The sequence below is a fragment of the Lissotriton vulgaris genome, chromosome 4_1 (genome assembly GCF_964263255.1).
Source record: "Lissotriton vulgaris chromosome 4_1, aLisVul1.2, whole genome shotgun sequence".
Taxonomy (NCBI): domain Eukaryota; kingdom Metazoa; phylum Chordata; class Amphibia; order Caudata; family Salamandridae; genus Lissotriton; species Lissotriton vulgaris.
In genome coordinates this window covers 1,620,464,311-1,620,608,489 of record NC_141691.1, presented here as the reverse complement: position 1 = coordinate 1,620,608,489, position 144,179 = coordinate 1,620,464,311, and positions in this window count along the sequence as shown.

Here is a 144,179-nt window from a genome sequence, read left to right as displayed (position 1 = left end):
ATTCGAGGAATGTCGACAAAGATGACATTTGTTCAATTTCAGCAGTCTCTGATAGGCAGCCTTGTTGTAACGGAGCACGCAAGAGTTAGAAGAGTCGAAGCAGCAGAGGATGTGGCTAGATTGAAAGATCACCACTTTCCTGATGACATTTCTCCCATAGCCAAAAAATACTTTCCCAGTATGAAATATAGAGTCTGTGTCTAAAGAGGTATGTGGAAGGAGAGTCAAATGTACTTCTAATCCTGGGATTTTTGTTCCCACATCTTTTAAATTGAACCACATGCAACTAAGTTTTTGGGTTCAACCTTGAACGTAACAGTAAACTGACAGATCAATATTGCTTTATATTTTTTGTTCAGATTTCACAGTTGGCAATAGTTTGATGTATTTAGTTAGAGCTGTTGTATTTGTATTATAGTTTTGTATCAACTTACAATTGGTGTGTGTTTTCTCTTTTCTTAAAAAAATGTGATGGTGGTGTGCGTGGACTGGCACTTGGTTGGCGGTATGAGTGGTCTGGCATTTGGTTGGCAGTGTGGGTGGACTGGTGTTTGGCTGGCAGTGTGCATGAACTGGCACTTGGCTGGTGGTGTGTGTGAGTTGGCATTTTGCAGGCAGTGTATGAGTAGTTATTTTTTTAATGAGAGACTGGGGGAATGCTGGGTGGCAGGGAGTTTGTGCTGGAGCATTAATCCCACACTCAAATGTGAGAAAAATTTGATTTTGTAGTTAAATTTGAGATTTACAAATGATTCTGGGGAAGAAAACTTAGAGGGATCCACATAAGCAACACCTCCCTAGCCACCCCGGATGTCTAGTATTCAGAAATGACTGGATTTGGCAGGTTCCCTAGATGGTCACCGAGCCCAGGACCAAGAACGCAGGTTCCCATTTGCAAAACCAGGTTGTTTTTTGTTAGATAATTTTGATCTCTCCACAATGCGCTTTGGGCCATTTCATGTCAAGGGCACTAGGCTTACCCACACAAGTAAGGTACCATTTGTATCAGTAGATTTGGGGAATTGTGCAGTGGGTGGAAGTTTGTGGCTCCAATAATTTCCTACACAGAAATGTGAGAAAATTGTATTTTTTAGACAAATGTTGAAGTTTGCACAGGATTCTGGAAGAAAAAAATGAAGAAAGCCACACATGGCAGCCTATCCTGTATTCCTCTAGGTATCTAGTTTTCGGAATTGACTAGGTTTGTTAAGTTTCCCTAGATGTTGGCTGAGATAGAGCCCAAAATACACATTTAGGTACATTGCAAAGCACAGGTCAGTTTTCAGTGGATTAATGTGATGTGTCCTCATTGTGTTTTGGGCCATTTCCTGTTGCAGGCAAAAGGCCTACCCACACAAGTGAGATACCAGTTTTATCAGGAGACTTAGGGGAATGCTGGGTAAAAGAAAGTTTGTGGCTACCTTCAGATTCCAGAACTTTCCTTCATAGTAATGTGAGGAAAATTAGCTTTTTGAGACAAATTTTGAGGTTTGCAAGAGTTTCTGTGTAACAGCACATGGAGAGAGCCACAAATGTCACCCCATCCTAGATTCTCCTGGTTGTCTAGTTTTAAAAAATGTACAGCTTTGCTAGTTCTGCTGAGGTGCCGGTTGAGCTCCGGCCACAAAATCCACAGCTAGGCACATTGCAAAAAAAGGGCCAGTTTTCAGTGGGAAATTATGATGTGTCCATATTGCATTTTGGGCCGTTTCCTGTTGTGGGTAATAGGCCTGCCCAAACAATTGGGGCATGATTTTAACAGGAGCATTGAGGGAATGCTGGGTGGGTAGAAGTTTGTGGCTCAATGCATATTCCATAACTTTCATCACATAAATGTGAGGAACATATGATTTTGAGACATATTTTGAGGTTTGCAAAACCTGGTGAGAGCTACACAAGTCACCCTAATCTCGATTCCCCTGGATGTCTAGTTTTACAAAATTCATAGGTATGCAAGATAACCCTAGGTGCCAGCTGAGCTAGGGCCCAAAGTCCACAACTAGGCACTTTGCAAAAAAGGGTCAGTTTTCAGCAGAAAAATTTGATGCATCCACATTGCGTTTGGGCCATTTCCTGCCACGGGCACTAGGTCTACCCAAACAAGTGAGGTACCATTTTCATCAGGAGATGTAGGAGAATACAGAATAGTAGGACATGTGTTATTACCAATTGTTTTTCTCTGCATTTGTGCCTTCCAAATATTAAACAGTGTGTAAAAAAAGAATTAATTTTGAAAAATGTTGTCTAATTCCTATACTAGTATAGGTACCCACAAATTCAGAGATGTGAAATAACCACTGCTCTGAACTCCATATCTTGTTCCCATTTCAGAAATACATAGGTTTCCTTGATACCCATTTTTCACTCTTTAAATTTTACAAAATTAATTGCCGTATACCCGGTACACAATGAAAAATCATTGCAAGATGCAGCTCAGTTATTGTTCTCGGTGCCTTGAGTGCTTGGTAAAGCCCTATATAGTCCCACAACCAAAAGTGTCCAGCGGACATAATGGTATATTACTTTTGAAAAAAATCTGCCACAGTCAGAAGAAGTTACAGGTGAAATCGTAGGCACAAATGACTGTTTTTTTTAACTCAATTTCATGTTCAGTATTTCTTTTACTTTAACTATTACTTTCTATAGGAAAACCTTGAAGCATATACACACATTTCCCCTTGCTGAATTCAGAATTGTGTCTACTTTTCAGAAATGTTTAGCATTTCGGGATCCACCATTGGTTTCAAATCCATTTCTCCCATTAACTGGAAGGAGATTGAAAGCACAAAAATAGGAAAAAATTATGATTTTAGCACTGCAAACCATCCGTTGATAACATTTGCAGGGGAAAAAAGCACTTTCTGCTGCAGCTCGTTTTTTCCTATTGTTCCCAAACATCCCCAAATGTAGCTGTATTTTGGCTAATTACTTGGACCTCTCCAGGCAAATCCACAAACCTTGGATACCTTTAGAATCTTCAGGATGTTGGAAGAAAGGATGCATATTTGGAAAGGGGCGACCACTCGGTCCCCCCGAACGTATAGTTGGGTGCCCCGATCCTCCCGGGAAACCATTTTGGGCGGGGGGCGTGTCTCGGCTGGTATGCCCGAAGCGGCGTAGCCGGGGCGCGCCTTTTCCCGCCCAAGAGGGGTTGTCCTAGACACCTACACCGATGACCACGCCCAGTAGGCATACCGGAGGAGGGTACACGCCCTCCCGCAGAAGAATAAATACAGCGGGAATCCGAAGAAGCGTCCTCTTGTTCCTGTGCTCTGAAGGCTGCACCCACTCGTTGCTCGTGAGCCCTCGACGGAACAAGCAGCAATTTTGAGAACTTGTAATTCTTGTTGTTTCTCTTTCAGTTATTTGGAGTCGAAGAGTCCAGGACCTCGTTGATCGGCTAGGAGCAGATACTCGAAACCATGGCTGGCAAGAAAGCAGAAAAGGGTTCCGAGACGGATAAGGTGCTACGCCTATTGTCAAACCGGATGGCTTGCATGGACCGGAAACTCGGACAAGTCCAATCGATCGGTCGAGGTTTGGCGGAGGTCAAAAAACAACTGGCTGCACTGAGCAATCTCGGTAACCCTAAGAAGGTAATAGGCCCGGCCTTGCCGGGAGTCATCCCCGAGGGTAGAGGGAAGCGGGTCAAGAAGAGGGCGGTTTCAGGGGAGGTTCCGGTCCCAGAGATACCCCCAGTCGCCCCTGTCACACCGGCAGACAACCTGGTACCAATCCCAGATGCGAGTCAGCCGATCCCGGTAGTGATTACTCCCGCTAACGATGAGGAAATGCCTCCCGAATTGGCCATCCAGTTGGCTGCATGGCTCAATAAGAAGGCAGGGGGTGCAGTGGCACCTGGAGACACGGCCGAAGAGGAGCTACTAATCGAGCAATTGCGGCAGTCGAGAGATGCCGCAAAGGCGAATCTTCCTCTTGTTTCCCCACAGGTGGCACCGGTGGGACCTGCAGTTGGTCACGAGAAAACGGCGGGAACAACGACCAAACTGGGTAAGCTCGCTTTGCCAATGGCAGGGGAGGGTTCATTACCCTCAAGGCGGGAGAAGGTGGCACAGCACATCCCTATGGCCACAAAATAGTTAATATGGGGAGACAAATATGTCAACATGTTTTCATTATTAACTGACCATCGCGAGATGGAATATGCTAAAACCCAGAAAGATTTGTGGCACCCGAGCGTGTGGCGCGCCAAGATGGCGGAATTCAGGGTGGATGAGACAGTAACAAATTGGGTTAAGGCCTTTTCTATATTTACTGCAGTTATGGGGGAACGTAAACCAGAGGTGTTAACTGAACTGTCTTGCTATCAAAATCGTATTATGGATTTTTATGCAATGTATGAGGGAGAGGAATGGAAAGGTTATGACATGAAATTCCGAAAAGCGAAAGAATATGATGCTTCTCTGACATGGGATTGCCTCGACTCGGTGTCATGGCACAAGCAGCTCCTGCCAGGGGCGGCAGGTACATCCTCGCCGGGCGGGAGTGGGTCGGGGGTCGTCCGCCAAAAGCCCGCGGTGCCCTTTCGAGCAGGCACCGGTGGGGATTACCAGCCGAAAACCGGCGGGAATGGCGGCAAGCGGGGGGTCTGTTGGGGCTTCAATCGAGGCAACTGTAACAGACCGCAGGGAAAATGTAGGTTCAAGCATGTGTGTGCGGGTTGTGGGAATTCCTCACACCTAGAGAGTGAGGTAGAACGTTGTGACCGATTGCCTACACCCGTTGATCTCATGGCTATGACTCCTTGGTTGAACAAATACCCTGATCATGTCTCTGCTGGGGTGTTGAGGAAGAGATTCTTACCCGGCTTCCACATCCCGGCGGGGGATTTTCGGGGGGACTCCTTTTGTAAAAACCAGTTATCGGTACAACACAACCCAAGCGTGGCAGAGAGAAAAAATGCGAAAGAAGTCAGCTTAGGGCGAGTGGCAGGGCCTTTTCATCGCCCGCCGGTGGCGGAGTTCATCTGTTCCCCGTTAGGGGTTGTCCCGAAGAAAGACCCAGGGGAGTTTAGACTTATTCATAACCTGTCTGCTCCAAGGGGTTCCTCGGTGAACGAGGCCATTAACCCAGAAGTTTGTTCGGTGCGGTACGCATCGTTCGATGATGCCGTGGCCATGCTGAATCGCCTGGGCCCCGGGGCGCTGATGGCGAAATCAGATATCGAACCAGCGTTCCGGTTGCTCCCGGTACACCCGCAGGATCAGCGTTTGCTAGGTTTTGCATTCCAAGGGAGTTATTACATGGATAAATGCATGCCTATGGGTTGCTCCATTTCTTGTGCCTATTTTGAAATGTTCAGTTGTTTTTTAGAGTGGGCATTCACCGAGGCCACAGGGCATAGGCATGTTATGCACTATCTTGATGCCTTCCTGTTCTTGGGAGCAGCCGGCGATACGAGATGTGCGCAGGCGCTGCACGACTTCTGCATCCTCATGAGGGAGTTTGGAGTCCCATTGGCACCAGGTAAGACGGTTGGACCATCTACTTCACTGGAGTTTCTGGGAATTGAGCTCGATTCTGTGGAGGGATATTTCCGTTTACCGATGGTAAAGGTGGCCAAGTTTAGGGCTTCCTTGACGCTATGCCTGGGTAAGGAGAAAGTGACCCTGCACCAGTTACAACAAACAGTGGGTCAGCTTAACTTTGCATTGAGGGTGATACCAATGGCCCGCCCCTTCTCACGCTCTATTGCACAAGCTATGGTTGGTCTCAAAGAGGGACACCACCGTACGAGACTGTCTGCAGAGGTTCGCCAGGATATGCGCATTTGGTTGGCATTTCTGGTGGACTTCAACGGTCGAGTCGTGTGGAACAAGCCGCCAGCATCTTCAGATGAACTAGGTCTGTGGACTGACTTAGCGGGGAGCGTGGGATTTGGCGCCATCTTTGGTAATCGATGGTCGGCGCAAACATGGCCGATGTGGTGGCACTCCAGCGGTCTCACAGGTAACATTGGGTTCTTGGAGTTATTTCCCATTTGGGTTGCTCTGATGGCATGGCCAGACGATTTCAGGGACCGCTCAGTGGTGTTTTGGTCTGATAATATGACTGTTGTCGAATGCATTAACCAACAGGTAGCACGCTGCAAATGGATCTTGAGATTGTTGAAAGAAGTTGTGCTGCTTTGCATGAGACTGAATGTACAGTTCAGGGCGAAACATGTGCCGGGTGTACTGAATCATGCGGCTGATGCACTCTCTCGTTCACATATGCAGGCGTTCAGGGGTTATCTACCTACAGCGGACCTAGTGGCGGCACCATTCCCCGAAGCACTTTGGCTAATCGGTGCCCCGGATTACAAGACCTCGTGGCAGCAAGCTTAGCCCCCAGGACAAGGAAGGCATACGAAGGAGCGTTTCGTTCCTATTGCACATTTTTGGGTCCGACAGGGAATCAGAACTGGGGTCAGGAGGAATCCTTCCTGGGGTTCCTGGTAGAGTTGCACAGAGAAGGCCGATCAGCGGCAACGGCCAGTAGGCATAGGGCGGCCATTTCATTCATGGCGCAGGTGCATGGCATAAAAGACCCAACGGGTTCCTTTTTGGTTAAGAAGGCCCTTCGCGGCTGGCAGCGCCTCGAGGGTCGCAAGCAAGATGCGAGGCGCCCGATTGGCTTAGACAGGTTGTCTCTATTCGTAGCGAAACTAGACGAGACATGCTCCTCCCATTTCGAAGCAGTTCTGTTCCGGGCAGCTTTCGCATTAGCGTTCCATGGGGCTATGCGGGTGAGGAATAAGAAAGACGTTGAGGGAGGCTTGGGCAGGGATCACGTCCAAATTAGGGGTGATTCGATGTTGGTCTCGATAGCCAGGTCCAAGACCGACCAAGAGGCTATGGGAAATAGTGTTGTCGTGCAGCGCGCGCGAGGGTCCCCCACGTGTCCGATAAAGTGCATAGAGGAATACTTGGCACTAAGGGCGGCTACATGGAGGGGGAGTTTGCGGAGGCACAAGGATGGCACCCCACTGACGAGGTTTCAGTTCCAGAGGGTGCTAGCACTGACAATCGCTGCTGCGGACATGGACCTGTGCGATTTTGGGACCCACTCCTTTAGGATAGGGGCTGCTACTGAGGCTACAGCCAGGGGTCAGAGTGCGGATGAAGTGAAACAGTGGGGACGATGGTCCTCGAATTGCTTCAAAAGGTATGTGCGATTGCACATGTTGTGAAGATCAATTGACATGCACTCACGCTTCTTGTCTTTTGTTTGAATTACAGTTTCGCGAGCCTGTCACGCTGGGCGGAATTTGCAGTCGACCCAGCACCAGGAGACCAGCGGTCAAGGATCACCGTCTGGAGAGAGAGTGGTATGGGTCGTGGGCCACTCATATGTGAGGCGCGCCGGGGACGTATTCAAAGCAGGTGACGCGACTCACGCAGCTGGGAAATACGGTACAGAGTGGCCTTCCATGGGAAGGGCGGGCTCTGTTTTGACCAATTCGAGTCATTTTTTGAGGGTCTCTTAGGGCGGCAAAGGTCACCGCCATCTGTAGTCATAGTACACCTGGGGGGCAATGACTTGGTGACACTGGGTAGACGAGTGTTGTTTGAACAATTTTGTCTGCTGTTAGCTGGTAGGCTAAAAGAATCCCGGGGTGCACAATTGCCTGGTCCCACATGATTCCCAGGAAGGTATGGCGGGGGGGCCTTTCGGTGTCAGCACTGAACCATTCGGTGAAAAGGGTTAACAATAAAATTGGTAGATTGTTTCGCTCTTCGCAGTTGCATAGCATTCCTCATGGGTGTATTCGGGGTGATCACATGTATCTGAATGATGGGGTTCACCTGTCCAGGGAGGGGAATGATTTACTCATAGGAGACTTCATAGCATGGCTATGGGGTTTGAGGAAGCATGACCTTTAGGAGGAATAGGGGTGGGCCGGATAGTCGGTCAACTATCCGGCCTGTGGCGGTAAGGTCATGATCGGTGAGCAGTAATTTCAAGGACCCTAGAGGGGGGCGCCACCCAGAATGGATGGGAGCGCCCGGGGGAGGCGGCACCCACTAAGGATGGGTCGCCTAAGGGGAGACGGCCATAGGCCCCTCCCAGGGGAGGAGGCTATATGCCCCTCCTACTAATTTCCCGGGGGCCGGATATCCGCGACGGCGGATAGAGAGTGTGGGGATGGGGGGGGAGTCCACGCTGTCCTTCCTACAGATACCTCACACGGGAACTCAGACGACCTTTAAGATGGCGTCGAGTGGAAAGGGGGCCCCCACCACGACAAGGGAAGTTACAGTTGGCAATGAGGGTAGAGTCCTCTGCGCATGCGCCACTCACACCGTGAGGGCAAGAGTTTTGGTAGTAGGGATCTGACACCGGTTAAGACCTTGCCGTTGGCCCTTAATGCTAGGATGTACAATTTTAATTTAGAATGTATGCATTTGCAGGATGTTAGACTCGGCTAGGAAACCTTTGTATTAGAGATCTGTTAAGGTTAGCCAAAGAACATGTCTTCATCGAAATGTAATAAATGTAAAATTGTACATGATTATGAAACTTTTATTTAATGTTTTAAATTTAGTTTCATATTTTAATAAATACGGCCGGGAGGGTGACTCCCTCCCGCCTTCCAAAAGTTCAAGCCTGTGTCCGACTTCCCATCCTTGGGGATTGTGTTGGGAGGGGGTGACGGGCATCCCGGCCATATGGAAAAGGGCGACCACTCGGTCCCCCCGAACGTATGGTTGGGTGCCCCGATCCTCCCGGGAAACCATTTTGGGCGGGGGGCGTGTCTCGGCTGGTATGCCCTAAGCGGCGTAGCCGGGGCACGCCTTTTCCCGCCCAAGAGGGGTTGTCCTAGACACCTACACCGATGACCACGCCCAGTAGGCGTACCGGAGGAGGGTACACGCCCTCCCGCAGAAGAACAAATAGAGCGGGAATCCGAAGAAGCGTCCTCTTGTTCCTGTGCTCTGAAGGCTGCACCCACTCGTTGCTCGTGAGCCCTCGACGGAACAAGCAGCAATTTTGACCCACCCACCACCCCTTTATGGCAATGTTTGTTTTGTAATAAAGTTTTGCTGAGTTAGGCCCTTTTTTCCTTTGTAGAAAAGTAAAGGAATGTTTAGGTTAAGGATTGACTTCTGTCTGTAGGATACTGTTTTTCTTTTTAGGAGTAAACAGTCGATGATACAATTAGGCAATGCTGAATTTTTCCTTCCTTAGTAGGTGAACAACTGTCGTATTTATTTTTTGGTCGGGCGGTAAGGTCATGATCGGTGAGCAGTAATTTCAAGGTCCCTAGAGAGGGGCGCCACCCAGAATGGATGGGAGCGCCCGGGGGGAGGCGGCCATTGGCCCCTCCCACGGGGAGGCGGCACCCACTAAGGATGGGTCGCCTAAGGGGAGATGGCCATAGGCCCCTCCCAGGGGAGGAGGCGGCTATATGCCCCTCCTACTAATTTCCCGGGGGCCGGATATCCGCGACGGCGGATAGAGAGTGTGGGGATGGGGGGGGAGTCCACGCTGTCCTTCCTACAGATACCTCACACGGGAACTCGGACGACATTTAAGATGGCGTCGAGTGGAAAGGGGGCCCCCACCACGACAAGGGAAGTTACAGTTGGCAATGAGGGTAGAGTCCTCTGCGCATGCGCCACTCACACCGTGAGGGCAAGAGTTTTGGTAGTAGGGATCTGACACTGGTTAAGATCTTGCCGTTGGCCCTTAATGCTAGGATGTACAATTTTAATTTAGAATGTATGCATTTGCAGGATGTTAGACTCGGCTAGGAAACCTTTGTATTAGAGATCTGTTAAGGTTAGCCAAAGAACATGTCTTCATCGAAATGTAATAAATGTAAAATTGTACATGATTATGAAACTTTTATTTAATGTTTTAAATTTTGTTTCATATTTTAATAAATACGGCCAGGAGGGTGACTCCCTCCCGCCTTCCAAAAGTTCAAGCCTGTGTCCGACTTCCCATCCTTGGGGATTGTGTTGGGAGGGGGTGACGGGCATCCCGGTCATATGGTTTGGATACCTTATGTGGACAAAACATTATCATGGCTTAAGCACAAATCCCCTCAAATAGGCAAAACAAGGCTTAACATGGGGGGTGGAGAGGCCTAGCTGCGAAGGGGTAAGTTATACTTCCTCCTACTTAAACAACAGATCACACTGTATTTACATACTGTCTGTCTCTTCAAATCTTTGCTTATAATAAAAACAGGTGTTCCACAAGGATCTTTCATCTCATCTCTACTTTTTAACATATACAATAACCGCTACTAAATCATATCAAAACATAACACTTGCCTCTTAGCTGTAGATCAATGGATGATGTGCTAGCTCAGCTCGTAGTCTCTCCTGTTACTGTGCCATGGTGGAAATATAGGGCAAGAGTGAAGTAAGGCTCTACATGTGCTGTCATGTCAGCTGCTATGTGCATAGACATTGAATGCTGGCAATATTTGTGTAGGCTGACATGTTTATATGTATATGACAGGGCAGACCCCAAATCAAGCGCCTGACGAAAAACAAAAACCTTTGGATTTATTATGGAAAGCAATGAAAAAGTATCAGTCAAAGGGCTGGGAAGCTATATCGCTCCAGCAATATGTGGATGTTGGAAGGATACCACGTGGTTTACGGATCTACACAATTCCGACCTTCCAAAACCCTGACCCTGAGATGATTAATGAATGGATGAGTAACAATGAAGGGTGGCATCGCGTACCAACGGACCTACGAAATTTGATAATGCATCGATCAACTTCTACCCAGATTTCACGCAGGCGGTGCAGAAGCAGCGTATGAGCTTCACTGGTGTTAAAACGCGCCTCAGGGACATGGAACTAAAATATGCCATGCTCTTCCCGGCTCGTTAAGGATCCAGTTCGAGGAGCGTGTGCTCTTCATTGACCGCCCTGAGGTTGCAAGTGACTGGCTGGACACTTTGCTGACACATCGTGATGGACAAGATCGGTCCACGGGAGCCGAAGGCGGCCTGGAGGAACGGGCGGAGTGAGCCCTTACCGGCGGCCATCTATCTAGACTCAGCGGGGTTTGATTAGTATTTTCGTATGACCTGTTTTTTGCTAGGGAGCGGGAGGGCTCGGGATTCTTCCTCCTCTAAGGGGTCTTTTCTCTCTTTCCGTAGATTAGTTTAATGGGGCGACAGGCACACTGCAAGTTGGGGTGGCTTTCGGATCTAACGCAGGGGTGCAGGGTGGGGGTGTGTGTTTTGCGGGTTTTCCAGGGGGTGGGGGGGGCTTCTTGTCTATTTGTTTATCCTGAGGGTCTGTTTTGCTGCATATTTCGATCACTGTGTCTGGTTCCTTGGGGGGGGGGAGGCACTGCTCATGCTCTGGGAATGGGGGGTAGGGGGCTAGGGGTGCTGAGTTGGAATGTGAACGGTCTGGGTGACAGGATTAAGCGGGGATCGTTTTACAGAATTTGAAACGTCTTTCACCTGATGTTGTACTATTGCAGGAGACACATCTTATAGGAAATTCTTGCCAGGCAATGAACAGAAGGGAATACCGCTTGGTGGCGCATTCAGGATTCACTACTGGATCGAGGGGGGCGGGTGTTATGGTTCGGAGTTCCCTCCCCTTGGAGATAGACGATGCTGTGTTAGATGACAGAGGCCGGTACGCGGCCATTACAGGTCGCTGGGAGGGGAAGACGATCTCTATTCTTTCTGTATATGTCCCACCGGGTTTACAGTCCGTCACATTTGCTGATCTGGGTAGGGTGGTGTTGAATTTCCCATTAGGTATGATGGTGGTTGGTGGGGATTTTAACTCGGTTGTTTGTGGTAGCGAAGATCAACACCCGCCCCAGACTCTTTTGAGGTCGCAGTTATGGATGAGCGATTTCCTGAATGCATTGGGTTTGGTAGATTCCTGGAGGCACTTACACCCTGGGCAGGCACAATATACTTTCTACTCGGGGGCATACGGAAGTCTCTCTAGGCTCGATTATATCTTATTGCCAGCGGCGCAGATGGTCTCTGTGAGGGAAATTCGCCATCTTGCTCGGGGGATCTCGGATCACTCACCTCTCTGGCTTACGATAGAGGTACAATTGGAAGCCGGAGGCCGGGTTGCCCCAATTAACCCCTGGCACCTACATCATCCGAAAACAAGGGCTGAGGTAGTTAAGTGTGTAGACCATTACTTCGTGGAGAATGCTGGGTCGGTGTCCTCTTCGGTGTCCCTGTGGACTGGTGTCCGGGGCCAAGCCCTTTCTCTGATTGCTAGCGCGAGAAAGTGCAAGAATGAGGAGGTGGTGAGATTGGAGACTGAAATTGCATCGTTGGAAGAGGAGTTAGGATCTGAAGTCACACCGGGGGGTTTGCATGTTTTGGCCCTTAAACAAGCCGATTACAAGGCGCTGGTGACAGACGCGGCGAGGATGATGAGTCGTGAGCAACAGGGGCGTTTGTACGACGTTTGTACGACGTCGGAGATAAGGCTAAATGAAGAAATATAAATAATTAATGACAAAGTGAAAGAGTTATTGAGCGCTGAAGAATTTGACCAGGAAATGCTGAAAATTAATAAAAGATTAGAAAATCAAGAACAATAAAGTGACGAAGTTTGAAAGAGATGAGGCAGATTATAATAAAGGACAGATCCTCACGTTCAGCAAAAAATTTGACCACTTGCGCAAAGAAAATGCGGAACTGCTGTGGGGCAGGCTATAAACAAGGCATCTAACTCAAGTACTACAACTGTGGTTGATGTTGAAGATGAAAGTGCCAATGCAGAAGCCAATATGGTCGATCACAATGCTCCCTCAGATTTAGTAGGAGTAAAAGAGAGATTTTTCAAGGAAATATCCCTGATGGCCAAAGGAAGGGCTCAAAGCCTACAAGGCAACGACAACACCAGCAGCCCGGGAAGAGGTTGTGGGCGAAGAGGCAGAGGTGGAAAAGGGAAAAACTTCGCCGCAAAGAGCACAGGAGAAACCCCAGTGAAAATGCTGACAAGGGGGAAACAAGCCAAGAAATGAAGACACAAAAAACTGTGGTAAATCTTTCAATTATTCTTTTTCTAAAACAGAATTGGCAAATTTATCGATGGGATTATCATTTTCTCCTTCTGCATGTTTTAATTATACGGATACAAGAATTGTTCTTTTCCACTTTGTTAGGAAACTAAAACTCAAAAAATGGTATGCTAATAGGAGGCAGACAACCAATCCAATTGTCATTGAGATCCCCACAGGCATAACAGTCAATGGAATTGACATGTTACAGACAATTCAGGAACTGGCAAACCCTGAATCTTTCATTGATGAACCGTTCCTCAATCTTATTAATACAGATATTGACACTATCAATTGCTTTGAAAAAGGCATGATTAAGGAACTCAAAAATATTGAACAAAAAACATTCAATGGTAAACAAAACATCACGAAAGCACAAAGGGATGCGATAAAAAGCCTGGAGGATCGCATGGACATTGTTATTAAACAAGCGGACAAAGGGAGGAACGTGGTGATCCGGCCTCTGTCCATGTATTTAGATGAGACAACTATCAGATCAAACCAAATATTGGGTGGATCTGCTAAAATAACTGTGGGGGAGAAATTGGTGGAATGGCGGGACCAGGGAATTTTGGAACAGAATGAATATCTATTCCTGCGCTGTAAGGACCCCATAATTCCCATTCTCTACCTTTTACCAAAGATCCATAAGAATAACACTAGACCACCGGGGAGACCTATTGTATCTTCTCGCGGGTGTTCCCTAGAAAATGTCTCCAAATATGTTGACCAATTTTTACAACCATTTGTACAAGGATTACCTGCGTACATAAAAGACACCAGGGACTTCCTAATTAAAATCAAAGCTATTGAATGGAAGAAAAGCTATACACTTATGACTATGGATGTATGCAGCCTCTATACGAGCATTCCACAGAATGAGGGTATAGACGCTTGCAGACACTATTTGAAAGGAAGATCTCTGTCGTTCCTATTACATTCAGAAATGATCATAGAAATGATATCCTTATGCCTAAAAAACAACTACTTCCTGTTTAATAAAGTCTTGTACAGACAAACCCAGGGGATGGCGATGGGGACCTGCTTCGCCCACAGCTTTGCAGGTTTATACCTCAGCTGGTGGGAGGAGCAGGTCATCCGGGAGACCCCCCAATATCGAGATCACGACATCCTCTGGGTAAGGTACATTGATGACATCTTCTGTATCTGGGATGGTGACCAGAGCCAGGCAGCAGAAGTTGTACAGAAGCTCAATGAAAATTCTCTTAACTTACAATTTACTTGTGAGACGAGCACCAATGAAATCCAATTTCTAGACCTTAATTTGAGAATAGCAGGAAACACAATTGAGAGTAAACTGCATAGAAAATCAACAGCGGGGAATAGCCTGTTACTAGCCCAAAGCTGCCACCCCAGGAATCTGATCAACAGTATTCCGTATGGCGAACTTCTAAGGGCCAAACGGAACTGTAACAAAGAGAGGGATTTTGAAGAAGAGAAGAAGGTAATGCTTCAGAGATTTGGCTGAAGGGGCTATAGTACAACCACCATTAAAGCAGCTGTTGAGAAGGTATCTAGTGTCCAAAGTGAAGACCTTTTATATAACAAACCACCAGAAGAATTGAACAGTCAGATTAGGTTCATAAACACGTATAATACACAATCATGGGAAGTCCAGAGGAGCCTTATCAAATTTTGGGAAATTTTTAAATTAGATGAAGATCTAAAAGAAAGTATTGGCAATTTCCCTTCACCAACATTTAGGAAAAATAGATCTCTCAAGGACATCCTAATGACCAGTGCAATCAAAGACATTAAGAAAGCCAACCCAATACAAGGCTTCTACACCTGCACCAAGTGTAAGGCGTGCAGATTTAGTACCAACTGCAAATCAGTAAAACTCTGTTCAGAAAAAGCTGCCTTGAAAATTATGAGACACTTTAACTGTGAAACAGAATATGCAGTTTATGCATTAAAGTGTCCATGTAATCTGTTTTATATAGGCTGTAACATCAAAAAGGTCAAATTACGCATCCTTGAACACCTAAGAGCCATTTCCAATAACGATAAACAGTACCCATTTCAGTACAACACATAAACAAAACCAGAATCTCCTAAAATTTTGTGTGCTAGACTCGGTCCCTTTCAAAGAAAGGGGAAGGAATTGTTTGTTCATGTTACGCAAATTGGAATCCAGAATGATAATCAAGTACAATACCACGAACCCTTTTGGGTTAAATCAGGACGATGAAATGGCAATACACCTTAGATAAGGAATGAACTAACCTATACCGTACCTCTCTGCTGTTGCACTTTGTTTTTAACGTTTTATCAAGTTTCTTTTTTCACTATTTGTGTTACACACAGTGGTCTTTATTTTTAATAATTATAAATATTATGATTTTGTTACAGATGAGAATATTGCTTAAAACTCAATGCGGGTGGATTGATGGAATTGAAGCTCATCCATTATGTGGTGGGAAGATAATGAAATTAGGACCTATATTTTCACTTCTTTTCTGAAGACAAATCAATTACAAATTTGGGCATGACTGATGTGTCAGAGACATTAGAAATATCTTTATTACTTTTGAAATTTTGCAACCCCAATTGGGGACAATCAATTCGCAATGCCCGTATATATTGATATATTTAACAAAAACTGTATTTCATTTCCACTGTTATTTTGCAAACCGTTACAAAATGCCTAACAATCTGAAGTTAACTTTCTGTCACAACGTTATTCTACCGAAATGTTACTTGTAATGTTTCATCTATGTCGATGACAAATTGAAACCACTGTACTTTTAAAAATGTAAACTCACTTGCAAAATGTTACCCGTGATCTAGGAGTGAAGCAACTCCAAAACGCGTTGGGCACCCGTTGACCAAAAAAAGCGTTTTTCTGAAAAAAGAGGCCACGGCACCAGTGAGGTTTTTTCTTTCGTGTACTGGATTTCGAGTATATATATATATATATATATATATATATATATATATATATATATATATATATATATATATATATATATATATATATATATATATATATATATATATATATATATATATATATATATACAACCTGACACTTGTGGATGAACTTAATTTTTTTATGTCAGGATCCCCAATTCAAACAAGGTGAAGGAGGAACAAATTTAGGAGCGAGTGGAGGAGGAAACACAAACAGCAATATCAAGAGAGGGGCTCAAGCAAAGAAGTGGAGACGTTAATTAAGCCCAATGACAACACCATGATCACAGACACTGCATTAACAGCTGCGGAATCGCAACTTCTATCCTTAGGACTCACATACTTTGCAGAGAGCAGTTTTGCATACAATCAGACAAGAATAGACGTGTAAAAATGTATACAGAAGCTCAAGCTGATTAAATAGCATCAACTCAAAAACACCAGTACTAGGTCTGAGGGCAGTACTACATCAGTAGATTGCGGTAGTAATTTCAGGTAACGGACATCACCACTTTTAGGCTTTTACACTCTTCAGCCAATGATGAGATCGATTCCTCTAATTCAACACAACAAGATCTGTCTGAGGTGGGAATTAACATCGGTAAAGCAGCCAGTACTCCCTTTCGCCCCGCATCAACGTTTGTTCCATTGATGCCAAAGGAAGCAATCAATGTATTCAATGACAGAAATGTGGATAAGCTCAAGCGACTTAATAGTACCATCAATCGTAAAAGGTATCGGAGGAATCATGTATCAGTGCAATATTTCAATCTCATGAAAAAAACTGGGAGACTATCATGAAATTATAATTAACAAAGCAGAGATGGGCGACATTATTGTCCATAGGCCTAGACAACAATTTCTAGAGGATGCCAAGAGACATTTGGAGGATACAGCCTGTTACAGGAAAGCCTCAGTATTGGATCTTCGGAGAGTAAAGTACACTGTGTCTCAACATCTATCACAATGGAAACGAATGGAGCTATTAACCAAAAATGAATCTAACATTTTGAAGAATAAACACCCTACAACACCAGTCAAGTATTTTTTACCAAAAGTACATAAGAGTGTTTTACCCATTCCAGAGAAGCCTATCAGCTCGGCAAGAAACAGCATCATGGAATCCATGTCAACATATGTCGGCTATTTTCTGCAAGAGCATGTGACCAGGTTACCGTCTTTTATTAAAGATACCAGTGACTTTATAAGAAAGATCAAATAAATACAATGAGATTAGGACTATCATCTTATTGTAATGGACATAACATCGCCCAACAAAAGTATTCATCACACTGGTTGCTGATAAATATTACCTAGATCAAAGATCGATCTATTTACACAAACATAATTGTTTGATTTTTACAATGATTGAATTGTGCCTTAATAAGAATTATTTCCTTTTTACGCTCTATCTGTATAGACAATCCGTGTAGGGGCAGTGGTGCCTAAAAAGCGAATTAATGATTAGATGTTATATATGGTGAACAAACTCATGCAAATATACGCGACAAATAGAAAAACTGTAACTAACGGAATAAAATTAACAAACACTATGAGTGTCCTGGCATTACTTATAAGGAAATCAATTTTCATATTGTAATCTCGTAGGGAATTATATATTTACAAAGAAAAAACTGATATTTTCAGATCAAAAAATAAAATATAATATTAATTTACGCTAATACTAAACTCATTAAGTGAATGGGAAAGATATAAAAACTTTCTCTCTAATGTCTCTATAGCAATTCTATGTCTGGTAAAGAGAGTTACTTCCAGAATGTATTTCACATCCATGCTCTTTAAATGACTTTAAAATCATAGCAAGTGATTCATGGATATATGCTTACACACGTCAGTATAATGGCCAAAGACTAGGTAATCTCTATATACCAAAAGCAATTCCATGGTCTTATGAATAGAGTTATCTTTAGATTATATTTCATGTCCATAGTATTGTACTCACTTCAAAATTCATAATAAGTGAGTCACAAATGTATGGTAACATACTCAACTGTATAGGCCATAGACTAGGTATTCCCTATATCAAAAAGAGATACTTAGAAAATAGCATTTTCCCAGAGGAAATCATTGTTTAGTCCACATTTAAACGTATTCAATGAAAAAATCCAGTAAACTTCTCTTTTTTTGCTGATTTGTAATCCGCCTTTATCATCTGGTGTTTTGATTTTTTCCAATATTTGCCAACGAATGTCATCAGATTTGTGATTGAAGCCCATAAAGTGTTTCACTAAAGGTGCCATAGTTTCAGCACTTTTTATGGCCAACCGAATCTCTGTCAGTCTTGTCTGGATTGGTCTGGATGTCTCGCCTAAGTCACAAGGAAATAGGAGAAGATAGATAACATTCTGGGTCTTAAGATTCCAGAGTCCCTGTGCTTTAATGTTAAAATTATTAAATGTCATGCTTTCAGCTTCTAATATTCTGTTGCATGATTTACATGGAGAACACCTTATTGTTGGGCTTACTGCCATCAATTGTTTTTTGTACAAATGGGAGTTCTGTCGTTTTTGAAGTAAAACGTGAATGTACTATCCAATCCTTGATGTTTTTATTCCGGCGATGTGCGAAAAATGCCTTAGCAATCTTTCTTTGGTCTGGGTTACTATTTAAGAGGTGCCAATTTGAATTTATAATCTGTTTAACTTGAGAATTTAGCTTAGAGTGTTTTGTGATACATACTAATTTGCAATCTACCTTACTTTTATTCAAATTAAAAAAATATCAAAATAACAGACCCTTTTATATGACTCCCTCACCAGCCGGCGAGGGTAGCCTCTGGCTAGAAATTTCTTTTTCATGGCTACTGCCTGTGCATCAAAATCTGAGAGGTTGGTGCAATTGCGCCAAACTCTCAAAAATTGAGAGAAGGGGATACCCTGTTTTTGGCAGAGCGGGTGGTTGCTTTTAAAATGTAACAAGGTATTTCTCGCTGTGGGTTTCACAAATAAATCTACCTCCAAGGCGCCCATTTTATGTCTTATGGCAATATCTAAAAATTCAACACCATCAGTACTCATATTAGCTGTGAACTTTAGATTATCATCTGCAAGATTTAACCATGCTTAAAATTCAAGTAGTCTGTTTCCCATCAGTCCAGACACAGAAAATATCATCTATATGTCTGGACCAATGGGAAACAGACTCAAAGAATGGCAATACCTCATTATGGATATATTTATGTTCAAATTGGTGTATTTATGTTCAAATTGGGCCATATAGATGTTAGCTATAGATGGCGCCACTGAAGAATCCATAGTTACGCCTTTTATTTGGCGATGGAGTTGTTGTTCAGTTAAAATCAGATGCAATCCTGCTTGAATAAATGGTTTGGAACACGTGATGTCATATTTATCTATAAACCAATCCACTGCCTCCAAGGCTTCTTTTTGTGGGATGTTACTATATATTGACTCTATATCTAGAGTAACTAATATATCTGTTTGAGGATTACATTTTAAGTTTTCAACTTTTAAAATAATGTCACCTGTTTCTTTGATGTAAGAATTGATAAGGGGTACAAAGGGTCTCAAATTATTATCTATATGTTTAGACACTGGTTCCGTAGGGGTTCCAATGGTAGAGACTATTGGTCGAAAAGGTGGGTCCTCTATATTCTTATGTGTCTTTGAAAGTCCATAGATACAAGATGTTTTATTTTTGGACATGTTCAGATACTCATTTTCTTTAGTTGTGATATCTCCACTTTGTAGTTCATGATTTGTAAGATGTCTAATCTTTTGTATTATTTTTGCAATGGGATTGACGTTGATTTTAGAATAGAATGTCTGATCCTTGAGCATATTTTGCATTTTACGTTTGTAGTCATCAGAATTGACCACTACGATACCACCACCTTTGTCACCGCTTTTCACTGTAAGCGATTGGTTCTGAGTAAGGGCATTTAATGACATAAACACGATTGAAAAGTAACAACCTAGGCAATTTGACAATAAAAATCACATATAGATCGAAAAAGATATGGAAGTGAACTACAGCTGGCTAAAACACAAGTTTTTATTAAACAATTAACACAATTAAAAAAGGTCATTTATATGACATCAAATGACAGTTAAAAAATCACATTATATAATTGACAATTACACATTATTAATTAACAAACAATTTAAAAAAAATATAGGGGTATGTGGCATGAAAATTCGGTCTCTACGCGCGTTTCGGCGGCCAGCGCCTTCTTCCTGGAGCAGCCACACAATATCTATAAGGTGAAGATGCATATAAAACATAGAATTATATCAATTCTAAATCACAGATTAAAAATAAGTTTCTAAACATTTTCTTTAAATATAAAAAAAGAATTTTAAGTTTATAGCAGCTGTAGAAAAAGGCAACCTAGTAATTTACATTTGTCTTGTCATTTCCTTGCGGTTTCAAATTCCGCAAGGAAATGACAAGACAAATGTAAATTGGAAAGTGTGGTGTGGAAAGGCATATCGCTGATATTGACGAGTAGGTGAACGCTGCTTACGGGAAACTTGCCTCGCCCTGCATACTATTACTGGGGCTGCTCCTTACCTGCTCCTGACTGGAACCTGACTTCCTGCACTCCGACCAGTCCCTCTCCGCCGCCGCTGGCCTCCTGACATCTGGCACGGCCGCCGAGTGAGGGGGACTACAGGTCCCAGCAGTGCTTGCGGCAGGAAGCCGCCAACGCCCTGCACGCGCCCGGAGGCGCTCTGAAGCAGCAGGGGTCCCCGTCAGAGCGTGTGGAAAGGCATATCGCTGAAATTGACGAGTAGGTGAACGCTGCTTACGGGAAACTTGCCTCGCCCTGCATACTATTACTGGGGCTGCTCCTTACCTGCTCCTGACTGGAACCTGACTTCCTGCACTCCGACCAGTCCCTCTCCGCCGCCGCTGGCCTCCTGACATCTGGCACGGCCGCCGAGTGAGGGGGACTACAGGTCCCAGCAGTGCTTGCGGCAGGAAGCCGCCAACGCCCTGCACGCGCCCGGAGGCGCTCTTAAGCAGCAGGGGTCCCCGTCAGAGCGTGTGGAAAGGCATATCGCTGAAATTGACGAGTAGGTGAACGCTGCTTACGGGAAACTTGCCTCGCCCTGCATACTATTACTGGGGCTGCTCCTTACCTGCTCCTGACTGGAACCTGACTTCCTGCACTCCGACCAGTCCCTCTCCGCCGCCGCTGGCCTCCTGACATCTGGCACGGCCGCCGAGTGAGGGGGACTACAGGTCCCAGCAGTGCTTGCGGCAGGAAGCCGCCAACGCCCTGCACGCGCCCGGAGGCGCTCTTAAGCAGCAGGGGTCCCCGCATCGCGGGACGCGCGCGGGCGACGCCGGGCTAAGCCCGGGCAAAGGGCGGGCCCTCTGTGGCCCTCAGTGACCGAGGTAGGCCGGGCTGGGCCCGGTCCCTTATATTTTATTTCTTACACTGTTATAATCTATTTGCATCTGTGTCCATTTGAGTGGGAGGATACTTCGATGCAAGTACTGTGATAGCTATACAGCACCCTGGTCCTACCTGCTCCGCCTGGGTCTGACCTTATTCCAGACTTTTATACGTTTTATATTGCTATATTTCTATTCTTTTTTTTTTGTGGAAAATGTCTAAAACTCTACGATCAGGAAGGGTAGTGGGAGAAAAACCTGCCCGGAAATTAACTACTACCCGTACAAGAAACAAGTCAGTAAACAACCCACCTTTGAAAGGACAATGTCAGTTATCTGAACTCTGGGATCTACATGGTATAAAAAAACCTAAAGGTGCAACTCTACACAATCCAGATATTAAAGCCCTGGAAGTACACTTACCAACTACCTCTGAGGCCCGATCCCCCTTGGTCCAGCAGGGGGCCCCCCAAACAATGGTAGGAGGGTCTCCTTTTCGGGACCCTACAGATGGGAAGCTGATGATTATAAGTGAGCCAGTGCACATACCATCGATCCCTCAGGTACCCCTAAATGACAGGCCCGGGGATGACTTGACTGCACTATCCATTGATCTGGAACTATGGGGACGCTACGTAAGCCCTGCTAAAGTGGAATCCCTGGAGCAATTTAAAGCTCAGGGGGGTGCCACCCCATCAGGGTTAATGCTGTACAGTAGCACCCCGTCGCTAAATAGACATGAAATATCTGACTTGCTAAACTCCTCCAAGAGCCCTGACCTCAATCTCCTGGATAATATCTGCACTGCGGAAGCACGAGAAAAGCCGATCTCTGAGTCCATGATCGCGCTGGAACAACTTCTTGCTTCAATTTTGCTGCTTTTAGGGAAATTTGTTGGCAGCTCGGACTGTATCCTTGAATCAGTTACCCAAATCCTAAAGTTATTGCTGCAAAAAGTGCCGGATTCGAGTAAGGCCTCCCCCCTCGAGCCTGGACAATCTGTATCCGAGGGGAAAGTTAATGCTACTAGAAGCGAACTAGTCAGGAAAAATGAAGAGCCTGTTATGGTCCCTCTTATGGAGGTGTCTCATACTGCAGCATCAAACTGCATCAAGAATATAGTCCTGGAGATAGAGGAGGAGGATAAAGTCTTGCCTGGCCCCAAAACGGCCCAGGAGTTATTTCCCATCTTTGTCCCGGATGGTGGAAAAGATCTCCTGGCCAACAAACTCGAGGTCAATGAAGAAAAGAGAAAACATGGTAAACAAAAAAGTACCAAAGCCAGTAAGAGGAAACCAATCCGAAAATATAGAAAGAAAAAGCAACGGAGGATCATTTTCCAAAAATGGACAGAGGCAAGGGAGAATGAAACAAGGAATGGGGAATCCTTATCTACTTCCTTAAAAGTGGACATGGATGTGAACTTAACCACTTCAACCTCAGTGGAGGAGGAAAATGAACAAGGCAGCTTGCCTTCCCAGGAAGATTCTCCACAAATTGGGGGCCCTCTCCCAGGCTCACCTTTGCGGAGTGCTCTGGGAGGTCCAATTTCTTATCCATCCGGGACTTTAACCCTTTGGCCCCCCCCCTTTGTGGTAACAATTGACTCCGAAAATTCTCGCCCTCCGGCTCGGCCTGTAAGTAGGCCAAATGCCCCTGTGGATGTGCGTGTACTAGATTTTGTTCCATTATTTGATACTGACCTCTTGTTAAATAGAGCCTGGCTTCTCAAGCGTTTCAGTGAGGTCGAATGTCTCTACCACATTCAGTCTAGAGACATAGAATTGGTGACTCTGTTGGGTGGAAGTCGGGTTTTTAGTATTCGGGTGAAATTTTACTCCCCTATCATAACAAATTTGATACTAGAGCAGGCTGAAAATTTTCAACGCTTAGGTATTGATATTCTCCCTATCTCTACCCTAGGCAAGCCAAACTCTTCTGATAAACAGGGGTTGAGGGGTGGTGAGCAAAACGGGGTAACCTCTCCTCTTAGAGACCTGAAAATTTGGGTTTCCAGGGGAAAACGCTCAGTATCGCACGTGAAGCCTCTTCCACTAGTTGAGAATTCCACACTCAATGATGACAATAACCGGTGGAATTGGCTCCATAGTGCATTATCAACAAAAAATAAGGATAACCCCAAATTGTTCCACCATCTTTAACCCAGTCTTAAACATAATTTCCTGGAACGCGGCCGGTTTCCATAATAGCCCGGAGAAAATGACCTTTTTATCCACTCTGGAGGCTGATATATTGTGTATCCAGGAAACTTGGTGCATAGATAGGTTAACGCCTTTAAAAGATTTTTATGTTTTGGAAATTCCGGCTGCGCCCTCTAAGAAAGGGCATGCTAGGGGGGGCCTCGCCTGTTTACTGTCAAATAAGTTTCAATGGAGATTTTCCCATTACATTGATTCCAGTAGACTTTTCCACACAATAACATTAGAAAATATATTCCTTGATAATGTAAAATACCCTATGGTAATTTTTAATGTGTACATTCCCCCTGAGGAATGTTTTAATGATAAATTGCAGCGGGTTCTCCAGTATATGGATAAGATAAAAAATTCACCTCCTTTTCCTGTAATTTTGCTTATTGGTGATTTGAATTGTAAAGTATCAAATGCTAGTCTAAAACTTTTCAGGGATAATGCTAAGGAGGAAGCACACTGCATCCCCCAGACGCTTTTCCCTGAAAACTCAAAGACAAATAAAAGGGGGAAGATCTTGTTAAAAGAACTAGCGATCGGGGATGGTATCATCTTAAATGGAAGATTTCCATCTGACGTCCCCGCAAATTATACCCATAAATCCCCCTTTGGGTCATCAATTTTGGACTATGCTATCGCCAGCTATAGTCTGTTTCCCCAGATTCTTGACTTAAAGATCACCCCCACGACTCTGAGCGACCATAGTATATTGTTACTATCAATTTCGTTAAATTCTCTGAATACGGCATCCTGGTCGCTAAACGGCAAGGAGGCCACCTTCCACTCGACATCTGGAAGATGCTTCTGGAATAATGCTGCCATTAATGGGGTGCAGGAGCTACTGACCGATACCCTTAAGAAAATAGCAGAGTGGAACGGAAATGAAATAATTTGTTTTGAGGAATTCATGTTAAAGATTCTTCTGAATGCTAAAAAAACTGTCCCCCCTAGAAAAAAAGGAGAGGTAGTTCCTCTGACTCTCCGTAATCTAAATAGGGAACTAAACAAACTTATCCGTGCACAGTACGTACAAAGGGTACCGGAACGTGGGAAAAATATTGCTAGGTTAAGAAGAAAGAGAAACAGACTCAAGCTAAAAATTAAACGGGACAGGGAGGATGAAGTATGGATCAAACTAAGGGAATCTGCTGCATAAGGCAACATTAAAGACTTTTGGGCAATAATCGGGAAAGGATGTGGTACACGCCATTCCCCTACTCCCATAGCTATACCTGAAGATATATGGTCCTCTCATATCCGAGAATTATATGCAGGGAATGGAACCACAAGTGTGGATAACATTATGTATGCTACCCCTGATGACTCGGTCTTCTTTCCCTCTGAGAAGGAAATCGAGTTGGCTATAAAAAATATGCGTTCCTCTGGGGCCATGGGACCGGATGAGCTCCCGATGACGGTCCTAAAACAAGACCCTTTAACCTGGAGCAAAATCTTATACCCCCTGTTTAGGGCATGCCATCTTTCCAAATGCGTTCCTGCATCGTGGAGAGGAAGCATTCTGGTCCCTATCTTCAAAAAGGGGGCAAGGGACAGCCCCAGTAACTACCGCATGATTGCGCTCCTCGACTCCATCGGAAAGGTCTTTGCGAAATGCCTCCTGAGTTCTCTTTCTGATTGGGTCGAGGAGCGAAATATCTTGCCGTTGGAACAGACTGGCTTCCGAAGGGAACATGGCACTCTGGACAACCTGACTGCCCTTCAGGTTATTACTGACAAATATGTCCAGGTGAGAGGGGGTGTCGTATACGCTGCCTTTATTGATTTCTCCACAGCGTTCGATAAAGTAGATCGGGGAACGCTGTGGAGAAAATTGGCGTCTCTGGGTGTCCCTACTCCCCTGTTGGAATTGGTGCGGGCTCTGCACACTGAGACCTGGTGCAGGGTCTTAATGGGGGGTGAAAGGGGGCTTTCGGCCAAAATACCATCCCAGAATGGCCTTAAACAGGGCTGCTTATTGGCGCCCCTGTTGTTTTCCCTTTATACAACTGACCTCCCCGCTGCGGTGTCCAACAGTGAGGGGATCGCACCGTTGATAGGAGGGGTGCCAATCGCCTGTCTGATGTACGCCGACGATGTGCTATTGCTTGACTTAACTCCCGTGGGTCTGGCAAATCGGCTTCAGGCTCTTCAGGACTTTGCTGGGGAGCATCATATGAAGATCAATATTAATAAAAGTAAGGTGATGTGTATTGCTGGTAGGAAGAAATGCCGCTCGACAAATTTTGGTTGGGCTATTGGAGGGTATAGATTGGAGGTCGTAACTTGTTATACATTTTTAGGGAAAATAGTCTCGGCCAATATGAGCGAGAATCTCCATATAGAGCATTGCTCTCGCAAAGCTCTTGCCCATGGCAATGGGTTAAAGTCCCTATATCTGGCAACGGGGAAAAGACATTTTTCTAGCCTTCTGGAAGTTTTTAGAGCTAAAATCCCCGCAACCATCTTGTATGGTATAGAAATAATAGAGATAAAACTTTGGGACTTTTGCCACAAGATTGAGGGAAAACTCCTAAGATCCCTCTCGACTTTAAACAATGCCTGTCCACTGGCCGCCTGCAGGTTGGATTTTGGACTCAGGAGTGCCTGGGTTCAGGGGCTGTGCGCCTTAATAAGGTGGGTAGCCAGTTTGGCCAGAGCAAGAGAGGGAACCCTGCGAGTCTTACTCAAAAATGAACTTTTGGGCAATTTTAAGGAGTTCTCCAAACTCGTTAGTAATTTTAGAGGGGCTGTGAAAATCCTTAGACTGGACGAAAGCGCGCTTTTCTCCTACTCTCCCATGCAGTTAAAGCAGGTCCTTAAGGAGGCTTCGTGGGAGTATTGTTTTTTATCCGACAAAAAAACAGTTGGAGATAAAAGGAATGTGGAGCCACTCATCTCCTCCTTTAGGTTGAAACAGCCTCAACCGTATGCCCTGTGGAACTTACCACATGGGATACGTAGGTTCTGGTTTTTATTACGGTACGACTTAATCCCTCTTAATGTGCTGCTGTCCAAATGGCATGGTACTCCACCGTTGTGCAATTTATGTAAATTGAATAACCAGGACTGTATGCATGTACTTTTGATTTGTCCTATGTTACGTAGCTTGCGCAATCGATGGCTCAAAGCAATTTGTCTACGCCTCAGCATTGTCACTTTACAGGATTTTCTTCATGCACTTTATTGCCCACCGAATGAAATGTTTTGTGCTTATGTTTTTAATTTTTTTAAAGGATTTTTAGCTATTTATTAATGTTCTGGAAGATTGTGCCGGCCCGGCCTTGTGGGGCTGATGGTTTGCAGTGTAGCTATTACGGTTCGAATACTATGTTTTTACAACTCTTGCACTTTTGATGATTTTGTGACTTTGTCTGTACATGTTTATGTGGCCCTCTTTGAGAGCCAAAACATAATAAATAAATTTGAAAAATTTGTGTCTGAAAATGTTGTTACTTTCTGTTGTTTAGAGGTATAATCATTTCGATAATGCTTTTGTTTGTAGAAGTTTTCACCTAGATATGGATATGTTCGTTCTAAGGTGTAAAATCTTTTATCTTTATTTAGTTTATCTGTTTATCTTTTGTCAAAATATTCAGCATAAGAGACCATTTCTTTACTAGCTTCTTCTAATTTCTCAGCAGCTTCCTCTACACTATTTGATTTTCTAATGTTTTCTTCTAATTCGATTTTCATTGAGGCAGCTAATTCTTTAGCAGTTCCTATTATTACAATCATTAAATCCCTGGAGCATCTATTTGCAATCATGCTCCACTTCTCTAGGAACAATTTATAATGGACAAAAAGTCCTGGGATATTTCGGACACATAATCCTTGCTGGATTATGCCTGCTTTTAAATATTGCAACATAAATTTGACATGAGCTGCCATTCTTTTTAGTTTTTTCTTTAAATTAGATAGGTAAATAATCTTCTAAAAACAAATCTAATATTTATAATAAGTGGCACAGTTAAAATCCTCGACGCGCGTTTCGACACAGAGTGTCTTCGTCAGAAGTAGCCACCCATACCCCTAAGAATTAATTAAAACACAATTTAGAAGTCATTCTTATAATTTTTTTACAATTTTTACATCCTATTTACATTTTAATCGCAGAGGCTATGTCAGATAGAACAATATTTTAAAAATGGATAAGTATATTAATGGCAACTGATTGCATACAAATTAAACAAGTCATAGCTCTTAAAGATAGTGCATAGATAGCAATATGTAGAACAAAGCAAATAGAACAATGGATCAATATATTAATAGCATTTGATTGTGTCCAATATCAACAAAGCATACATCATAAAGATAGTGCATAGATAGCAATATATAGAACAAAGCAAATATAACAATGGATCAATATATTAATAGCAATTGATTGCGTCCAATATCAACAAGTCATAGATCATAAAGATAGTGCATAGATAGCAATATGGAGAGATAGAAGGTGTGACAGGAAAGACCAAGATCCCTTTACCTGGATCCTATTAGTCAGAAAAGTTGTTTCTTTCTTTATCGTCACCCATGCATTAAAATAAAAGGAGGACATGTTTATATTTATATTGCTTACTTGTAGTTTAAAAAAAGAAAGTATGTGGGTATTCTTGCAGCTGATGACCTCTGGACTTGATAAGGAGGGCGCACTTTTATTTATTTATTTATTTGCGGGTTTATAACGCGCTTGAATTTAACTCCCGAAGGAGTATCTCCGCGCTCCAGAAACAACAGTGATATAAAGTGGGGGCATGAGTCTTAAGCAGAGATTCATGTAGGATAAAGTCAAGGCTAGCCAATTAGGTCTGAAACAAAAAAGTTTTCAGTTTTTTCCTAAAAACAGAATGATCCACACATTGTCTCAGCAGAAGAGGAAGTTTATTACATAATGTTGGGCCCACCACAGACAGAGCTTTACCTCCCTGTCTGGCCTTTTTGATCACGGGCACCCTCAAAAGGAACTGATTACTTGACCTTAGGGTATGTGTGGGAACATATGGGACAAATTTCTCTGCCAAACTTCACTCTTTGGCGAACCGATAGCCAATGGAGTTTTGCTAGCAGATGTTTAGAGGGAGATCTGGAGGGAGCATTAAGGACCAACCTAGCCGCAGTGTTCTGTATCACCTGGAGTCGGTCTAATACTTCTTCGTTTTCAGATGCCAGAAGCCCATTGCAATAGTCGAGCCGACTGAGCACTAAAGCCTGGACCAGAGTCTTTCTAGTGGAGTAAGGGAGGAGTGGGAATACCTTACGGAGGAGTCCTATCACATGAAAACATGACCCCACTGTGTGATTTCCATGTTGTTTAAATGTCAACTCCTGTTCAAGGCGGATCCCCAGGTTCTTGATAACTTGCTTTGGTTCAGGAACTGGGCCCAGATCTAGTGGCCACCAGTCAGGGGACCATAGTATCTTGGCCTCACCGAAAAGCATCACCTCAGTCTTACCAACGTTACACTGAAGAAAGTTGGAAGACATCCACTGGGATACTGCTTTCATCCCTTTGGAGAAAGATCGCTTAACCTCCCGAGTTAGAGATTTAAATGGGAAAAGCAGCTGGGTATCGTTAGCATAGGACACTGGACAAAAACCAAAGGCTCTCATAATATTTGCCAGGGGGGCCACATAGATGTTAAAAAGGGTCGGGCTCAAACATGAGCCCTGTGGCACCCCCTTGGTGATCTTAACCTCATCCGACCGAAACTCGCCCATGGTGACACATTGAGTACGGTCGGAGAGAAAGCTCTTTAGCCAAGCCAGTGCCATGTCCTCCAGTCCACTCTCAGCCAGTCGTTCGATCAAGATTTTGTGTGATATAGTATTGAACGCTGCCGATAAGTCTAATAATACCAGGACAGCTGAAATACCTTTGTCCTGGTATATACGTAGGTCATCTGTGATCGACAGCAAGGCTGATTCTGTACTATATTTCGGCCTAAAACCGGACTGAGAGGGATCCAGGCTTCCAGATTGTTCCAGGAAGTTAGACAGATGTTTATTAACGTGCTTTTCGATGAGTTTACCCAAGAAAGGGAGCAGGGAGATCGGTCTGAGGTTAGACAAATTAGTCCATGCGACGGAGGTGTTCTTCCGAATCGACCTTACTATGGCCTTTTTCCAATCTTGTGGGACACAGCCCGTATTAAGCGAAAGGTTAACAAGGTTCTGAATGTTAGGACTAAGTACCCTGCCCACAGCTCCCATGATTCTTGCTGGAATCTGATCTGAAGGACTCCCGCTTTTAATAGTGTCAATCAACCTCTCTACTTCCAACTGGGTGACATTAGGAAATTTGAGGAGAGGGTCTGAGTTTGCACCTAATCTCAACTGCGAGTGAACTGTGTGATTACTTGTGGGTGGGATGGACGCCCTGATTTTTTCATAGATAATGTCAATCTTATCAGTGAAAAAGCCTGAGATATCGTCGCATAGTTGTTGCGACGCCATATCTGTGCTTTCACACGCCACCGGTTTTAGCAAAGTGTTTAAAATCTGGTATAAGACTTTAGGAGCTTTGCCTGCCACCTCAAGTTGCAAAGTAATGTGATTCTTACGTGCAACACGGATGGCTTTGTGATAAGTATTCAAAGCCATATGGTAACAGGATTTATCTATCTCCAAATGCAACTTTCTCCAGGCTTTCTCAAGTTTCCTGGCGGTTCGTTTAAGAACCCACAATTCTTCGGAAAACCAGACTTCCTGTTTTTTGGCAGGTCGATTTTTGAATAATTTAGATGGGGCAATGCAATCTACCGCTGTATGTATAGCGTGTTCATATTTAGATAGGGCGGAATCAATATTGTCTGTAGACTGAAAGGTCAGTGTAATGTATTTCTCCTCGAAAGCTTCGTGGGATATTTTGTGCCATTGTCTTCTTCGTACCGGGATCTGCAGAGATCCCGGTACGAATCTAAAGTATAACCTAAGTATAACATGGCATATTGAAAAGTAGATATTGCCTTATTAAATATTCTAATTATAAGTAAAGCTTTTATTCAAAAATGAAAGACAGTAGCGGTGGCCTACTTTAAGTTAGTACACCATAACAACTTAAATGAGCTCAAGTATTTTGTATGGGGCATCTCTAGACGTGGAGAAAACAGAGAAAAGAGTTTACACCAGTTGGAGTCACATTTTATTTCGGTACTCGATACAAAAATGCTAAATGGCTTCAATATGAGTGAGGACCTGCACAATTACATCTAATGTTTGTCGTTGGAAGCTTTGGTTTCAATATATATATTTTTTCATTTTTCTTATAAGAGCTGTGATTTTGTCCATAGTTTGAATTTAGTACAATTTATTGATCGTTTAATTTTGGCTGTAGCACTTGCTCTTTATGACTATCAATTCAGGCTTAGAAATATGTTTCTGGGCAGCTTCACCATTTATCAGATTGAAACAGTACAGTGACAATATTATAGCACTTTTTCACAGGACTTTTTGGGGTTGTTTGCAATATTCTAGCACTCGCACTTTATAGATGATGACCGTTTACGTGACAATACACAGCAGTTACAGCTGCTCGGATGTTCTGAAATGGTTCATGATATTTTTTACATCAATTTGATATGTGTTGTGTAAATCAGTTAATATACGAACGGAGGCCACGCCCCTTTTCAGGCCACGCCCACAAACACACTCGCGCATATAAAAGCGCCGTGTTGTGAACCACAAGCAAAGACTAGGGTCGACTCCTGAGGCGGAAGCCGGGAGAAAGACTATTTGCTTTTTAAACTTGTGTCACTGAATAATTTGCCTATTTTAAACATTGTTGTCACAGAATACTTGTGTTGCAAAATCTTACTCACCGGACTGAACGGCTGTGCACTCAGCGGAGCCAGCGCTGACGCGTCACACGCGTTCTCCCCCTCGCGCCCTCCCGCCACGAACGGAGGCCACGCCCCTTTTCAGGCCACGCCCACTTCTCAAAACTCCAGAGCAGCATAAAATATGTGTAACCCTCGGTCGCGCAGCGGGCGGGCGCGACGATTGCGCGCCGAAGGCGCCCCTAAGGCAAGCCCGTCTGCGCCCGTCCGCGACCGACCGGGACCAGGGGCCATACCCCCTACAGGCTCCAGCCCATCCAGGGCGGATACCATTCGCTACAATCGCAGCGAATTACTAGCTCTGAACAAATCCACCACAACGACCAACTGCATCCAAACCGGCCCAGGCCTATCCTACGGACCTATCTCATGCCGTTCATGTCAATGGACTAGCCTGGGTCAACTCCCAACGGATCTTCACACAATCCCTACCAGCTACCAGCGGGAACTAAAATGCCTATACTTCAACGCCAGATCCCTACCTAAGCATGCATTAGATATATGGGACATTTTAACCTCTAAGACTCCAGATTTGGTCTTTATCACCGAAACGTGGCTATCTGATGCCAGTGCTCCAGACCTAGCCAACGCCCTCCCCCCTGATTACAAAATAATCACACAAAATAGACAAAGCAAGAAAAAAGGAGGTGGAGCCGCTGTGATTTTCAGGGACCACCTAACATGTCTCACGGATACAATTAATGCATATCCCGAACATGAGCTACTATCATTTAAAATTCTCGCAGAGAATTTTGTCATACTAGCAGGCGCAGTTGTCTACAATCCACCAGGACAACAAACCAGCGTCAGCGCCAAACTTCTGAACCAACTACTCCCTTTGTGCTTAAAACACAAAAACTACATGGTGATTGGGGACTTTAATGTCCATTACGAAAATACCAATGCCCCTGGATCGATACAGCTCAAGTACGACATGGAAATCCTGCAACTCAAGCAGCTGGTCGATGGCCCTACGCACATAGCAGGGCACACCCTGGATCTCCTTTTTACTAACATCGAGTCGACCACCTTCAAGGAATTCCTTCCCCTGTCATGGTCCGATCACTTCATGCTTTCATTCTCGTTTAAACTTCCCGGCAAACCCGTAAAGACCAGACCCACCCCCCTCACCTCCAATAGAGCCTGGAGACTAATTAACGACTCCAATTTCCAAAATCACTTTCGCGAAATAGATATCTCCTTACCAGACAATTCATCTATTTGTAACAACGTCATTCGGCTAGAAACCGGAATTCGCCAAACGTTGGACAAAATAGCACCCTTGCGAGAAGTCAGGAAAAAAACATCCACCAACGAAAAATGGTACACCCCCACCCTCAAGAGCCTTAAAAGGGAATGTCAAAAAACAGAACACCAATGGAGACAAACCAAAGACTCTGAAACCAGAGCCAACTATACTACCAAAAGAAAACAATACATCCTTGCCATTCGAGAGGCAAAAAAAGCATTTTTTACGCAACAAATTCACGAAAACCACAACTCCGCAAAAGAGTTGTTCAAAATCGTGAAAGAGCTTAGCAATCCATCCAGCACTTCGCAAACCCTCACCCCCTCAACAGAAGTATGCGAACGGATTAGCACTTTCTTTTCCGAAAAAATTAATAAAATCTACTCCACCTTTACCCCCTCCCATCCTACCACCCCTTACGACAACTCTGATGTATATCCACCTACATCCGACAACGACAACGTCCTTCTAGACGTAGGCAACTCCCCACGTCTAACCAACTTCCAACCACTCTCCGAGGAGGAGGTGTTAGCAGTTCTTAAAGCAATTAAATCCGGCTCTCCTGAAGACCCCTGCCCGCACTTTGTATTCTCAGAAATTGCACCGACACTCTGCCCCCTCATTACCAAACTTTTCAATCAGTCCCTCGCCTCCGCGTCCTTTCCAGACTCCTGGAAACACGCATCTGTAACCCCCCTCCTGAAGAAAGCCGGATCCGACATCCTCAACCCAGAGAACTACAGGCCGATCTCACAGCTCCCTTACCTCTCCTAGGCATTGGAGAAAATGGTCAATTTACAACTGTCCAAATACTTGGAGGACAACTCGCTTCTGGACCCCACCGGCTTCAGATCTAACAATAGCACCGAGGCTACGCTGCTGGCAGTGTCGGACAGTGTCAGATGCATCACTGATAAAGGGGGATCTGTGGCTCTGATACTGCTAGACCTGTCGGCAGCGTTCGACACGGTCACGCACGAATGCCTATTAAACATCTTCCAGAGCAAAGGAGTACAAGCCACAGCGTTAAAATTGATTAAATCATTCCTGAGCAACCGCACCCAAGCAGTGCACATGGGCCAATTCCATTCAAAACCCCGTCCCATTGGCTGTGGAGTCCCACAAGGGGCCTCTCTAAGCCCCACTCTCTTTAATGTCTACGTTTCATCTCTGGCTGACATTGGAAGAAAGTAGGGCATCGGCATATGTTCATATGCCGACGATACACAGCTGATGGTGACTATGGACGAAAGATCAGAAAGATCGGAAACAACCAAAAAAAAACTACACAGCTGCCTCTCCGAAATGGCAGATTGGATGCGCAACCACTGCCTTAAACTCAATGCCGGAAAATCTGAAATATTACTGTTCGGAGGAGCCAAACTATCATGGAATGATACGTGGTGGCCACCGTCACTGGGAACAGCCCCCACCCCGAAACAGTGCGCAAGAAACCTTGGCATCACGATGGACGACGCACTGTCCATGAAAGACCACGTACGCATACTCTGGGGTAAAGGATTTGCAATTTTGAAACTCCTAGCATCACGATGGACGACGGACTGTCCATGAAAGACCACGTACGCATACTCTGGGGTAAAGGATTTGCAATTTTGAAACTCCTAGCCAAAATCTTCTCTTGGATCCCACTGGACTGTCGGCGTACAATTACCCATGCCCTCCTGGTCAGCCGCCTGGATTATGGCAATGCCCTATTCGAAGGGATGAACGAGCAACTGTTCTCCCGCTTACAGGTCCTTCAAAACCAGGCAGCCAAACTGGTATGCAACAAAGGCAAACGAGATTCGGCATCTGCATGCCTGAAACAACTCCACTGGCTGCCAATGCGCCAGCGAGCCACCTTCAAACTACTTTGTCACACGCACAAAGCCCTCCACAAAACAGGCCCTACAATCCTGCAAGGGAAAATTGAGTTTTATATTCCAAACAGGAACCTAAGATCCAATAACTCAGCCCTAGCAAAACCAAAGCGCATCTACAAAACAAGGACAGGTGGACGAGCCTTTTCACACCTGGCGGCCAAACGATGGAATGAATTACCTATGGATCTTAGACACACTACAAACCTCCTTCAATTCCGGCAAAAACTCAAAACCCACCTTTTCCCTAAAAACTAACTCCCCCCGCATAATCTCAGCAGTCCCCTTTTCCTTTTTAGCGCCGTGATATCCCTTGGGATGAGTGTCGCGCTCTATAAATACCAGAAATAAATAAAATAAATAGTTCTTCAATGATGTCTTAGATTTTCAGCATGTTTATGTTATCAGATTGTTTACAAGCACTAGCACTTTATGATGTTATTAATTGGATCAAGTCAGTCAACACAGGTCGGATTTTGTATCATTTGTTCACTATGATAATATTTAAGAATGTTTTACATAATTTCTAAGTTTGAACACATTAAACAGCTTTTAATAATGTATATATCAATTTTATGAGTAATGTCTAGGTCATGTAATTGGCTGAGCAGCAAAGGTGGGCTAGCATTTCAACTTTGAATTTGACTATTTTTAACTGGTTTTAAACTCTGTACTGAATCTTGGGGTAACCAGCTGGAAACTTACCAGCACTCTGTACATGGGGCTCCATTCCTGCGGGCCCTGGTCCACCGAGGTTCTTCCATTTGAGTTGATGGACCATAGTAGAGGAGGCGGGGTTTGGGCGCTTCAGCTCCAGGCAGACTCCACATAAATCGCATGGCAGTGCCGACGCGCAGCAGCTGAGCAGCAAAGGTGCGCCAACATTTTAACTTTTAATTTGACTATTTTAAACTGGTTTTAAACTCTGCACTGAATCTTGGTGGAACCAGATGGAAACTTTCCGGCACTCTGTTCGCGAGGCTCCGTTCCCTGTGGTCCCTGGTCCACAGCAGTTCTTCCATTTGAGTGGAGTGACCGTAGGAGAGGAGGCCAGGCTTCAGCTCTAGGTAGCCTCTACATAAGCTGCATGGCATGCTAAAGGCAAGCTCATCTGCGCCCGTCTGCCCACGATCGGGACTAGGGGCAAGTACTCCTGCCCCCCATCTGTAGAAAAATTGGTATACTCCCCAGCCAAACTCATAGGGCTAAGGGACTGGGGTACGGTCGAATGCCGCCATTCCATGCATCTGGATGAAAACTGTCATGCACCCATTGCACATTCAGACTCCACCCAATGGCGATTACTCAGTGACATACTGATACCAACCACACCTATAAATTGTTTGCACTGAATTGTATGTCACTACCCAAACATTCGGTTGTATTAAGTATCTTGCTTGCTGAGGAACAACCAGACAGAAACCTGGCTCCAGAAAGAGTCCCCCCCAGAGGTGATTCAAACTGTACCCCCAGGTTATAGCATACAACGCAGAGCTCATGAGAAGAAGAAAGGGGGTGGTATTCCATCATATTTAAAGAGTCTTTTAAGTGTCAGGTTGACGCCAACCCTGTATCCGATTGTGAAAGTCTGTTCTTCTCTATTTCAGTCTGGGAAATGTGCTCGTTCACAGGAGTACTTATATATCGCCCTCCGGTAAGGGTGGGGCAATTTATTATCAACTCCCTCCCAGAAGTGTCAGCATCATTAGTAAGCACATCCAGCAACATCACAATGTTGGGAGATTTTAACCTACACTTTGACGACCAAAATAAAACATAGGCCTTGGAACTTTCCCAAGACCTTTCAGCTATCCAACTGAAGCAAAAAGTGACAAACCCTATACATATAACAGGCCATGCACTCCTCTGTGTGTTTACCAACAATAATATGCTGTCAGTGGGGACTCCCATTCCCCTGCCTTGGTCAGATCACTAACTGATTCCCATTCTCGCAAAATCTGTAATGCCACGCAATCCCACAGAAATCAGTATTAGGCACGACCGTCCCTGGGCAAAACTGTCAACAGAGTCATGGTCTAGTGCATTGAAAAGCTCCAAACCCATGTTATACTCTAAGCTCACCTCATCTTCAGAAAAACTCTCCCATTGGATAGAATCCTCACTTGACAAAGTGATTCCTGTCAAAGAGTTCCCCCTCAGGTTGAGACTGAGGACAACGCTGTGGTACTAGCCCCAGCTCAAAGCGCTCAAACAGGCCTGTAAAAGTCAGGAAAAATTATAGTGAGACTGGTAAAATGGATTATACAGAGTCTATAAAAAGCTACCAGGAGGAAATTAAAAAAGCTCAGGCTCTCTATTATGAAGCAAAAATCACTTCTGTAGTCAATGCCCCCAGAGACATCTTCTGCATAGCAAAGACCCTGCTTGAGCGTCTGGCCCCCGAAACCCTGACCACTATCTCCACTGATCGATGCACTGAATTAGCAAACTACTTTCAGGGAATAATTCAATCCATCTACAAATATTTCCCTGCCTCACCATGTCACAGTGACCTTCCCATTCCAGCCCTTTCCATTGACCATGCCGATATCACCAGAACTCCAAACTCTATTTGGTACCCCTTGGAGAAATTCCCACTTCTAGACCAGGACATGCTCTTAAAATTCTTTGACCAGATAAAATCAGGCTCCCCGTGTGACCCAGCAACCCCTCACCAGCTAGACAAGGTCCAAGAGGTGGTGCTACCAATAAAACGGGAAGTCATAAATCTCTTTATCACCAACAGCAAGGTTCCACCCCCCTGGAAACATGCCATGGTGAGAACTCTACTGAAGAAACCAAGCCTAAACCCAGATGTCCTGAGTAAATACTGTCCGATATCTCTGCTACCATTGGTTTGTAAGATCCTGGAAAAACACGTCAACTCCATCCTCTCTGCTTATTTAGAATCCCATAATCTCCTACATCACTCTCAGACCGGTTTCTGACCCCTTCTGGGAATGGAACCAGCACTCATCACCGTAGTGGAGGAATCAAAAAAGATAATTGACTAGGTAGGAGCAGTAGCCATCATCCTCCTCGACCTAAGTGCTGGGTTCAACACTGTCAATTTTGATATCCTCCTTAATAGGCCTAGGAGTGTAGGAGTTGTGGGGAAGTAGTTTCATGGATTCAATCATACCTCAGTGGCAGAACATTCCAAGTATTTGCGGGAGAATCTTCCTCCAGGTGTCTACCCCTTAGGTATGGAGTCCCTCAGGGATCTTCCCTGAGTCCTACTTTATTTAACTTGTATATGAGGCCGATGGCAGATATTGTCCTGCCATTCGGGATAAAAATTGTCACCTATGCGGATGATACCCAGCTAGTGGTTTCTCTAAATCATCCCCACAACGCTCCCTCTAACCTAGAATCCTGCCTGGAGAAGGCTGCAACATGGATGCAACCCTCTTGCCTTAGGCTCAATGACAACAAATCTGAAATAATGTATCTGGGCAATCCATCCAACGTGGACCTCAAATTGCAATGGCCAACATGTCAGGAACATGCACCCACCCAAAAGCCTAGGATTAAAAGTGTGGGGGTGTGGCTCGACAAATCGTAAAAAGGAGCTTGTTTGATGACTTAATTCATTATGATGACTTATAATGAAGCAGTCCAGAACTCAGAGAAGAACCAGGTGAAGTGAAAATGGTTTCATGCAGCAGACACATAGATATAAATAGAATGTATCTGGCAACCAATGTAAGGATCTCAGAACTGGAGTTATGGGATCTTGCACCTTAAGTCTAAACATCAGTCTTGCATCATAATATTCAATGGTTTTGAGCTTGTGAATTAAATAATCTGGGATACCAAAATAGATTGAGAAAGGCATTAATAATCTGAAACTTAGGTAGAATCTGCACAAGAATAAAATATATCTCAACAAGGGTAGTTGAAATTAACAGCTCTTCTTCATTGTGTCGACTTACTACACCAACGATAGAGCTAAGTCTATTTTCCCCACTACGTTTTTCACAAGTGAACAATGCTGGTTTTAGTCAAAGCAAAAGTGACCGAAAAGAGAAGTCTCAGAAAATAGAGCAATCGTCTGGAAACAGTATCTCAATCTTATCTCATTCTGTTTGAAATAAATGGCATTCATCCAAACCTTAACTCTGGTCAGACAATCATAGAGTGCAAAGGCTGCCTCTTCAGCATCTTGGATAAGTTCAACATGACATACACATCTTCAGTGTATAATAACAGCTAAAAACTGCAGGAGTGAATAAGGTTGGCTAAAGGGATCATGTATATGTTGAAAAAAATTGTAATAAAATTGATCGCTGTGGGACACCTTGATCCATGGTTCCAACTACTGAGGTGAATGAAAAAAGTAACAGCTGTTGCAAGCTACCAGATAAAAAAAAGCTGGAGAACCAGGAGGAGAGCACCTAGTCTCTGATTCCAATCTCTCAGAGTCTATTGAGGATGTGATGATCGATTGTGTGAACTGCATCTGACAGTACTAAGAGAATCATGGGGGAAGATGGATTTAGACCTGCACAGTAGTTAAATTTTTACAGGGGGGAGACAACAAGCAATTCAGAACGCCAGTCAGTTCGAAATCCTAATTGAGAAGGGTACAATAACGAGTTTGTTATTAAAAAAATCTTGAAGCTGCAAGAATACAGTATTCACCAACATTTTGTTATAAGAACAGAAACTGGGATATGATCCATTTTTTGACCAAGATGTCAGAGCCCTAAGAGGACATTTTAGAATAGGTTTAACAAGGAGTGTTTGAAATGGCTGGGAATCTTTGCTTCTGATAAAGATGTATTATGGAATGCTACTGGCAGCAAACATTCAAGTAATAACAGATCCTTGTGCAGTGTATAAGGAAGCACGTCAGGTGAAGAGTCAGAAGCTTTACTGCTTTAAAGAATGGTCAACAAATATTCGTCATCAAGAGATGGCTACCAAGTCAACAGCACAGGCAATGGTTGCAACAGTTGCTGTCTTCTCCTTGCCTGGTATTGCATCGCCACTTTCCTGTCATTTCATGATGGCACACCTACCAATTTACTCAGGGTTCTAGAAGAGGATTCAAACCCATTTTTGCGGGACCAAATTTGGCAAACCTCTTTTTTCAGGGCCAAACTTCACAAACAAAAAATATAACCGGTGCAAATATGTTTCTACCTCTTTTTCCATACAGTGATATCAGTACAATGCTGCAAAGGTTATTCCAAGACCACAATGAATCATCTACAAAATAGCCCGCTTTTAACTAATGAAACTCAACAAACAAATCATGAAGGCTATTTCCTGCCGAACAAGAAACCTAGGGGCAGATTTATGTTAACTGGCGCATCCCCAGGGATGCGCAAGTTAAGTGCGCCACAGTGCGCAACAGCTCCGCCACCCATGGTGCGCCGCATTTATAATGCGCCGCACCATGGTTCAAAAACGTCACGCATCTGTGCCGGAAATGTGGCGCATTGCTGGAGTTGCGTCGCAAGCGCGACGCAGCTCCAGCAAGGCTCAGGGGTGCCTCATCTACACAATGCTGCATCAAGACCTACGCCTGCTTCAAGCAGGCGCAGTGTTTTGGCGCAGCATTGGCCTGAAAGTGACTGAGTGAAAGAGAAGGGATAGACCCGAAGAGTGTAATGTTGAAAAAGGCCCAGTAGAATTGATCGTCGAGGCCTCACCATTAGTATTGGTCCTTGCCAATGTCCATCATTTGGAACCAGGGCACATAGAGAATACATCATCTCTGATAAATAAATCACTGCACTGGCTTTCGCGAAATATGGCTTTTTCTCCGGGGGGTATAGATCAACTGGCCCAAGAGGTGGTAAAAGCTAGAAGGGTAGAGTGGATCGGGGGAAGCAAGAAAAAATAAAGAGGGGACTGTGTGGTACTTCACTTCTCAGACCCAAAGGTGCTGCCAAATGTCCTAGCCAATGTATATCCCCCACAGCGTAGATCGACAGAGATAGTCCCTCTAACACTTGACTTTTTTATGCAAGGAGAGGTGATAAACTTAATCCCACTGTGCTGAGAACAAAATGGAACACGGTGGTACGGAGAGGAAAGCCTTTTGATGCTAAAAGTAGTTGGAGCATGCCCTTGGAGAATAGATTCTCAGCCCTATCGGGCCTCAATGACTGTGACTGACTGCTTGAGAGGATGGATCGTGCAGCCACCATTCCATATGAAGAGGTTGTCATCGTAGAGAGGTGCGTACTTAAACCTTCTCCCCTTCTTGCTATTAAATCTGTAGAAGGGAGTAAATACTCTAGGGGGAAGATGGTGCATGACTCACCTAGGTATTTAGCCTCTGCCGCTATTGTTCCAATCGACCGTAGGGCATGTAGCCCTCCACTTAACCCACAAAATCCTCTATGTAGGCAAAATTTGTTGTCACCAGAAATGAGGGTTGGTGTAGCTGAAGAGGCCCTTCAGCTCTTATCATGGAACTTAGCGGGAATCTCAAGCAAAATTGAGTCCCCAGAATGGGGGGAGTTTATCCAGCTCCATGATGTAATTATGCTACAGGAAACCTGGGCAGTGCTTCCTGTTCATCAGCAAGGGTTCCTAAATTTCTTTATTCCTGCAAAAAAGAACCCCAAGGGGCGCCCATCAGGGGGATTAATTATATGGGTATGTCAATCTCTGCAATGTACCGTAAGAGTGAGGCCGTGAATAACTGTGATATACTATCAGTTGTGATTACCTGGGGGGATAGTTCTGAGATGGCCCTTTTTAACATTTATGCCAGGGGAGTTCCTGGGGGTAAAGGCTCAGATGTGATAACAGCACTAGAGAACAACATGGAAGCCCAGCCACAGCATACTACAATCATGGTGGGGGGTGATGTGAATACCACTTTTGAACCCCTGGGTCCGGAAGATAGCAAACTTTCCCAAGAAGAGAATGTCAAATGGGGAATACCGCAGCTAGACTTACCCCCGATAAAAAAGTGGACTGAGGCAGCTGTTCAATTGAAGAGCTTGTGTTTAGCCTGGGGGTTGAGGGCTGCAAATGGACTTACTCTTTCAGACCTACATGGTGCTGCTACTTTTGACAATCTCAGGGCAAGTAGTAGGATTGATTATATCCTTGTAGATGTCAGAGACTGGCATAGGGTTAGGGAAATGAGGGTCACCCCTAGAGTGGAGAGTGACCATAACCCGTTGTGTTTGCTCTTTCAATTAAATCATGGGGTAACAGTGCCAGGCTTGGGCATGGGATTCCAGCCCTTGGATATAATTCCTACTAATAATCAACGTCATATGAAGTGGGCTGTATTGTTAGATAGACCTGAAAAATTGCAAGACCTAAATGTGGTGGTGGCAAATGAAGTGAGAGGTTTACAGAATCGATGCAATGACATTGATTTTGCTAAACTAATTGAAAAGACACATCCCAAATTCTTCTCAAAAATACAGGGGTTCTTTTTAAAAGAAGTTAAGCAGAAAAAGGGTGCGTATCCTTTGAAAACGGCAGGATGGTATGATCAAACCTGCAGAAGGGCGAGACAGAATCTAAGCGTATTATTAAAAAGCAAAAATAGAGAAGATGTCCTGAAGGCTAGGGAAGAGTATAGAAAAGCCCAGATTAGGGCGAAATGATCGTGGGACGAAAGCCAGTGGCAGGAATTAAAAAAATGCTTGTGCAGCTAAACAACAAAAAGAATTTTGGGCAATTATAAAATGGGATAGGGGCGGAATAGCTGAATGCCCAAAAAATCATGTGGCGAAAGAATGTTGGGTCGACTTCTTTAGGCCACAATACTCCTGCCCAATGTCCCTTGAGTGCCAACCCCCACTGCCCATAGTACTATACATAGAGGAAGTATTCACCAAAAATGATGTAAGTGTGCAATGGACGGGGTGACTAGTGGGAGGGCACCGGGCATTGATGGCATACCGACCGATGTATTTCTATCGGACCGGGATAATTGGTGCCTGTATTTTGCATGGCTCGGTAATTCTATAGCACAAGGAGCAGCAATACCTGCCTCTTGGAAAGGCGCAGAGATCATTCCGGTCTTTAAAAAAGGAGATAAGGCCATACCCTCTAATTCTAGACCCATCAGCCTTATCGATTCAGCGCAAAAACTGATGGGTAGAATGATCCAAAATAAAATACAAGACTGGATAGACGAAAATGGAGTTCTCTCTCCATACCAAGCTGGATTCCGCCCCCTAACTAGCTCCATTGACCAGGTTTTCCACTTTTTAACTCTATATTGGAAAAATGTTACCCTGGCAGAAGGTCCATTGTATGCTGTCTTTGTAGACCTAAAACAGGCATTTGACTTGGTTCCCCGGCAAAAATTATGGAGCGTGCTAGGCGAACTTGGAATGTGCCCCGAATTATTGTCATTACTAGTGCGTATGCATGAGGGCAACTACGCCAAGATTAGATGGGGGTTACAGGGCGAAGTCACTGATTCCTTCCCCGTAGAGCGTGGGGTGAGGCAGGGGTACGTCCTGGCCCCCACCTTATTTTCTCTCTATATAAATGGAGTAGTCGACCATCTCAGGAAATCACCTACTGATGCCCCCATCTTAGATGGGGTGCGGGTCCCGGTACTTATGTTCGCGGACGACACTCTATTGATATTGCGAGCGCCTAGTGGACTACAAAAGACAATTAATGCCTTTGGGGACTTTTGTAAGGTTCGGGGCTTGGAATTAAATACTGCAAAAACCAAGTTTATGAATATGAACCCTGCTAAGTCGTTTAAGGGGGCAATGTACTTTAACGGGGCCGTTCTGGAAGAGGTGAATGCATTTACATATTTGGGTATTAATTTGCAGGGGAATATGCAATGGAAAGCACATATTGCTTCCGCGGTTGTAAAGTTTCATCAGCTGTCAGGGGCTATAGCTTTGAAGCATAAATCTTCATTGACAAAACCTATCCAACCTGTTATGGAGATTTACAGCATGAAAGTTCTTGGTGCATGTCTTTATGGAGCAGAATTATGGGGGTTCGCTAACATCAGCGGGTTGACGGTTGCAGAGAACAAATTTCTACGTAAGCTGATTGGAGTCCCGCAGAGTACCCCTTCCATCCCTCTCCTTTATGATCTAGGGAGGAAAAAAATCGAGGACCAGGCAAGGCTGCGCCCACTACTATTTTGGAGGCGCATAAAGACCACGCCTGAATTGGCCCACTACGCTGCCGCACTCATGGACATCGTCAACTCTGATCGGTTCCATAAAATTACATGGCTAAAAGAAATCAGGAACTTACTTAATAAGCTGCATCTTGACCACCTATGGACAATTACTGATCCTGCAGCTTTTCCCTCCAAGTATCGGTTAAAGAAAATGTACTGGGACATGATACATGGCTTAGTTTTGTCATCTAATCAGCCTTCGGTGCTAACAACCCAGTACTTGGAACACAAATTAGTCCCAACCTGTGAACACTATTGGGACTTGATTTCAAAACCATTGGACAGAAAGCTGTACTTTCAGTTTAGGGTGGGCTGTTTACCGCTTAATGCATTTACACTAAAATGGTCCCCTGATAATGGTAACACCTGTGCCTACTGTAGGGACCTTGTCGAGGATATACCTCATTTCCTGTTTGCTTGCCCCCTTTATGCGGCTCCAAGGCAAAGATGGTTAAAACCCGCATGTAGAAATCTAGGGACCAGATTACATCAAGAAGCGCTTTGAATCTTAAGAACAAATTTCTCGCCTTGTCTCGCCATTGCACTAGCCAAATATTTGAGCTGGGCATGGATTATACGCACCCGCACTTTATCTTAATGAATTGTGTTTAACACCTGCAAAATGTTTTTAGATGATATTTTACTCACTTTTGCATCTGTTCTCTAATTTTTTTTAAAAAAGGTTGTATGTTTTAAAATTGCTTTCGACAGCACTTTATGTTTAATGTGTATTTTAATTGTTGTCAATTAGATATAGTATTTATTATGTATAGAGTAGGGAGAAAATGCTTTTATGACAATGCTGTCGAATAAAGCTTTGAAACTTGACTTGACTGAGTGAAATCTCATAGATTTCACTCAACCACTTTCAGGAGGCGTTCCTGCGCAGGAACGCCCCCCCCTGTGCAGGAACGCCTCCTTATGGCGCACGGCTTTACAACGTGACGCATCTCCTAGATGCGTCAAATAAAGTGACGCAATTGCGGCGCAAGGGCATCATAAATCTGCCCCAGAGACCTTATCATGCGTAAGCAGCACTAAGAAATTCAGCTATGATAAAATACAATGATGTACTTTCTAGTTAATAAATGCATCGCTCTTCTTTTTGTAAGTAATCAGACTGCATCTTCGTCAAGTGACTGATCCTAGTTTTATAACTTAAAATGAGGCATATTTTCCAAGAACCTATGGAAAGCCCTGTTTTTGCCCAGTTCTAAACTGTATTACAGAAGCGCAGGTAGAGGCCCTTTAGTAGAGCTCCTTTGGTGAGACCAAATCGTTGGTGCACTTGGGCTATCCATGCGTTTCTGTTTGTAGCCATTTGCATCTTGCTTCAATATCATTTTGCAGGGCCATTTGTGATTCTGCATGGCTTCCTATCTTTGTCATGCAGCTTCACTACCATTAGAGATGCATTGGAGACCACTTGAATGACATATTGCAGACACTTGAAAGTTATTTGAGGGTACAGATAAAAATATGGTAGAAAATTATTTTCATATTTGGACCCATTCACTGATATGTTGATGCAAAGCCAAGGAATCAGAGGAATGATAATATTTAGGCCGTTAATCGCATTATGTTATTTATACCGCACAACGTCCGTGCTGGGCCTCAGTGTGCTGTCTATAGGCCAAGTACTCAAAATGGCTGCCAAACTCAATTAAAAGATCCCCTAACTGGCGTCTGTTCAATCCCTGTCTGAACATGAAAAGATTTACTTCTTCTTTGAATTATGTCTCCAGAAAATCCCATGGCTGTGCAAAATTTACTGCACAAATCAAATATCACATTGAAATAAAAAGTACAAGATGAGTGTAATACAGCTTGGTGCCTGCCCATATTCTGGCGATAGCAGAACTCGCAGAACCTTCAACCATGTTTTATTCTGCTAACGGAACCTCTAAAAGGCACCTTATGCTTGCTATTCATAGTTATGAGTCCGTCATTCTTTTGTGTATGTGTTATTTGTTATAAGCATATACAGACAGCATAGGAATATACAGCTCCACAATTCAGTGTAGTATGATAAATGCTACGAGGAGATGTACAGTGCACAGGATATCCTCTTTTATCGTCACCTTGTCTCATGCCGTGTGCATGCCTTCAGAACTGCCAATTAGATGAGTTAATTTGTTTCTCATTGGTAGTTAACTTGAGTTGTTCTTTCCGCTACAATGCATATTTTGATTGTTGCTTTTTCCTGCTACTTTTATATAATTATTGTTATAACGTTGTACCACATTCCCATTTGCTTCAATAAAGCTCTTTAAACTCAAGAAATGCCAATTATGCAGAAAGTGGTAATTAAACTAACACATATGCCCTTCTTAGATGGTAAACCTGATGCTTTAAGGTGTTTCATGCTTGCATACCTACAGGATTATCACATGAGTGTTTCTCAAGCTTGACAGGCAATCCTTACCTTGGACATGACTTTAAACACCAAAAGCAATTGAAAATCCCCATTTAACATATATGTGGCCCCTGAATCTTCTTGGGTGAGAGAGTAATATGAGAATGTATTTTGGCCGGCTCTATGGCTAAGAGAAGCGGGTCCAGTCCAAAAATATCCAGAATCCTCATTCCATTGGAAGTATTCCAGATAGTTCTGGCTAGTTCTGCAACTGTTACCGCCTATAACGTGGTAGAGGAAATAAGGGTGAGGTGGGATCTGCGGACCATGGCAACAGGAAACAATCACATGTGCCACAGTTTAATATAAAATGGAAAAGAAAAAAAACGTTTAAGGTGCAAAGAAGTAAACATGCTACCAGCACAAGTGATGCTGCTCGTGGCTGATGTTTCACCCCTCCTAACTTCTTTTGCCCCTGGTTAGCTCCAATATCTCACCAATCTAGTTGAGCTGCCTGCGGATACTACTGTTGTTAGAGGTGCACCTGTGCTCTTAGCAGCAGAGGTGAGTAAGATGGACTGGCAGAGCAGGCCTACTAGGGATCGTCCATATATATATTTGTTTTAATCTCGCAAGATGGCGGCTTTTTTTTGTTTTAAACTCCCATCTGCGTTTAAAATTGAAATAAATTGGCCTCTACGATGGGCCAGGCCTGGTGGTCTTTATTTAAAATATTTTGGGAGGGGGCGAGTGGGGTCCCCTTCCTGAGCCAGTCCTGGTCCGGGGGACTGAGGTTCCGTGACGGTTCCGTGACGACTTGAACCCGTGTTTTCAAGTTTGTCGGAAATACATAATATTGGTATCAGTGAACCGCAAATGATCCATTTAGTATATCCTAGTGTTTTCGCTACGCTACGAGCAAGAGCACTCCTTCCATTGACATATTTCTGATATACCCACGGCATCCATCTTAGATCATGGCCGCCATTTTGTGTTTCCTTGCCCTCACATATGCAATAGCCTCTGATCACTTCATTCACTCCACTTTGATTAAGGACACGTAGCCGTAGCCGGAGATTCACCTCTTACATGACACGTGCACCTTAAACCAGATCACGCTGTAGCTGCATGACTCGACAAAGGCTGCCTCCTCTGCCCGAGGCCAGTCCTGCCAAACTGGTCTTCGTGTCCATTGTACCTGATCATGATTAGGCGGCCGAAGCCGGTAGCCTTGCCCATTTACAACCCACAAACATCCCTTATCCCACTTTTCTATCTTCCACACCTGGCTCTGTTTCTTTCTTTCTGAATCTTTATTAGGGGGAGGTAACGAATTTTACGATGAGGCGGTCCGGGTCCTGAATGCAATATTGACAGGGAATTGTGACAAACTAGTGGGAACCCCTCTCTTCGCAATGTTTGGCCTCAGATATTATCGACGGTTCCTGTGTAACACCAAATATTTATTGTTTTAGACACAAAGGTTTTGAGAATGTATTACATGTAAAGAATTTGCCCCTAGCATAAAAAACTGTATATAAGGAGCAACCCACTTTGTACAAATCGAACAGGCTCCTAGTCTCTGCCCGTGTGTAGATTCTGTGACTTCTGTGTCCCTGCAGTAATAAACCTTTGGTCTTTGACGCCACCATCGAGAAGCCCGTGTTTCTGTTCATTTGTGCACCAAGGCAGGTGGAACTCCGGGGTCTTCGGGTGTTGTACCCTGACACCTCTGGACGGAACCAAAAAGTCCAGAACTCCAATTGGCGCCCAACGTGGGGCGACGTCATTCGGTACCGGTCCAAAAGCCTGAAGAGTTCGAGAAGCTTCGTGTGAAGATTCCTGAGGGAGGCGCCCCACTTCATCGATCCCGGCATATCGCAAAAGTGGCCCGAAGTTCTCTTCCACGAGGGTTTCCCGTTCAGGACGGCTGCAGTGGGCCGTTGCCTTGACCGTCGCCCTGTCTTGGACCCGAAGTGGTGCAGTCCTTAGTACGGCGAAACGTGACGGGTTTCTCCTTGGTGACGTCTTCAGTGACTCAGTTAAGTATTTAGTGATAGCTAGCTGGTTACTTTTGTGAGGATTGTTAAAAATCCTTGATCGGTTCTTGGTTTGGTTTGGTTTTGTTAGATTATCACTGGTTGTTCTAGTTACGATAATCTATTTGGTTTAGTTTTGGGTATCGATACATCAGTTCGTTTTGGGTAGGCCTAAGTTCTTGGTTCGAGTGCACATATTTGTTCCGTGTTTGTTTGCTTTTGTGTTCCGGACTGAAAATGGTAAGTCGGAAAATGTTGTCTTGTTTTAGTTGCAACAGTGACTCGCGATTGGAGGACTCTTGTCTGGTTCCTCCGATTGGGACTCCCCTATATGATTTATATTGTAAGTATGGCGTGGGTCCTATAACTTATAATGAGATATGGGTCCGCTATTGTAAGAAGGATGGTGTCCTTAGTTGGCCACTGCATGGTAGTTTTGAGCAAGAGATTCTCGATAACTTAGAAGCGAAATTGTTTAAGAAGAAAGCCCGGCCGGCAATGTTTGATTCTTTCCGTTATTGGCGGAAAGAATCCAAACAGCGAGAAATGAGAAGGTTGAAGAAAGAGCAGAAAGAACAAGAAGAGTTAACTCTAGAGCAAGCGACTAAACAGTTGCAGGCTAACGAGTGTGAGAAGGTCATAGATGTAGCCATTAGAGAGCATAACTTAGCGATTGACAAGTGCTATCCTGCCTTGCCATCGAAAATGGCTAAGATACTGGAGGACTCAGAAAACGATCCTCTGCTATCTTATCTGTTACGGTCACCTCCACCGTATGCACAAGGTGCTACGGCTCCACTCGTCCCGAATGTTCAATTGCCGGTTGCTGGACAACCTGGTGCTCCTGCTCCTATCCCTCAGAATCAAGTTCCTGTACTTCCTGTGATGAATGTAAATGTTCCTACAGCTCCTCCTCTTCCTACACGGCCAGCCACTATACCTACCTCTGTACCTACTGCTCCAGAAACTATTTTCCTCGATACTCCTACTGCTTCCTCATCTATTCCTACCTCCACTGCATTTTCTATGTCTGCGAGTGTACTAACTCCACTTTCTGTTCGTCGAAGAATCACTGATTCGGTTACTAATATGCTGTCTCCTATATATAAAACTTTGATTAAGACTCCTACTCCTGACTCTGTACAGAGACGGAGTCAGCTTCCGAGTACTGAGGAACGGGGAGTTTTAGACTCCACGGCTCTCAGATGGATTTCGAAGGGTAGAAGATATAGTACGAGAGATGTGCTAGACACATTTATGCAGTGGGGAGAACCAACGCAACGATACGTCTTTGATGAGATGTGCTCGTTGTTACGTGAAGAGATAGAAGAAGACGATGTCGAATCAGATTTAGAAGATTTAATTAGGGTTCAAAAGGAATTTGCTGCTGGAATGATAGTGGGTGAGAAAATAAAACAAGCGATGGAACTCATTTTAAGTTTTAGGAATGATCCATCTCTTCGTTCTCCGAGAGATTTAGAGAAAGGTAAAATGAAGCTAAGTCGCCAATATCCTATGAGGGAGGTTCCTCCAATTTGGCGCGAAGCTGTGCAAGCTGACGCACCGAATGGTGTTGTAGCTGCTCCAGCACAGTTCCAACGAGTGTGGATACACATTCCATGGAAGAGAGCAGAAGTGTTAGCAGTGAAACAGGCCTTGCCAGATCCGCGTAAGAATCCAGCCGGATATTACAAGGAATTAACACAGACAGTTGAGGCTTGTATAATGAACTTAGCCGACATTGATATGTTGTTTGGTAATGTAGTTCCACAACCAGTGTGGGCTAAAATTCGTAGAGAGGATCATCAGGCTGCTTTAGGTGGTGATTGGGCAGCTATCACTGCAGCAGATAATCAACAAATAGGTGGTGCGAAACCTGAACCTTTGATCGCTAATCTGCCAGGTAGAATAATTGATCTAATGAAGACTCTGATGCCAGCATTGCGTGTTAATTGGGACAAGTTGTCAGCATGTAGGCAAAAGAAAGACGAAAGTGTCTCGGACTTCTTCACGAGGTTCGAAGAGACTTTTGTAGATCATAGTGGTCAGGACATGAGTACAGAAGGAGGACAGAGACTGTTTGTAGATAAATTTGTGCATAATTTGTTACCTGAATTATGCAATAAATTAAAAGACTCAGAAAGTGCGTGGGCTGTATCTACGACAGCGCAAATACTTGCGACTGCGCAGTACTACGAAAATAGAGATAAAGAGGAAAAGGAAAAATCAGAAAAGAAAACGAAAGATTTAAAAACTAAAGTTCTTTTGCAGCAGGCGTATCCGCCTCGCGCGAATCAGACTAATACGCAGCAAAACTCATACCAAAGGGCAGATTATGGTACGTCAAGACCTCAATATCAATGGAATCAGTGCGCATACTGCAAGAAAGAGGGTCACTATAAAAATGAATGTCCGATCTTAGCGCAAAATAATGCAGCAGCAGCTCAGAGAGGTCGTGGTGGTTTTGTGCAGAATTCTAGAGGACGAGGACGAGGTGCTATGCCTCCACAAACGAATGATCGTCCCTCCAATCACTTTGATCAGAGAAATGGACAATCTGTTCAGCAAAATAGATCTCAGCAATATCTTGTTGAAGATTATTGTGAAGTAGATGAGGGTTTTCAACAAAATGGGTACTAGGACAGCCATGGACAGAGAGAGGGAGTAGTATCAGTTCCAGTGGATCAGAGTGGGCCTTATGTCGCAGTAGCAACATCAGGTGTAGTCGAACCGTTTCTGTTGGATACTGGTGCCGCAAAAAGTTCTATCATGCATGCGAAACTCCCTGGCGCACCTTTGTCTGGCTCAACAAATGTTTCCGTAGGTTTTTCAGGCGCCCCTGTTTACAACCCGATATCTGGTCCTTTGTCTATTTATGTTGGACCGTGCCAATTGAAAGCACCCCTGATTTTGACGACAGGTTGTAATGAAAATCTGCTTGGTTTAGATTTGTTAAAACGACTATATGCGACATTGTACTGTTCTCCGGAAGGAGTACAGCTTACATTGGGTAAAAATATCACCTCCCCGATGTACTTGTCAATGGACGCACTCCCGCCGGAGCTACGTTCACTCCCTGATTCTCTTTGGGCAACTGGTCCTAATGATGTAGGTCTCCTAGAAATTCCACCGTATGTAGTAACTTTGAAAGCAAATGTGAAATTTCCAAGAATTCCCCAGTATAAAATATCGAGTGAAGGTGAGCATGCACTTTTATTGATTGTGCAAGACTTGATTAAGAAGGGTGTAGTTGAAGAAACTAGAGGAAATGTCTGTAACAGTCCTGTATTACCGATTCTGAAGCGAACTGACCCTACAAAACCTCCAGTTTATAGGTTTGTCATAGACCTTAGAGAAGTTAATAAGATTGTAATTCCGCAGTTTCCTGTAGTACCAGACATTACTGCCTTGTTAACATTGATACCTGCTACAGCTAAATGGTTCTCAGTTATAGACCTAAAGAATGCTTTCTTTAGCATTCCGATAGCCGAAGAAAGTAGGGATATTTTCGGCTTCTGTTTAGGAGGTCGAAGTTTCAGATTTAAACGCGCTCCACAAGGTTATTGTGAAAGTCCATCCATTTACAGTCAAGCTTTAAAAAGTCAGCTAGATTCCTTTGTCCTTCCTCCAGGTTCTGCCCTAGTACAGTACGTAGACGATCTTTTAGTGGCTGCCGATGACAAGGAAACTTGCAAGGCAGCTACAATTTCCCTATTGCATCATTTGTCTAATTTGAATCATAAGGTGTCTCCTTCCAAGATGCAATACTGCTGCCAAGAAGTGACCTACCTAGGTCATCTCTTGTCAAAGGAGGGAAGGAAGTTGACCCCAGGAAGAATAAAAGCCATTACACAGATGAGTGTTCCGCGCACACAGAGAGAAGTACGTGCCTTCCTAGGTATTACCTCTTACTGTAGGCAATGGATCCCAAATTTTTCTCTTTTAGCGAAACCATTGGTAGCTTTGACTGGGAAAAATGTTCCGAGTCCGGTGCCATGGTCTGATGAATGTCAAGAGAGTTTTACTGAATTACGAAAAGCATTGTGTTCAGCTCCTGTATTGGGTACACCTGATTACAGCAAGCCATTCACGCTCTACGTTCACGAAAGAGAAGGTTGCGCGTTGAGTGTTCTGACACAGAAGTTTGGTGATAAACAACGCCCTTGTGCGTATTTTTCATCAACATTAGATCCGGTAGCCAGAGCGTTACCTAGTTGTTTGAGGGCTACAGCGGCAGCTGCGGCTTCCATTCGACAATCTGCTGGTTTGGTGATGAACAATATGCTAGTGGTCATGGTTCCTCATGCAGTGGATACACTCATGAACCGAACGAAGACACAACACCGTACTAGTGCGAGATTATCTGGTTACGAGCTGACATTATTAGCGAGTCATATTCAGATCAAAAGATGCAATATATTGAATCCAGCAACATTGTTGCCGACTGATCAAGAGTCGAGTGATTCTGAGCCACACGACTGTTATTTCAAAACGGAGGAAGAGACAAAAGGGCGTATCGATTTAAAAGATACTCCCCTGTCCGACCCAGATGGTACGCTATATGTGGACGGGTCATGTTTTAAGTTGGAGAATGGTGACGTGACTGCTGCCTACGCGGTAACGACTTTGAAGACGATTGTGGAGACTGCAAGAGTGAGTCAGAATTCTGCCCAAGCTGCAGAATTAATAGCTCTAACGAGAGCGTGTGTCTTAGCTAAGGGAAAGAGAGTGAATGTGTTTACAGATAGTCAGTACGCATTTGGCGTGGCCCATAGTTTTGGCCGGTTGTGGAGAGAAAGAGGTTTCATTACGTCCCATGGGACTAAGATCCAACATGGTCAGCTAGTTAACGACTTGTTGGAATCTCTAACCTTGCCGACTGAAGTTGCGATTGTGAAGTGCAGTGCTCATAAAGCAATCACGGATGATGTTGGTCGTGGGAATGCCTTTGCTGATGAAACTGCTAAACAGACAGCTAGAGACACGATGAGTAGAATGTATGTTGCTACGTCTGCAAGATGGATTGCTGAGTCTGGAATGTGTGAGGACACTATGGAAAGCGTGAAAGAGATTCAGAAAGAAGCGACTGAGGAAGAGAAACGTGTATGGAGAGAAAGTACGGGCAAGTTGGACTCGAATGGATGTTGGATTGATTTGACAGAACAGCAGCGTTGGATGTTGCCTGATGCATATGTGCTTGCAGTAGTGACGATGGCGCATGGAGTAGCACATATAAGTTCTAAAGGGATATGTAAGATGTTGGCTCCGGTCTGGAAGAATGAGGGAATCAGTAAGTGTGCAGAGAGAGTGGTGAAAAATTGCATGGTGTGCTTGATGCATAATCCTGGCAAGGGAACTCCAACTCCAGCTGGTCATTTCGCTCCTCCTTCCTGCCCCTTTGAAGTGATTCAGTTAGACTTCATTCACATGGAACGCTGCAACAATTTAAAGTACGTCCTGGTGGTAGTTTGTGCTTTTTCCAGGTGGATAGAAGCATATCCACTAAAAGACAACACTGCCCTATCAACTGCCAAAATTCTTCTCAAGGAATTTTTCCCTAGGTATGGAATGCCACGGATTGTATGGTCAGATAACGGAAGTGAGTTTATAGGGAAAGTTATGCAGAGTGTGTGTGCCGGTCTAGGATTGAAACAAAAATTCCATAGTGCAAACCATCCCCAATCTGCTGGTTTAGTCGAGGGTTACAATGGCACTCTGAAGCTTAAGATAGCCAAAATACAAGCATCCACAGGTTTAGCCTGGCCAGACGCACTTCCTTTGGCCTTGTTATCAACGAGAGCAACAGTGCATTCTAGAATAGGGCTTTCTCCATATGAGATTGTGTTTGGCCGCCCGGCAAATATCTGGGGTGTGCCAAGGCCTAAACAATTTTGCTCCATTGAATATCCTATGTTGATAGACTACCTTTACGACTTGACTGCTAAATTAAGTCTTATTCATCAACAGGTCTTCGATGCTTTGCCAAAACCTCCGGAGAGTCCAGGGCATCAGCTGAAACCCGGCGACCACGTGGTGGTCAGAAACTTCGCGAGGACAAAGAATCTTCAGCCTCGCTACATCGGCCCCTTCCAGGTCCTGCTGGCAACGAGGACAGCCGTACGTGTCGCTGGCCGTAAGCATTGGATTCACGCTTCTCACGTAAAGCGTGTTCCTTTGCCGCTGCCTTACGACGACTGGGTGAAGAAGGGAATTGGTGCCTCCGAATCTGAAATCACTCCGAAATTTATCCCTTTCAGCGATGCCGATTTAATTACTGACACTTTGAAACTTGACTCTCCTCCTGAAAAGACTCCTTTGAACACTGAACATTTGTCTCCAGCATCAGAAGAAACTTTGCTATCTGCGAACTTAAACTCTGCAACAGCTGCTAGTAATACACTATTTTCCGATCAGACAGTACCAGCGAAGCAGAGATACAACCTTAGAAGCCATAAAAAGGACAAATAAAGCAGGCAACTGCATATTGTGATTTTGATATATTGAACCTTTTGCCTTCAGCCAGGAAGTTTGCTATTGTTTATTGTTTTTAAAATTGCCTTGCCGTCTGGGTAGCCGTAGGGTCGTGGCTGTGTGCCTAGTTTGAATTTGCAGGGGTCTGACACAAGGTCGATCTTTCTGTTAGTTCTGGGAACTCCCAGGGCTGATAGAGGCATTTTCATCTACGTACACATCATCAGTGGTCGCGAGCGGATTGTAGAAGATGGAGCTTCCTGCGCTGCAACGAAAGAATGTGATTTACGTTAGCAGAAACAGACTTAATAGAATTCTTCACAGCAAATGTTTCTTGATGCAATGTGCCGTTACATTTTTGATTGTTTTAGCAACATTGGTGGGTGGAATCGTCTTTAGCATAAATTTGATTTTTGTGCCAGTTTCTACAGTACCTCCCCTTGATCCTGCTATTTCTACTGTTTCTTCTATACACTCTTTTCACTCGTTTCCGGAACATGAGCAAGCCAGACGCTCAGAATTCACCAACAACACTTTTGTACAGCTCTTGCACCAACACCAACTGGTAGTTAACACTACAGACTGCTGGGTGTGTGGCTTGATACCTCACACTATGGATAAAGGTATTCCCTATTTGGTTTTGCCTTACAGCTATAATGGATCATTTCAGGCCTTCCAAACCATCTTTGCTTATGCCCTTGAAACCTATCCTCCACGTCCACCGCGTTCCACTAAATATAACTCTGCTAACAAAGCTTTAGTCCAGGGAATTATTGACATGGTCAAGGACGTCAATAATACTCCATCATACCCTAGAGACGAATTGCGAGTATATTTAAGTTGGAATACTTCAGAGTATCGCCTTAGCTTAGGAGAAAGCAAGCGTAAAAGCTCAACTTCAATCTGGGTCGTACCTCACCGAGGTCAGGTCTGTTTGCAAGGTAATGGGAGAAATCCGAGAGCTCAGCTAGGGAGGAGTGAGTGCGTAGAGACTTATGTGTTTCCGGCTAACTCTTCCCCTGCCTTTCTTACTGCTAGGGGTACCTATTTCATTTGTCGAGAAAGAGCTTATACATGGTTGCCTGCCGACTTCTCAGGATCATGTTATATTGCTCGATTATTGCCTCCGACATACACTGCTTCACCTGATTACCACAGAACAAGAGTAGCGAGAGGTGTCTTCAGCAAGGAAGATACCGCTGGTCAGGAAGCCGGAGACTTCTTCAAAGGCTTCCTTCCGTTCTGGGGACCTATGGCCAATAGTAGAAACATACGTCAGCTAACACGGGTAGTTGAATCTACTATTACTGAAACTGCTGGTGCCCTTAGCAATCTGACAGCTGAGCTTCAGGCGGATAGGCTCATGACGTTGCAGAACCGTATGGTTCTAGATGTTATACTTGCAGATCGAGGTGGGGTATGCAGAATGATCCAATCGAGCTGCTGTGTCTTTATTCCTAATAATGCTCCAACAGTCTATGAGGCGATCTCTAAGTTGCACAAGATTTCAGACTCCATACATGTAGACAAGGGAAACTGGTCCTTCATGGAGTGGTTTTGGACTCTGATCTCAGCGTGGGGATGGAAGGTTCTAATGGTCATTGGTGTCATCCTAGTATTCCTATTCTCATGTTGTCTGATTATCCAGTGTGGTCCTGCTCTGTGTAGTCTTTGTGCTGCAACTTGTCTCAGAAAACCACCTGCGTTTGGAGAAAAGACACGAGAAAGGATGATGATACAGCAACATGTCACTGACCTGATGAGCATAGAACTAGATTCTGACATAGACTAAGTAATTGCCTATGTAAGGGCAAAAGGAGGGTCTGAGGTTCCGTGACGGTTCCGTGACGACTTGAACCCGTGTTTTCAAGTTTGTCGGAAATACATAATATTGGTATCAGTGAACCGCAAATGATCCATTTAGTATATCCTAGTGTTTTCGCTACGCTACGAGCAAGAGCACTCCTTCCATTGACATATTTCTGATATACCCACGGCATCCATCTTAGATCATGGCCGCCATTTTGTGTTTCCTTGCCCTCACATATGCAATAGCCTCTGATCACTTCATTCACTCCACTTTGATTAAGGACACGTAGCCGTAGCCGGAGATTCACCTCTTACATGACACGTGCACCTTAAACCAGATCACGCTGTAGCTGCATGACTCGACAAAGGCTGCCTCCTCTGCCCGAGGCCAGTCCTGCCAAACTGGTCTTCGTGTCCATTGTACCTGATCATGATTAGGCGGCCGAAGCCGGTAGCCTTGCCCATTTACAACCCACAAACATCCCTTATCCCACTTTTCTATCTTCCACACCTGGCTCTGTTTCTTTCTTTCTGAATCTTTATTAGGGGGAGGTAACGAATTTTACGATGAGGCGGTCCGGGTCCTGAATGCAATATTGACAGGGAATTGTGACAAACTAGTGGGAACCCCTCTCTTCGCAATGTTTGGCCTCAGATATTATCGACGGTTCCTGTGTAACACCAAATATTTATTGTTTTAGACACAAAGGTTTTGAGAATGTATTACATGTAAAGAATTTGCCCCTAGCATAAAAAACTGTATATAAGGAGCAACCCACTTTGTACAAATCGAACAGGCTCCTAGTCTCTGCCCGTGTGTAGATTCTGTGACTTCTGTGTCCCTGCAGTAATAAACCTTTGGTCTTTGACGCCACCATCGAGAAGCCCGTGTTTCTGTTCATTTGTGCACCAAGGCAGGTGGAACTCCGGGGTCTTCGGGTGTTGTACCCTGACACCTCTGGACGGAACCAAAAAGTCCAGAACTCCAGGACCCTATCACCTGGGGCAGAATGTTATGGCCCTGAGGACCGTATCAATTACAATAGAGTAAAACTCCCACAGCATTATAAATCATTAATGCGGAGGAAAAGGGCGAAAACCTGGTTACTAATACATTTCCTACTTTCAATTAACTTTATTGTTCCACTCGTTTGAGGATAATGCTGTGGGAGTTTTACTCTATTGTAATTGCAGAGGTTATACAATGAATTTTGGCTACTGCAATAATATCGGGTATTTCACGGAGACTGTCGACATGCAAACTACGAGTCTGTCTTCCATTACACTATGTTTGTAGTCACACCACGTGACGTTTTGGTTGCACATGATGGTAACAAAAAAAGCTGTTTGACTAAAAATAAACTATTGGTGTACAAGCCTGCTGGTCAGGCGAAACGCGTCCCAGAAGCTGACCCATTAAAATACTTCTTTGAGGCCAAAACACAATGTCGTCAATCCTTGCAGCGTGCTGCCAAGCGAGGACATTGCGATATATATCTATCTCTATATATATATATATATATATATATATATATATATATATATATATATATATATATATATATATATATATATATATATATATATATATATATATATATATTTATATATATATATTACCTACTGGTGGTCGCCAGTAGGTAGTTATAGTTAGGATTTTTTTCAATGTTAAATCTCAAAATTCTATTTGGAATAACTTTTGCACCGGTTGATGAATCTGCCTGAAAATTTCCTCAAAATGGTCTCGCGGCGCCCCGGTCCTTCCCTGAAAGTTTGGGGGGGATTTGTCAAGCGGGGGCCGAGATAAAAGGGGGGTCCCAAAACGTGTTTTCCCCATGTTAATTTCCATAGGGCGGTCGACCTCACTTTTAGCTCGTACGACTGAATGGATTTCCACCAAACTTGGCAAAATTGTAGGGACTGGTAGCCCGATGTGCCTTTGCTATGTCTCAAGATAAGTGCTCCAGTGGATTTTGAGTAATTTAGGTTCTAAAAAATATATATATCTGTAAGCGCGCCCTGGTAGGCGCACCAGGTAGCGCACCGGGCGCGACACGCGACTTGCGCGCGGAAAGCTGATTGGCTCACGGGTGTCTGTAAACATTCGAAACAGTCTGGAGTGGCCGCCATCTTGTGTCTCAGTAGGATCGAGACACAAGAGGTGGCAAAAACAAAGAGGGAAATGACCATAAGGGGGCACGGTAGACCCCCCCTGACCCCCTAGGTTTGATGTGGGGGCTATAAAAGTGTCCCGCTGGGCAAAAAAAATATTATTTTTTTCGATTTGCGCGGGGGAACGCCCGGTCCGCGCACCGGGGAGCGCACTGGGAAGAAAAGAGAATGGCAGAGTTTAAAAAATGATAGCAAATTTTTATTATTGGAAGGTAGTTCTGAAAAGAACTTTTTTTTTTACTGTTGTTGTTTTATATATTTTTTTATTTTTCTGAACATTTTTTGTTTTTTTGGGTTTTTATGAACTATTTTATATTTTTTTAGCGAGGACACAAAAAACTGGGAATTAACAGTGGCTCAACAGGAGCAAAAAAAAAAAAAAACTACTGCTTTCATTTCTTGCTGCAGTGGTGGTTGTCTACAGCATCATTAATGAGGGAAATACTTAGTTGCCCGTAGCAGATGGTCTTTCCACAATAAATGCAGACCATCTTTAATCCACCAAATTTAATTTGTATGTTTGGCATCATTTCGCGCCCTTCTGGTGCTGCAACCGAAATTTCACCTGTGGAGGTGCTGGCCTGAGGATCTCTGTTCTTCTGAAGCATGTCCCGTACCTCAGCCTGTGGCAAATTGTTAGGATGCCACCTCTCCATGTGGCGGCTCATTGTATAATTCCCAAAGGAATACTTTTTCTTTGGGTTGCCCCTGGAGAGGACTTTGTTGCAAATCAAACAGGTGACATGTGGGGCATTCACTTTTTTTTGCCCAGCAGGGATGGGGAAGTACTCCCATATAAAATGGACTTTCACATGCCTTTCCCTAGGTTCTTCCCGCAACAATCTCCTAGGCTGTTCCTCCTCATCATTTTCTTCCTCCTCTTCTTCAACTCCTGGAAGTATCTGGGGTGGTGGACCTTCCTTTCTGGGTGGTGGTGGTGGTGGTGGGGGTGCACTGGCTGCAGCTACTACTGAAGCCATTTCTCTGCTCATAAATAGCTCTTGCTCTCTCAAAGAAGAAAGTAAGAATGAGGAAAAAATGAGGGGGCTTTCATCATTTGGAGAAAAAAAAAGTTGAGAACCAATGAAAAGTGTTATTTTCAGGTCACATGTCCCGACGCGCTTACGTTACGTGCTCCAACGCGCTTACGTTACGCGCTCCGGCGCGCTTATGTTTCGCGCTCCGGGTCGCGCCGCGGAGCGCTTCCGGGTGCGTTTACGCAGCGCGCCGAAAGAACGCATCACGCGGTTACGCGATGCGTCACGCTTACGATGTTGTTTTTGTTCGCGGCAATTGCGCTGGCGGGGCGATCACAGTTACGCGCACTGGGGCGCTAAACAGAGTTGCGCTTACCGGTGCACTGCCCGGTGCGCGTAACGGGAGCGCACCGGGGCAAAAATAAAAAAATAAAAAAATGTAAACATAAAAAAAATTGTATTAAATAAATATAAAATACATTATTCATTTTAATGAATTATCTATTTTACAGCTATTGATATTTGCTATTAAAAAACCATTGAAATTCACAGAAAAAACCATAGGTTTGAGACCATATATAGTTAGGTGAATATTTTAATCATACAAAACCAATGAAATTCCCATATATAGTCAGTTGCACTAACTATATATTTTGCGCACCCGCAATCCACTGCTGATGAGGTCACATATTACATCATTCATGACATGGTCAGTGACATTACTGATGACATCACTGATGACATCTCAAATGACATCACTGATGACATCACTGATGACATCACTGATGACATTTCAAATGATATCACTGATGACATCACTGATGACATCTCATTTGACATCATTGATCACATCACTGATGACATCATTCTTGTGCTAATACGATGAACCTCTTCAGACTCTAATATAATCTTAGATACACTCAGTGTATACGGACACTCACACACTGTCACTCATCCATGGAGTTACTCAAACACCTAGTCAGTAATGCAATGAATCACTCACCTCCAGTTCCTCAACTATACAGTTATACACACCTTACTTATTCAAACATATACTAACACATATTTACTCTCTTATACAATCCCTGATACAAGTTCACAATGATCCATACAGCCACTCACACATTCACTGGCTCTCATGCACAGTTACATAGGTTCTAGGCCCTATATATAGTTTGGAATTAGCATTTGAAAAAACCTATGAAATTCACTGAAAAAACCATAGGTTTCACACCAGTTATAGTTAGGAATTAGCATTTAAAAAACGTATTAAATTCACTGAAAAAAACATAGGTTTCACACCAGTTATAGTTACCTGGAAATTTTACTGACATAAAACCATTGAAATTCCCACGTTATAGTTAGTTGGACTCACTATAACTTGCGCGTGTAATGCACTGCTGATGACATCACATATTACATCACTCATGACATGGTCAGTGACATCACTCATGACATCACTGATGACACCATCCTTGTGACAGAGTAACAGACCTCCTTTCAGTGTAATGTAACCCTTGAAACACATAGTCAAAAAAGAAACTAAAATGTTCGAAAAAAGAGATATCCATACCGGTTACAACCAATTCAGTATTATCACCATCTATATACACATCCACTCATTCATCAATAGTTCTATATAGTCACTCATACATATACTCACTCATCATATGTAGTGATACACCTATACATCCTGTTACACACCGACAGTCATCAAAAAGTTACTCACACACATACTCACACATGCAAATAAACTATTGAACATCCATTTATTGACATATACAGCTATACACACACTACCACCTTACTTCTAAGGAAACTTACACATACTTACTCTCTCAAACAATCACTTATAGAAACACATATTTATTTAAACAAAAACTCTTTCAATCTCTCACTCTCACATATACTCACTTACATACATCAATACTCACATATACTACATTAGAACAAATGTAGTTAATGATAAAGATACTAGTGTGACAGTCATTCACTCACTAACACACACATATACACACTCATCCACACATACAGTCCTGCACATATGCTGTCTTCAAAACTCATACAAACAGTGAGTCAGTCACCAACCCATGCAGCCAATTATACACAAAATGAAACACTGATACAAACATTTAAATATTTAAACAATACTCGCTAATATATGTATTCACTAAGATACACTTAATAAGCCAGTTAACCAATCAATTTTTTTTTAAACATCCATTAAGACACTTATTTAAACATGTATTCTTCCATCGACCTTTACATATACATATATAAAACATATTTATTTTTCAGAAAGACACACATTCACTGGATGGTGTCATCAGTGATGTCATGAGTGATGTCACTGACCATGTCATGAGTGATGTAATATGTGATGTCATCAGCAGTGCATTACACGCGCAAGTTATAGTGAGTCCAACTAACTATAACGTGGGAATTTCAATGGTTTTATGTCAGTAAAATTTCCAGGTAACTATAACTGGTGTGAAACCTATGGTTTTTTCAGTGAATTTAATAGGTTTTTTAAATGCTAATTCCTAACTATAACTGGTGTGAAACCTATGTTTTTTTCAGTGAATATATATATATATATATATATATATATATATATATATGTATATATGTATATATATATATATGTATATATATATATATATATATATATATATATATATATATATATATATATATATATAGTTTTAAATTAACAAACATTAATTATTTTCCTCCATAAGAAGATCTCAAGCTCAGAAATGGAGAGCTCGAACACAATGGGAGCGATCTCCACCAAAGCTGCGGAAATCTCCACAAGAGCGGTGGAGTTCTCCATCATAATGGTGGAGATATCCACCACAGTGGTGGAGATCTCCACCAAGGTGGCAGTGATTTCTGCCTACGTGAGAAAATGCTACAAGTAATAACTTTATACCTATAAATTTGTCTCCACCGCTGGTTTCAGGAGGTGGAGACATGTAGGTCTACACTTTGTAGCAAATTTACATTTAGAAATGGTGTATATACAAAAGTAAATTTACATGCGTGGATTAATCATGTGTAAATTTCCCTTTGTGAATAGGCCCCTTAGTTTGTTTACCATTGTTCCGTACCCCACTTCTTTCGTTTTGGTCCCATTTATGGTTCCCTTGGTTTCTAAATATTGCCTACTATAAGACCTTGATTTCAGATTGTGTTCTGGCTCAGTGGTGTTGCTTTGTCTGTTTCTTTAACCACCTTGTTTCCAGGATAGCCACTGACCTGGGATTTTATCATCGGTCATATCAGCTTTCTTCTGTCTTGTGGCATAGGCTCCCTGTAGCCTGCCGTTCCGCTAAACTGCTTGAGAACACCAGTCAGTGAGGACCCCTGTCTAACAGAACCAAGAGACAGTTGTGCATGACAAGAGTGTGTACTGCTGACTGCATATTTTCTCTCTCTTTATCAATTCCATTGCCCCTTCCCTCCAGTTTTCAGTTCTGCTTCCAGTATTGTACTGGCTACTGGAAGAATCACATTCTCGTAGACCAAAGGAAAACATGAAAAACATATATTTTAAAAGATCAACAAATCGGAACTCTATCAGTGATATTTTAGTATTTACTTTCAAATCCCAAGGATATTTCACTTTTGGTTTAAAGTTTTGTAAATAAGCCATTGCAGTTTCCTAGTAACATGTCAAATCTCATTTTAAGATCACAATTAATTAATGGTGCTCTCAGAAATGTTAAAAAAAGTTTTTTGAACCTTAGAGAATTTTGGAAAACGAATTGTCTGTCCTAGTTAATGTTTCTGTACCTTGCAGAAGAATACTTTGGTCAATAATTTATGTATTGCAGATGTCTAAAACAATAGTGATATTTTCCAACTAGGAATTTTAGTTGTAAAGTTCAGACAAATATGTTTTAACTGATTACAATATTGTAAAATATATCACACAATAAATTAGTTCAAGTTTTCAAATAAATTCCAGCACTTTTATTGTTAGCCATTGACAAAATTCTACAAGAACCTACAAATATTGATACAGATATTTAAACATTTTACCAAAAATCATTTTAGCATATTGAAAACATGCTCATGCATTCCAGGTTTCTGAAGTAAATAAACTACCAATACAAAAGCCAGCATTTTGATGTTATCCTGACCACTAGAGGGACGTTGGTGGCATTCTGTCTGACATCCAGGACAACAGTCCGACTGCCGGATTACTGTCAGTCAGAGCGATGATGTCGGGGGAAAGAGCGTGACGCCCGACAAGCTTCCCGAGCCTGTCGGGCGTCGGTCGAACTCTAATCCTTACAATGGAGTCGGGCCTGGACTAGCACCGACGTAGGGATTAGGATGTCCCTTTCCGACTGTCTTTTCATGGAGTTCCCACCACCATGAAAAGGGAGCCTAAAACTGACTTTGGGGGCCTCAAGCAGTGCCCAATGCCACCGTGTGCCAGGTACCATGTGGTGCCTGGCACACGGTGCATGGATGTTTGTGAAGTGCCTTTTTGTACTGCAGCTTGTGCTGCAGTCTTTTTTCTGGACCACAGCGGAACCCACAGTAGAAAAAGGCACGGCGGTCATAAAGTAATACCATACTACTATTACCATAGTATAGTTAGGCCTACAGCATTACGCAAAATAGCAATGCAACACAACCTACTACTAAACAACCTTACCAAAAAATAGAACTAACACCATAACCCACACTAACTAGACCTACCCACATCCCCCTATCCCTGGAACACTAAATAAAAATTTGAAAAAGATCTGGTCTGTCAAACAGTAGCAGGGAATCGTGACCAACACATATTCCACCTCAAAATGACACTAACAGAGTACAAAATACCTGTAGCAGTAAAACAAAAAAATGGCTATTAAATGAAAATAAAAGACAAACTACTTTCCTATAGGAATCCATAGAAATGTTGCAAAAAATTATTAAACAGTGTTAAAAAGTGTGTACAAAAAAGTATTAAAATGTTAAACAATGTATTGAACAAATACAAATGTATATCTGAAGTATAAATAAATATTGCTATAAAAATATACATTTTTATTAAATAGTATTCACTATTATATACGGAAAAACATTATAAAAATGTAATAATGCAATGTTCTATGCATTAAAAAATACATGCATGAACAATAACGAGTAAACATTTGTGTGTAAATGTTTAAAACATATTAATGTCTTAGAAGTTACTAAAAATACTGTACATCTGATCCATACCAATGATTTGTATACAAATATTGAACCCATTAACATGTGAACATGATGTATTTTCTTATCTGTGTAAAATGTAAATATAAAAATAGAAATTAAAAATGTACAATAAATAAAAATAAATACAATACATAAGTTAAAATAAGTAAAATCATTGACATGTATTGGATATTATTATTCTATAAACCACACACTACACAAAAGTACAAACTACAAACCATTGTGGGAAGGTGTTGAACAATAAAAGGGTATGTTTTTCTATTTCCATTCAAATTTAAACCATTTTTGATAAAGTGTTGAGCACCAAAGAGGTCAAATTACCTATTCCCGCTAAAATGTAAACCATTTTGGGGAAGGTACTGAAGTGGTTAGATTTACTATTCCTGCTCCAATCTAAACAATTTTAGGGAATATGTTGGTCACTAAAGGAGTAACATTTACTTTTCCTTCACGACAATGCATTATTTTTTAATTCATAAATAGCAATACATATTATTTAAAGTAGATATTTACAATGTGCATAAATATTCAAGATATAAACATAACTTAATATAAAGAAAAATAACAGAAATATGATCAACAAAAACACATGTTTATAATATATATATTATTAAACAAATATAAATGTTGATATAAGTGAAATGTTAATGAATAACATTTTTATCTTCTAATGAAACTCTACTAACAAGACAAATATTATAAAAATTACAAACTTACTTAAAAACATAGTTTTAAATAGTATATTTGTTTTCAAACATAATACATTAATAATATATAATTTAATCAGCAAGTAAGACATAGATCCATAAGATAAATACACATATTCACAAAATTAAAATAGATTTTAAATGCATATACACATTTACAATTAATGTAAATAATAAACATTATTTAATACTGTGTTCACAATTACAATTAAAATGTAACCATTTTAAAAACTCAATATCAATTTTTGCAATTAAAAATGTAAGATTGTTAAACAGAAATGTACAAATACAATACATGAAATGTAAAACATTAAATAAAAGATACATCTAATAACAAATACCCTAAACATCTCTCCACCCTATTCCACTATAAAGACAGCATGCTACTAAATAAATGTTAGCAATCATTTTTGATTAAAACAGTTTCAATTACATGAAATAAAATGGTAACATAAATGTATACTAAATTATTATTTTAATTTAAAAAAAAACAATTTTAGGTAAAAATGAAAATGTTTATAGCATACAAAATTAAATGACCCATAATTTAAAATAAACTTTAAATAAAGATTACCTTAAAACATAAAGACATTTCTTTCAATTTAGACATGCTATTTATCGTAAGCGCAATATACATAACATAGACATAAAATTAAAAAAAGAATGACTACAAAACTTTAAAAAAATGTAAAAATAAAATGTAAAACATAGATTTATAACTTAAATTAAATACATTTAAAAAATGTCAAAACAACAAAACCTTTTTTTAACATTTACACAAAAAAATTACAATTTCAAAAATAATAAATTACTAATTTAAAAAAAATCACAAAACACATACACAAACATAATTTAAAAATCTTCCCAACCTTTTTCCCGTAAACCCTACATGCTGCTACAAAACTGTTATAAAACATATATTTTTGTTTAAACATTTTTAACTAATGCATTTTAAAAAAGGAATACAAGGGGTGTAAACAAGTTGGCACACGAGTGAGATGCATTCTCCTGTCTCTCCGTCCCGCCGATCATTAGCATCGGTAAGCACCATCCTACCTGCTTTCTTTAGCGGGGCATGTGCTGATGGGCTGAGTCTCTGCCCCCATATTGGATGATCCCACATGCACTGGCGGCGCTCCACAACCATGTCGGGAATGGAGGCCTGCAAACGGCGTGGCTCTGCGGATGGCAAGGTGGCGGACACTGGAGGACCACGTTAGCTAGTGCAGTGAAGGGGCTGGTATGAAGCCCACAGCAGAGCATAGGCCTGCTGCTTGGCTTGCCATTAGTGCTAGCACTCGGCACTGGTGCTGGCCGTGGGTAGCAGGGGCCGAGACCATGGCTGAACAAGACAGGACGACCTTGCACCTCAGCACATTGGAGAATGAGGTCCCGGCTTCCATCAGGGACCAGCATGGAGTGCAATCCTGCTTGACCTGTGTTGTCAGGAGGACATCACGGTCGGTGGCCCCCTCTCTCTTCACTTCCACGGGGTCCTTGCCGGGCATAGGTGGGGTCCTGCTGGCACCAGCTGCCTGAGACCTTACCACTTGCTGGTTTGAGGAAGTGGTGGATGGTCTCCGGACTGGAGCTGGGCCGACACCTAGGAGCTCCCATTGTGATGGACCTCTTGCATGGGGCCCTGCCCTGACTGAGCTTGCTGTGTGTACCGGGGTTGACACCTGGCCTTTTGATGAGGCAGCTTGGGCAGAGAGGTCCACCCGGACCTACCAAGTGTCCCCAGGTGTGAGTGGGTGTGCTACGAGGAGCTTTTTTGGAACCCAAGAGGAGAGTGGATGTAAGACCCCCCCTTCTTTCTCAACACATCTGCAGGCCCCAAGTGGTATTTAGCCCCGGATCTGACTGGACAGGCCCTCTGGCCTTCTCACTAGGAGGGCCTGCATGGCACACCATTTTCAAGTAGTCCTCCGAGTTTTACATTAAGCATGGGCGAAATTTGCGAATTCCCGTTCCGCGAATTCGCGGATTTCCCTGCGAAATCGCAAAAAAATCTGCGAATTCACGAATTTTCCTGTGAAATCGTGGATTTTTGTGCGATTTTCCCTGGAGTACTTTCTACTGGCTAATACAGTAAGTTCTCCCTCATTGGGTAAATGTATAGTGCTTTTACTACACTGCAGCTGCGTAAAGGGCCAGAAGATGTGTCTCCAGTGACCATGTGTGCCTGTAACACAGGCACAGGCACACATGGTCACTGGAGACACATCTTCTGGCCCTTTACGCAGCTACAGTGTAGTAAAAGCACTATGGGGCAGATTTACAAGCCACTTGCGCCTCTTTTGTGCTGCAGTTGCGTCACTTTTGTGACGCAGCGGCAGCACAAAAGATGCGCCATGGTCCTGGGTATTAACAACGTGACGCATCTGAGAGATGCATCACGTTGTAAAGCCCTGCGCCATCAGGAGGCGTTCCGGCACAGGGGAGGGCGTTCCTGCGCAGGAACGCCTCCTAAAAGTGGCTGAGTGAAATCTACAAGATTTCACTCAGTCATTTTTAGGCCAATGCTGCGTCAAAACCCTGCGCCTGCTTGAAGCAGGCGAAAGGCTTGACGCAGCATTGGGGAGAAGGGCCCCCAGAGCATTGCTGGAGCTGCGTCGCGCTTCAGACGCAGCTCCAGCAATGCGCTGCTTTTACGGCACAGATGCGTGACACATCTGTGCCGTTTTTGCCACATGGTGCTCCGCATTGTAAATGCAGCGCACCATGGGTGGCGGAGCTGCGGCGCACAATAACTGGCGCATCCCTGGGGATGCGCCAGTTATTGTAAATCTGCCCCTATACATTTAGCCAACGAGGAAGCACTTACTGATTACACAGTAGAAAGTACTCCAGTTGAGTAGAGGTATTGCACAAAAAGGTGGCATCTTCGTGGACAAACACGCAGGGCAGGATTCATTCTGCCCCCTGTTAGACTTGTTTTTTGTGCCCTTCTGCCCTCTGTTAGACTCGTTTTCCCCTTGTTTTTCTGCCCTTCTGCCCTCTGTTAGACTCGTTTTTCCCTTGTTTTTCTGCCCTTCTGCCCCCTGTTAGACTCGTTTTTTGTGCCCTTCTGCCCTCTGTTAGACTCATTTTCCCCTTGTTTTGCTGCCCTTCTGCCCTCTGTTAGACTCGTTTTTTGTGCCTTTCTGCCCTCTGTTATTCCCTTGTTTTTGTGCCCTTCTGCCCTCTGTTAGACTCGTTTTTGTCCCCTTCTGCCCTCTGTTAGACTCGTTTTTGTGCCTTTCTGCCCCCTGTTAGACTCGTTTTTTGTGCCCTTCTGCCCTCTATTAGATTTGTTTTTCCATTGTTTTTCTGCCCTTCTGTCCTCTGTTAGACTGTTTTTTGTGCCCTTCTGCCCTCTGTTAGACTCGTTTTTCCCTTGTTTTTCTGCCCCTCTGCCCTTTGTTAGACTGCTATTTGTGCCTTTCTGCCCTCTGCATCACCACATCATCACTCAGCGCTACCCCAGCATCACTCAGCACCACCACATAATCACTCAGCACCACCACATTATTACTCAGCACCGCCACAGCACCACTCAGCACCACCACAGCATCACTCAGCACCACCACAGCATCACTCAGCACCACCACAGCACCACTCAGCACCACCACAGCACCACTCAGTGCCACCACAGCATCACTCAGCACGATCACAGCATCACTCAGCAACACCACAGCAACACTCAGAACCAACACAGCATCACTCAGCACCACCACAGCATCACTCAGCACCACTACAGCATCACTCAGCACCACCACAGCACCAATCAGCACCACCACAGCACCACTCAGCACCACAACAGCATCACTCAGCACCACCACAGCACTAATCAGCACCACCACAGCACCACTCAGCGCCACCACAGCATCACTCAGCACCACCACAGCATCACTCAGCACCACCACAGCATCACTCAGCACCACCACATTATCACTCAGCACGACCACAGCACCACTCAGCACCACCACAGCATCACTCAGCACCACCACAGCATCACTCAGCACCACCACAGCACCACTCAGCACCACCCCAGCATCACTCAGCACTATCCCAGTATCACTCAGCACCACCGCAGCACCACTCAGCATCACTACAGCACCACTCAGCACCACCACAGCACCACTCAGCGCCACCCCAGCATCAATCTGCGCAACCATTTAACAACAACTGTTTCAAATATGTTCTCTCAATGTTTCAAGCTTTATTACAAATGTCACAAAAAGATGTTAATATTTCACTTCTGTTCTTGGATTTCCGTCACAATAAAATACACTGAACATAATCTTCACAAAAGTTATTTACAAAAGTTTAAGCTCTTGCCATTATAAATTAAAATCACTTTTATTTGAGTATTAATTATTAAACAAAATTAAAAGCCATTGTAATTTGTAATATCAATACATCTAAGTCACATAAATACAAAACATGTTGTATTACAAATGCTGTAGGTGTCATATTTGCGAAAGGTATAACTATTGGCATTGTAAATGACAAAGCTATTAATATAGCTATTTTCAAAACCAACACATAAATAAAAAAAATTGTCATTTACAAGACCAATAGCTCAAACTTTCCTAATGCGAGACCTATTGCATTGCAAATGCTTGTTTTTTACGGCCCTGTCGTAAACCCTTCTCAGAGGCGGATATGCTTGACTAACCCATACTTTTGGATGAGGTGATCTCGGCGATGGCCCTGCTCAAGACTTTTAAATCTCTGGGCCCTGACAGCTTTACCTCCTTACTTTAGAAAACCTTCTGTTCTGATATTGTGCCTGTATTGACAAAACTATATAACTCATTCCTGGATTCCGGTTCCCTAACTGACTCTATGATAGAGGCAGCTATTTCAGTAGTTCCTAAACATGGCCAAGATCCAGCACTTTGCAGCTCAAACAGACCCATCTCCTGGCTGAACATAGAAACCAAGCTTTGCACTAGCATCCTGGCACTTTGCTTGAACCCTCTCATGCGGGGTTATTCCGACATGGCAGTGTGGAGATAATACTAAACGGCTTCTCCATCTCTTAGACAAAATCCACTGCTGAAAGAAAGAATCTCTCCTTCTCTCCATTTGACCCCCTCAACTTACCATATAATTTTGTGACCATTCGGTGATTCAGCTTTAGCGACACATTCATTAGATGGTTTGGCTGCATTTAAAGTGCTCCGCGAGCCTGTGTCTGGGTCAATGGTATGCCCACTTCGTTCTTCCCTATTCTTCGGGGAACACATCAGGGTTGCCCTCTTTCCCCTCTTCCTTTTGCTCTTTACATGGAGCTGATGGCGCAAAGGTTAAAGGAAAATCCAGCAGTCACAGGGATTCACTTTGGCTCAGACTGCTATTCAGACAAAATTTTGAGTCAGGAATATCAACTGAAACAATTATCGAGTAGGAAATATCGTGACACAGAAATATCGTGAGCAAGAATATAGTAGACATGATTATCGATTCTAAGGTAAGTAATATCGATGTTAACATTGGTGTTAATAATCTTGATTTTTGATTATTTTTGAGTAATTTTATATATATATATATATTAATTGCATATGTTTTAAAATGTTCGTTTAAATATCGTTAGTTTTTTAATATGGTTTGTAAATTAATAGTAGTTTTAAATTTAATTTTATCGCTTTTTGTTATTTTTAGTGCCGAAGCGGGTTGTGTGGTTTATAGAGGAATAGGTTGGGAAGTAAATAATTAAAAAGAATTAATCAATATTAGTTGATAAATATTAATCAATATTAGTCATTTAATCAAGATTAAATGACTAATAGGTATTTTAATCAATATTAGTTATTTAATTAAACAGTATTAGTTATTCAATTGAGAATTATTTATGTTCATTGTATAATTGTTATTTGTTCTAGATACATTTTAGGTGCAGGTTGTGGGTTTTGTAGGTGTATAGGTTGGGAAGTAAATCAATTATAATTAATTAATACATATTAATTAAATATTATCAATTATTTAATTGATAATTATTTATGTTAATTGTATAATTAATATTTGTTGTTTTTAATTTTTAGGTGTGGGTTGTGGATTTGTCAGGGTGAGCTTCCTTCCTCTGGATCTGGACGCGAAGATACAAGGAACTCACTCTCTCGATACCTTCAACTCTGACTTAGTATTGAAGAGATCAAGCAGGGGAAGGGGAATTAGGATGGGAAGAGTTGGGAAGAGTTGGGAAGGAGATCTGTAAATGAAAAGATTATTAACAACACAAAAGCAACTTCAGCAAAGGTAAATACTACTGCAAAATATCCCTTGAGCTTTGTCTCACAATTATCTTGCGCTATAAGTTCCTAGACGTAAGTTTTACTGCACTCACGAACTCTGTAAATAGTTGCACATGAGTTAACAACACTCACTAATGAACTAAATGGCACTTTCAAACAACTCCTTTATGCGCTATTTTGTCCTGTGCCACCATATAAAGATTACATATGCAAATGTGCTCTTTATGTCTCAGTATCTCTTCAATTAGAAAACATTCAAATGCTCTTTTATCCGAAAAGAAATGTATATTCCCAAAAGAAAAGATGCAAATGTATTGTGCGCAATGAAAACGAAGTTGTGAGGTTGTAATAGCAACTCAATTGTAGCTCTTACCAGCAGAGTACGACCTACTCGGCTAATTCTTACTTTAGCTGCCCACTGCCGGGAAACACCGCGGGAGCCAGCACGGACCCGTGAAGAGCAGCGGGAGCCCAGGCATGAACTGCGGGAGCCGGCACCAGCCAGAGAAGAGCAGCAGGAAGCCAAGCGCAAAATGGATCCAACAAACCAAGGATCCCGGGCCTCAGGCAGGAATGAGACTCCCACTCCGAAGCCCCAGAGGGAAACACCAATGCCTTCAAATAGATACAACAAGCGCCTGAAGGGGAAGGAACCCGGAACCAGGATCAAGAACCCAGAACTAGGATCAAGAGCTCCACACTCGGGAAATCCCAAAGATTAGTGAGCACGGAGGAAGGGGCGTGGCCGATGATGTCAGCGCTGCTATGCTCTCAGTGCAACTTCCCCCACATGATGGGATATGTAGTTCCCATGGGAAAAAACATCCTGCAAGATAATAAAGAGCCATAAGAGCTCCCAGGATATTGGAAAACAAAAGACATTGTACAGGCAATACAAATAAAGTACACAACGTAAAAGCCGTCACATTATCTACAATGGGAGCAACACACCCACCATCGAGTTGGAGAAGCTGCCTCATGCGCTTTGCCACAACAGACCTTAGCGCACGGTGGCATAGGGACATATGTAGAGAGAGGGGCGGGCCCTAGACCGCATGCCGCCCTAGAACTGGCAGGGTTTTGCAGGGGAATAGGGTGGGATGTAAATGAATTATAATTCATTTATAATACATTTATCATTATTATTATTAATTAGTTAAATGATAATTACTTATGTAATAATATTTTTTTTTCAAGTTTGAGGTGTGGGTTCTTGGTTTTGTAGAGGTAGGGTGGGAAAATAATTGTAATTTAATAATGATGAATTTTTAATTATTCATAATTATTTAATTGTCAATTATTTATGTTAATTGTATTTCCAAAAAGTACTTTAAGGTGTGGGAATGTGGGTTTTGTTATGTTTTGTTATGTTATGGTGACTTGTAGAGCGCACGGCTGCCCCAGCAAAGGGGCGTGCCATCGCTGAAAACAGAGAACTACACACCTTATAACAAACAAGACAACTTATAACAGAGGAAAGAGGAATGTTTTCACAGCTTTGTGGAAAGGCAGTTAGGACTTTATGCAGTGGATTGAAATGGGGAGCGCATTTCAAAATTTCGAGGCCAACACACGGAAGGGGCGTCCTCCAGCATGGACCCCTCTCACCCTGGGGACAGCTACAAGATTCTGTCCCATAGAGCGAAGTTGGCAGGGGCAATGTAAATAGTGTGCAAATTAGCCAGAATAAAAGGAGATGAAAAATTAAGGATGTTAAAAGTAATGCAGAGGGCCTTGAACTCTAAACGAATGGCCACAGGCAGCCAATGGAGGTGACGGATGGCATTCGAGGTAGGACACCACCTTGGCAGGCCAAGGAGAGCTCGAGCCGCTGAATTCTGGACCCTTTGTAGTCTGACAATCTCAGACTGCTTAATTCCCAAATAAAGGGAGCTGGCATATTCTAGTCTTGACAAAATCAAGGCCTGGACAATGACCTGCCTAGTTGGGGGATTGAAGAAACCCAACAACGGCTTAAGCCCCCGCAGTAGCCCAAACCAAGTCCCTGCCACCTTCTTAGTCTGTGTTTGAAGACAAAGGGTGGTATCAATGCAAACCCCAAGTTTTTTTACCACCTGTTATGGGCCAGGTGCCGGTCCCAGCGAGGCAGGCCACCAGTGCTCACTCCACAACTCTGAATTTCTCCCCACCAGCACTACCTCAGACTTGCTAGTGTTTAACTGGAGACAATTGGCAGTCATCCATTCCTAAACGGCCTCAAGATCGCTACAGAACTTACTGGCGTCCCGAGTAATGTCATTGGATAGTGTGACTACCAACTGAGTATTGTCTGGGTACTGTAATAACAAAGGAGGGGGGAGAGAGAGTTAAAGGTGGATTTGTTCTTCCTGGTAATATATGTATCAACAAAAGGAATCCACTAATTAAATGGGGCTTCCCTACAGTGGTTGGGAGCACCCAATGGTGGTATAGATCATCATTAAACCCGCCGACAAGGGAGGAGCGATAGTGGTCCAAACAACATCGGCATACGAGCAAGAATGCTCCAGGCTGTTGTCTGATACACAGAATTACAAAATCCTATCAGAGGATCCCACCGAATCACTTAGAATCACAATAGGCGGAATGGTGGAGGAAGCACTTGCCCATGACTGGTTGTCAAAAAAAGAAGCACAGTTTCTAATGCACAAATCACCCAGGACACCTTATTTTTACTGTATCCCTAAGATACATAAGAACCTAGAGAACCCGCCGGGTAGCCCCATAGTCTTGGGCATCGGGTCCATCCTGGAACCACTGTCGAAATTTGCTGATGCCTTTCTGCGACCTCTAGTGCAAGCAACAGACACCTACCTCAGAGACACAAAAGAAGTCTTGCAACTGCTAAAAGACCTTCCATTCGACCCGGATACACAACTACTACTAAGTCTCGATGTGGAGAGCCTTTATACCAGCCTCCCACATGATGAAACACTGGCGATCATTGAAGAAGTCTTACAAACCAACAATTGGAAATACCAGACGCCGAGAGGAGTAGTGTTGGAGTGTATTGCACTGGCATTGACAAAAAACTTTTTTGAATTTAAAACTACCATCTACCTCCAGAGCCATGGGACCAGTATGGGAAGCACCTTCGCCCCTAGCCTGGCCGGACTTTATGTCCACCACATGGAAAGCAACAAGATCCTCCATACTCAAAACCCTTTCAGAGAGCGCATAATCAGTTGGAAAAGATACATCGATGATGTGCTTGTCATCTGGCAGGGGGGACAAGCATCAGTCACTCAATTTATGGAATGGCTGAACACTCAGAATCAATATCTAAAATTCACTCACTTAGCGTCGAACCAATCACTGGTTTTTCTCGACCTTGATATTTATCATGAAGGCGGTATCTTAAAATATAAGACTCATTTTAGGCCTACGGCGAGGAACTGCCTACTCAGGTACGACAGCTTTCCTCCCCGACATCTAAGGGAAAACTTACCTTATGGCCAGTTGTGGCTGCATACAAATCCCAAGCATCGGACCTCAAAGTGAAGTTGCAAAAGAGACAGTACCCAGACAACATCATAAATGCCGCCATGAAAAGGGCAAGAAATAATAACAGGGATGCATTACTAGAAGACAGAATCCAGCCCAACCAAGAGCAAAAAAGACCGGTATGTGTCACTACATATAGTACACACTCCAACGAGGTATCCAAGATCGTTAACAGACACTGGCGCATCCTTACATGTGGAGCATTGGATTTGGAGAAACCTATGTGCGCCCATAAAAGAGGGAAAAATCTCAAGGACATACTCGTACAAGCTCAACCGAAACAGGACCCACCAGTACCTCTCGCCCAGCACAAAATACAAGGCCACTACCCTTGTGGCAATTGTGGAAGCTGCCACCTAACTAGAAGAAGCAAGCAGCTTACGTTCTGTAATGGCACTAAGTGGGACCAACAGAAGTTGACTAATTGTAACAGTAAGAACGTAGTGTACATGATTACCTGTCCCTGCTGCCTAGAATACATAGGCATGACCACTAGGGAAGTGAAAATACGTCTGAACGAACATTAGAGTAACATACGCTGCAAGAAAAGCACCACCAAGATGGCCTCTCATTTTCTGGAAAGACAACACTGTGTCAATGACATTGCCTGGACCATAATCGAGCAATTACCATCAGAGGCGGGCCTGTTCGAGAAGGAACAACGGTGGGTATTCCGCTTGGGCACCCACACAAAAGGCCTCAACGATGAGATACTGTGGGTACAAATAACATGAAATAATCATAACCCAAAACCGCCTTTTGAATACCCACAGAACTCTAGTGCATATGGATTACACTCCATAAAAAGCATCAGATTATGAGCTACATGTATTTTTGGTTCCTAATGCCTCCCTTAATATTCGAGAATCCCTTGTATAATTATCATTTATATGACACCATTGAGAATGTGACAATGTCCACCAATTTTGGTGATCATACAACTACAATTACCATAAAGGCCACTGCGCATGCGCAACAGCTTCAACACTGCAAACCCGGCAAGGAATGAGCGGTGGTACCTCAGGACAGCGCATGCGTGTGGACGTGTCCCATCTACATGCATTCGCCGGGAACAGAGCCACTGTACAGCGGCTTCAAACTCCGGCACAACCCCAAATTGAGCATGCGCGTGATACGGAGCTGCCACACGCAGGTGTATCACTTCTACAAACCCCGGTGAAAACCGTACATGGGCATTTCCGTTCTAGCAACTACCAACTAAGCAAACAATTGCCAAATAGAAGGGATATAAAACAGCAAGCAATACCGACAGACCTCTCGCTCTCAACGGAGCCAGGTACGGGGCAGTCAGGAAGCATTCTCTTCCAGGACTCGTGAGTATACTTACAATGGAAACTAGACTGAGCATCCTGCAACTATGTGAGTACTTGCACAATCTAAAACCTTGCATCAATTACAGGTAGCGAAACAGCAATAGGACCCCTGTGTTACCAGAGGCTCATGAGGCATTTCTATTGATTCTAAACAGTATATTTTCTCCATGTTTTCTTCCTGTTAACTCCTCACTACAGTAAACTATATCCTTGACTCTGTTACAACACCAAAAGGCGATCCCAAGGGATAACTAGCCTTACCATGAAGTGTGTTAGTTTTTAGAGTGTGTGCTTTATGTTGAGTGTTTGTGTGTCCTGTCTGTAACCTTCTTTTTCACGCCAGGCATGATTTACTATTAGCATGACATTTTTTGTCTACATAATCAGAGCCCGCACATATTGATCTATTTTTCCCACAGGTCACTGTACCTAGGGTTGCTAAGGAGTGCACCTTCACAAAATATTTTTTGTCCCCTTCCTTTGCAGGTCATCTGAATAGTGACAATCAAGCCGTCTTTGTAGGTACATTGCATAACCTGCATCATATCTCACTTTTTGTAAATATAACACTTTTTAAGAGTAGAGAAATGTGAGTAAGGTGGGGATTTGTGTACCCTGTCCTGAAGAAGGAGTTCCGACTCCGAAACATGTCGACACACACACACCCAGGAGGTGATGCACATTATCTTGCATCCTACGCCTCCGCTCTGTCATCCTCTTTTGACAGCGCCAGCCCGGGGGCCCATTAAAATTATTTTTGCGCCAACCTCACGAGCAAGGCACTTTTTAAACATCACTCGCCGATAACCTCACCACTCACCACTCACGCACATAAAACATAAACCCTCACATACACCTCAAATAGTCATCAAGAAAGTGCTCCCACGTAGTCGTAGGTCGCAGCATGCCGCATCCCGTAGAGGGGTGTGAAGACCCCAATGATGAAGCATGACACCAAGGGTCCTTTTGGTGTGTGAGGGGTACCATACCACCATTGGGTGCTCCCAACCACTGTAGGGAAGCCCCATTTCATTAGTGGATTCCTTTTGTTGATACATATTGTCTGGGTACAAAACTACCATCAGCCCTCTGTTCTTAGCCACCATCGGCAGTGGTTGGACATACAGATTGAAGAGGGTAGGGCTCAAGACCGAGCACTGCTGTACTCCCTGCTTGGAGGCATAGACTCTGGATGCAACAGGAGAGGCAGCAACCTGGAAGGTCCTCCTAGAAAGGTAGGAGGCAAAGCAGTACAAGGCAGCGCCCACTATTCCTACCTCCTCCAGACGCCTCAACAGAATCTGGTGGGAGACCATGTCGAACACGGCACTGAGACCGAGCAATATCGGTGCCGATGTACGACCCTCAGCCAAGGCCCATCTCAGATGTTCGATGACAGCAAGAAGGGCAGATTCTGTGCTGTGACCAAAACGGAAACCATTCTGAGAGGGGTCTAGTATGTTGTTTTCTTCCAGATACCCCATTAAAATGGTATTGGCGTAGACCTTAGAGCTTTCAGAGGCCCAGGGCAGGAGAGAGATGGGGTGGAAATTTTCCAGTTTGGCCGCGTCCAAGTTAGGTTTTTTAGCTGGGGGACCGCCCTAGTAATTTTCCAAGTGCTCGGTACAACAGCTGTCGAGAGAGATAGATTAATCACATGGCTCAACAGAGGAAGGAGCACAGGAAGAATTTCCATCGCATAGGCCAGTTTAAGAGGATCAGATGGGGAACCAAACTTGACTTTACAACATAACACAGACAACATCTCCTGGGAGATGGCAGGGAAGGTAGTCAGAGTGTAATAAGAGGGAGGCCGAGCCACGGGGACAGCGCCAGACACAACCTGAGGACAGGATTTTTAGATCTTCACCTTCTCCACAAAGAATGAGGCAAGAGCAGCGCATTGCTCATCAGACGATATTAGAGTAGCAGTCAGGGCAATTGATGATTTCAGCTCTTTCAGTATTGAAATGATACTTTTAGATGGATTTGCACTACTCTTGATATACGCTGCATAGTAAGTGACCGTTCCGACAGGATAGACCTATGAAACTGCTTAATAGCTACGCTATAGGAATTCTTCAGGTTAGGATCAAATCTGTCAAATCTGGTTCTCCTAATGACTGCTGTCCGCCATCTGTCCTACAGAATATCTGCCTCAATCTGCCTGACTGTATCCTTACCCTGCTGAATGGATCACTCAGCAGCGGCATCGTCCCTAGCTCTCTCAAGGAGGCCATCCTAGTGCCCCTCCTCAAAAAACCTGGCGCCGACCCCGCAGAACCATCCAATTATCGTCCCATCTCCTTCCTTCCCTACTTTTCTAAATTAAGGGAGGCCCATGTCACCCGCTGCCTGTCTAATTTTATTGAATCTTCCTGTTACCTCGAGCCCAACCAAGCGGGCTTCAGACCTGCCCACTCTACTGAGGCCGTCATTTTGGCAGTCTTGGACACGCTTAGGAGTAATGCGGACGCAAGGATTCCCCAAGCCCTTGTACTCCTGGATCTGTCTGCCGCGTTCGACACGGTGGACGACAACATCCTTCTCCACCGTGTCGGACAGGCAGGCATCCAGGGCACTGCCCTTAAGTGGGTAGAGTCCTTCCTGACCGGAAGAACACAGGCCGTCCGCCTGGGCCCCTATACCACAACAAAAACCCCAACGAACTGTGGAGTTCCTCAGGGCTCCTCCCTTTCACCACTCCTGTTTAACTTATACCTCCGGCCCCTGATCCACTCACTCCAGAAATGGGACATCACTGTCTACAATTATGCCGACGATTTACAGACCGTCCTTCCTCTTAACTCACCTCATGCTATCAATACGTTCCACACTGTCATGATTCATATCCAACACTGGATGAATTTGAATCAACTAAAACTAAACCCCGGGAAAACCAAGCTCCTCCTCCCCGGACTCAGCCACGCTCACTGGGGTTTCGCAGTTCTGGCCCCCTGAGCTAGGCCCCCCCCCAGTCCCGGTCAAATCAGTGAAGAGCCTGGGTGTGATTATCGACACCGAACGCGTCTCTCAAAGCTCAAGTGGGTGCGGTCATCTCATCCTGTATGTACCAGCTCCGGAAGATCCGCAAAGTCCGCCACTTACTTCCGCCCGCCGCTCTCATTCAGGCCGTCATCTCGCTAGTACTCTCCCGTCTGGACTTCTCCAACTCCCTTTATCACGGCCTCCCACAAACTTTGCTGCACCACCTCCAGGTTGTCCAGAACCAAGTGGCCCGCCTCATTCATAAAACTCCCAGATGGCAATCGGCAAAACCTCTACTTCACAGCCTACATTGGCTACCAATTGGCCAAAAAGCGGCTTTCAAGGTGGCCTGCCTTACATTCAAGGCCCTCCACTGCACCGGCCCCGCATTTCTCAAATCCCTCATCACTCCTCATCGACCAACGCGCAACCTCCGATCAGCCCATCTTCACCTGCTAGTCACCCCCAAAGCTAAAACCAAGAAATTCGGTGGTCGTCGTTTTTCCCACCTGGCTCCCGCATTTTGGAATCTTCTCCCTCTGTCCATCAAATCCAGCCCTTCCCTCCCGAGCTTCAGAAAATCACTCAAAACCTATCTCTTCCCACCCCTTCGTTAAGAACACCGTCACCCTCGCTTCCCCCTCACTCTCTCACTCTGTCTTACAGCGCCATGAAGCCTAGGTGTCAGTGCGCTCTATAAATTGCACTTAACATAACATAACATAACAGGATCATAGTTCCTTCTCCATGCTCTCTCCAGCCTCTTATTCTCTTTTTGCATGGAAGTGAGCTTAGCGTTGTACCAAGGACTAGACTTGGTGCTACAAATCCCAGCCGGTTTTACTGGAATAAGGGAGTTGAGAGCACTAGGAATCCAGTCGGACAATGATTTGTCGGGCAAATCTGAATATGCTGGAAGACAGGGCACAGAGGAGGAAAGAAGCTCTTGAAAAATTGCAATATTAAGTTTATGCCAAGGGCGCCAAAATATGCCCTTCTGAGGCACCTTGCTCATGGGTACAACACCAGGGAGTGTCATCTTTATCAGATAGTGATCCGACCAGCACATCGGGGAGGGAGCATGAACAATCAGAAGAGCAAGATTACTAAATACTGGATCCAGCAAATGACCAGCAGAGTGTGTAGGTACTTGCACCAGTTGGAATAACTGACAAGCCTCAAGATCAGCCAGAAAGTTACCCATGTCAGCTTCCTGAGGATTATCCAAATGCAAATTCAGATCTCCAAAGATACTGAAATTTGCTGCTCTCATGGCTAAAGATCATACAGCATCAATTTTGTTGGGTATAGGGTAGGAATTAAATAATTCTAAATATTAAAAAATTATTTACTATTATAATCATTTAATTGATAATTACTTACTTAAATTGTGTAATAATACTTTTATTTGGTGGTGTTTTGTGGCTTTTGTATGGGTAAAGGATATGTAGGATTATAATAATTAATAATTTTCATTTTTAATAATTATTTAAATGATAATTAATTATGTAAATGTGTGATTAAAATGTTATCTAGGTTATATGTGTGAGTTGTATTTCTAGGGATAAAGGGTGGGAAGTTAATTACACATAGTTAAATTATTATTAGTTAATTTTATTATTTGTTTAATTGATTCTTAATTATGGAAATTCTTTAATTAATTCTATTTAATTTATATATTAGGTGTGTGCCTTTTTTTACGGGTAAAGGTTGTAAAGGTAATTCATTGTAATAGTTTAATTAGTAGTTAATTAGCATTAATTGTTTAATAGATAATTAACTATGTAAAATGTGTAAATAATATAAATTTTAAAAATCCATTTTAGATGTGTGGTATAGCTATAGGGAAAAGATGTATGTGAGTAAAAACAAAATTAAAAATATTAACTTTTTATTGAAATGTATTATTGTATTTGTTTATTGTGTTATGCTTTTTAATTGTAAATAATTATGCATTTATTGGTTGTTATTATTTTGAAATAGATTTTGGTATTTTGATAAAAATAATATTTGTATTAGTTTATAACATGACTGGAGGGGGTATAGTAAATTTAACAACTCTGCATTCCAATACTTTCCTAACTGTTGCACTTACTGGAGTGGGATTAGTCAATTATTCCCCTCAGCAATCCAACCTTTCCCTTCTGTTGCATTTACTGGAGTGAAAATAGTAAAATGTTCTCCTCCGTAATCCAACAATTACTCTACTGTTGCACTGACTGGAGTGGGAATAGTATATTTTTCCACTACGCAATCCAACACTTTTCCTACTGTTGCACTTATTGGAGTGTAAATAGTACATGTTACCCCTCTGACATCCAATACTTTACCTACTGTTGCATTGACTGTACTGGTATTTGTAAATATTACAATCCTGAGTTTGAAACATTGTCTACTACTTCTAAGTTGTAGTGGGTATGGCATAAGTATTAATTTAAAAAAAACCACTTCATTTACTTTATATTGTTTAAACTTGTATTAATATGTTTTTGCTTATTTAAATTATAATATTTATAATTATTAATGTGTTTAATATTTTATTGTATTTTTTGTAAATTCAATTTTTTTATTTTGTTTGAGTTTTTCATTTGTAATTAAAATGGATTGCTTTTAAATATTTTGGAGCTTATTACGATGTTGGTTTGAGTTGCCTCCGACCTACACTGTCTCAGTCTTGGAACAGACTGACCTATGGTTAGAGGGTCTGACTGCCTGATTACGATGCGACCAAACACTGTTTCTCTATGAGAGCTTGTGTTACTGCAGTAATATTAATATGTATATTTGTATTAATTTCTTTAAATAATGATAATTGTTATCTTATTCAAAAAATTATTAAATATTTGTTCTTTTCATTATATTTGAATTACTATTTAATTTAATTAATGCTTATTATTTAAATTTATATATATTTAAAAATCGATATTTAAGACAACTATTAAAGTGAAAACAATATTTTTTTTCAATATTTTTGTCATTTTAATTATAGGTAGAGGGAGTCGATATTTTTAAATTCTATATTTTTGAGTCTATATTTTTGTATGTAGATGTTTTTTGAAATAATGTTTTGTCAGTGAACAGCTCAGACCAGCATCTTGTTAGCCTCTATACTGACAACGTTATATTATTCTTAACTGACCCTTTAACTTCTTTACCTGCCTTGCTTGATGAACTCTGACTCTTTAGCAGTCTCTGGCTTTAAGGTCAACTTACAAAAATCTTAAATTCTAAATCTTTCTGTATCGCCCCTAGGGAATCTATTTTGCGTCCTCAATTCCCTTTCAATTGGGAGGGGAACCTGTTCCTTATCTAGGTATTCAGTTGGCCAGGACACCCTCCAAAACTGTGATGTTAAATTACTCTACGCTTCTCTCCCAGACAAAGCAATTTTATTCTTCTTGGAGTCGTCTATAGCTATCTGGCCGCATCGTGGCTGTTAAAGTTACCATTCTTCCATGCATACTTTATATTTTCCAAACCCTCACTTTGACTCCCCCTCCCAAAGCAATCCACTTATTGCAAGTGGCAATCAATAACTTCATTTGCGAGAGTAAGAAACCCTGCCTTACTCATAAATGTCTTAATTGTCCAAAAACTGAAGGCGGTGTGAGTCTCCCTTCTTTTATTCAGTATTATCAAGCTACTCAATTACGCTTCTAAGTTGAATGGATGTGCCCTTAATCAGAGAAACATAGGACTTTTATGGACCAGGCAGTAGCTTGTTCTAATATCTGGAGAGAGGCCAGCCCACGTGCAAACACAGAGCTAGGGGTCTGTACTCCTCACTGGTGACGAGCTTGAAGTTTAGGGTGTGGGATACAGTAGCCCTAAGGCTTGGGCTGATGACGTTCCCCTCTCCCATGATGCTGAATACTAGGACTTCTGATTTCCCACCGGGGCTCGATCGGATGTCTTTTCAAATGGTTAACTGTAATGGGGTACCCCAGTGTTCCTCAGAACCTGGATATATACAATAGTTTCTACAATGTGTTCTGTTGGGTCAAACAATTCCTTAGTTTTCAAGAAAATTGATCAAAGTAATCAATTAATCATTAGAAATGAAGGGATAAGTCCAAACTCACCAAACCAACAAAAGGACATAATTAATCTGTTATATTTTATATAACAATTGATTGTTTCATGGTATATAAGGCTGTTATACAGTTAAATCACAGGACAACCACACAACTTAAAAAGGACTAATATAACATACAGTATGACAGTGTTACATACATATTTACAACAATTAACCAATACAAGAATCAAGACAACATATTGGGAATTTTTGTAGCATCCATATACTTTCACGGTGCAGGAAGGCGGGTGTAAACAGGTGGGTTCTCTTTTTTACTGTGAAGGGCTTATGCCTTTTGATCAGTCAATGACCGACTATGCTCTCCTCTCAGCAGACTACTTCTCTTACCTGCAGCTGCAACACTAGGTAACTTTTCTGGGATGTAGACCAGGTGCCTCCTGCACCTTGACCCCTTTGAAAAAAAAGCTGCTACTCAAGTTGGATGACTCTCATCTTATCTCCGAAATCTACACTCCTCTTTCCAAGGGAACAACCAGGATAAAGTTTAAGGGGCCACTCAGGTGGCAAGCAGAGTTAGGACGGAATCTCACCACTACAGAATGGGCAGACATCTTTTACAGAACTCATCACAGGCCCCTCGTAGTGGGAATTTGTGCCAGTGTGAAACCATTGCCTCAGCCCCTCGAGGACCTACCTACTGTGACTCCAGGGAGCAACGCTGATTTGCGGGGAGTAACGCTGATTTGGGAGCCTATTTGCTCAGCTGGACTGCGACGACCACTGTGCCTTGTGGCTGAGCAACCTGCCGCACTTGTGGTGTCTTCCCGCCTCCTCCCGCTGGTGTTAAAGTAGCGACTCGCGGCCCCCACTCCGCGGGAGCCGCTCGTAGTGGGAATTTGTGCCAGTGTGAAACCATTGCCTCAGCCCCTCGAGGACCTACCTACTGTGACTCTGGGGAGCAACGCTGATTTCCGGGGAGTAACGCTGATTTGGGAGCCAATTTGCTCAGCGGGACTGCGACAACCACTGTGCCTTGCGGCTGAGCAACCTGCCGCACCTGTGGTGTCTTCCCGCCTCCTCCCGCTGGTGTTCAAGAATCGACTTGCGGCCCCTGCTCCGCGGGTGCCGCTCGTAGTGGGAATTTGTGCCAATGTGAAACCATTGCCTCAGCCCCTTGAGGACCTACCTACTGTGACTCCGGGGAGCAACGCTGATTTGCGGAGAGTAACACTGATTTGGGAGCCTATTTGCTCAGCGGGACTGCGACGACCACTGTGCCTTGCGGCTGAGCAACCTGCCCCACCTGTGGTGTCTTCCCGCCTTGAAGTAATCAGGGTTCCCAAGGCCTACATGCTCCGTAGATAACCCACTTACATTCAAGAACTGTTGGCACGGAAACTGTAAAATTCAAAGAACAAGTTTATTAAGACCCCATGGGGTGGTGGTACACTCATACAGCACCCTTCGGTAATGCAAGAGGTATCACACCGAACATCGGTGTGACTCCGTCTTTTATACAGTTTACAGGTAATAAAAAGATAGGCGGCACAAAGTTACAAGGCATTATGTACATATATGGTCATGTTTTGGAACACAGCCAGCTCATTGGAGGGGGTACAACTCCGCTGGTCAGTTTGGCGGCACATTCCTGAGGGGTGACTGGTCAGTGGGGACTGCGCATGTACAAGCTTGACCAGTACTAAAAATAGCCTGTTGCTGGGCAAACTCTAGTGGTCAGTGGTACGGACAACGGACTAAAGGGCACGCTTGCCACGAGGCCGCTTATGATCTAAGATGGCCGCCGTAACATTCAAAATGGCGTTTTCATGTATTGCCAAGTTAAGCAAGAAAAACGTGTAGTTTCAGCTAATTGCTAACGCGGCCATGTCAATTACGACAGACAACCCTTTTAGCGTTTAGCTGAAGCTACCTCATAGTGAACATAATCAGGATGTTCGTCCTCAATATCTATTAGCATTATTTGCGTTACTTCTTTATGAAGCATCATTTTGTCATGAGCAAGAGCTCGTCTTGATGGTAAACAAGCTGATGAGCACATAGAACATAAAGCTGGGCCACATTGAATACATAAGCACACAAAGAACAGTACCCCTACAATGATACATAGAATCGTTAACAGTTTCCAGCCCCAAGCAGTAAGTATTGACCAGAACCATCCTGAAAGTGTCCAAGTTCCATTGTCCGGGTGTATTTCAGCTGCTATTTTATGCAGCTTTGAGATGGTGTCATAAACAGATGGTGAATTGTCAGGTATATACACACAGCAGCTACTTCCGATAATTCTGCATGCCCCCCCACGGTCAGCTAAAACTACATCTAACACCATCCTATTTTGGAGCGTAACGATCCTAGAAATCTGGAGTTCTTCAGTAATATTCCCAAGTGCAATGGCAGTATCATTTGCTACAGCCTCAACAACACGTGTCAATCGTCTTATTTTCCGACTGTTCAACGCGGCCCCCACAAAGGAAAACAGTCCCAAATTGAAGTCCACATACTGCTGCAAGGCAGTATCAGTCTGGTCGATGTCATCCAGAACAACAGTCCGCTTAACTCTATTCAGGACAAAATCGTGGTACAAGACATAGTCATTATGATACATTGGCAGGGCAATGAATACAGGGGGTAGTACAAATGATACATAACACGTGCCTAACCATCCCAACGGGAGTTGATGATAACCTTTCGTTCCACAAATAAAATACGTATTGCGAGATGCTACAAACGAGATGCCATTCGGGCTATCAAAAGTAAGTGTGGTGTTGCATTCACTTTTCCCTACCGGAATCGAACCTTTATTTCTTATACACAAATCGGCTTTAGTAGCAATAACATTAATGACATGTGAGCTGGATACATTGATATTTCGTTGATTGCTGTACACACGCGGGGCAGATATGTTATCGGGCCGGTACTCCTCCCATTCAAATCGAGTACCTTCAGCCCGTGGAAACCCATCCTTGTCATGGAAACATATTTTATTCAAACGAAAAAGCACCCCCCCTTTCGTTGGCCATCTCAGAGTAAAGAGGAGGGTGTACCAGGCATTGCAGGATCCATTATGGGAAAACGGGAGTGGAATGAGTGGGGTGCCCCCTTTCTTCTGGTGCCCCGGCAACATCCCACACACCCAGCAATTGGACGTATTAGTCATATTATGTGTGTGATGGAGAATCTGGATAAAGCTATTGTTCAGATAAGTTTGTCGATGCCGTTCTTCATGGTAGGGTAAGGTAAAGTGAAAATGTTCAGATGGAGCCGGGGTAGTCGGCAGCAAATGTTCACGTGCAGGTACCACAAGTTCAACTACCCAGGCTATTACAGCTATTACCACAATAGTCAAGACAAAAAGAATGGCACCTAATATTCGTTTGTCTCGTGATGCAGAAGACGCCATTCAGAAAAAGTTCTTACAAAGTCTCAAATAGTCCGAATTGTTCACAAAGTCTCAAATACACATATGTGTATACCTAAAAAAGAAAAATACGGTGCTGAGCTCCGAGGTAGCCGTTGTTTTCTTCTCCGGGCCAAGATGGGTGTCGCTACACTTGGCAGAACTGATCCCCCCCTTGGAATTCCCGGTTTCCGTTTCACAAACCCCAGAGCGGTAACCAACCAGTCTTGAAAAAACCCAAAAAAATCTTCTTATCGTGGCCGCAAATTGTAACGCTCTCGTCCGGCAACAGCGCGGTCCGGGAAGGCTCCCTCAACTTCGGCCGACGTCACAGCTGGGCTCTTTCCTTTCTCCAAAATCTCTTTGTAGTCGGTCAACACAGCAGGATTCACCAGATTAGGAGAGACACGACGGCAGTGTGTCGAGTGCACCCACCGCTTCCTGTTGGTCACTCGTACAGTGGTCCGGGTTGCCAGGAGGACCTGCTCGGGCCCTTCCACCTCGGCTCCAAACTGCTCGCCCTCTCAAACGACTGAATCATGACATGGTCGCCGGGGCGAAGATCATGGCCCTCTCCAGTAGAGTTGTCAGGGAGCGCTTCTCGAACCTGTTGATGAATAGAAAGCAAATCATTTGTTAATCGTGCCAAATAATCGTTCATCATTATACAAGGCACATCATGTATTAACCGCGGCTTGGGCACCCCCGAGATATTCATAGGGTGACCAAACACCACCTCATATGGTGTGAGGCCAGTTCGCGAGTGGGGTACTGATCTGAGAGAGAGTAATGCTAGCGGCAAAGCATCAGGCCACTTCAATGACGTGGATGCCACAATCTTGGCCAATTTGAGTTTTAACGTAGCATTGTACCGCTCAACCAGACCTGCCGACTGAGGGTGGAACACAGCGTGAAACTTCTGCTGAATCCCTAACCCCTTCAGTACATACTCCACAATCTTCCCAACAAAATGAGGCCCATTATCGCTCCACAAAAATTTGCAAACTCCAAAGCGAGGAAAGAATTCCTTAAGCAACACCTTAGCCATTGTTAGGGCTGTATTGTCTTTCGTGGGGAAGGCCTCAACCCATTTGCTAAAGGCACATACCACCACTAGGACGTACTTCAGGTTGTTGCAACGCTCAAGTTGGATATAATCCATTTGGAGTACCTCAAATGGTGCAGAGGGTGGAACGAACCCTCCTTTCGGGGTATGGGTCCCTTTTCCAGGATTGTGTTGTAAACATACCAGGCAGGTCTGCACTACTCTCTTGGCAGTATTAGCAATCTCGGGATGTTCCCAGACTCGTGTTAACAGTCAAGTTATTGCAAGAGCTCCCACATGCGCCAATCCATGTGTCATCTGGACCATCGCCTGCAAGTAAGCTGCAGGCAATTTCCATTTTTCCATATCCTTGCTTCTCCAACAACCATCATCATCTAGTACCCCATCTTCTGCCCATGCCGCAAGTTCTGATTCAGTAGCTGATTTCTGAATATCCATGATTTCTGCTCTAGCATCGCTCCATCGCTCAGCCTGTGATTGTGTCACATACATGGGGGAGTCAGTGCGAGACATAGCCGTTTGTCTCGCTATGCTGTCTGCGAAGGCATTCCCTTGACCCACTTTATCGGTAATCTTTTTATGGGCACTACATTTTATTATCGCTACTTTCTTTGGACAAAGCAACGCATTTAAGAGATCACGCACCAGTTCTCCATGCATGATGTGTACTCCGTGAGAAGTCAAAAACCCACGCTCTCTCCAGAGTAGCCCGAAGTCATGTGCTACTTCGAAGGCGTACCGGCTGTCTGTGTATATGTTCACACATAGGCCAGCACTCAATTCGCAGGCTCTTGTTAAGGCTATCAGCTCTGCTGCCTGAGCCGATTTCTGTGGTATTCGTGCTGTTTCTACCACCGTCTTAAGTGTCGTGATCGCATAGGCTGCGGAAGTCGTACCATCTGGCAGCCTCAAACACGATCCATCAACCCACAGTTCCCCATCCACATCTGGAAGTGGCATATCCTGTAAGTCGACACGACCCTTTGTCTGTTCCTCGGTCAGGAAAACACAGTCATGATGTTTTTCTTCCTGACCCTCCTCGACCGGATAGGGCAATAAAGTGGCAGGGTTCAGGGTAGCGCATCTTTTCAGTGTGATATGTGGCGCCAAAAGTGTAAGCTCATACCCTGTTAGCCGTGCACTCGTAAGGTATTGGGTCTTTGTTTGATTTAACAGAGCATCTACTGCGTGGGGAACTAACACCAACAGTTTGTGTGATAACACTATTCCCTCACTCTGCCGTATAGCTACTGCTGTTGCTGCCACTGCTCGGAAACACCCAGGCAACCCTCGTGCTACAGGATCAAGAATGGCAGAAAAATACGCACATGGTCTCTGCTTATCCCCGTGTGCTTGCACTAACACTGATAACGCGCACCCATCGTTCTCGTGCACGTACAATGTAAAAAATTTTGTGTAGTCTGGTGTACCTAACACGGGTGCAGAACAAAGGGCCTGTCTCAATTGTTCAAAAGCATTCTGACATTCATCTGTCCATTCAAGGGGCATTGGTGTAGCTTTGGACAGTAATGCTAGCAAAGGTTTTATAATGTGTGAAAACCCCATGATCCACTGTCTGCAAAAAGACGTTAACCCTATGAAGGCACGTACATCTCTCTGTGTGCGGGGGACTGGTGTATCTAAAATTGCTTGAATTCGATCTGATGTTAATGCACGCCCCTCCTTAGACAAAAGATGACCGAGGTAGGTCACCTTGGGTCTACAGTATTGGAGCTTTTTCTTCGAAACCTTATGATTGTTCTGTGCCAGAAAAGAAAGCAACGCAATAGTACTCTTTTCACATTGTGCATAAGAGTCTGCAGCAAGCAGAAGGTCATCCACGTACTGGATAAGGACAACGCCAGTCTGTAACTCAAAGGAATCAAGCTGTCTTTTCAAAGCCTGGCTGTAGATACTCGGGCTCTCAGTGTAACCTTGGGGAACACGACAAAATCTATACGATTTATTATTTAACGTGAAGCCAAACAAATATCTGCTATCAGGATGGACAGGGATGGAAAAGAACGCGTTTTTCAAATCAATTACACTAAAGGTCGTTGCCGTTGGTGGCACCAGTGTGAGCAAGGTCGTAATGTCGGACACCACCGGGTATTGGGGAATAACAATTTTGTTAATTTCTCTCAAATCAATAATAAATCGGTAGACTTTGTCGTCAGTGTCTCTCTTAAGAATCGGGAGAATAGGGCTGTTACAAACATTATAAGGAACCTCCTCCACCACCCTGGCAGTTATCAAATCCTGAACAATGTGTGTCAAGGCAATTTCACCTTCTCTCGAAATCTTATACTGTGGTACTCGTGGTAGAGAGGCCCCCTCCTTAACAGTAATGTGAATAGGTGGAATACGCATCTCTCCCACATCCGTATCTGAGGTCGCCCATAACGTGTGCAGCAGAGAGGCCAAAGCTGGAATGTCTAATATAGTGCAAAACCTATCTGAGTCAGGATAATTGTCATTCAGGATAACCCGCACTCCCTCAGGGGCACACCGTATCGTTGCTCGAAAATATTTAAGCAAATCAATGCCCAGGATATTATCTGGTGTATGGGGCGATAATAAAAATTTACCAAAACTGAAAAATTTGTCAAGACATAGTGCAAGGGGTTTTGACAATGGGCTAGGGGAGGGTGTGCCATCGAACCCTACACATGTAATCATTTCGCCAGACAGGGGAGCCCTCGGAACCAAGTTTTTCGACAAAGCGCTACGAGTAGCCCCTGTGTCGACTAGAAATTGATCAGTAGAACCCAGAATACCCGCTGTTACATATGGACCCTTCTGATCTACCGGCACTTCAATTGATTCCGTACCCCATCCTACGCAGTCCTATGCATGCACATAATCCTGGTGCTCCACATTCTCACCCTCCGATATTTGATATTGATTTCGTCTATCAAAAGTGTTTCGTTCGTCCTGGCCACGGCCCCTTTCCTCAACCCTTCCACGATCACCTCCACCACCTCTCGCCCCCGTATAACTGCCTCTCGACCTACCGCCTCCTCGACCACGCTGGCTACGCTGCTCACGAAGGACCGGACAATCGTCAGCCCAATGCCCAAACTCTTTACAATAGGCACATTGATCCTCCGCTATATCCGTACGACCATACGACGTATTTCCTCCACCACGTCTACCTCTATCATACCCTCTACCCTGTGTTCCCCGAACCTGCTCCAACATCACCTTCATTTTCAATTCTTTCGCCTTTTTATCAACACTTTCTTTAGCCTCCAACTCCTGCCGCTCATAATACTGAGCCATAGTTAACAAAGATGCAGGGGTCGCCGTGGCCCAGGAACTTTCACTCGATTTCAATCGCTTTGCAATCTCCGGTAGGAGATTAGCCACATACTTATCTACGAACAAATGCCGACCCGTATCGTCTGTTAAAGATTGACCACTGTAATCATGGAACGCCTCCTCGAAGCGTGTAAAGAAATCTGAAACCGTTTCATCAGGCTTTTGTTTGCACGAAGCTAACATGGTCCAATCGATCTTTTTAGAAGGCACGAGTGTTTTCAACTTATTTAAAATAGCCGCCGGGAGGTTTAAAATCAACTGGCAAGGCTTACATGCCGGTTCCCTATCTAAATCAGCAGCATTTATTTCTTTCCATGTCCCCCCAAGTATTGTTTCATCATTATTTTTACGGATTTGTCTCCACATATCAGGCGGGAGAATTAACCCAAAAAACAGATCTATGTCGACAAGAGTCATCACACAAAACGAAATAGCCCCTTCCACCCCTTCATAAAATGCCGCCGGATTTTTCCGAAGGTCAGGTAAAGAATTTTTCAATGCCATAACATCTGCTCTATTCCAAGGAGTATACACCCAGTTATATATAAAATATCCCTTCGCATCCTTTGATAATTTATCATCATCTATGCCACAGCTTTCCAAACTTTTCATGTTGGTGACACACCTTTTTGTGAAAAAAATTTCAGGGACACGGTAAAGCGAGCGAGCGCAGCGAGCTAGCCCGAACCACCCACAACCCCACACACAACCCCACATACACAACCCCACACACACACACGCCCACCCACAGACACCCACACACACCCACCCACACAACCCCCCCCACCCACACAACCCCACCCCCACACACACAACCCCACCCCCACACACACACACAACCCCACAGCCCCACACACACCAGAGCTGGAATTAAAACCAAAAGTTCCAGATCACCAGGTCACCAGTAGTTTCGCCCCTAAACTAAATCTCTGTGGTTTAGAATCCCAGAATGTTGCATGTTCTTGGAGGAATTTTGTCTCGTAAAACTCTGCTCTTCATGGCCACACTTTTGATCTAGTATCCTGGCTTCAGCTGGGTTTGCTTTTCCTCACAGTGGGCACTGCCCTCACTGCAGTGAGAGCCACCACTTCTCCCCATTCTTATGCTTTCTCTCGTGGTTTTCTCTCACTTTAATCACCCGGTACTCTTCCTCTTGTAGTATTTCTCCTCCTGTGTTTCACCCCCTCCCCTCTCCTATTACACCTCCGCTCCCAGAGCTCACCCTTCAGTGCAGGGCCTCTTCCCAGAAGCTGCTCTTAGAATGTGTGCCTTTCCATTCCTGGTGCACTACAGCTCTCACTCAGGCGGACCTCTCTCCAGTGCCACCTCCTGTCTCTGCTGAAGACTAGAGGGCACATGTCCTGCACCCCCTCCTTTCCCCCATGCCACATCTCTACTGCCCCCTGTACTCCCCTGCCCCGATCTCACCACTCTTCCTTTACCCATGATTCCCCTGTGCACATCTATAATGCTGCTCCCTTCTTTTCCACGCCCACCTCTTTCTAGCCCGGGCTGTGCTGCCCACCTTTATTTATCATCAAGAAATGCTGAAAATCTACTGCTTGAACCTCCCACTTTCAAGTGTCATTGCTTGATTTTGCTCCTCGGAAAGTGTCACTCATAGTTGATAAAATGTCACTGTCAATTACACTGACATTATAAAAATGTCACACATAGCGATCTGAAACCATGGCAGCTATGGTGAAGAGTCACTCCTCCCATACAGATAACTGCCTGCTTCCCTCTCATGACCCCTGATGTGAACACTCCCTGCGTCTCTGCACACTTCTGCCTGCTTCTTACCCACGGCCCTGTGTAATTACTCCCTTTCTGTGGTTGTGGCCTTGTCACTGCCTATCCCATCTTTCTGAGGATGGTGGAAAATATGGTGAATTTCCATTCTATGCCTTTTACAAATTACCAGTGATTGCTTCAATCTCAAACTGTAGGACAAGGTCGAAAACACAGACACAGCCTTATATAAAAATCATTTTATTTCAATAAGTTCGTTCACAACAGAAGCAATTTGGCCACTCATATTTGAAGCAGGTGTTGCTAATGGCTGCATATCAACAATACTTTGCCGATATTTTTGTGCCTTCAGGTACTCGAACATTTTGCAAATGGAAATTGGTAAAAAAAAGTGTGATTGCGCTTTAGCAGTCAGATTCTTTAATTACACAGGCAATAAATTGAAGAGGGCGACGGATGATTCATTAAATGCAGTCCAGCTCAACATGTTTGCGGCACTATTTATAGAGACCCTGCCAGGTGTTGTCAGAACAATAATTTTCGGGTAGAAGTTAGAAGTAAATAAAATATCCTCTCGTTTTTTTGTGGCTGGCTGGCTGCAGGTAATGCCCGTATGAGAGAGAAGAGCGTCCTATCCCGCTCTTGTACTGACGCCGACTTGAAAGCTGCATTTCTTATCTTAAAGGAGCGCAGCTGGGGGCCGATTGTGGGCCATTGTGAAAATATTTGTTCATTGCAGCGCATGATGGTGCTGTAAGTACCAAATATTTTCACAAAGGCTCACTATCAGCCTCTGACTGCGCTTCATTAAGAAGTAAATGCAGCACTTGCAGAAGAAGAAAGGAAATTTGCATTTTTTGCGACGCCACTTTTAAATGCGAGCGGCGGAATGCTCTCCTGGGATGTGCTGTGTGTGCACGCTTCACACACAGCACTGCACGCTCCTGGGAACAGTGGTCATCACATCACATCCCGCCGCGACACACCTACACTTGGGGCGCGACACAGTAACGTGTCGCGCCACACAGTTTGGAAAGCTGTGATCTATGCCTTGCCCTTTAGGAGGGACATACAAAGGTGCGGCTTCACGCATAGGCATAACATGCAGTGCAGAACTCTTATCTGAACCCCGGAGAGAACACTCCTTAGACTGCTCGTTAGGCTCCAGCTCGGACTCCTTTTGTTTCTTTCTCCGCTCCTCCCGCAATCTGGTGGTCTCATCTCGCAGCTGGACCAGTTGCTTGTAAAAGTCATCAACATCTGCAAGATCAAATAAACCTTTATCCAGATTCTCATGATGAACTGACACAGCTTTAGATTCTAGCGTATCTGAAAGTTGACGATATGCGGCAACAACTTCCTCTGCCAAATTAGACAGAAAATACAGTAATTCATGATCCGTCCAACTACCCCTTTCCGTAACAACCTCAGACTTAGAAACACAGTTCTTATTCACTTTACGAGCCCAACTACGTAAATGTGCGGACCTCTCCGCAGTAAACCTGAGAGCGGATACACCCTTCTTTTCCGGCTTATCCTGTCCATCATCTTCCGAATCCGCAGCTGGAGCCGTAGGCGAAACGTACGGAGGCGGTGACCGATCTAGTAATGAAAAATCATCAATTTCATTATTAAGGACAGGATAAAGCGGTCGGCGAATAGGAAATTGACCAGTCGTTTGTAATTTACGTTCCCGTTCCTCCCTCTCTTTCTTCTCCTGAGCCTCTTGTTCCTCAAGCTGTAAAGCCTTATCCCGAGCAGCCTTGCGCTGCTCTTTGTCCGCCAAGGCAACTTCACGTTTCATTCGCTCACGCACCGCTTTCTCCCACATTCGCACACAATCAAACATGTTTTGTCTAGACCTGCGTTGAAACAAACATTGTTTCACAAACTGTACTTTTCGTAAATCGAACGACCCATGTAGAGGCCATTGCAATTCGGGATCAGACTTGGTGTACTTATGCCATAATTTGCTGTACATTATAGGGGGAAGGCCAAATTTTATATACATATCACGGTTTGGTGTTCCTTCTGGGGGAGCCGGCTGTGCTTCTGCTAACCTAATTGTGGTACCATTTCCAAGACAGCACATCCCTCGGAGTGTGCTTAAAACAGGCATGTTCGAAAAGTATCACGAAAGCGTGATACCGTATAAAATGGCACTTACAGTACTTCACACAAATTTGCCGCTCAGAGGAAAAAAAACAAAATTAGAGAAACATCTCTACATGCCTGCCTATGTGAAGTGCACTACACATATAAATTCAAAAGTCACAAATTCACAAACGTTAGCTAACTCAAGTCAAAATCATAGATCATAGAACTCCGGCAAGCGTCCGAAGACTACCTTACCGATCACAAATCATAGGACTTCAGTAAGCGTCCGAAGACTACCTTACCGAACACAAATCATAGAACTTCAGTAAGCATTCGAAGACTACCTTACCGAACACAAATCTTACCCAAAATCTCAAATGTCCAGATTCCAACTGCCAAGGTCTTGTGATCGAATCAGCCAAACGGCACTTTCCCAGAAACGCAGACGATCGAAAACTCAGTCGGAGACCGGCGCCACCTGGAAGGTCAGATCGGAAGGAAAGGAAGAAACACCGCGGGTGCCAAGACTCGGGTCACTCGGTGGCAGCGTACGCGTCCATGGCGAGTTTCCAAACCTTCGTCACGACCTCTCCTTCGGGCATCCGAGTCGCCGATGAGTCCCTTCGTGGTCGCCAATTTGAAGTAATCAGGGTTCCCAAGGCCTACATGCTCCGTAGATAACCCACTTACTTTCAAGAACTGTTGGCACGGAAACTGTAAAATTCAAAGAACAAGTTTATTAAGACCCCATGGGGTGGTGGTACACTCATACAGCACCCTTCGGTAATGCAAGAGGTATCACACCGAACATCTTTTATACAGTTTACAGGTAATAAAAAGATAGGCGGCACAAAGTTACAAGGCATTATGTACATATATGGTCATGTTTTGGAACACAGCCAGCTCATTGGAGGGGGTACAACTCCGCTGGTCAGTTTGGCGGCACATTCCTGAGGGGTGACTGGTCAGTGGGGACTGCGCATGTACAAGCTTGACCAGTACTAAAAATAGCCTGTTGCTGGGCAAACTCTAGTGGTCAGTGGTACGGACAACGGACTAAAGGGCACGCTTGCCACGAGGCCGCTTATGATCTAAGATGGCCGCCGTAACATTCAAAATGGCGTTTTCGTGTATAGCCAAGTTAAGCAAGAAAAACGTGTAGTTTCAGCTAATTGCTAACGCGGCCATGTCAATTACGACAGCCTCCTCCCGCCTCCTCCCGCCTCCTCCCGCCTCCTCCCGCCTCCTCCCGCCTCCTCCCGCCTCCTCCCGCCTCCTCCTGCCTCCTCCCACTGGTGTTCAAGAAGTGACTCGTGGCCCGCTCCGCGGGAGCCGCTCGTAGTGTGAATTTGTGCCAATGTGAAACCATTGTCTCAGCCCCTCGAGGACCTACCTACTGTGAGTCCGGGGAGCAACGCTGATTTGCGGGGAGTAATGCTGATTTGGGAGCCTATTTGCTCAGCGGGACTGTGACGACCACTGTGCCTTGCATCTGACCAACCTGCGCACCTGTGGTGTCTTCCCGCCTCCTCCTATTTAAGCACCCTGGGGTCCGCGTACGCGGAACACACGCGGACGGTCGCCGGGCCAAAGGCGGGCCTGTTCTAGCCCGTTACAGACCGAGCAAGACCAGACCGGGCCACCCCTCTTGACTCCTGCTTTTGGACCAACACTGCCAGTGCAATTTAAGTATCCACTCCTTCCCGCTGCTGACCACCTATCTGGCTAGAGAACTATGACATCGCGAGAAACTAGAAGCAAAGCCATGGCATCGACCGCTATGGTAGCAGGTACACTGGACAATTTTTTGCTGAGAACAAGCTCTATCCTGAATAACGAAATCTCGACTGTAGAAGGGTGCCTCTCTCAGGGAATTGAAAGTCCCAGAAGATCTTCACTGGGTTTAATAGCTAATGCTAGAACCCCGGCTAAGGACAGGGTTTCTCCCTCTGCTATTTTAGACAGTATTGACGAAGCAATAGACAATGTGCTTCAAGATCTTAGGACAACCCCTGATAGGCACAGACAGACTTTATCGGTCACTGCTGAGATTAATCTTGTGCCAGTAAATGTGATTTGTGTGTCTCCTGAAGTTGGGCATGATGCTGCTACCCCTCGTTCACGAGGAACTAGGGAGGGTGCTGTCCCCAAGAGGAAAAGAGAGACCCAGAACAGGGGTGGTAAAAGAGCGAAAGTAAGTAAGGGGCCAACCGCCGCAGAGCCAGAATCCATAGGTCCAGTGGCAACTAGGGTGGCCCCTTCTGCTCTCATGGGAATTAGAAACGAACCCCCCCGATCCCATCCTGTGCTGCAGAATGTGGCACCCACACCCGGGGATCTAGCGAATACTAGGGATAAACACTCCATCCAATCTCTGGAAAAAAATCATGAAAACTCTGATCGACCCTATAGTTGCTAGACTAGATTGCATTGACCGTAGGCTGAACAAAATAGAAACGGCCACTGGGGGTTTGGAAGAGCACCTTAAATTGACGGGAAATACACAGAAAGATGTCAAAATTAGGGGGGAGGTGTCGATTTATCTAAACTCCCTACCTTAGTGACAACCCCCGCCCTGACAATCCCTCCTCTCCCAGTACAGAGCTCCGAGAATGGCACAATGGCTAATATTACTGGACTGGGTTTAAATTCCGGGGCGAATCCTGGGTGCACTACTGCTGAGGGCAATAGAACGAAGACGCAAAAGGTAGTCAACTTACTCCCTGAGGCAGCTCCCTACGTATTTGTTTTAGCAGGAGTGCCCGTGCTCAATGACTCGGCAGTAGAATCCTTTTCTTCCCTGAAAAACAAGGCAGCAAACTGGCTGTATACCCACAGACCGCATCCCCCCCACACTACAAGCGAAATTATAATGGTCAGAAGAGTTCCTTGGGTGGGATACACCTCCAAAAAAAATAGGACTGTATATTGGTAAATTTCAGGAACACTGGGATCATGTTGCATATCTGCAACTGGTTGGGTGGAGCGGCAGGTACTCTAATACAGGCACTCCCATTGGCCAATTTTTACCCACCCCCTTACATTCTAACTGAGCCAGATTTTGAAGAGGGTTGGACAAGGGTGGGACATAGGGTACCCAACAAGGACTACAGGAACAATCTGTATGATTACCCCGTGTTTAAAGACTATTCCCACATCAACAGATACAGCTGCCTGGATCAGGTGGACTGACTTTTTCACGAAACCAGTCCATGGGCTTGACTGCTGAATGTCTTACCTCGGTGCAGTGCCCATGAATTAACCAGTAAGAAGACTACCCACCCAGAGTTACCGTCTATTGTTCTACCAGGCCACACTATCAAAAGCCAAGGCGTGGGCCAAGACATATTGAATAACCTGCCTAAGCCCCCTTCTGAAGTAGAACTTATTACACAAATTGAATGCTCACAACCAGATAGTACAGGATTAAAAATTATTTCCTGAAATGTGGCTCGTCTTTGTAACAAACTGGACTGCCCTGAATGGGGCTCTTTTATAGATACAAATGATATATGCCTCTTTCAAGGAAACCTGGGCAAGGAAAGAACAATTCCGACCGGGCTTTGCCTCTTATTCAGTACCTGCTAAGTGGGGTGGGAAGGGTAGACCTTCAGGGGGGCTAACAATTTGGGTGGGTGTCCACCTGGGCTGTAGTGCTAGGGTCATGCATACCACATCAGAGGATGTGCAATGAGTGATCCTAGAATGGTCGAATGGCTAAAAACTCGCTGTGGTTAACATCTACTCCAGAACTGTGAGTATCACTTCTGAGTCGAGAGCTATAGAAGACCTTTCTGCCTTCCTAAATGACTTCCCAGAGAGAGTTACCTATGTAATAGGTGGAGACCTTAATTCCCATTTCGAGCCACTCGTGGATCTAATGGTTAGCACACTTCAGGAAGAGGATGATCACTGGAAAATCCCTCGGGTGGACAGTCCCCCTGCCAGGTCATGGGCTCCTTTACCAGTACAAATTATGACCCTGACACTGAGATACTCAATAAGGGCTTGTAATGGACGTCTAAAATCGGACATGCCTTGTAGGTGTACCTTCAACAAGCCCGGGCAGGAATCACGCCTGGACTATATTTTTGTAGAAACACGCGCATGGCACAAGATCCTCGATTTTAAGGTGGTACCCAGAGGAGAAAGTGACCAAAACGCATTGATCCTGGACTTTCAATCCCCTACTATCCCCAAAAACTCTTGTCCAACAGAGTCTGGATCAGACAATAGGGTGGTCCTATCTAGTAACAGAAGGAGACTTAGATGGGACAAACTGGTCACGCATCCAAACTTAGTAGCAGCGTTATATGCCCAGGTAATTCCGGCACTGGAAGTGGTTGGTGCCTTATATCTCCAGCACTCTTCGCCTGAAATACATTCTAGGTTGGGTAAACTCAATATGGATCTAGTCAACACTTTAGCGGCGGTCCTAAACCCTCCAGGTTCAAAAGGGAGAAGTAATGCCAACAAACCCACCTGGTATAACAGGGCCTGTAGAGTCGCGAACTCGCGGCTCCTCGAGGCCCTGAAACATAATAAAAATAGGGAACTCATAAAAGAAAGGAGATTAGCTTACCGTCAGTTAACACATCACGCTAAGCTGGAGTGGGGGAACAAGAACTGGGAAAAGTTAACTTCCGCATTGGCAACTAGAGATGCATGGAAGTTTTGGCATATTGTGACTACGGGCTCAGTTGATGCCATCCCAGCCATAGCACCTAACATCGCTGCGGAGGTCTGGGAAGCGCATTTTCACACTTTGAATTTGGGGGGAAATTTGGCTGAGGATGCGGCTACGTCAGGAGCATCATTTGGTTCCATGGCCGAAATGACCACCGTTGACTTCTCGGAGCGTGAATTTAGGGCAGCTATTACTAGGCTCTCCTCCGGTAATGCCCCGGGGCTGGACGGGGTGCCCGGTGACCTTTTCAAACACGAACCAAGGGTATGGGCGCCTTATCTAAAGCTTATCTTCAACGCAATCCTGGGGGGCATGGCTGTACCTAGTACTTGGCTGGGAGCAGAGATAGTCCCCAACTTCGAGAATGGCTCTCCTCTGCTCCCAGCCAACTACAGGCCAATTAGCCTCATTGATGTGTCACAAAAGCTTTTTTCGAGGCTAATACTAGACCACCTCCTAGACTGGATGGAGGAATCTGATATTTTAAGCCTCTATCAAGCCGGGTTTAGAAAGAGGGTTTCCACCACAGACCAGATCTTTAGATTAAACATGCTTTTCTGGAAAACTGTGGAAATCGAGGGCGGTTCACTCTATACTGTTTTTGTTGATTTGCGAGCCGCCTTCGATCTAGTCCCCCATCGGAAATTGTGGAGCGTCCTTACAGAAATTGGTATTCCACCTTCACTCCTGGATATAATAGTACGCCTTCACACTGGAAACTTTGCGCAGGTTAGGTGCGGCAAGGATGGTTCACTATCATCCAGATTCCCCGTCGGCAGGAGGGTAAGACAGGGGTGCATCCTGGCGCCCACCCTGTTTTGTCTCTATGTCGACGAGGTAATCGCACATCTGAATGCGGTCTTCAATAATGACTCTCCAAAGCTCGCTGGGTCCAGGATCTCTGGGATTATGTTCGCAGATGACACTTTACTACTTTCCAAGACCTCCATGGGCATCCAGTGAGTTCTGGACGGTTTTGTGTCTTTTTGCCAGGACAGGGGGTTGGAAATAAACACTCTGAAAACGAAATACATGATTTTCAACCCTTCAACAATTACACATCCGAGCCCAGTGATAGACGGAGTCCGACTCGAAAGAGCCCAGACATTTGATTATTTGGGTCTCACCTTGAATGAAAATATGACCTGGGTCCAACATCAAAGAAAATGTCTAGCTAAGCTAGCTCAAAAAGCGGGAGGCATTTTAAAGCTATAAAATAAATCTCTGGTTAAACCAATTGGCCCACCACTGGAAATTTTACAAATTGCAGGCCCGTGGTGCGGTCACATATGGAGGTGAACTGTGGGGCCACAAGCGTGTACCTGCGATTTCTGTTGCAGAGAATACATTTCTTAGACAACTGGTAGCCCTCCCTCCCACAACACCACTGTTGCCACTAAGGATGGATCTGGGTCTTCGTCCAATAAATGAGGATTTAGGTGTTAAACCCTTGATTTTCTGGAGGGGTCTGCGGGTAACCCCGAACTCAAGCATTACAGGCAAGAGCTGATAGAGGTGCTAAGTCTCCCCAATGCGAGGAACATCACTTGGTTGAAATATTTTAGAGAGGAACTTGAGAGATTAGGCCTCCCCTCAATGTGGTCTGACCCCGAAACGCACATCTACCATTTTTGCGCGCAAGTACATTGTTAATTTATATTATCAAAATATTCTCAGTACCACTCTATAGAATGTTAATGTGGGTTCACTCTCTGGTATGTTTTTTATGATCAAGGATTCTTATAAATTTGAAATAGTTTTAGACAATCTTAGTCCACCTGTTTGAAGAAAATTATACCTCTAATGGAGACATGGCTCTTTACCGATCAGAGCATTTACGAGTAAATGGTGTGTACCTACTTTGAAAAATTGCCCTGCTTGTACATCTGAGCTCGAAAATGAATTACACATTGTGTTTTTTTGCCCTGCTTATCAATTACCTTGAAAGAAGTGGATTATTCCTATTTGCAAAAGCTTGGGGATTAGGCGCTGCTTCCAAGTTTTTAGGATACTCAAAACTGATCTTTCCCCGCTTATTGTTTTTGCAGTATCTAAATTTTTAGCAGCCATGTGGAACATTAGAAGGAAAGTTGAGAATGCCACTGGTAATAGGATCTAGTGATAAATTGGGTCGAGCATCTGGATGTTTTTGATTTAGGCCCAGAAGTCCAGGGATTTTAATTGATTATATTTTTAATCATGTACAAGGTTATGCTTTTTACTCTGATGATCTAACTTTTTATGACAAAATTATTGATTTGTTAATGGTTTTCTCCTATTGTTTTTAACTGTAATCATTGACTAACAGTGAACTCTTTTATGACAATAATGTCGAAATAAAGATGATAATGAATGAAAGAACTCATCACACACCTAACAATATGGCTAGCACGGAGGCACCCCATATGACTGTCACCTTATTGGTACCTAATGCCCGTCCGCTTTCATACTTGGAGCCCTGGATGTTCTAAGGAATGTTGGTGTGGTTGTAGGCAAATGGGATTCCTGCTGCATCTCTTGTGGACCAGGTGCTTACTGATAATCAATCAATCAATCAATCAATGTACTTGTAGAGCACGCTACTTACCCATGAGGATCTCAAGGCACTGAGGGGAGGGGGTGCTGCTACTTGAGGAGTCTTCTGAAGGCGAGTAGGTCTTTGGTCTGCCGTATGTGGGTAGGGAGGGTGCTCCATGTCTTGGTGGCGAGGTAGGAGAAGGATCTGCCATCAGAGGTCATTTGTTGGATGCGGAGGACAGCGGCGAGGGCGAGGCTGGCGGAGCGGAGCTGGCGGGTGGGGGTGTAGAAGCTGAGTCTGCTGTTAAGGTAGGCTGGTCCGGCATTGTGTAGTGCTTTGTGTGCGTGGGTGAGGAGCTTGAAGGTGATCCTCTTGTCAACGGGGAGCCAGTGTAGGTCTCTTAGGTGGGGGTGATGTGGCTAAGGCAGGGGATGTTGACAATCAGTCGGGCAGAGGCGTTTTGGATGATTGTAGTCGTCGTAGATATTTGGCTGGGATTCCTATGTAGAGTGAGTTGCCATAGTCCAGCATGCTGCTGACGAGGGCCTGTGTCACCATTCTTCTTGTTTCAGTCGTGATCCACTTGTAGATCCTGCGGAGCATGCGGAGCGTGTTGTAGCAGGGGGAGGAGACAGCGTTGACCTGCTTGGCCATGGAGAGGGAGTAGTCAAGGATGAATCCTAGGTTGCGTACATGGTCGGTGGGTGTTGGTGCTGTTCCCAGTGTGGTCGGCCACCAGGAGTCGTCCCAGGCTGAGGGAGTGGGTCCGAGGATGAGTACCTCCGTCTTGTCCTAGTTCAGCTTCAGACGGTTGCTCCTCATCCAGTCGGCGATGGCTTTCATTCCCTCGTGGAAGTTGGTTTTGGTGGTGTGTGGGTTTTTGGTGAGGGAGAGGATGAGCTGGGTGTCGTCGGCATAGGAGATGATGTTGAGGTCGTGCTGGCGGGCAACTTGTGCGAGGGGGGCCATGTAGAACAGTGTCAGGCTGAGGGATGAGCCCTGGGGAACGACGCAGATGATGTCGATGGCTTTGGATCAGAAGGGTGGGAGGCGGACGCTCTGGGTTCTGCCAGGGAGGAAGAACGTGGGCCAGTGTACCGACCAGATTTTCGGACCAGATGGAATCAGCTCCTAGGAGCCCCTCTAACCCAGCCGGAACGTAATCACCTCCCTCCTTAGAACGTATTTACAATGGGTATAGATATATGTATGTACATCTCGTACCTAAGGATGGGGAAAATAGCAATAAACATGCATTGGTTTTCTACAATATCCTATTCACACCTACTAGTCTCGCGGCCACTTAGGCCCAGACTGGTCTACCCTAGGGCAGGTCTGATTATGTACCATTACACACTGATCACCATCAGTGCTCACTCGACACGCAATCTGGCGCGCCTACACACCTGGGCCTGCAGTCCCAGTGCTCTCATTTATACCCGGTCTACAATCCGGCAGACCTACACACCCCTCTATCTTAGTTGCTCTCACTTACACACGGCCCGCAATCCGGCAGACCTCCACACCGTATCCTTCCGGTGCTCTCATTCACACACGGCCCGCAATCCGGCAGACCTACACACCATCTATTTTAGGTGCTCTCATTAACGCCGTGTACCAACGACGATCACTTTCCTATGAACACTTAAGGATGAAATCTTTTGTTATCTATTCGGGATAGAACTACAATAATAGAAATTGGTATGGCTTTCCAAATTACAATATGTACCTTCTGCTCCTGCAATCAAATGTTCCCTCGCTCCCTACTTGCTCAGTCACTCCTTACCTGATCGGGATTCGCATCCGTTCATGCAAACAATGTCTGACTAGAAGACCAGGTTACCCTGATTGAACAAGAATACAAGGCACATGTCGGTTCACTAGGAACTGGGGTGTTTTATTACAATAAAAATAAACACAATACTACACAATATATATGCTGCAAAGAAAAGTAAAGGTTAGAACGCGCGCTTAACAAGGAAAGGGCAGAGATCACCTGGTTAATATGAAGTCGGGACTCGGCAGTCATCTAGGTTCCCGTCTCGTCTCTGTGTCTTGGCTCGTCTCGGAATCACACCTCAGCAGTCACGGGTACACGCCTGCACCGCTATGCTCAATCTCCTCTGCTTCCCTCCAAGTCACTGGAACCTTGCTCGCTATTAGCTACCGTCTCTCTCTCTCTGTCTCTGTGCGCTCTGTGCTATTTCTCCTTCAGTCTTTCTCAGAGAGTCTCGGTTTCGGAATCTTTCTCGGACTTCAAAAATGGCGATTGTCTGCCTTGAAAGTAAATAATGGGTTAGATGCTAACGGCTAGCTGCCGCCTACAGACTGACTGACTCATTGCCTAACACTTTCGCTAATATCAAAACCTGTCCCTTCATGGAAAGTTACGGCCAGTAACTTGCCGCCCACCAAATTCTTGTACCTCCCCGTACCAAGGGCACGTTCCCAGCCGGCCGGCCTGGAGTTGTGTCTTCGGAGTGGAGAAAAATACAGTCTTTCGATAAGGGCCAGCCTGAACCGGTTCTCTCCAAGCGAACAACACCTCGAAACTAAAACGTTACACTTGACCTAGAAAGCCTCTCAGCTACCGGGCAGGGAGCAAGATGGAGTCTGTCCCGTTTAAGGCCTACAAGGCCCAAAATATGCATAACTCCATGGAAGATATACTAACACTCTTGCAAAAGGATGGATCATCACTAACACTTATATATCTATCCCCTAGCTTAAGTTTATAAGCCCTGATCTAAAGAAAAGGGTACGAAAATGCACTACTGTGCCTCATGGATAGGTCCTACTTATAGTCCTACTCCCTATACTGCAAGGGTAATAGGCTGGAGTCATCTTCCATCATCCTCCCTCTAAAAGAGGGTCGAAAAAGTCGGCTATTACAGCCAGTCATGGGCCTTCTCTTGGATTCCAGCTTCTAGGAGGCGTTTTTTTTAGTGCAATGGCAGACCATGTCGAAGGCGGTCGACAAGTCCAAGGGGATGATGGACGATGTTTTGTCTTTGTCTAGTTGGCGCCTAAAGTCGTCTGTGGCGGCGATGAGGGCTGGCTCGGTGCTGTGGTTTCATCTGAATCCGGACTGGGACGGGTCCAGGATGTTGTTGTCTTCCAGGTGGCAGGTCAATTGCCTGTTGATGATTTTCTCCATGACCTTTGATGGAAATGGGAGCAGGGAGATGGGCCGGAAGTTCTTGAGGTCCTTGGGGTCCGCCTTGGGCATTGATACCTCCATTCACTGATTTCCAGCATACACCATATTGGGTCTCCCAAATCCTGCAACCTTTCCCTTATGCTCCCTCCAAAGCAAGCAAATGGCTCTGGCATCAGGAGCAGCACAGCAGGTGATTCTGTCATTGAAGGAGACTGATTATATTCCCGATCACGTGTCTTGGTACATAAGCTTTAGTTTATTTTGGGAACGGAACAGTTATCCAAGGCAGTTGATTCTCAGAGTACATTTTTTCAGGGAAATGGGCCCTTTTATTAAGAATTTCGAGATTTGGCGTTCCTGAGTTACTTAAGGGTGCTAAGATTGATTACTTTGGAGGTCCCAAGTGAAGATTAGCCCACGTCTTGTGTGCTTTTACTTACTTTCCTATTATACAGGCCCAGCTTATGCTTTAGTAGTTTCTCGCAGAGTGTGCGAAGGAGCAAGAGGAGGGGAGCCGTGTTTGGGGTTTTTAACCTTTCACATACTTTTTTCTACTTAAGGTAAAACTCACCTGCCCAACGCTGTTGGCCTCCTCGTTGTAGGCTTAGCTGAGTATAATATTCACTGTTTTGCTGCTGGCCAATGGTTGTAAGCGGATAACGGTGTCATTTTCCTCTGCAGTTTAATAAACCATACCGTTCCATAAAAATGAATACAATAAATATTCCAATTACTTTTTAAAATAGATATCCATAACATCAAACTACTTTAAAATTAAATACTTAAAATAAATGTCAAAACAAATGCAACTATTTAAAGAAAATACGAAAATATGATATACAATATTTTAGCAAAAGATAGATTGTATCCTGTAATTAAAAACAAGACTAAAAATTATATACTTATCTTGATATTTATGTCCACAATATTTTTGACTATTTCAAAATGAGGGGGAACCAAAGGCAAAAAAGGTCCAACATACGTGCCCCAAGAGGATAACTGTGAAATAAGAGGTATGCAGTTCTTATAGAGAAAGGAGTGAGGTTCTTACCCAGTAAGCACTAGAAGGGAGTGCTCCGTATAGGAGCAAGGGCCCTCACAAACCCCGAAGGGTGTCATGCTTCATTATCAGGCAGCTCCTTTTTGGCCCCGCGCTGCAATGCCCATCGGGCCCCGAAAGGGGGCTCTTTGCTGGATTTCTTTTCTTTTTGTCGATGATGAATATGGGGTGTGATGAGTGTAGTGAATGTTGATGGTGAGTAGATTGTAGGGAAAGTGCTATCTAAAAATAACTATAAGAACCCAATAAACCACATTTTATTGGCGGGCTCTTATGTTATGATTAAAAACCTTCAATATTGCAAGAAATTAATATAAGGTTCCTTTCTGGCATTCGCGAAGTAAGGATGTGGGTCTACTTGTTTCATGTCTCTTAACTTCTGAATGACCGTGTCATTTCTTCAGGCGCAGGAAACCTTTATTTACTCACTTAGGGGTGGTTAATGCAAGTATGTGAAACCATACCCTCACAAGATGACGCCAATATCTACGGTGTACATTCAGGATAAGAACCCAGGCATAGCAAGCGACAGGAGCCAGTTGCGCCAGCGTGAACAGATTCTCAATGGCGTTGCAGCAATTTTAGTTGATTCACGCAAGTAGATAAAGGTTTGCCGGTCCTGAAGAAATGCCACGATCATTCAGACGTTAAGAGGAATGAAACATGTAGTCCCACATCCTTTTTTTTCCAAACTTAACCCGAAGGTATCAGGTATCATTACTACTAGTACTTCAGGATTAAGGCTTGCGGACAGCTTTTATAATTTTAGTGAAGGAGCATGATCAGGGGCAATGAATGAATGTTAATGAATAAACTCCAAAGTGCAATCACATGGGCGGGGCGTGCAGTGGCAGGACCGGCACACAAAAAGACAATGGATAGTATAAAACAACATCATATAATTAATAGTAGAGTAGAATTCACTTTAAGTTGCACATTGGCCTCACTTAAGCAAACAAGTCTGCTGCTCTCATGTTGTTTTCGGCATGAGCGAACCATCAGGATTGGATGGAGCAGGCGAACACAGCGTTCCTTCTGTGACTGGGAGCCTGTGTCTGCAAACCCCGTCGGTTAACACAGCAGCTAGATTCGTGCAGGCAGAAGTGCACATGTCGGGTTGGCCCTTGCAAGACAGCCGGCCAATCCGACATGAGCACTCAGCGCTTTAGGTGTCATCCCTGCTGCAGCCAATGAATCAGCAGTAATCGCCCCACCCTCACACTGGCTGGTGGAACGCTTTGACGCACATAATAATAAACTGATAATGGAACCATTTTACTAATTCGTGAATCATTAGGCAGGTGGGGGCGATGCTCCTCTGCCCTAACGGAGGAACTACTTCTGTTTATCGTCTGTCTGGAATTTTAATTTAATTACTGAATCTGTTTGTCTTCCCTGGAATAGTGTGATTTGGTTTCAAGAAACTATGATCTTTATAAGACTGGTATATTCAATTTTAAAAGAAAGCAAACCAACAGAGGCACTTTCTGGTGTTGAATTAAGATGAAAATCCGAATTTTTGTGTGTATTTAAATAGAGTCAGTTATAGTTCAACATTTCTAAAAAGAATGCAGAGCCTACAATGCTTTATTGGTTTGTCGAAGCATTTAAATCTTCTAAGTTCATCTGAGTACATAAATATATAACTATTCTATGTTTGCCATGTACTTAGGTAAATGTTACAGCAAACATAAAGATTGATATGTCACAGAAATGTTCTTACATGCTACAAAAGAGTCTTAAAGTGTTTATTGACAGAGGCAAAATAATAGTCTCTAAATGAAGCGGCCACAATCTTTATCGTTTAGAATGTTATTGTTTATATATTCAGTAATCAATGTGGCGCGTCAACACCACTCTAAGATGGTGGCCAAAACGGGTCCTATAGCTCGGCAACACGAGCCGACCCTCGAATTTGATTTCACTAATAAGTTACTTATAACCAGCGAAATATGGCTAGATTTATCATTTATTTTGTATTATACCTTATTTGTATAAAACAGTATCATGACAATATATGTTTATTGTAAAGTACCACTCAAGTATGGCGGCCAAAATCGGCCGAGTGGATCTACTGTAGTCCCTCTCCAATGCACTTGGTTTTCACTATGTAAATAGCACCATGAAATGAACACAGTAACCGTGACCAAGCCTTAGTGGCGAAACGCGTCGGTAGGGAGCTGCCGATTCTGTGCCTTAAATAAATACATTTTGAAGCATCCAAAGGCAGCCTGTGCCGTTCTTCTGAGTGGGGGAATTCTGTTTATGTAAGTAAGGGTGTCCGGCACCCACACAGGCTCGCCGTGCCTTGAGACGAGGAATAGCCGGGAGCGGTTGTTGGAATATTTATATATATATATATATATATATATATATATATATATATATATATATATATATATATATATATATGTAGAAGCAAATGTCCCTTGCTGGAGAAGGAGCGACCATTCAGCTGGTGCCGGTGCCGAGTCAAGGACAAGACTCGTTTAGACTTTCACAAAGCAATTGAAATAAGTCACCGCACTCTTCTAGGATTTGGTTAAGCTTTTTAATCCATCAAGGAAAAAACTTCCTCACCTACGCGTTTCAAACAGATTACTGTTCTTGTTCATGGTAGACACTACCTAGTAAACCAACAATCACTCATAGGAGAGCACCGAATATGAGGGATAGATTGGTAGTGAACAATCCAATAGAAGTCGCCAAAAAGAACTGGTTTAACCAGAGACAAGGTTTCTACAAATGCCAAACGTGTAAAGCTTGCTTGAATGGGGTGAACAAGAAGAGTTTTGCACTAGCATTTGGTAAAGGTGAACAAAAGATTAAACATATGCTAACGTGCAAAACGGAATATGTGATATATATCCTCGAGTGTCCCTGCAATTTAAGATATGTGGGAAGTACAAAGCTGCAGGGACACAAAAGAATATTGCAACATATACGAGCAATTAAAAATAGAGACCCAAGTTACCCGGTTGCCCGTCATTTTAATGAAAAACATCAGGGGGATGTCAAATCACTGAAATACTACCTTATTGACACAATACCACCAAGCAAGAGAGGAGGGGATCGAGATGAAAAACTACGCAGATTGGAAACTAGTTATATATTAAAGCTAGATTCCAAACAACCGTATGGGCTTAACATAACGGAAGACCTGTATACATGCCTGTAACGAACCCCAAGAGAAAGGTAGTATAGAAACAGGGATAATAATAATAAAAAATACAGTGAAGGTAGCTGAATAACAACATATACCGACACACAAAAATCCCCCCGCACAAAACATACATGAACTTAGTGTACCATATGAGAGAAAGCCGCAACATAAAACAACAAAAATAACATAAAAAAGGTTTTAATTGTAATTGGATTTTAACATTACATATCATGAATAAGAAATCATGAATTGTATGTTACCTCACACTGTTTATGGTGTTTTTCCTTCTCTCTCTTTCTGTTCATTTGGGTTTACACAACAACACGTTTCTTTTTCTTTTCTGTTGTATTATTGTCCTTATCAGAGGCTTCTGAATAGGACCTTTTAATCCACACTAAATCTGTTCAGAAACACACTAATGGCCCCAAAAATCAAGGTTATGGATACTAGATTTATGCAAATGAAAAAATTGTAAGCAATATTAATTTAAACACGCATATTTGTACAGAACCAAAAGAGAGAAAAGTTGTTTTAAACAGATGTATATATATTTATTTATTTATTTATATATTTATTACACTCTTCTTTAAATCTGGTTTAAGGTATTTACACCGTGATACAATGCACTTTATTGCGAAATTTGCACTCAAATATGAACTGATCATGTACGTATTATCATGTGAATGTATCCTAGGGTATTTATACCGATATAAAATGCAGGCCATTAGAAAATATGGAGCTAGAAAAGCCCATATAGTGATTGTACAGATCTGTTAATATAATTTGAGCACTGTCACTTTAAACCGCATCACTAATTGAAAAAGAAAAAAATGCAAATGTTGGTATATAAGTAACCAGGTGACCATTTACTGTGTCATGTGATCAAGGTACGTCAGTACCGAAACGCGTAATGGCCGACTGAGCAGTAGCGAATAAACCAACGATTTTTTCTACTAACCTGGGTCTGTGCTCCATGTGTCTCTTCGTGAGAGCGCTTGCGTCCTGCCTGCGAAGTGGAGTGGCGGCGATATATATATATATAAATATATTTATGGTCAAGAAGACCTGCAGAGGTCGAAACCGGTAACGCTTTTCCTGGTGAAATAAAAGCTGTTTCCTCGATGTCCGACTGGTGGGCTTGATTTCTGCGCTAGAAGTAAGAGTGAAAAACTGTGTGCAGCTCAATCTACCCGCAAGAAAAGAGGCAAGAAATGGTATATTCCAGTCTGACAATTGTTAACCTCACGGAACATCTGTTAACACAAGAGGAGGAGGACATCTTACAATTGGGGCTGAGCTTTTGCCCGAATAGAAGACTGGAGTACACCCATACCCGTATCGACCTGTTCAAATTGACCCGCAAGATCAAATTACATAAGTTTCATGAATTGAAACCACGTACTAAAGGCACAAAAAAATCAAAAAGAAAGTCACAGCGTGCCCTACAGATGCCTTATCCATCAAGGATCTTCATACAGCACAAATAGTGGAGGACCTGAGAACCGAACAATTGGTAGTAACTGTTGGAGAAAACATTGGAGCGTCAAATGTGGAAAGCATCGAGCAACAATCACCAATAACGGATTTCAAGGCTCCATCTCAGTTCAATCCGCAGATGCCTTATGACGCGATAGATACTTTTGCAGATGCAGTGACACTAGATCTCATCAATCACAGATTTTCCAATAATAAAAGAACTCAGAAAAGGAACAATTTAACCATGGCACAAACTGATGCTCTTACTAACTTGAATAACAACAAAGAGATAATTGTGAAACCCTCAGACAAGGGGGGCAACGTGGTTTTACTAACTCGGAACCAATACTGTCAGGAATCACTAAAACAGCTTCAAGATCTAAGAAATTATCAAAAGATTAATAAAGATGAATATATGGACAGCATCAAAGCCTATCATGACCTCCTGACCAAATGGCGCAATAAATCGATGTTAGATATGGATGAGTTCCTTTTTCTTCGCAATCCAGAACCTGTGCTTCTGACCTTTTATCTATTACCAAAGGTCCACAAAGACCCACAGTACCCACCGGGACGACCCATCGTCTCCTCGAAGGGAAGTCTAACGGAAAATCTATCCATATATATTGATTCTTTTCTCTCTGTTTTTGTCACTGACTTAAAATCTTATGTCAAAGACACTAAGGACTTCATCGGACAAATTGGTCAAATCGTTTGGGATCCATCTTATGTGCTGATCACTCTGGACATAGCCAGCCTCTATACTAGTATCCAGCATGATCAAGGGATAGAGGCCATTAAATACTTTTTGGATAAAAGATCAGCCAAATATATAGTTCATGGGAAATTCCTAATTGAATGTTTGAATTTCTGTTTAAGAAATAATATTTTTCTCTTCCAGAATGATTTATTTAGGCAAACCAGTGGCACAGCGATGGGAACCTGCTTCGCCCCCAGCTATGCAAATCTTTTCGTAGGCTGGTGGGAGGAGCAGGTTGCCCTAGCTGGCGAAAACCAGCGATGGGCTGAGCATATCATCGCATGGGGTCGATACATTGACGGCCTCTTCCTAGTGTGGAGGGGCTCCACCACACAGGCAGAGGAATTTATTGAGGATCTCAATCATAATGATTTGAACTTAAGGTTTACATCTGATATAAGTGGGAAGGAGGTACACTACCTTGATCTAAAGGTTTTTGTTCATGAAGGTAAGCTGGAGACAAGTCTATATAGAAAGCCGACAGCTGGTAACAGCATATTACATGCTGGAAGCAGCGACCCCCCCAGTCTGATCCATAGTATCCCCTATGGGGAACTACTAAGATTGAGACGGAATTGTTCTTTAGAATCTGATTTCGTCAGAGCAGCTAATGAATGTATAGCTAGATTTCTAGTTAGAGGATATGACCAATCTCTCCTAGATGATACCTTCAGGAGAGTTTTGAAAATTCCTGGGAAACATCTACTAGCTCAAATCTCTAAAACCAGTGACGAGTCAGATCTAAACACAAAATTCCGCATGATTACCACCTACTCAGATGAAGTAAATAAATTAAGACAAATCCTAACAAGGAACTGGCACATCCTCCGTACAGATCCTATATTAGGGGGTGATGTTCCAGCTAAACCTCTGTTGACGTTCAGAAAATCGAAGTCAATAATGGACTACCTTGTACAGAGTCATCTTATGCCACTTCATCCTAAATCTGGTGGTACTTTGAAAGACATGAGGGGGTTCTTTCCTTGTGGAAAATGTCGAGCCTGTGAGAACAGCAGACGGACTTTAACATATAATGTACCAGGCCTCAGCCAACCCAGAAAGATCAACAAATGTATCACCTGCACAACTCCATATGTAGTGTACTGTTTGGTTTGTCCCTGCGGATTGCAATATATCGGAAGTACGATCAACAACGTGAAACTCCGTATATTGGAACACCAAAGGGCAATTACCAATAAGGACGTAACTTACCCAGTTGCTCGACACTTTGCCAAAGTACATGGCAGTAATAGAGAATTGCTGCGTTACTATGGCATTGATCATGTGCCCCTACACCCCACAGGGGGAGATAGATTGTTAAATCTGCGTAGACTAGAGTCTAGATTCATAATTTATTTACAAACTAGAAATCCATCTGGACTCAACATAGGGGAAGAATTAACAGTGCACCTGGGCAAATGATCCGTTAATTCCATTGTGAATATGTCTCTTTTTTGAGATAGATTGTGTCTGAAATTTTTTTGATATAATGAAATGTCCTATTATAAATCTAAATGTGTCTCTGCAAGGATAAGGCTTTTCATTTTCATTTTCATTCTCATTTTCAGGTTCTTTTCTGTATTGTAAACTGTTTCTTCCATTTTTTGCTACCTTCTGAAATATTTATATGTATATTTATATTGTGAGCAGTAATACCATATATAATGAATATGAGAATTGGTATACTGTCTCATACCAATGAACTATGGGAAATGCATTTCTCAGCATTTCTCTTAACCTCGTGCTTTCTTATAAGCACGATTGAAGGTACATTTGAGTAGATCATTCTCCGGAACACACTATGTTGTGTGATACCGGAGCTATGCCGATACAAGGCTGGATTGCAATCTGTCCCTGGTTTTACGGTGCAGCGAGTTATTCATTTGATGTTGGAGGAATATCTCCTTTGGTTGATTTAGCCAGTGGGACGCCGATACACGGCAATATCTTGTAGCTTTCTGGCGGTGGTCAATAGCCTTTACAAATGCTTACAATTATGCACACAGTAATCTTGAACGTTAGTTGAATATGAAATAGTATTAACGTTTTGCATTTTAGAAACATGTAATATGGCTGCCACGTTTCACCTGCGTTCCACATCGAATGTTTTGTATTTGAAATGTGTCCGCTCTCAGTTTCTATGAGGGCGTGTACAAAAATGTGCCACGAGCAGCGTGTTGTTGACACTGAGGAAGGACTGTTGTCTGAAACGCATCTGTCATCTTTGCCGTAGGCTGTGAATAAAATCTGTTGCCGTACCCGGAGTGCTTAAGTCTTCTTTTTGAACTGTAAGGGAGACTAACGAGCTTCAATATATATATATATATATATATATATATATATTACCTACTGGCGGTCGCCAGTAGGTATATATAGTTAGGATTTTTTCTCTACGGGACTTTTGAAAATTCTATGTCTAATAACTTTGGCGTTTGTGGACGGAATCGGTTGAAATTTTCAGGAAAATGGCACATTTTGTTTCGGAGCAGCCTCTGAAAATTTGGGGGGGTTTCGTCAAGGGGGGCCGAGAAAAAAGGGGGTCCCAAAACGTGTTTTTCCCATTCATTTTTTCATAGGGCGTTTGGCCTCACTTTTAGCTTGAACGGCTGAATGGATTTGCACGAAACTTGGCAAAATTGTAGGGACTGTTAGCCCAATGTGCCTTTGCTGGGTCTCAATATATGTGCTCCAGGGGATTTTGAGAAATTAACTTTTTAAAAAACAGATATATCTGTGACAGCGTCCCGGGTAGCGCTCCGGTTCGCAAACTTTTCGCGTAACGGAACTTTGCGAAGCGAAGCTGATTGGCTCTCCGGTGTCTGTCAACATTCTAAACAGTCTGGAACGGCCGCCATCTTGTCTCTCGGTAGGATTGAGAGACAAGAGGAGGAGAAAAATGAAGGGGGAATTTAATGAAAGGGGCACGGTAGACCCTTCTTGACCCCCTAGGAATGATGTTGGGGTTATTAAAGGGTCCCGTGGGGCAAATAAAAAAAATTAGATTTTTCGCGGTAGAAGCGCTTTCCGGTTCGCGAACCGGGTCGCGAACCGGGTCGCGAAACGGGAATTCACCATTTTGTGTTTCGTTTTAATTAAATTACAAGATGGAGGAAAAACAATGTGAGAAATGGGTATAAGGGGGTATGGGAGACGTATCCTGACCCCCTATGTTTTCTGAGGGTGGCTGAGGATGCTCATATATGTTGATACATGTCTTCCAGCGGCTGCGCGTGAGCGTTTTTTTTTTTTTTTTCCTGCGTGACGTCTGTTAACGTTCGATTCGAAGTAAATCAGGAAGTGTTGACCGGCATTTTTTCACTGCGAGTAAATATATTGTTAAAAATAATTGTTATAAATTAATCCATATTGATAAGCATTGTCTGCGCCATCTTGCCTTTTTTCCAATGCCACACTTTTGTCGTGCACGGCAGCCATTTTAGATGCCTTGACCAGACCCACTCTCTGCACACGGCCGATCCTCAGCATGGCTCCCCACCCTCGCAAGCATCTCCCCCACGCACTGGTCACCCCCGCTCTCTCTTTCATGCATGGGCCATAAACCTCCCCCCATCTGCGCTGCTCTTCCCTGAGAATCACACCCTGTGCCCACCCGACACCTCCCTTTCACCCTATTCACTACCGCACCCTCTGACACTCCTCTTCCTCTGTGTCTGAATGTCCAGGCTGGTCCCAGGCTATCACCTAGCCCTGCGGATGTTGTTTATGGCCCCAACTGTAAAGAATCACCCCTCTTCAAAGGAGTTACAGTAGATCAAGGCCCCCACCCCATGAGATCCGTCACACCACACGCATTCCTACTATCTGATAACGATCCTGTATTGTGATTGGGGAGGGGATTTTCACTGTAAGGATGTGTGGGACCGAGCCTGAAGTGGAAGATTCCAGGGATGCCTTTTGTACATCAAAGTCTTTACAATTATGTGTCACATTAAAAATATATAGCACTCCAATAAAGTAGTAGGATTATAACACTTTAATAACTTATAAATATATACAACGCTCCAACAAAGTAAACACGTTAAAAAAAAAAAAAATTTAAACAAAGGAACAATGGGCTGCTTTGGTCTGTCTTTTAGTCGGCAAAATCTGTCTGCCTGTGAGGTGGTGTCAGTAGCGGTCCGTTGTGCGAATAGGCTGAAGGCAGCACAACGCGCCGAGATCCGGACGGCACCCAGGTGTTGTCCAGTAATTTGCCGCACTGGTCTTGGCATCCTACAATGCTGTGCCGAAAAACGCCATGGGGCGCCCGGGGGGGGGGGGAGGCAGCGCGAACGGGCCTCCCCCGCCTCCCCAGGTGGAGGCTCCTCTGCTGCAGTGGGGCGCCCCTTTAGCGTTTCAGTCGCCATTCAGCTGTTTACCGCCCGCTTTTGCGGCACTGATCCACTAAAATGGCCCTGGGACACATTTGAACTCGGACATTTGCCTGCTAGGGCTTGGGCCCCATTCCCGAAAGCGTCCCCTCAGCCTTGAAGATTCTACAAAAGTCATCGGGGCCCCCGACTCCCGCAGGCTTCCGGTGGGGAGCGGCTGCCATGATTGTTTGCGGAATGGCCACGACGGAGCCACGAGATGGGGGTGCTCTCATGCTGACGCCAGCTTCCGTCTGAAACATCCAGAAACACTGTAGACTACCAATTCGATGACTTCCGGTGGAGCCCCAACGTGACCCGGTAGGGAAGAACTTGCACTCCCCTCTTTTGACTGATGGTTCTTGTTGCCTGTCCCCTCTGTTGTCATCTAACGGAACCTTTTTGGACTGCAGAGTGAGAAAAAAAAGGTGGGGCTTTCATCATTTGGGAAAAAAAAAATTTCAATCCAATGAAAAGTGTTATTTTTAGGTCATATGATCAAGCCTTCCATCATTAGGAAACCAAAAGTAAAATGAACCAATGAAAAGTTTTATAAACAAGTCACATGACCTGTTATGCGGCTTTGGGCTATAAAAAGCCTACAAAATCCGTTGGCCTGTGAGGCGGCGTCAGTAGCGGACCAATGTGCGAATAGGCAGAAGGCACCACAACGCGCCGAGATCCGGATGGCACCGAGGTGGTGTCCAGCAAGTTGCCGCACTGGTGTGGCCATCCTACAATGCTGCGCCGAAAGACGGCGTGGGGTACCCGGGGGGGGAGGCGGCGCAAACGGGCCTCTCCCGCCTCCCCAGGTGGAGGCACGTCATCTGCAGTGGGGCGCCCCTTACCGTTTCACTCGCCGTCCAGCTGAGTTGCCTCCCGCACTCGCTGCTACAGTAGGCCGAAGGCAGCACAACGCGCCGAGATCCGGATGGCACCGAGGTGATGTCCAGCAAGTTGCCGCACTGGTGTGGCCATCCTACAATGCTGCGCCGAAAGACGGCGTGGGGTGCCGGGGGGGGGAGGCGGCGCAAACGGGCCTCTCCCGCCACCCCAGGTGGAGGCACCTCATCTGCAGTGGGGCGCCTCTTAGCGTTTCACTCGCCTTCCAGCTGAGTTCCGCCCGCTCTTGCGCACAGTGCCTCACCCGCCATCCAGCTGAGTTGCGCCCGCTCTTGCGGCTACAGCGTCTCGCCCACCATCCAGCTGAATTGCGCCCACTCTTGTAGTGCAGCGATAGGCGGCTGCAACAGGACTCTCAAAATGGCGGACGGCTCTTTGGATTTGGGCCTGGTCCACTAAAATGGCCCTGGGACACCTTGGAACTCGGACGCTTGCCTGCTAGGGCATGGGCCCCATTACCGAAAGCGTCCCCTCTTTTGACTGATTGTTCTTGTTGCCTATCTCTTCTGTTGTCATTTAACGGAACCTTTTTGGACTGCCGAAAGACCGCTGGTTGGTGGAGACATTTTGACTATATCCTGGACCTGCCCGGCCTCGCCCAAAATGGCGCCGGTATAAATGAGACTCGTAAGTCCTTGTTGTGTACTGGTTGCCCAACCTTGATATCACGAGATACGTATGCAGTTTTGAAGCACATGGCGGGCGGGGACGAGTACTGATTGAACATTTGGACATCCCTATTGATATTAAGTTCTGATGTGTTATTGATTACTGTACTATTGAAAGTTCGAATTAACGTCACCCATGGTACTTGCCCGCAAATGTATATCTAGATAATTTTATTGTAACTGGCCCTGTCGTACTTTAATTATAAAATGTACGTCCACCGATTCCGCAACTGTTAGACACCTTAGTTCTTGCAACCTAATGGGTCGCCTGTTACGTTCTTCTACAGTGTAAATGTACCCTCATCATATACGATTCCAGTTTGCTCCGTGGCCGGCCCACGTGGTTATAGGCCCGTATTTGTATACTGACATTTTCACAATAAAGGTTTTTAAAACAAAACATGGTAGTAGTACCTAGATTGGTAAAGTTTTGAATAATAGCCACTGTTTTCGAATCAGTAAAAGGCAAGTGAAATAAAGCAGCCCGATTACATGACGGTTAAAAGGTATAATACGCAGGGACGCAGTAAAGATAAATGGTCAAGGGCTGTTGTGTTTTCCACTCCTGCAACATAAAGTGATCGATAAGAATCCAATATTCATGCCTATCAGCGACTAAGACAGCAGGCCGAGCCTCTTTTGTTCAACGGCTCCCTCATGGGACGAAGAAACGCCCTTTTTCTCGAAATAGGAATATTTTACTTGCAGGACAGTTGTAAATTTCCCGGGAAAATACATTAGCCTGGAACATTGTTAGTGATAAACTGCAAATGCATCTGGGTCCTTTGCTTTACAAGTCAGAGTCAGAAAAAAAAAGGTGGGGCTTTCATCATTTGGGAAAAAAAAATGTTCGAAAGCAATGAAAAGTGTTATTTTTAGGTCATATGACCAAGCCTTCCATCATTAGAAAAACAAAAGTAAAATGAAACAATGAAAAGTTTTATTAACAAGTCACATGACCTGTTATGCTTACGTTACGCGCTGCGCGCCGCGCCCTGGGTCGCTACCGGGAAGCTGCGCCTCGCGCACCGGAGCACTTCCGGGTGCGCTAACGCAGCGCGTCATATGATGCATTACGCGACAACGCAGGTCCAGAATATAGTCAAAATGTCTCCACCAACCAGCGGTCGGAACACAACCCCTTTCAGCAGTCCAAAAAGTTCTGTTAAATGACAACAGAAGGGACTGGCAACAAGAACCATCAGTCAAAAGAGGGGAGGGCAAGTTCTTCTCTACCGGCTCACGTTGGGGCTCCACCGGAACTGATCGAATTGGTAGTCTACAGTGTTTCTGGATGTTTCAGACTGAAGCTGGCGTCAGCATGAGAGCACCACCATCTCGTGGCTACGTCGTGGCCATTCCGTGAGCAATCATGGCAGTCGCTCCCCACCAGAAGTCTACGGGAGTCGGGGGTCCCGGTGACTGTTGTAGAATCTTCAAGGCTGAGGGGACTCTTTTGGGAATGGGACCCATGCCCTAGCAGTCAAGCGTCCGAGTTCCACGGTTGCCCAGAGCCATCTTTGCAGGCCAGGCCCAAGTCTGTGGAGCCGACCGCCATTTTGTGAGCTCCGTAGCAGCCGCCTGTCGCTGTACCGCAAGATTGGGTGCAATTCCGTTGGATGGCGGGTGAGACGTTGTAATAGCAAGAGCAGGAGCAATTCAGCTGGCCGAGCGAGGCACTGTGTCGCAAGAGCGGGCGCAACTCAGGTGGCCGAGTGAAGCGCTGGGGTGTAGCTGAGAAACCTCCACCTGGGGAGGTGGGGGAGGCTCGTTCGCGCCGCCTCTCCCTTCTAGTGCACCCCACACCGTCTCCTGGCTCAGGTATATGTGATGGTCGGACCAGGGCACCGCAGGACGTGTCTTCAGGTCAAACGGATTGTGGGACAAGATGTGGAGCAGGCGCAATTATCTCAGGGGCCTCCGTCAAGCGGTTCAGGGAGGCACCGCATCACATTGTTTTCCAATGCAGTCAGGTCCACAAACAGCCCCCACTTACTTTGAGAATAGTGAAGCTGCAGCAGGTGCAAATAAGCTTCACACAGTGTTACAAGCGCTGCTCGGAACCCTCAACTATGGCACCCAACATCCAGGACTTATGCCATTTGTGCAAGGCAGTGACATCGAAGCATCTCAGGGACCAAGCAACATACCATATTCAGAGTCCTTACCACAACCTCTGCCTTCCTTCTTACCTAGCTATTGTTCTTTCACTCCCACTCCAGGCTTTTAGTCTGTGGATGGAAAACCATGAACCTACACTCACCTATGAAATCTTACTATTGATGGTTGATTTTGAGCCCCAAATACAAAGGCTTGTTTGGATCGATATTGCAGCAGGCTGCCATGTAAATAGATATTTAATAAAACGTTTTACCCTGTTACTTGTTGATTTTAAGCCCCATATACAAAGGCTTGTTTGGATCAATGTTGCAGCAGGCTGCCATGTAAATAGTTATTTAATAAAACATTTTACCCTGTTACTTTGCTGGTGTGTTGTATATATTTATAATATTTGCATAGGGTTTGTCGTTATTTTGGGTGGGGTGGGCGGCGGAGCCGAGCTGTCTTGCAGCCATCATGGTGTTGAGCTCAGTTCCTCTCACTAGTTTCGTATTTCTCATGAGGGGTTGTTCATAATGTTTCTATTTTAGCGAGGTCAAAAAGAGATCCCATTAGTGGCCTACTGATTTTGCTTGATTCCTTTTGTTTTTTTAACGATTTTTCTCTATCTGCAAAGGCTAAACAGAGTATTGCGACTCTGTGCTTGTTTGTAAATAGAGAATGAACCAAAGAGAACCAATTCCAAAACAATAAATGCTAGGATAACAATCAATCAAATGGAGAGGGAATCAGGCACGATGGATTACAACGGGGGCAAAGGCCTGTGTTACCTACCCTTCACTATCTGCAAAGAGAGAATACTCCTAAAAGAAAAGAGGACGTGGGGTGCAGCGTTCAAAGCACATCAGCGTGCATAAACACGAAAATGTGTTTACCTACCACGTACTTGACATTTTACAGCTTTTGATATTTGCTATTAAAAAACCATTGAAATACACTGAAAAAACCATAGGTTATAGACCATATATAGTTAGGAATTAGCATTTACAAAACCTTGAAAATTCACTGAAAAAACCATGGGTTATAGACCATATATAGTTAGGAATTAGCATTTACAAAACCTTATTTTACTCACACAAAACCATTGAAATTTCATATATAGTTAGTTGCACTAACTATATATCGCGCACCCGCAATCCACTGCTGATCATGTCACATATTACATCATTCATGACATGATCAGTGACATCACTGATGACATCACTGATGACATCTCAAATGACATCACTGATAACCCATGGTTTTTCAGTGAATATATATATGGTCAAGAAGACAGTCAATTACACTGCTACTAAATCCTCCATCCAAATATTTATTTATATATATCCACTCATTCTTCAATGCAAATTGCTATATATATAATGCATATTTAAATACCGAAGCAAACCACATTCACTGCATGATGCCATCAGTGATGTCATCAGTGATGTCATTTGAGATGTCATCAGTGATGTCACTGGCCATGGCATGAATGATCTAATATGTGACATCATCAGCAGTGGATTGCGGGTGCGCGAAATATAGTTAGTACAACTTACTATATAGGAGCAATTTCAATGGTTTTTTAAATGCTAATTCCTAACTATATAAGGCCTGAAACCTATGGTTTTTTCAGTGAATTTCAAAGATTTTTTGTATGTTAATTCCTAACTATATAAGGCCTGAAACCTATATTTTTTCAGTGAAATTGCAAGGTTTTTTTAATGCTAATTCCTAACTATATAAGGCCTGAAACCTATGGTTTTTTCAGTGAATTCGCAAGGTTTTTTAAATGCTAATTCTATTACCGGATAACGTTTAAATATGTTAATATCCTTGTGGGACCACCTGAGCAGCCCTAGGGGGTCAGGTTCATTCTACTCTGCCCCCTTTTTGCATTCTACACGTTTGTTTTTCTGCTTCTTTTGTGCCTCAGACTACCTAGCACAAGATGAATGCCAACACTTCCTGGTTAGAAGTATTGACAGCCAATGAGCATGCTGCTTTCCTGTGAATGGCATGCTGAATGGCTGCCACTGTCTGCCAGCACTCCAAACCAGGAAGTGTTTGCAGCCATCTTGTGCCTCGGTAGATGAGTGATGTAATATGTGACGTCATCAGCTGTGCATTGCAGGCGCGCAAGTTATAGTGAGTCCAACTAACTATAACGTAGGAATTTCAATGGTTTTATGTCAGTAAAATTTCCAGCTAACTATAACTGGTGTGAAACCTATGTTTTATTCAGTGAATTCAATAGGTTTTTTAAATGCTAATTCCTAACTATAACTGGTGTGAAACCTATGTTTTTTTCAGTGTATTTCAAAGGTTTTTTAAATGCTAATTCCTAACTATAACTGGTGTGAAACCTATGGTTTTTTCAGTGAATTTCATAGGTTTTTTAAATGCTATTTCCTTACTATAACTGGTGTGAAACCTTTGTTTTTTTCAGTGAATTTCAAAGGTTTTTTTATAGCAAATTTCTATAGCTATGAAATGTAATATTTTTTATAATGAATCCTATAATGTATATTTATGTAATACTATTTTTTTATGTATATTGTTCATGTTTTTTTTTTTTGCCCTGGAGCGCTCCCGGTGCGCGTCCCGGTGAGCGCACCGGAAAGTGCAGTGTTGCGGCGCGCCCTAGGGCGCGTACCGGTGAGCGTCCTGTTAGCGCTTTTGCTGTGAACGAAAATATCATCGTGACATATCGCGTAGCCGCGTCCGCGTGATACGCACGGCGTAAACGCACCCGGAAGCACTCGAGCGCATACAATCGCGCAACGTAAGCATCCGACGCGCTTACGAGACGCGCCCCTGGGCGCGCCCCGCGCAACGCCCGGGGGCGCGTAGCATAAGCGCATCGGGTCATGTGACCTAAAAATAAAACTTTTTATTGGTGCAGGACAGTTTTGGTTTCCAAATGATGAAAGCTTTGGTCATGTGACCTGAAATTAACACTTTTCATTGGTTCAGGACAATTTTCTTTCCTAATGATGAAAGCCCTCACCTTTTTTCCTCATTCTCACTTTGTACTTTGAGTGAAGAAGACCTGTTGAAAGACCTCTCTGTACTTTTTTGGACTGAAAAATGGCTTAAGTAGCAGCAGCAGTAGGAGCATCTCAGCCACCACCACCACCAAGAGGACCACCACAACACCACAGTGGTGGAGATGAACTGGGTTGGTAAAATCATTACAATTTTGATTTAGAAGCGATCAGTCTTACTGGCAACCATTATGGTTGCAATAGCCGATCCACGGCTAGATCACTAATTAGGCCATGATTATACATTAGGATTAATCAGCTTAAACGTGTAAAAATGTAGGCATATTCAGTCATACCATTATAAAAACTTTTGGTCGTTTCAACAAACTGATTGTAATACACATTGACGGAGTGGGATATTGTGCAACACAATATAGTGTTGCAATTGCGGATCCACTGCAAGATTTATATATAAGACATGTATTCAACAATGATGTTTGTATTTTGCAATAACTGTAAAGCTTGTTACTATGTGAAAATTGCATGTTCCAAGATGGCGCCCGTATGAAAATACGAGGTCTAGTCCCTTGTCAATGTTAATACCACATACCCATGCGCTTTTAAAATGGTGCCGCGAAATGCATGGTTCATGACACTGACGAAGGGAGTCTTTCCTGAAACGCGTTTGTCTGAATAAAAGTTTGACGTTCTAAGCCCCATTGATCCCGTGAGTGCTGTGTGTCCTTTTGGATTTAATCGAGGGGACACGGTGTGGAGCTTTCATATTTGCGCGGAACACCGCCGCGCTGCAGCATCCGCCTCGCAGAGTGACTCGTTGACGGTGGAACACTGGAGCGGAATATATCTATATATATATATATATATATATATATATATATATATATATATATATATTAATATTACCTACTGGCGGTCACCAGTAGGTAGTTATAGTATGGACCTATTTTCCATAGGAAATCCGTAACATTCTATTTGGAATAACATTGGCGCCGGTTGACGAATCTTCGCAAACTTTTCAAAACCGGTGGGGCGCTCTGATCTGCTCCTATCCTGAAAGTCTTGGGGTGATTCGTGAAGCGGGGGCTGATAAAAAAGGGGGGTCCCAAAATGTGTTTTCCCCATGCAATTTTCCATAGGTATCGTTCATCGTGGCTACAGCTCGAACTGTGAACGGAATTACACCAAATTTGGCAAACTTGTAGTCCTTGGTTCAGACTCGTGCCTTTTGCTTATACGGTGTAAATTTAATCAGTAGTTCCTGAGAAAATGACAATTAAAAGTACATATATATCTATGGCCTCGGTGGATGCGCGCATCTTATGCGGACTATAAGCGCAGCATCACTATCACTTGCTGAATGCTGATTGGCTGTCAAGTGGTTGTCAACATTCGAAACCAGGAAGTGTTGGCAGCCATTTTGTGCCTCTGTAGAAGCGAGGATCTAGAAATTAGTGGAACAAGTGTTCAAAATGTATAAAGGGGGTAGGTAAGAAATATTTTTATCCTCTAGACCTGCTCATGGGGTCCCACAGGGATCCCAAGGGCTCCAAAAAAATTTTTTTTGTTTGTTGAAAAAAGAGAGAAATGTGCGCTGGGTGCATAGATCCACCGTAAAAAAATAAATAAAACAAAGCGCGGGCTCATGTGCTTGTTTAAAAATTAGCTACTTGGATGGTCAAATCTCGGGGTCTAAAATATTACATTTGATGGTGGTTCAGAGGGGCCCTGTAGCCCATGGACCGTCATTCCTCGGTGCTACAAAATAACTGGGTGAGGGAGCTCCAAGGTCTGTCTAAGCCTCGGGGATTACCACCCTCTGGGGCTTTTTATATTTTGGGAGGGGGGCCGCGTGGTCTCCATTCTGGAGCAGTGGAAAACCTTGGGAAACACCACCCCCCAGGAGCGGCTCCTGCTGTGTCTCGGGGTGTCTACCTCTGGGACACGGCTGTCTGCTATGGCAGGGTGGGAGTTGAGGATCCCGATGTGTCATAGCAAGCTTGAGGGCATATTAACAAGTGCCATTTTGCCAGAATTTTTATAAAAAAGCCAAAGATGCGGTGAAAATTATATTGCCCTATTTACTAGGTAACGCTAAAATGCATTAATGCATGTTAGCAGCCGGTTTGCTAAGGGCTCTCCTCATATCTCCAATGAGTTGCAATGTAGGCGTTCCCAGAGGCAAGGAACGTGTTCCTATGACATTATAACATGGAAGAGGGAGGTAGGACAACAGCGTTGTATTTTCAAGGGGGTCCTGGATTTGAGGACAATAGCAAAACTCTCGCTAATTGTGTTTTATGTCGGATCCTAACATCTGTTCTGAAGTAGTCTTAAACATATTTCATATGCGAGGATAATTGATATGTTAAGTGCACAGTCTTATATTAACAAGCTATGGGTGTGGTTCCGTCATGAGCTATATGAGAAATCAACTGATTCAGGTGTCTGTGTTGTAGTGCTGACATCACCCGGTTCTTAAACGCAAATGTGTCATTATATCTGTAAAGTACTACAGCATGGCCAACATGGAAGGTGCGGGGTATCACTGACCCTATCTTCATCCATAGTTGCACACATAAAAGATGGTGGACAAGTCGTATTTCTGTGAATATGAATGTTTGTTGTACATTCAGTGGAGTGTTGTAGCTGTAGTAATACAGGGTTATGAAAGCTTTAGGATGCAGTTGTTGGCACATGAAGGGCAGCTAACATATATATATATACGTATGTGGTCATTCAGGTGCACTGTCTAACTTGGTGCTGAGAATCCGTGTTCGAGCCTCTGAGTCGCGTCTACATCCTGTTATTGAAGAGAAATGACGTAATCTACACCTGCCTGAAAATGTACTGTAAATACAGTGCTCATGTAAATTGCTAATATAGTTTTGGGTATACTACGGGCTATATAAATATGCACACACTTCCTTTTTTTTCAGCAAACACTATTTTCTATTCAAATCTTTTTTAAAGTGTTGCCCCAAATCCTTATTAATATAAGAGGGCATGATTTAATTTCAGATAAAGTAGAATAGAAGTGCTACTACAATCCCTCCCTCACTACTTCATCTTTCTTTTTTGTTTTTTGTACAATTCTTTGCAATTTATCTTTATGATACATTGTGACTGTTAAAAAGGATTATTTTATTTTTTGTTAATTGACATTAATATTTTTTTCATGTTTACTGCTTGCAACGATAAACCACCAGTTCTTCATGAGTGAAAATACGTCACAGTACTACACAAAATACATACTGATAAACCCATTTTCAATCTAGAAGAAAAAGAGAATTACTTGATATTTTTTTTTAATTTGTACATATTTTAAACCTTCTTTTTTCTGCATCTTCGTAGTATTTTCAATTCGCGACGATAATACATGAACTGTTCCTACGTCATTTTGTTTCTAATGTACAATTATACATTTACACACTACATTTAGAAATCAGAATAATATACTTGCATTAGAACAATATATAAAGCATAAACTTATATTATTAATTTACCTCTCTTTGGAATTCCTTCCTCCTTCTGTCAACATACATCCAACTCCTCTGGAGGGGACATAATGTTTTATATATTGCAATATATACATTAACTTTATGTTCCCTCTGAGGGAATGGAGGATAAACTGAAGATGAATCCAACGATCGTAAACTTTATCTTGCTCATAGTTTGGTCACACGAAATTAAATCATAGAAACAAAAGTAATCATCCCACAGGTGTGGTTTATATATTTTTTGGTTATTGAAGTCACTATGGAACCAATTTAGTGCTCCTCACATTTATTTTGTCACGTTTTTCAGTTGACTAGTACTCACATTTCCACTGTTTAACTTGTGCACATGTTTTTGTAAAAGTGAAACTTGTTAAACAGGTTTAGTTTTGTTTTATATCCTCATACATATTCGCTCTTTCTTTTTCTTTTAATTCTTTCTCTCTTTTATTATCCGAGTATTAAAATAAATACCTTTGTATTTATTTTCTAAAACAAGTATATTTATTGGTTACTGTGTACAGTTTCTGTCCACAATTTTAATACACTTCCCTATCCAAAATCCCTATTATCCTTATTTTTTTTAAACGGTGATATTCGTTTTTTTTATTTATTCGAGTAGTAAAATAAATACATTATTGTTGATGTGCGAGTTGGTTCCCTTACACACTTGATTGCCACATCTCTGAACATCTGGAGGTACCTGGTGGGCTAGTTGGCCCCCAGGGACCCACAGGATTGAGGAGGAATTAATTCTCTAACTTAAAATGCACCACAGGGCGTGTTTGCAGACATGTCACCTCAGACCACGTCCCCTTCCTTCACCACTGTGCCTGTTGTGGGTTTTAAGTTGGGGTATAAAGTCTCTTTCAATACTGAGGGTCTCTGAGAGCCAAATAGCCCAACAGGTATCTCCAGTTTGTTTTAGGGAGCTGCGTTGCAGACAGGTGTTCAGAGGCCACACCCCTTTTTACACCTTTCTGCAACACAGCTCTGTGGTGCTTGTTGGCGGTATCTATGGGGCTAGTTTGACCCTAGGGACCCTCTAAAATCAGGCGAACTACGAATTCCGATTTACTCACCTGTTATCAGGAGATACCTCAGTGCGGCATCTTTGAGGCCATTACTGATCCTGAAAAGTAATTCTAACCGTACTTACCAGTAACTTGAATTTCCTTCAATAGGCTAATATTGACTGGTTTCACTTGGAAATTCTTCTAAGTGTGGAGTTTTCGAACTTTAAAATATTCACCTAAAATCATTCAAACAACTAATTCCAATTTACTCACTTGTTATCAGGAGAAAATAAATTAATTCTAAGCGTACTTACCAGTAACTTGTATTTCTTTACATAGGAATCCATTGTCTGGTTTTCACAAGAAAAGTTTCTGAGCATCGATTTTCCCAAACTACAAATATTCCTTATAAAGCGCCTGTATAACTTAAACACATTCTTTAACTGTTTACAGGAGATGCACCAGTGCTAGATCCAGGATCGACCACTGAGTAAGAAAAAGTAACGATAACAGTACTTACCTGCTACGTGAATTTCCTCCTGTAGGATAACATTGGTGATTCTATGTGAAAAAGTTTCTAAGTGTCAACTTTTCAAATACAATATTATTCTTTAAAAATCACTACTGTAACCAAAACGATTTTACTCAACTGTTAACTGAGGTGTCCCGAGGCCTGAATCTAGGATCCAGTCCTGTGGTTAGAAAAGTCATTCACAAAGTAACTAATTGCATTTAACTAGAAATTCCCATTGAGCTCAATTTTGCATTGTGTTTGAAATTGTGTTGCCCATTGCAGCAACTGTAACTACTGTACACAATTCGTTTATCATAGTCTATTGCCTATTTGCAAAGTATTTAAACTAAAGGCATTCATTCTGAGAAAGTATATTTTGTAATGGAATGCATAATGTAATTATAATGTAATTTCAAAAATAAAATATCTAAAAATAAATAGTTTTAAAAAGCATAGCAAATCAATATAAAAAATAAATATAACAATTAATACATTTGAAAATTGTCATTTACAAAGCCTTTAAGAAATTCACTGAAAAAAACATAGGTTTCAGACATGTTATATTTAGGAATTAGCATTTAAATAACCTTCGAAATTCACTGAAAAAACCATATCTTTTAGGGGTGTTATAGACAGGTGGACATTTCACTCGTACAAAACCATTGAAATTCCTCCATATGGCTGAGATACCCGCCACCCCCTCTCAACACAATCCCCGAAAGGAGGAAAACCGGAAACCGTTCTTAAAGTTTTTTGGATGTGGGATGGAGTAACCATCCCGGCCGTATTTATTAAAACAAAAATTAAAACATTAAACGTTTCATGTTATGTACAATTTCATTATCACATTGCGATGTTTGGCTAACCTTAACATATTCTCTAATACAGAGGTTCTCCTAGCCGAACTAGCATCCTACAAAAACATTCTCTAGAAACACTGAAATTGTACATCCTAACGTTTAAGGGCCAACGGCAAGGTCATAACCGGTGTCAAGATCCCTAACCAGACTTACCCCTCCCACTTGGGAGGGGCGACAGCACAGAGGCTTACCTCAAGTGCAACTACTAACAATTTCCCTTGACTTGACGGGGGGACTTAAGACTCGACGCCATTTAAAGGTCGTTCGAAGACTTGTGTGTGGTATCTAGAAGGTATCGTGGACCTCCCCCCACCCCACACAACTTACCGCATCTGCCGTCGCAGATGACACTGGCCCCGGGAAATTCCCCAGGAGGGGGCTGTAACCCCTCCTACAAAGGAAGGGGCCTTGACCGCCTTTCCTTTACTTCCGGCGACCCGCCCTTAGACGGGACCGCCTCCCCACTGAGGGGCCAATGGCCACCTCTCCCGAGCGCTCCCATCCGTGTTGGGTGACGCCCACTCATAGGGATCTACCAATTAGTGCTCACCGATCATGACCTTACCGCCTACCAAATAAATACGACAATTCTTACTCAAACCTATGAAAACATTGGTCGCTACGACCGAAAGAACATGCATAAAATGCAACACTACATCAAATCATTTTAGTCATAACAACCTACACGATATCCACCATACTTTATTATGATCAACAACAAACTGATACTCTCACAGCCTGTAAACGAAATGGACAGAACAAACTTATAAATTCACTTTATTGCACAACAACTTGCTGTCCTCAGGGGCTGGTGGGTGGGTCAAAATTGGCTCTTCGTTCCGTCCCGAGCTCACGTGTAGCGAGGAGGTGCAGCTTCGGAGCACAAGAACAAGAGGACGTCTTCTGGTCTTGCGTCTCTTTTTATCCGTCTTCAGGGCGGGCGAAAACCCGCCCCTGCCTGCCCCTAGGGCGGGGCTGGCTACGTCGGTGTCTAGGCCAGCCCACTCTAGGGCGGGAAAAAGCGCGCCCCGGCTACGCCGCTTTGGGCATACCAGCCGAGACGCGCTTCCCGCCCCAAAATGGCTTCCCGGGGGGATCGAGGCACTCCGCCATACGTTCGGGGGGACCGAGTGGTCGCCCCTTTCCATATGGCTGAGATACCCGCCACCCCCTCTCAACACAATCCCCGAAAGGAGGAAAACCGGAAACCGTTCTTAAAGTTTTTTGGATGTGGGATGGAGTAACCATCCCGGCCGTATTTATTAAAACAAAAATTAAAACATTAAACGTTTCATGTTATGTACAATTTCATTATCACATTGCGATGTTTGGCTAACCTTAACATATTCTCTAATACAGAGGTTCTCCTAGCCGAACTAGCATCCTACAAAAACATTCTCTAGAAACACTGAAATTGTACATCCTAACGTTTAAGGGCCAACGGCAAGGTCATAACCGGTGTCAAGATCCCTAACCAGACTTACCCTTCCCACTTGGGAGGGGCGACAGCACAGAGGCTTACCTCAAGTGCAACTACTAACAATTTCCCTTGACTTGACGGGGGCACTTAAGACTCGACGCCATTTAAAGGTCGTTCGAAGACTTGTGTGTGGTATCTAGAAGGTATCGTGGACCTCCCCCCACCCCACACAACTTACCGCATCTGCCGTCGCAGATGACACTGGCCCCGGGAAATTCCCCAGGAGGGGGCTGTAACCCCTCCTACAAAGGAAGGGGCCTTGACCGCCTTTCCTTTACTTCCGGCGACCCGCCCTTAGACGGGACCGCCTCCCCACTGAGGGGCCAATGGCCACCTCTCCCGAGCGCTCCCATCCGTGTTGGGTGACGCCCACTCATAGGGATCTACCAATTAGTGCTCACCGATCATGACCTTGCTGCCACAGGTCCGGATAGTTGACCGGCTATCCGGACCCCCCACAAAACTCCTACCTAAAGGTCATGATTTAACGATTTTAACCAAGCTAGGAAGTCTCCTATGAGTAACTCATTCCCCACCCTCGACAAATGCACACCATCCCCCAAATACATACTGTCATCATTAATACAACTATGCGAGATCGAATGCAATGTCTTGGAACGGAACAACCTACTCACTTTGTTATTCAATTTTCTAACGGAATGATTCAAAGCAGGGATCGAGATAGCCCCCCGCCACACTTTTCGTGGGATCATATGAGACCACGCAATTATGCACCCCGGAACTCTCCTTGCTAACCAACTTACCGTGGAAAGCATAGCCTCCAGGAGAAGTCGTCTACCGGTGGTGACCAAATCATTGCCCCCCAAATGCACTATGACTATGGACGGCGGTGACCTCATCCGCTCTAACAAACCCTCAAAAAACTTCTGAAACTGGTCAATACAGAGACCGCCCCTCCCGTAGAAGGACACTCTGTACCCGTATTCCCCAGGTACGTGAATCATGTCACCTGCTTTGAATACGTCTGCGGCCCGCCTCACGTATGAGTGGCCCACGACCCACACCTCCTTCCTCACAGCCGGTGACGTGCGACCGCTGGCCTGGTGTTGGGTCGACTGCACAGTCCGCCCTGCCGCGTAGGCTTGCGCAACTGAAAACAAACAAAAGACAAGAAGCGTGAGAACATGATTACAGCTTCACAACATGTGCAATCGCACGTACCTCTTGTAACAATTGGAGGACCAGCGCCCCACACGTTTCACTTGTTCCACATTAAGACCCCTGGCTGTAGCTTCAGTGGCAGCCCCTATTCGAAAGGAATGGGTCCCAAATTCGCCCGGGTCCAAGCCCGCTGCGGCAATGGCCATTGCAAGCACCCGCTGAAACTGAAACCTCGTCAGCGGGGTGGCGTCTGCATGCCTCAACAATGTCCCCCCCCATGATGCCACCCTTCGTGCTAGGTAATCTTCTAAGCACCGTACCGGACACATGGATGACTCGGGGTTCCTGCGAATGATCGTGCAGTCCCCTCTCCCATCCTGGTCAGTCTTGGACCTGAGAAAGGAGACAATCATCGCATCACCCCTGATCTGAACATGTTCCCTGCACAAGCCCCCCGACACATCCTGTTTGTTCCTTGCAACTAGCTCACTAACTCTCATAGCCCCGTGAAACGCCAGCGTAAATGCAGTCCGGAACAAACAGGTCTCGAAAGGGGACGAGCATGTGTTAGGGAGTGTGGCCAGTAACTGGGACAACCTGTCTAGACCTATCGGTCGTCTTACGTCTACTCTGCGACCCTCTAGGCGTTGCCACCCACGCAGCGCTTTCTGTACTGTAAAAGACGCTGTTGGGTCCAGGATGCCATGGGCCCTGGCAACAAAGGAAATGGCGGCACGATGCCTTTGGGCCGTAGCCACCGATTTCCCAGCCCTACGTAAGGACATCAGAAAAAGTACTACCCACTCTTCCTGACCCCAAAGTCCCCCTCTCTCTGCCCCCAAAAAGGCTAAATAGGCCTGGAACGCCCCTTCATATGCCTTCCTTGTCCTGGGTGCTAGACTCTCTCCCACGAGGTGACGAAGTTCGGGGCACCGAGAGACCAGAGAGCTTCGGGGAAGGGTGCCGGCTCCGGGTCCGCTGAAGGGAGGAAACCCGAGAAAGCCTGCATGTGAAAACGAGACAGTGCATCAGCAGCCTGATTCAACACCCCTGGGACATGTTTTGCTCTGAATACCACGTTCAGTTGCATACACAGTAAGACAATTTCTTTGAGCAGCCTCAAAATCAATTTACAACGAGCTGCCTGACTATTGATGCATTCTACCACGGTCATATTGTCGGACCAGAACACAACAGAATGATCTCTGAACCCTTCTGGCCAGGTTCTCAGGGCCACCAGAATGGGAAATAGCTCAAGGAATGCGATGTTACTCGTCAGCCCCTTCTCGTGCCACCATAGGGGCCACTTTTTTGCCGACCATTTTGTGCCGAAGATGGCGCCAAAACCTACGCTTCCTGCTGAATCTGTCCATAGCCCAAGCTCTTCGGAGGACACGGCTGGCTTGTTCCAGACGACTCGGCCATTGAAGTCCGCCAAGAAAGCTAACCAAATCCGCATGTCCTGGCGGACCTCAGCCGATAACCTTGTGCGATGATGACCCTCTTTTAGGCCAACCATCGCTTGGGCAATTGAGCGGGAAAAAGGGCGAGCCATTGGTATCACCCTCAAGGCAAAGTTCAACTTTCCCACTAATTGTTGTAACTGATGCAGTGTAACTTTGGATGCATTTAAACATACTTGGAGGGCTGCCCTGAATTTCGACACTTTACTAGCTGGTAAACGGAAGCACCCCTCCCTTGAGTCCAACTCGATCCCCAAAAACTCGAGGCAAGTCGTGGGACCCATAGTTTTACCCGGTGCCAATGGCACGCCAAGATGACCCATCAACACACAGAATTCAGCTAAGGCCTGGGCACATTCGAGATTACCGGCGGGGCCAAGGAACAAAAAGTCGTCAAGGTAGTGCATTACATTTCGGAAACCCGTTCTCTTAGTGAACACCCATTGCAGGAAAGTACTGAATTGCTCAAAGTAGGCACATGATATAGAGCATCCCATTGGCATACACCTATCCATGTAAAATGACCCCTGGAACCCGAATCCCAGAAGACGCTGATCGTCTGGGTGTACCGGGAGCAACCGGAACGCTGACTCGATATCAGATTTCGCCATCAACGTCCCGTGCCCCAGGCGATTCAAGATGGCTACGTATCGCACCGAACAAACTTCTGGATCAATTGCGTCGTTCACCGAAAGACCATGTGGAGCAGACAGATTATGGATCAAACGAAACTCACCCGGGTCCTTCTTGGGGACCACCCCTAACGGAGAACAAACGAAATCCGGTACCGGGGGTACACTAAACGGGCCGGCGACCCGTCCCCGGCTAACCTCTTTCTGAATTTTTTCTTGAACTACAGATGTATGTTGTAAAACGGAAAGTTGATTTTTGCACATCCCTACACCCTGAAAGTCCCCTACCGGGATGCGGAAACCATGTGTAAAACCGTTCCGCAGCACCCCGGCAGAAGCACGATCCGGGTATTCGCTGAGCCAGGGAATCATTGCCAAGGTATCAATCGGGGTTGGTAAAGGCGCCCCTCGGCCTAGCTTAGACCTGTTTGGCGCCTCCCTTACCCCCATTCTCACTCGTTCTGGCTCTGCACGATGACTCAGGATGGGATGACCCACACGTACTACATTCGTGCTTGAATTTACACGATCCCGGAGGCCTGGTACATTTCCCCTTGTTGAAATTAAAACAGAAACCCTTTCTCCCTGTATTGCCTGCGGGCCTCGACTGGTCGTCGGTGCTCGTACTTTGTCTAAAGGGCGTCCCCACATTTTGGCGGGAGTAATCAACAACATTGCTCCCGACCAATGGCATTCTTAACATTCCCGATTCTTTCATTTTATCCCATGTTAAGGAATCGTAACAATCCCAAGTCAAACTCTTGTTATGTTCCTTTTCTTTCCTGAACAGATTGTCATAACAAAACCAATGGTTACCTTGATACGCTGTCGAGTAACCCATAATTCGTGATTGATAAACGGGAAACTCAGGAAGCAACTCGGGCCTACGTTCCCCCAAAATCGATGTGAAAATACCCCATGCATTACCCCAGTTGCCAATGTTCTCATTTACCTTAAAGGCGGCCATTTTTGCGCGCCAGACACTCGGATGCATTAGGTCCTTCTGACTTTTCACATGCTCCACATCATAATGATCAACAAGCAAGGAAAAAATATTCACGTACTCCCCTGCCCAGATCTTTTCCTTTATAGCTAAAGGCACATGTTGTCCCAATCTCTCTCTACGAGAGGGTGCTGACTCGTCCCTTGCAATCGGCAATGGCCGCTTACCTGAACCGGACGCTGCTTCTGCCGCTTGCGGCTTGTCTATCCCCGCCAACGGCGCAGCCACTCTAGCTGCCTCTCTCTTCTCACGAAGCCCTTTTATCAGCGCCTGTGCCTCGGCAGCCGTGGCGCCATCACTACTATCCCCCAACCATGCTGCTAGCTGTGCTGCCAGCTCGGGGGGCATGTCTTCCTTGGATGTCGGGGTGACGACAACGGGGATTGGATTCCCCTCCATCGGCACTGGGGTCGGCGCCTCGAGCGGGGCAGAGGGAACCGGGACGTCCCCACCGGCTGGAACCCTTCTCGGCCTCTTAGGTCTCCCTCCAGCCGGCGCAGGGCCCGAACCCTCCTCCCCATCTCGCTCCGCCAACCGTTTCTTTATGTCGGACACCTCTTTGCAAAGGGCCCGCACCATCTGGTCGGTCGTCATTCTCTTTGCGCCTTTCTTGGGCATCTCTCCGAGGAAGTATCTAGAAGACAAAGAAAAAGATCAAAACACTCAAAATTGGCTCTTCGTTCCGTCCCGAGCTCACGTGTAGCGAGGAGGTGCAGCTTCGGAGCACAAGAACAAGAGGACGTCTTCTGGTCTTGCGTCTCTTTTTATCCGTCTTCAGGGCGGGCGAAAACCCGCCCCTGCCTGCCCCTAGGGCGGGGCTGGCTACGTCGGTGTCTAGGCCAGCCCACTCTAGGGCGGGAAAAAGCGCGCCCCGGCTACGCCGCTTTGGGCATACCAGCCGAGACGCGCTTCCCGCCCCAAAATGGCTTCCCGGGGGGATCGAGGCACTCCGCCATACGTTCGGGGGGACCGAGTGGTCGCCCCTTTCCATTATAGTTAGTTCTGCTAACTATAACTCGCGCTCCCGCAATCCATTACTGATGATTATATATATATATATATATATATATATATATATATATATATATATATATATATATATATATATACACACAATGATGTTCCTGTTCCGCCAGTACTCGGCGAAGGGAAACCGGCGGGGGCCTCAACCTAGTCTTCACGCTTGCATCAAACAAGACACCAATTTCGAATTTTTCAAGTGAAGAGTAGAGTGAATTTATTCAATACAAAAAATGAAGGGAAAAATGCCCATCCATGGCGCGTTTCACTCCCCGAAGGAGCTTGGTCAATATATATATATTACCTACTGGCGGTTGCCGGTAGGTAGCTATAGTTAGGACCTAGTTTCCATAGGAAACCCACAACATTCTATTTAGAATAACTTTGTCGTCGATGGACGAATCGTCGTGAATTTGATCAAGAAAATGGCCTGCTCAGTTCCGCTCCTTCCCTGAAAGTTTGGGGATGATTCGTCAAGCGGGGGCCGAGAATAAAGGGGTGTCCCAAAACGTGTTTTCCCCATTCAATTTTTAATAGGGACCTTTAGCCAGGGCTACAGCCTGAACGGCGAAATTTGGCAGAGAGGTAGAGTTCTGTTCGCAGCTTGTGCTTTTTTTTAAATGGTGTAAATCCGTTCAGTAGTTTCTGAGAACATTGCAAGTAAAATCATAACGATATCTAGGGAAGGAGCTCAGCACGTGTACGGAAATCGGTTCAATTACGAGCGCGAGCTGCATGCTGATTGGCTGTGAACTGTCTGTCAAAACTCAAAACCAGGAAGTGTTGGCGGCCATCTTGTGGCTCGCTAGAACCGAGTCACAAGAAAACAGTAAAACAAAGTTGAGAAATAAGGGAAGGGGGTAGGCTAGAGACATTCTCACCCTCTAGGCTTTCTCAGGGCGTCGTATATCAATGTTTAGGCTCTATTTTTAATTTTTTAAAGAAAAATCGCGGCATACGCTTATGGAAATAGGTAGAATTAGGAGCTGGATGCTGATTGACTGTCAATACTCCAAACCAGGAAATGTTGGCAGCCATCTTGTTTGTCGGGAGAGCAGAGTCACAAGAAAACAGAAAAAGAAAGTTGAGAAATAAGGAAAGGGGGCATGGTAGAAACATTCTGACTTATAGTCTTGGTCAGGGGGTGGTACATGTATCTTTAGGCTCAATTTTTATTTTTTTAAAAATAAAAAATGGCGGAGTACTCGTGCAGTACTTGTACGCAGTGGAAAAGGTGAAAAAAAAGTAGAAGTTTGTTTTATTCATTAGGTCCCGGGGGGGCAAATTACAGGGGCAACTTTTTTGCATAATCAGGGCTTGTAAGGTGCCCCGAGCACTGGGGAACGGCACTCCTCTGGTTTTATTTTGAAGTATGGGGGGTTATGGTCCTATTCCTCGCAGTCTTAGTGAGCGGCACCCCTGTTGTGGGAAGTAATCGATGACACCAGAATAGATGAAAGATATATTTATTATGAATGTAACAAGGGCCCACAGGGAGCCAGAAGATAAGGGTGCATTCCCAATAACCCCTCGGGTTTTTAAAAAAAAAAATGTTTTGAGCTCTCTCTCCCTCTTTCCCCGTACACGTCGCAGGGACAGTATGTAAAATTAACTTCCAGGTCCGAGTACCTGCATTGTCTGGAGTTTTTTATTACTGTTGGGAGGGTGGGCTTGATAATACGTCCTTGTAAATTGCCATAGAAGACTATGTTCTGGTGTTAACATGGGCTTTTATGGGAAATAGCAAGGCCGTATTATCAAGCTCATTATCGCTTTATCTGCAGTTGCCCATCAATAAAACAGTGATAATTTTAACATCGGTCCTTGATAATATGCACCTAAGTTTACTGGTCAAAAAAAGAGAGTAATGGGTCATGTTATCAACAAAAGGTGATACATTATCACTGTTTTTATCGGCAGGAAACTGTCGATAAAGCGGCGATAATGGGCTTGATAATATATCCTTGTGAATTGCCATGGAAGCTCATGTTGACACTAGAACTTGGGCTGGTATGGGAATTTACAATGGCCTATTATCAAGCCCATTATCGGCGCTTTAGCTGCAGTTTTCTGTTGATAAAAGCGGCGATAATGTATCGCCCTTTACTGATGATATGGCACTGATGGGCATATTATCAAGGACCGGTGTTAAAATTATCGTTGTTTTATGGGCAGGAAAGTGCTGATAAAACGGCGAAAATGGTCTTGATAATACGCCCTTGTTAATTTCCGTAGAAACACATGTTCTGGTGTTAACATGGGCTTCTATGGGCATTAACAAGGGCGTATTATCAAGCCCAGACGCTGCCCTTGGAGGGAGTTGCGATGGGAAAGGCGGGGGAGGGGCAGGGTGGGGGGTAATAAAGAACTGAATCTGGATGAATGTAGGCAAGTAAACAATACATTAATAAAACACATTTTTGGCTATATTATCAACAACATAAGGCAATACATTATTGCCGCTTTTATTGGCAGGAGACTGCTGATAAAGCGGCGATAATGGTCTTTATAAGATGCCGCTGTGAATTGCCATAGCAGCCCATGGTAATAGTAGAACCTGGGCTGCTATGGGAATTTACAAGGGCCTATTATGAAGCCCATTATCACCGCTTTATCGGCATTTACTGGCGATAAAAGTGGCGGTAATGGATCGCCTTTTGTTGATAATATGCCCCTTCATTTCTATGATAGTATATAAAACTTTCCTTTTATTGTGTAGCAGTTGTACTCTCTACGCATGCGCAGCCTCGTTTCAAAGCTCAACAAACAAAGCTTTCTTTATTTCAGGGATTAAATTTGGCGCTTTGTTTTCCCGGGTCGTGTGTGACATCCTCTGTTGTACTTTTGTATTATATCAATAATCGTATTTTATCTAAATTTATTTGGAACGTAGTGTTGAGGTTCCAAAAGTTGATGAGGTACTCCGTCGACCCCATTTTAGTAGTTTTTTTACTGTTGTTTTTATTATATCTGTTACTTTCACTTTATCGTCCTCCTATTTTCTTTGTGATCGACGAGATTTCGAGGCAGAGACACCACGGTGTTTGTCCTTAAACTCTGTTGTTATCAGACTTGGTCACATGTATACCTAAAAACTAATTTGAAGGACGTAAGTCACAGCCATTACAATGCATGTTCGTCAACACAAAGACAATATTAAGATTATAGCTGCTTTTATCGGGAGGAAAACTGCCGATAAAGTGGCGATAAAGGGCTTGATAATAGGCCCTTGTGAATTCCCATTAGAGCCCAAGTTAACACCAGAACCTGGGCTGCTATGGGAATTTCCAAGGCCCTATTATCAAGCCCATTATCTCAGTTTTATCAGAATTTTTCCTGCCGATAAAAGCGGCTATAATGTATCGCCTTTTGTTGATAATATGCCACTTTGTTTCGTGCCCTGCATCGCATTTTGCGATGCAGGGTGCAGAATACCAAATTCATTTTATGAATTTAATTGTTTACTTACCTGCAATCATCCACATTCCGCTGTTTATAACCCCCCATCCTGCCCCTCCCTCGACGCACTTGCCTACCTCACTACAACTCCCTCCATGGCTGAGTCAGTTACTTGTACTTACCTTAAGGATAATAAATTAAAAAATATATATATATTATAAAATTGTCACCTGTGGAAGATACAAAAAACACAGTTACTAGATATATTTTACAACACAAAATAATTTGTAAAATATTTCATTTGCCTTTTTTGCTATTCTCAGAATATATAGAATTTCACTCCAAACAGTGAGTTCAATAATATTCATCACATAACAGCGGACAAAAAAAAGACAATCCATAAGGATATCTTAAAAAAAGCCAGTCAACATTCTCAATAAAAATATCAAAAATAGAAATAAAACATATCTTAAATGTTTTTTTCTAAGAGCAATATCTTACGAAAATATAATATCTCAAACAATCATAAAATAACAATACATTCTGATACATTTTTTACACTGTAAATAATGTTACTTACAAATAGATACTGGCAAAATACACAGCAAAAAGTCCTTAATGGTTTTGCACACTTTTCCTTACGGCCAAGTAGTATGCATCATGTCCTTTGTTTGGAAGTTGTTCTATAGTAATCCTGAACGCCCGCCTCCCAGCCTTCTGATCCAAAACCTCCGACATCATCTATGGGTCCCCCAGGACTCACCCATCAGTCCGACACTGTTCAACATCTACATGGCCACCCTAACACAAGTAGCCACCAACACAACTTCAACAACATCTCCTACACAAAGAACACCCAGCTCATTCTCTTCCTCACCAAGAAGCCACATACCACCAAAAGCAACCTCCACGACACAATGAAGGACGTCACTAAGTACATAAAGAGCAGCACTGTAAACACAAACTGGCAGAAGATGAATGTACTCATCCTCAGACCCACTCCATCAGCCTCAGACAACTCCTGCTACCTGACTACAGTGTGAAGAGTACCAACACCTAACAACCATGTGCGCAACATAGGATTCAACCTCAACTGCTCTTTCTCCATGTGTAAGCAAGTCTACACCGTGTCCTTGTACTACTATAACACCCTCCACATGCTCCTCCACATTTACAAGTAGATCGTAACCAAAGGAAGAAGAACAGTGACACTAATGTACCTTAACAGAAGTAATCCTAAAGGGCAAATTTTGATCTTAAAATGTTGTCTTTAAAAATATTAGGTAAGAATTTGGTAACTCTTTGGGCAAACGCTGAGTTGAGTTGAATTGAGTATCATTACACTGTATCCAACCTTTCAGACATTTTAAATAAACAATGTAATGTCCAGATGTGGTAGAAGGTCCACCATGAAAAATAATAGCAACAGCTTTAAAAGTTCTTCCTGACATTGAGCATTGCCCAGCTACATCATTTTTAATTAAAGTTTTCAATTTTGTTCCATCAGTTCTGCAACGTTGCAGCATTAAAATAACATACTGTCCATATCTTTGTATAAATAATGTTGATGACATTTCTGATTTACATTGGTTACACTCCATGTTTTGACTTGCTCCTCTAATTAGATTGTTAAAAGACACAGATTCACAGTCAGGTAAAGTCAAATATATGAATCTCTCAGTGTCTATGTCAGTGCTACATGTAAACAAACAATTTCAACAGTCATGATGCCATTTATAAGAAAGGCCAAAAAGGTTTTCAACATCTATACCTTCGTCTTCCAGTACACCAAGCATAAACATTAAAAATTCCTGGCAATATTGCTGAATATTCTGTGTAAATTGACTAGAACCAGAACATATGTCCAAAACATTTCGAATATCGGAAACACTTTGGGCCCCATTAGGATGACGGCGGACATTGTCCGCCCGCCACCCTATCGTAGAACGGGACCGCCCGCCATAAGGGCAGGGGTCCCGTGGGGGGAATTAGGATGTGCCGGGCACATCCTGTAGTTTTTGCATTGTAGTGGGCGGTGCACTCTGCACGGGACCGCCCGCCATAAGGGCAGGGGTCCCGTGGGGGGAATTAGGATGTGCCGGGCACATCCTGTAGTTTTTGCATTGTAGTGGGCGGTGCACCCTGCACCGCCCGCCACAATGTAAAAAATGCTGTTTTGCATTTGCATATGCAAAGCGGCAGGCACCGCGCGGTGCCTGCCGCTTTGCATATGCAAATTTGGGGGGGTACCATAGGTACCCCCATGTGCCCCCCAGACAGTAGCGCCAACCTGGGGGCTCTGCAGGGGGCCCCCGCAGCAATCACCGCATGCCTTTCCGTGGCGGCATTGCCGCCGCGGATAAGCCTCTGCTTTTTGCCATTGTAATATGGCTGGCGGTGTCTATTGGACACCGCCACCATATTAATCTATTACCGCCGCGGTCGCAAGCCGACCGCGGGGGTAAAGTGGCGGACGGTCTTTCCGTCCGCCGCTGTCCCCTCCGCCATCCTAATCAGACGGAGGGGAACACGAGAGTGGTTGTCGGGCGGATTGCCTCCGCCTGGGTGGTGGTGGCCACCGCCACCCTGGCGGAGGCAATCCGCCCGATATCATAATGGGGCCCTTTGTATTTTACTTTTTATCACTAGTGCATTTCTGATAAACAGAATTCAACAATGAACAGAATCTTTTGTCCCGATTTTCTACAATTTGCTGTTGGAAACTTTGAAAAAAAACAACATTAACAACTACATTAGCATAGCAGTTGACACCAGAAGTATTTTCAAACCGATAACCAACATTCTCTTCAAACACTGTCCTTTGTCGTTTTGCTTGGAGGCGCAACTTCATCTTGTTTTTTTTCTTTGTCTACAGTTTCAGAACAGATGTTCTCAAGTCTTCTTTTTCTACTTACCACAACCTTTTCACTGGATATTGACCTAAATTGGGTGCATATTCTCTTCTTAACCTATTATACTCTTTCACACAGTTTGTATATGCAGAAACTTTTGTCTCATCAAAATCAATCAAGTACAATCCAGATAAAGTTTTGACTCGAGACAAAGCAACATATGACATACCTTCTTTAAACACGGTACTTCCAATATTTACTAAAGCACAATCTACACTTAAACCTTGAGATTTATGAATGGTCACTGCATATGCCAAACAAACAGGAAACTGTTTTCTGCAGACATACACATCTTTTACAAGCAAAAAACGAGCTGCACAATGACTAACTTGTTGTACTCCAGCAATTTCATCAAATTTTATTTTCAAAATTCAATGCCAGCTCTGTTTACATAAGTAACAAAATCAACAATTTTACCCATTGCTTCATTTACTAAACCTTTTTGTACATTCAAATTACGTCGCAAAATTACCCTACAATTTACACATGCATACAAATTCTTTTCTAAACCAGCAGTTTTACTTATCGATTTCTCTAAAGAATCCAATTTCCTCGTCAAGTTTTCACTCAAAATAATATTGATTCCTTCATGTTCTATTTTATCAATTGCTTCCAATTTTATAATTTCTTCATTTTCCAACTTTAACATTTCTTCATTGAATATAGAACATTCACGCAGTGTTGGCATTAAGTAGATTACAGATTTGTTTTCTGCAATTCTCATGCATATTTTCTCTGGGACAATAGTTGCATTTGGAAACAAATTGGAAAGTAATCGTGTCTGTAAAAATTGTTTGCCATGTTCGGACAATTTTCCAATTCTTATATCTTGAAGAATAGTTCCATAATCACCATCATTTGCTTGTCGCATATTTGTAGTAGGTTCCTTATACTGAAAATATGACCAAATGTTTACATTGCCAATACTCCCCAAAGACTTTCTAGTATCTTCGTGTACCAGTGTTTTAAAGACTGGCTGTCCTTTTACGGGAGTAAGTTGTAGAAGATCTCCAAAAACTATCACGTGTTTTCCTGCGAATAATTCGTCATACTCTGTTTTAAGAATTTGCTGCATTCTGAAATGCACAAAGGTAAGCATTACGTTTGAGACCATGCTTATCTCATCAATAATGAGATGCTTCATTTTCTTCAACACTCTTGAAACTTCATAAGAAGCTTCTACAGATAGTTGTGGTATTGTAATTTGTTGTCATGCTCTACTGGTAGCATTAATAAATGATGTAAAGTAATTCATTTAATATTGTGTGCCGCCAACCCAGTTAGAGCAGTGACAACACAAGACAAATGCGAGTCAGTTCTTTTCAGGAGAAAACTTATTATTATTTTAATTAAAAAACGTTTTCCTGCTGCGGCTTGGCCACTCACATACATACGGATAGGTTCAAATGATGAGCAAGAGCACTCTTTCTTCTCATGAAGAAATCCATGGTTAATCTGTTCTCTCACTTGCTCATATATTTCTTTGTGCTCAAGATTTAGTTGTTGTTCCAAGTTTCCTAAGTTTATTAGATGTTCTTGACCTTGATGCATTACTGTGTCCACCTCTTCCATAGCAGTTGCTGCTTCATTTAGAACAATTGGTTCTCCCAGTGGGTCCTGACTCAACGGAGCAGAAGTTTGAATGTCTTGAGAACCGTCTCTAGCAATCTCAGCTGCAATTGTAGCTTCTTGCTCAATTTTGTCATTCAACATTTTGACATAATTAGCAAAAACAGGACATTCTATAGTACCTTTAGTTGCATTGAAGGAATCTTCATAGCTGTCAAAATCTCCAAGTAATTCCAAATCTGAACGCCATGGCTTGAAAAGTTGCCAAAGAGCTAAATAGTAAAATTCCCTTTTGTCAGGTGTTTCGCAACTCAGTTTACGGTGATTAATCAAATGCCTTTTTCTTTGTTTCACCAGACATCCTTCATAACCAATAACGGCATATACACAATTATTAATGTTTTCTGTAATATTCTGTTAAAAAATATAGTTTTGCAGCACTTCATAGAGACAAATGTTCTAAAGATGATGACTTCTATTTGAATAATATGTATCCAACATATTTGTTTTCACAATATCAGTACTTTCTGGCTCTTTTTCAGCTAAATATTCAATTTCTTGTACAGATTTAAGAACTCGGTTTCGTGTTGCAGCAAGACCTAGACTCACCCAAATTATTTTTCTAGATTTGGAGTATAGACTTGCAGATGATAAGCGAT